Source organism: Rattus norvegicus, chromosome 19, assembly GCF_021556685.1.
Source record: "Rattus norvegicus strain SHRSP/BbbUtx chromosome 19, alternate assembly SHRSP_T2T, whole genome shotgun sequence".
NCBI lineage: Eukaryota > Metazoa > Chordata > Mammalia > Rodentia > Muridae > Rattus > Rattus norvegicus.
In genome coordinates, this window is record NC_141552.1 from 67,022,269 (window position 1) to 67,151,191 (window position 128,923).

The window sequence follows — 128,923 nt, forward strand, 5'->3', positions numbered from 1 at the left end:
AAGGAGACCCTGGTGACTGAGTGGAGGAGGCCAGGGTTCTGTTTTGTTTTTAAATTAGTAAAGTACAGGTTCTCAAATAGTTCGGGACGGCTGGTAACCTTATATAACCAAGGAACACTGCCTTTGTCTACAGGGGCTGAGGTTACAGGCATCATGCCCCAGCAAGAATGAGCTACAGAAAGAAAAAAAAAGCAAAACTAAGAACAAGAAACTGAGCGGTCATTTCAGGCGTGCATTCCTTCTAAGGCACAGACTAGGAGCCGGAGCAAGGGGCCGCAGCAGTCCGCATCAGGTTTCTCTGGGTTACCTTCTCCACGAAGCATGGGGCGGGGGCGGGGGGGTACTTCAGTATCTTGCCAACTGGAACTGGCCTGCACGGGGAAACTTGGCTGCGGTTCCTCATTTCTGCTGTTTTCTTGGAAGGTCTGACCACCGCTCATGTTCTGTTTGGTGACGTGGTACGAGGGACGCTGTTTTTATTTCAGTCAAAGCCCGTGCGTGGGCCTGGGAGAACCATCCCGGTAAATCGATGTTCCCAGGTTGCTTTCTACCTAAAAGCCTGCAGTGACTCCCAGCAACCTACAGGGAGAACTCTCTTTTCTAAGCCCCCCGAACTCCATATGCTCCTCTCCCTTCCCCCCACGATGCCGCCATCGCCCTCGCCTCCACCGAAATCTGTTCTTGGTCTTTGAGGTCACAAGACCACAGACATCACCTTGGGTAGGGATACCTGTGTCTCAGTTCCACTGAACAACTTGTCAGACAGATCTTATGCTCAGTTCTGCTCAGGGAAGCTACTCGCTGGCTGAAAGACACCCACATTCCGTGTACCCAGCAGCATATACTGGCTGATAGAGATATTGTGGAAATATCGTTCCTTTTAAGATCAGCTTTTGCAAAAAACAAAAAAGTGATGTAATATGTTTTCAATTCAAATATCTGTTTTAAATGACCTGTCTTAGCCACGAGTGGCCGGCTTGTGTTTATGAAGCAAAGCTGGACTGACCGGAAGTGGCAGAAGGAGACTGTTTCCTTTTGCCAACAATTAATCTGGGTTCTGGGGACAGGTGATCCTGCCCTCTGCTGTGAACCACTGGGCTCCAAGATCTGGGAGTGGCCGGTGGACCTGAGGGCTGAGAACACCAGCGAGCTGGTTAGGCAGCTAGGACAGGTGAGGTGGACTCTGGCCTCTCTGGCTCGCTAAGGGTCAGAGATACAGTCACTGGGCAACTCTTGGAACATGGGAAGAAGAGAATGGAAGAAATTGCCCTCTCCCACCCTGCCAAGTATGCCTCTCTATCCGTGACAGGGAGTGGAGAGAACCTCAGGCTCAGTGTGCAAGTATGGGGACTCAGCAGTCACCCACCAGGGCCATTGTCTGTTGCTGTGTCCTAGACCCAGTGCCATGGGACACTTAAGCTCTCTATGGGCACCAAGGCTAGGCACAGTGCAGACACAAGGCTACACATGATTGCTGTCTGCCTAGATGGCACCACCCACCAGACACATGGGTATCTGTGGAAGAAAGAAATTCTTGGCTCAATCCAGAGTTCATTACAAAATTCTTACAAGAGGCAGATTGGTCTTAGGAGTCTGGCTTGAGCTGTCTTGGAGTTGGGTACTCAGGGTGAGCAGAGGCAGACCATGAGGATAGTGTCCCTGTCAGCTTCAGACTCCGGCTTTAGGGTCATCTAAAGTCACAGATGCTGTGAAGTCTGTCATCAGAGGGAGAGGTGTCACAAGCCCGGCTCCTCCTGAGGTCTCTCCCCATTCCCCTGTGCTTGCAAATGCTGCCTTTCCCATCTCCTGACAAGGTGGGTCCTGTGCATGTTTATGCCCTGATCTTTTCTTATAAGAAACCCAGTTACATTGGGCCAGACACACGGACAGCATCACTCTGAGGTAATCACCTCTTCACAGACCCTGACAGGGTCACCATCTTATGAGGTGCCGACCAGGTTTATGTGTGCAGAACTCACTGAAGTGCTGAAATCCCCCCCTACTGCTACCCAGCAAGGTAGGGTGTGGGAGACCCAGGCAGGGCCTCAGGACTCTGGCAAGGTGTTGGGATTTTATTGGCTGGTGGAAGGTCTCAGACCAGAAACCTGTGTGAGAGACTTAGACTTGCAAGACCCTCTGTGAGATGAAAGAAAGGGTAAGGAGCCAGTGAGGGTGGGCTCTCTCTCCCCCTCTACATCCTCTCCCTCTTTCCCCACTGTCCCCTACTCCCCTATGTGTGTCCTTGAACACATGTATGCACCTGTCCATCACTGGGTGGCTGCTTTCTGATAGGCTCTCCATTTTAGCCCGAGACTACTCCTGGTATGTCTTGGTGCCATCCCAAAGCTTGGACACCAGAGCAGAGGGTGGTGGGACAGAGAGAGCCTAGGTAAAGCCACAAAGAGACAATAGCCACAACTCATGCCAGTGGGGAAGCAGGGAGTGGCTTCCTAAACTTGAACTTTACCCGTCTATAGGATGAAGAAAGCCAGGGGTTTGTCCCACATCCCTCTCCATATCCCCTCGTTTGTCCTTTCACCACAGTTGGCCCAGACCCTGAGGTTTACAGGACACATGGCAGGAAGTGATGCCAGCCAGGCTGAGAGAAGCATGCCCTGGGCAGGCCTGACAAGAAGACATCGCACAGGACAAAATTCAAGGAATTTAGACCCCGTGAGCGCTGTGAGAACTGTGCTGCTCAATGTCTTCGTGGCCAACTGTGAGGAACATCCAGGAAGGTGAAGAGACATTCTCAGAAGAGGGACAACTTCCCGTTCCCTCATCCCAGGCAGAGGGACAGAGCTCACATCCTAACTATGGGGAGCAACAGAGTGGCCTGGTGTGCATTGGCCCCAGGAGAGAAAATTGTATCCTCACAGCTCAATGGCAAAGGTATGAGGCTGCTCAGGGACTCCTGCTGCCTGCTCAGGCTACTGGAGTCCCTACATAGGGAGGTAAGGCATTCTACCCATGTGTGCGTGGGTGTTTGTGTGTACGTTGATGTGTATGTGTGTGGTGTGTGTCTGTGTGTGGTGTGTGTGTGTATATCTCTGTGTGTGTATATCTGTGTGTGTGTATATATCTGTGTGTGTGTGTATCTGTGTGGTGTGTGTCTGTGTGTGGTGTGTGTGTTTATATATCTGTGTGGTGTGTGTCTCTGTGTGGTGTGTGTATGTATGCATATTTATGTGTGTATGTATGTGTGCATTTATATGTATATGTGTGTGTGGTGTGTGTGTATATGTGCGAAGTGTGTGTGGTGTGTGTCTGTGTTTATACGTATGTGTGCGTGTGGTCTGTGTGTATGTATGTGTGTGTATGTGGTATATGTAAATATCTGTGTATATTTGTGTGGTATGTGGTGTGTGTGGTCTGTATGTATGTGGTGTGTGTGTATGTATGTGTGTGTGTGGTATATGTATGTATGGTGTGTGTGTGTGTGTGTGTGTGTGTGGTGTACACATATACATGTTCAGATGTGTGTGGGCACATGAAGTCATGCATGTGTGTGCACTGCATGGGGAAGCTGTAGACTGAGTTTGGGTGTCTTCCCCAATCCTTCTCTTGTCATTTACCAAATCAGGGAATCTTGCTGATCCTGGAACTCACTGAATTGGATGGTCTAGCTAGCCAGTTTGTCCGGGGCATCTAATTTGGAATGTACTCATGGTTACACCGCTGTGATTACACCAAGCATCCCCAAGTTTGCACTTCAGATTGGTAGACTCCATAATGGGGGAGCCATATCCCACAAGGTTGTTTGAAAACCATGGGAGAGGGTCAGCCTGGGCTGTTCTTTCTTTGGGTACTGGTTGGTTTTTGTAAACTTCACCCAAACCTATACACAACCAGAAAGAGAAATATCAACTGAGAAAATGCCCCCATTGCATGGCCTGTAGGCAAGTCTGTAGGGCAATTTTTAAAAATTAATGATTGGTGTGGGATGCTCAGGCCTCTGTGGGTGGTGCCGCCCCTGAGCAGGGGTCCTGGGATCGGTGTGAAAACTGCTGAGCTAAGCAAGCCGGTGGGCAAGCAGTGCTCCTACAGGGCTTGTGCTTCAGTTCCTGCTTCCAGGTTCCTGCCTTGGCATCTCCTAATGGACTGTGACCTGGGATATGGAAGTTGAATAATAAATCCTTTCCTCCTCAAGCTGATTTTGGTCAGTGTTTTATCACAGCAGTAGAAACCTTAGGCAGGTTCACATGTACAGGTGTGCAAATACACATAGGCACGTGCACACACAAGTCTTTCCTCTGAGAGGAATTTACTCTTTTTGTCACACACTCCGAAACTTGCTGTCAGTCTTGAAGGCGATAGCCTTGGGGACCCGCGGGAACATCAGACACCAAGGCACACTCTCCTGGGTATTTCTCATGTGAGCACTTCCTTCAGTGTTCTCTCTCTCCCCTCCACCCCCCGCCCTCTTTCTATTTTTATCTCAAGCACATAGTAGCTATTAATTCTCACTAAGTACTTCCGAGCATAAGGCTTGCTGGGCTTGTCTCGATAAGAAGAGACCCATTTAAAAGCAGGATCGTGTAAAGTAAATATTTTCTTTTCCTTCTTTAAAACCCGATCAAGATGAACCTTCCGGAAACCATCTGCTCGGATGCTCTTTGGTCAGGCATCGCAACTGCTATCATCCTTTGTCCTCAGGACAGGCTCGCTCACATTGCCCTCCCCCACCCCTTCCCCAGGGTAATAGCAAGTACTTCTGTGTTCTGGTCCGTGGGCTGAAACATTAGCATTTGTTGATTATGTCACAGCACAATTCTGCGCTCACATTCATTTCATGCCAAAAGACATTGTGGCTGGCCCTGGTTTAGAGCTATAAACTATCTAGCACTAGTCTTATTTCCTGGTTTCATTACACCTTTGCATGGTTTTCACTCGACTGTGAACACTGATGTCCCTTCCAGGGTGTGGCAGGGCCCTGGAACCTACCTGATGTGGACGCGCATGCGCACCAGTGCATACTGTGCTATGCTGCGCCTGAGGCGGGTGGAGGTGATTCCAGGTGGGATAGAAAAGCCCAGTGCCTTCTGCCTTCTCTGGAGCTCTGATTCGTGTGGTTGAGACAGGACTTCCTAGAACTCCCATGCTGTGAGGAGACCCCAGCCCACGGAGAAAGCCCATAGAGACACACTGGTTCAGCTCAGTTTTGGCATCTCCCCAGCCAGATAGCCTGGCACGCAGTTGTCAGAGGGTCTCGGGTCCTGGCGCCTAGCCAGTGGCATTCAAAGCTGGGGCTTCGAACGCTGATGCTGAGTCAGAGCCCAGCCATCCCCACTCCCGACCTTCGAAATTCCTGAGGCACGGAACTCATGAGGTCAACAAAGCAGCCATTGTATCGGACGCTAAGTATGGAAGGAGTTTGCTGGCCGTAACGGGGGCACCGGGTAAGGACTGCTTCAGTACAGTGCGGATCAAATGATGTGGGTGACCTTGTTAGCAGGCCAGTAACCGCCCCAGGGGACCATCAAGGTCCAAGTGAAAAACGCAGCCTTCAAAATAGTACTCAGGCCCATTCGTCCCAAGGAAAAGCCCTAGCTTCATCCCAGAGTTATTTGCGTGTGTGCCTTTTAATTTTCAAGACGTTCTTAAGTTATTTATTGAAGCTTCCATTTGTTTCTGATTAGATTTTAGGCTCTTGGAAGCCAAAGCACATCTTACTTACTGTGTTCTCCATACGCAGGCATAGTTCCAGGAGAATCTAGAGCCCTGGCTCCCCCCACCCAGGCCCCCTAGACTCTGGTCAGCAGGACTCTGGGCCTTGACTACCTAGTTTGGCCACTGGACTCATTCCTTCTGGCCTGGGAAACTGCCTATGGGTTCAAGAAATGGACAGAGCCCAGGTTGGTCAGGAGGCCTTAGGATGAAAGCAGGCTCCCTACTCCCAGTGGATTCTTACCTTACCTAAGACCAATGCCTCCCAGACTCATTTTAGCCCAAGAACACAATGCTAACCCATCCCAGCCAGGGCTGCTCTGAAGTTCCAAAGACAGAACAGCAGAGAAGGCTTTTGTACTGATTCACTTGGCAAATGAAGACACAGTGTGACTACCTGCTGTGAGCTCCTCTGAGGAATGGGGATAATAACAGTGATTATTTCCTGCCTGCGTTCCTGATCCACCTCCCTCGCCGGTCTTCCTACTTCTATTTCTGTGCTTTTAAAAGGCAGTCTTCACCCAGCAGCTGGGCAATCTTTTTAATATGCAAATAAGCCTACGTCCTTCTGTTTCTAATCCACCGTGACTTCACTCTGCGGTTAAAGACCGGATCTTCAGCTCAGGCCTGGGTAGCCGCCCTCTGCCCCTCACCCTCTCCACACACAGCTTCCGGTCTGTTCTCCAGCCTCACGGAGACCCTCACCTCCCCAAGGCGTTTGCTCATCTCCTGAGTAGATAGATCTGTATCGAGTGCTGACCAGAGTGTGTGTCAGCTCCCATAAAGGATTCCTTACCTGGCTTCTCTGCACAGCCTCCATTTACCACAGTGCCTGTCAGTACAACCCCACCACAAGACATTGTCTAGTCTAGTGAGAGTCCACCAGCAAGGCAGCTACCACCACACGGCAGGCCCTCAGCAAACGTTTGCTGAAGAATGAATAAATGAATGAGAAACACTCCAAAGAGAAGACATGTGGAGTGACTGGTATGATGCTGTCGGCAGGCACGGGTTTCTGCGCACCTGACACCACGCCCTCTTCTCGGTGCAGAATGTTTCCCACGGACTGAGAGACAGTGTGCCTGGGGCTTTCGGTCCTCTGGGGGCCTTGGCTATGATGTCCATGAGAACCTCAGCATCATGGCTGCCTGGCCCAGATCACTGCTCCACTTGAGAGGCCTTCCGTGACAACTTTACAATCAGGTCGGGCCCTGCCCTCGGAGATTTTAGTACAGCAAGTCATCCTGGGCCAGGAAGGGGTGCTTCCCCATAAGGAGAATCAGTGTTGCTGCAGACACCAGGACCGGAGCCCAGCTCTCTTCCACCAGCCCCAGTGACAAAGTGGAGCAGGGAAACCAGCCTAGTCTTTCTAAGTCTGTGACTGAGAGGTCAGCTGCACCCCTTTTGCAGGTCTGTTCTTTGCAGGCTGAGGGGGCTGAGAAAGATGATCTACACTCCAGGAGGGCTGTGAGAAGCAGTGAACAGCTTGTGAGGTTGAAGGACAGGTTCTGGCTGCTCTTTCCTCCCCGATGGAGCCTAGCCACAGTAGGACCTCGAGTGTTTGAGGCAGCCAGCCACAGTAGGACCTCGAGTGTTTGAGGCAGCCAGCCACAGTAGGACCTCGAGTGTTTGAGGCAGCCAGCCACAGTAGGACCTCGAGTGTTTGAGGCAGCCAGCCACAGTAGGACCTCGAGTGTTTGAGGCAGCCAGCCACAGTAGGACCTCGAGTGTTTGAGGCAGCCAGCCACAGTAGGACCTCGAGTGTTTGAGGCAACCCTGTTCCGAAGATCTTGCTGCGGCTCTCTGTTTTCCTGTATAACTCTTTTTGTTCTGAGACACGGATCAAAGTCTCAGGGGCTTCCCCCAGGAACCCAAGTATCCCTCACCATGTTCATCTAAAGTGGGATGTCAAAATGGATAGCTACCTGGACACAAACACTAAGAAAAAAGTCATAGGGAGGGAGAAGGAAGCTCTCCGTTTCCTCAGACTCCAGGAGCAGGGACAAGAAGTACCATTGTGTATACACAGCCTCCTCCCCAAGGGTCAGCCTGCTCCACTCAGTCCAAAACCAGGCAGGTGGGTGGGTGAAGGCATGACCTGGAGTCTCCAGGCTTTCTCACCACAGGTAAGCTCTTGGTTTTGTCTCTGCTCCTGCCCATCGAGAAATAAGATTTTAGGGGTTGGGGATTTAGCTCAGCGGTAGAGCACTTGCCTAGCAAGCGCAAGGCCCTGGGTTCGGTCTCCAGCTCCGAAAAAAAGAAAAAAGAAAAATAAATAAATAAATATATTAAAAAAATATTTTAAAAATGAAATTGAAGCGGTGGTGAGTGATTTACGGGCATCTCTGAAAGTAAGCCCTTCCCTTTACAGATTCTGAGTAAAGCCTTCCGCTCTGCATGCTGTCACCCTGCCTGGCTGGCTACCATTCTGTGTTCTAGAGAAGCAGTTCTCAACCTTCCTAATGCTGATACACTTGTAGTGAGCCCCAACCATAAAATTATCTTTGTTGCTACTTAGTAGCTGTAACTTCGCTACTGTTAGGAATCATGTCAACATCTGACATGTAGGATAGCTCATATGGAAAAGAGGTCACAGCCCACAGGTTGAGAACCACTGATTTAGATTCTTAGCAAGGTTCCTGGAAGGTGACCTGGTACAAGAAGGACCAGAGAGGCTCCCAGGGTTCGTTTGACCTTCTCCAAGGCCGGCCTGGGATCTGACCGAGAGATGTGCTCTCAGCTAATCCAGTTCCACAGCGCCTCACAGCAAACTCTTCTCTCTCTGAAAGTCACAGACCCTATTCTCCCTTTCTGCCCTGTACAGTGGCCATGACATCTGCGGCCAACCAAGAAAAATATCAGATCTTGGCTGAGACCGGTCAGGCAGGTCTAGGAGAGAGGCCTAGGCTCTGAGGTGACACAATATGCCCCTCTCTGAGGTGACACGATTATGCCCCAACCTGTTTCATTGACAAAAGCTTTCGCAGCTGTTTCCTTTAGTTTTAGAGATAATCATTGGCCTTGAACATTTCTCTGCTCAGCCTCAGTGGAAGGACCTAAGGCCAGAGAAGCCTGAGGAGCTGGCCTGGGCCTGGGTGGGTGTTAACCCTCCCTGCCCCCTTCTTTCTGCTGGCCTACCTCTGAGGGCCAGGACCCAGGTGCCCTGGGCCTTGCACCTACTGAAATGCTTGCTTGCCCCGCCTCTTCCTGGCCTTAAGAGGAAGGAGAGATCACCTCAGTACCCTCTGTTCTCTGCTTGTTGGGCTGTCTCTACCTCAGCAGGGGAGCTCAGACCCCTAAGTCAACACCTCCTGGCCAGGCTCTGACCCTCAACTCAGGTCAGGCTCTGCCAACAGGAATCAGAAGGGAGACGGCTCGGAGAGCAGGAGAGCTTGGGGGGAAGAGGAATAATCGGAATTTAAGTACCGTCCCCACACTTCTCATGACTTAACGCTGTAAGTTCTGTGTGTGCAGAGCCGTAAGCTGCTACGCTGTGAGGTTTTAAACGTTCCGCAAGTGGCGTCACACTGCAGTCAGCAGTTTCTGGTCAGCTTCCCTACCTAAAATCACATCATTTATTTATTTATTTATTTAGTCTGCGTAGCCTGCTTGCATCTATTATACTGTCACAGATTTAATTTAAAGCATTCTAGTACCCGGTAAGCAAGATGATTCAGCAGGGAATGGTGCCTGAATTCTATCCCTGAGGCTCACATGGTAGAAGGAAGGTGTGTGGGCTGTGCTCTGATCTATACAGTCAATGCACACGAGGGTGGGAGGTGGGGCATGGGGCACACACACTAAGATAGATAGATAGATAGATAGATAGATAGATAGATAGATAGATAGATAGATAGATAAATGTAATAAAGAGTGCAAACCTGTTTTCTATCCTAGGGGTAGAGCCTGCCGGTTTGATTCCTTTCTTTTAATCTTCATATATGCGGTGAAGCGACTTGCCGCCATAGGCAGGCCAGGCAGCATGTTCTGTGGTCACCTTTCTTTATCTGCCTGTGGTAAGATGGCCTACAACCACTCCCTCCGATCTCCTTGTATGCAGTGCCCTCCCTGGGACTCTGCTGAGTCAACTCATCCTACCTGGCTGTAACTTTGTATCCTTTGAAGGACATCTCCTCCAGCCCCGTGCCATAAAAGTAAGTGAATCAGATGGTTTGTGTTTTTAGTTTTATTGTAAGTCTTCCTGGCTTGGTATGAATATTGTTTCTACAGCATTTCCCAGGCTATACCAGCCCATGTTCAAATTCTCCAGAGCCTCGGGATCTTAGGATCTCACAGTAGACTCAGCCCTGCAGAGTTTCTCTTTGGAGAAATCCACCAGAATTTGTACCAAGGCAAACAAACAAACAAATCAAAATGGGGACATTGAAGAGGTTGCTTGTCTCACCACGGATCTCTCAGTGCACCAGGGGGTCCCCAGGCCAGCGTGACAGGCATCGAATGGAGATACTCAGATGACACACACATAGATGCCAGAAAACACACAACACCACGCAAAGGTTGGACTGAGGGACTGACTGAGCAATCATGTTCCACTGTGTAAAAGTTCCACAATAACCCAAGGTTTCCTTAAAGATCTATTTTCACACATGTACATGTGCGAGAGTGCATGCTTGCACGTGTGCGAGAGACCTCAGCTCCAAACTATGCAGATCAGATCCCCCTGTCACTGGAATTAGAGCTGGGTGTCAGTCACCTGAAGTGGGTGCTGGAAACCAAGTCCTCTGGAAGAGGAATAAGTGTTCTCAAAAGCCAGCTCTTCAGCCTCCAAAGGGTATAGTTTTCTTACCTCTGAGAAGGGCCAGTGGATTAATCCCTCGTGTCCTCCAGAAACTCAACAGAAGTTATGATGCCTACAAGGGAAGGTTTTATTAGAGACGCAGTGGTACGAGGAACGAGGAGTCACCAAACAGCCGCCCATTTTGAGTTTCTAGACGGTTGCCACTCAGCAACCCAGTGCTGCTCTGCCTTCCCCAGACTCCTGGGCCCAGAGGATAAGCTCACCCCCTGGCTCTCAGTTCTCCAGAAGAAGTTTCTATCATTCATGGTCAATCCAGAGAGACGCCAGGAGCAGACCAGCAGGTGCACACACAGCTCCGGTCATGAAAGAAAACTCCTCCAGAGAAGCCAAAGTATCACAGAGACAGGGTCTGCAGATGGCTCTCCTACAAGACACGGAGACAGGTGCTGCCAATGACAGCATCACTTCAGCTCAAGAAAGCTCAGTTGTGCCTTTGGTGCTGTTGGACCTGGGTGGCTTTTATTTTTTCCTTCAGTGTTCTGCTCTGTGAGGTGGAGAGAGGACAGTGATGGTGTGTAGCAAGGAGACGGTGAGTGGCCTTGATCAGAAGGAACCACCTACTGTTCCCATCATCCAAGGAGGGGAGACAGACAAGAGTGGAAGAAACAAGGCTGAGACAACAAGCAGGCAGCAGGCAGCCTCAGGTTTAACCCGGACTTCTCAGGCCTGACCTCACTTCCTACAGTGAGTGAGTCACACCAAGTGCTACTCATGAGCTTTCAAGTCTCTGTTTGACCAAATGATCACAGAGACAGCTATCGGTCCAGTCGTAAAGATCCACAGCCTCTGCCTCGCCCACCTCCTTCCTAGGACAAGAGACTCGGGGCTCAGAAGTTCAACCCTAGAGGCACCAGCCTTATGCTGCTTTGTGATGTTGGCCTAATTTGTTATCTCTTAGAAGAATCCACGGCTAGGTGTGATGGTGCGGGCCTTGAGTCCTTGCTCTTGAGAGACGGGGGCAGGTTAGTCTCTGAGTTTGAGGCTAGTAGCTGGGACTCCATATAGAGACCCTGCCTCAAACAAGAAAGAAAAGAAAAAGAAAGAAGGAAGGAAGACAGACAGACAGAAAGAAAGAAGAAAGAAAGAAGGGAAGGAGAGAGAAAGAGAGAGGGGGAGAGAGAGAGAGAGTCCATTTACCTCCTGCAAGCAAGTTTACTGTCATCGTAGGGACATTTATGAGTCAAGGGCATGGCTTGTTGTCACTGAAAGCGTGGTGCTTAACTTCAGAACCCAGGAGCTGGGCTGGCCTGAGGACTAGTTGCTTTCAACTGTAAACTTTTCCAAGGAGAGCTGATGGAGCCCTAACGAGGATGAGAGGGGTTCTTCCGAAGGCCAAGGGAGAATGGCTTTCCCCCAAGAGCAACGGTGTCGAGTACAGTCACACAGCCCCCCAAAAGAGCCAAAGCCAGAGCTCCACCCTTAGACTCTGGTCCCTCTATCAACACCAGGTCGGGTAGAAGGCCTTTGCAAAAGCACACACAGAGACTGTTGGGGCTTGTAGAGGGCTATGTGAGGGACCTTATGATGTCCTTTCACCCCTCCTGATGGTCTGTATTTATAGATGAGAGCCCAGGCTTATGGCTGCTAGTAGTCTAATGCTAATTTTGTTCCCTGCCCCCAGTTGCTTCTGATTGGCAAATAAAGATTCTAACAACCAATAGTTGAGCAGGGCAGACAGAGGCGGGACTTTAGGATTTGGGGGGAGGATTTGTGATGCAGGGAGAGTGGGTCGGAGAGATGCCATGCCTGAGACCAGTGCATGAAGAAGAGCTTTGGCCACCATGAGGAGCCAGGAGAGCGAGGCCCAGTTGGGTGGCCATCTGGGCCCAGAGCAGCCAAGACAAGGCATAGAATTAATAAGTAATAACTCAAGATTAACCACTTGGAGCTTAGGCAGTGGTCCAGCTATTAAGCTACATAGGGCTATATTTTATTAAAATATAAAGGCTATGTGTGTGAGTGTGCGCGCGCGCGCGCGTGTGTGTGTGAGTGTTGTGTGTGTATGTATGAGTATGTGTGTGTGAGTGTGTGAGTGTGTGTGTAAATGTGTGTGTATGATTATAAGTGTGTATTGAGTGTGTGTGTGTGCGCATGAGTGTGTGTGTATGAGTGTGTGTGAGTGTGTGAGTGTGCGTGTGTATGATTGAGTGTGTGAGTGTGTGTAAGTGTGTGTGAGTGTTGTGAGTGTGTATGATTGAGTGTGTGTGTATACATGAGTACATGTGTGAGTGTGAGTGTGTGAGTGTGTGTGTGTGCGTGTGTGTGTGTTTCATTCAGGAACATAAAGCATTGAGGTGGGTTGCAAACCCACTGACAGGATTTATTAATTATTAACTGTTTCTACACAGGCTTATCCCTGAAGCCCCATAAATCCCTTACACATTCACTGAGAGTGTCCAGCATTCATCCCTCTGACCCAACACTCACCCTGAAAGGCTCTCACACTGCCTCCCTGGGGCCCTCAAATATGGATCAGGTGAGCACATGTTCCCGTGGGAAGATGCCATTAGTGGGGGCTGGGCTCAGCTCACAGGATTCAAGATAATGGACAAGCCAAGTGTGGGGGCACATGTGCCAGTAGTTGGGAGGCAGAAGTAGACAAAGTCTATAAATTCTAGGCCAGTCTTATCTCCATAGTGAGTTCCAGAACAGCCAGGGCTACATAGAGACATCCTATCTCAAAAGTAAGTAAACAAATATTCTAAAACACAGCATGGAGGACCATATTACAACCCAGCCCCAGTGTGGTGTCTACAAGTTGTCCACAGAATTGAGAGCGTCTTCAGACCCCGAAACTCCCGCAACCTACACGCTGCAGAACGGTGGGTTCTCGGGCTGAGCTGTGCAATCTGAGCCTGCAGGGCCTGGATTCCTGTAGCAGAAAGGAGGGACTGGTCAAACATGGACATTGAGTGTATGCAGGCAGCCTAGGGAGGCTGATTCCACAAATGGGTTAGGCTCTAGTCAGTGCTACTTTAGGTCACCTTACAGCCTGGGCCAGACCTGAGCTGGGGCTGTGGCATCTCTCAGGGACAGTTTTGCAGCTCTGTCCTCTCTTCAGTCTGCCTCGCATGCTCAGTTCACATCTACCCAGCTGTCACTGCTGCTGTGTCTGAACAAAAGAACAGAAGCCAGCAGCAAAGACCTAGAGATGCTAACTAGGACCAGCAGGCGTGGCTCGGTGTCCCCGAGGGAGCTGCCCAAGCCCTAGGCTGGCTGACCACATCTTTGGCAAGAGTCAAAATTGGGCTTTGCTTCCTCTCTGATCTGCCAGCCTGTGTTCCTGGCTGGGTCAGCCAAGGAGCCAAGACAAACACTGTGTGTGAGCTCACTGGCCTGAGGCCCGAAGTGCGGATGTGCAATCTGAAATGTGGGCTTTGGATCAGAGTCCTGACTGGGGGGGAAAAATAAGCATGAAATCTTGAAACAAAAACCAATGTTAACTCAAACCACTTCAGAGGTTACTTAAAGTTGTTTGGGCCCCAAATGTTGCTAACGGTGAAACCAAGATTTAAATGGGCCCTCTGGGAGAGATAGAGAAGGGAAGGATTCCCAGAAAAGGATGAGGAGGTTGGAACTTGAATAGTACATTAACATTTTAAGAAGACAAAAGGTAAAATTCAGCCCGGGGGAGGGTGCTGCTATGACCTGTGACATTAGTGATTAGAGCACACACACACCCCGCACCCCAGCAGCTCCAGGGTTCAAATCCCTTCAGTTACTGCCTCTGCTACCTCTCTCTTAGCTGCACAGGACAATTTGAAGGTGGAGGCTTATGCTACAGAGAAAGGCTGGGAGCTTGTGCAGGACTATGTGGTATCAACAAGGACAGGGAAGTCAGATGTCCTCAAAAAAGTGGCCCATAAAAGCCGGCTGGCTAGCCCAAGGACCAGAGTCCCTGGTTTCAAGGAGGCTGCCATGACTTGCTTCACCATGGGCCTTTTCAGACTAGGGAGGTGGTAGCCGTGGGTGCAGGCGTCAGAGCCAGAGACACAACTGTGAGATCCACAGGGCAAATGGAGATAGAGAATGTGGAGAGCTGCGTGACTCTGGCTCTCGATCTACTGGTAAATATCACATGGGTCTTTGCCTCTTCTCAGGGACTTATTACTTGAGAGATGGGCAACTTCAGAAGTGGCTGCAGGAAACATCGCTGAACTCCCCCACAGGAGGTGTGAGCCACTCTCATGCACAGAACCAGAACAGTACAGACTGTATTTGTGAAGCCAGAAAGAATGTCTCTGATTTGGGGAGGGGCTTGCTTCTGGAAACACTGAGTTCCAGAGCCCCTGTGGAGAATGATCAAAAAGTGCAGAAGGCAGTAAAGACTCAATCAGCTACAGCAATCCAGACTCTAGAAAGAAACTGGGTGTAATGAAATAGCCCTGTAATCCCAGCACTAAGAAAACAGAGATAGGAAGATCTCAAGTTCAAAGCCAGCCTGGGCTACATTATAAGTACTTATCCCCCAATAATAATAGCCACCAATTTGATAAATACACAGTCAAGGTGGAAATACCCCATCTGTGCTTCATCCCCTCCCCTCTAACACGACATAATTACGGATACCTTCAGAGACCCTGAGTTTAGTTAAACACAGACCTATGAAGCGCCATAAACACCTTTCTGTCCAGGAACCAAAGACTCCTGCAGGCTGCCAGGCATCTTTTAACTTTAGCCCTAAACTGAAAAGGCACAGTAACCAGTGCCAGCATCTGTGCAGCACAGCGCAGCTCCAGAGCCCACTCAAACCCTCTGAGATGCACATGGGGCCAGGGGAGGCTCTCCTCTCCTCTCTCCTCTTAGATAGGTCCAACCAAGTCCATTGCCCAGACAATTGAGCTGATACTCAGCCTCGGTCTCATTCAGAGGCTTGCCCTGGCCCAGAGACATCCACGGGAATAACATTCTGGAAGCAGACAGCCTTTCTGAGTGGGTCTTTCCAAATTGCATTTGAAGTAGATCTTGGCCCGAAAGGGGATCCCAAAGTGCTTCCCTGAAAAGCTTGCATGATGCTTTCCCAGGAGCATTTACGCAAAGATGACGGCCTTATAAACGCTAATGAGCTGTCTGGCTGTAGTCCAAGTGTATCTGCTGAAGACCATTTTCTCATCCCCATGATCTCAGACTAGCAAACTGCATGAGTAGCTACCAGGAAGCAGCTGCTAAGTGCTGTTACAGTCATCCTGCCTCACACTGACCACTTGGTATTTCCTTTTTAACCCTTAAGAAATGCATCTCTAGAGCCTGCAAGACGGCTCCGTGGGGGTAAGAGTGTTTGTTGCTAAGCCCAACTGCCTAAATCTGATCCCCAGGACCCATATGATGTGAAGTCCTGCAAATCGACCTCTGAATTTTCCACATGCACTATGGAGCACACACAAAAGAGATAAAATTTTTTAACATGAGGAATACGTTTTTACAACTCAGCATTCTTGCTCAAATCTCAAGCAGAAGGTTGTACTTGACATCAATTTGTTCATTCTACAGGTAACTACTTGAGCCCCAGTGAGCCCAGTCAGGGGCTAAGGGCTTAGCGGTAAATATGCACACGGCCTCCACCTTAGGGAAGAAGACCTTGGTCAGTGCCAAGTCCTGTCAGCCACCTGTCATAACAGGTCTTACGTGAGGTGGGGCCATTCCTGTAACTGCATTGCTACCCTTGCAAACCCCTGCAGCATGGCACATGACAACAGGTAGCATTTACCTGAACTTAGCAAGGTTTCAAGATGGTAACAGCCGGTAATAACCCAGCCTCTGCCCCCCTGGACCTTACTGCCCGTCCTCAGGCATCGGTCAGGCTCTCGAACCCTACATTCCCTGATCAGTTTCTTTGGACTCTACAACTCAGTGAATATAGAAGGGTGCCCACAGGATTCCCCAAATAAAGTGGAGCGGGTTCACATGTGCTCTTCTCTTGCCAGGTTCAACAGTGGGTAAAACCCCACCTGCAGGGTCTGTGAATGTCACAGAAGGGTCCCTAAAGATCTTTCGCAGAGTCTTCTTCCTCCTGGTTCTGCTTTTCAAACCTGCATGCTGACCCCACGACTTGTTTATACCAACAACTCATCTCTGTTTTGGAAGAGACCTTACTTATCTCTTCCCCACCTATTTGTCACACTGAGATGGAGGCCCAGAACCTACTCCCTACTAGAGCAGGAGACTGAGGTGAGAAAGAAACTCTGGCCAGGCCAAGGTTTGAAAACCGCCACCAACCGAGAGCCACTGTCAGGCTCACAGATGACATGAATAGAATCCTGAGGCAAACTAGAGTCCATAGGGTCCTCAGCCAGCAGATGTCACTGGACTGTCTGAACTGAGGACAGGCCTGGGAGCCACTAAGTCCCATTACCATTCAAAGAGCTGAAAAGGTGTGGCATGCCTTCCTGTCAAACCCAGTCTGACATCTGCAGCTGTGGGAGCTTGGCCCAGCAATTTACCACAGTTGCCAGTGGATACCTCTGGACCTATCAGCTGGTCACCAAGGGAGTGATGGATACATTGTATCTGCTTCCCACTCAGGCCAGATCCAGCAAAGTGGGTCCCATTTTCAGCATCTTTCTCGCTTAACATAGTTGCCAGTGGATACCTCTGGACCCATCAGCCGGTTACCAATGGAGTGATGGGTACATTGTATCTCCTTCTCACTCAGGCCAGATCCAGCAGAGCGCGTCCAGTCAGCCCGCTCTGCCTTTTCCAGTCTTTCTCCTGTAAACACTGAGGAGACTTAGAAAGAACCAGCCAAAGCAAACAAAACCTCCCTTCGTGATCCTGTTGGCCTTTGTAAGGATGGATGCACATAAGGAGCAAAGACGTCTCCTGCCTGTAGCGAATCACATCCCTGTGACCTACTTTAGGGACAGGCTACCCACTTCTGCTGGGCTCTGGATCACAGCAGATACCCTGGTGGTTCTTAACAGGCTGGCCATGGTGTCCACATTCAGAGTCTAGTACCCACAGGTGTCTTGCTGCTTTCTTCCCTCTTCCCTAGGGTCCCTTTTGCCTGTCTAGTACTAGGACCCTGGGACTTGTGCGTCCCCATCAGAACAGGATCGTTGATGAAAACATGTAGTAAGACAAGTTTAGGCTGGAGTTCAAACCAGATACAGAGAACCAACCGTGCTCTACCGAGGGCATCCACCCTCAGCTTCTAGGAGAGGACCTAAAACAAGGAGCAGAGAATGAACCCAGGGAAGCGTGAGCAAGAGCATAGCCTATGGTTTCTATGGAAATATCAGTGGGAAAAAAGAAAAGGGCTTAGAAGGCTATCCTTGGACCCAAAGGCAGTATGACAAGGGCTAGAACCAGAGTACAAGTGGGAGGGGAGAGTGGGGCTCCGCTCTGGAGTGGCTGTTTGCCTAAGGAAGGTGTTCTAAAGCCCTTCGGCTACTGTTGGTCCTCAGGTTCACTGAGGCCTAGATATAAACAACAGAAGACATGTTTCCTGAGCTGTACATGATGCTCCTTCCTCTTAGAGCTCTGTCCCTTCCTCCTTGCACTGGGGGCTTGGAGCCTGGAAAGAAGGAGAAGCCTTGATGTCCTCAGAGCTCGGGATCCAGGTAGAAAACCACAGCTCCTCCTCAGGCCCAGACCCTATCTACCCCAGCCCTCTTGCTTTTAGTAGCGTATCCCGAGGTTGTTGGTGTTTCTCAGTTGTCCTTGGTATTCCCATTCTCCTCAGGGCTCCTCTTGACCCCTGGTACTCTTCAGTGGTCCTCTTCTGACTGGTCAAACCCTCTCAGACACAGGTGACCCAGCACTACATACCTCTTTACCTCCATATACCCTATACCCTACTCTTTACCCCACATCCCTCTCTCTACCCCACACCCTGCGCCCAACACCCACCTATACCCCACTCACCTGCCATTCGTTCCACATCCTCTGCACCCAACACCCACTCCACACCCCATCCCCCTCACACACCTTGCACCTCACTCCTAGCACTTCAGGCCACTCGGAGAAGAAACCAGCTTTCTGAGAACTGCACAGATACTAAACAGACGGGAGCCAGCTGAACCTAGAAAGAAGAGTGGCCTCTGACCCAGTGAAAACAAGGTAAGATGTCCTGACTAAAAGCCACTGGCTATGACTCCCTCCTGTAGGAGCAAGGGAGAAGGAAGACATCAGCTAGCCATCCATCCTCCATACCAGAGCTGCCCTGGTTCTTGGGTGCTGGGCTGCCAAGAGGTTCACTGTCTTTGTTCACTGAGGTTCTCACAACTTAAGAGGAGCAATGGGAATGGCTGGGTGACCCAAGGACAGGATCACCTGTGTGTGCTCCAGGACTGTCATAAAGACCCTCAGCTCCTGGTGGAAGCCATTTAAAATTTATTATGAGTTGCCCAAATGCCAGATACTAAGACCAATGTGTGACCTCCAGGTACCTGGGTAGTAAGGAATGACTTGGGGGTTAGCTTGGCTACATTTCACAGAGACTAAAGGGCTAGGATTTGAGCCAGATTCACAAATCTCTCCCTCTCCCTCTCCCTCTCCCTCTCCTTCTCCCTCTCCCTCTCCCTCTCCCTCTCCCTCTCCCTCTCCCTCTCCCTCTCTCTCTCCCTCTTCCCCCTCCCCCTCTCCCTTCCCCTCTCCCTCCTTCTCCCCCTCCCCCTCCCTGCACCCCACCATGTGTGTGCACATGGTTATGCATTGTGTTGAGTTAGGATACACAGACGTCAGCTACCAGATTCCTGTTTCTTCCAGAACATGAGTCTTTTCCTCAGAGGCCTTCAGTCAGCTGGATGAGGCCACTCATAGCACAGGACTCAGGGGTTGTCTGCACCACCCAAAACTCTACTAATTGAAATGTCAGTCTTACAGAAACACCTTCTCACCTGCGGCTATGTAAGGCTTGGCCAAACATCCGGAGTTGGAGTCCAGCAAGGGACACATGCTGCACCTTACCTGGAACCCCCACGACCTTCTTAGTGTGTGCCTTGCTGAGGATACAAGGATTTGGGAGCCAGAGCAGGACCGCAGAATGCATTGCCGAGTGACGAGTGATGGTTACCCAGCAGCGCCAGCAGCCTGTTAAATCACAGATCGGATAGTATTAAATTCACTGTACTTTTCTTGTCTCTAGGTAGCCAAAAAAGAAAACATGAAGAAAAACAAAACAGGCCCGAGGGTAAAGCACAGCGTTAGGTGTGGCATCTGTGTCTCGGGGCATCAAAGGCTATAACTGGGAGGGTAAGGATGAAGCTCTGCAGCCCAGATAGGGCGAGCTTTCTAAAATGGATTATCAGGATCAGATGGTGGCGTCCGCAGAACCAGAAGTCCTGCAGGGGAAAACCGCTCACCACCAGGCTCCTGTGAACAAGAAAGGCGTGGGGTGCTGGAGAAAACCCAGCTGAAGGCTGCGGGAGGAAGAAGTTAGCTACAAAACGAAAGTAGGCGAGAAAGATCAGGGTCTAAGATTTTCCTGGCCAAGCGCAAACAAAGGCCTACACTGGTTCCCCCGCTGATTTGTTTCTTGCCAGCATTTCCCAAGCACAACGCAGAGCTCTTCATCCAGGTGGTCTCTCAAGGCTGTGCCTCCCTTGACCTGGGCCTTCTGGCCTCTGGCCCAAGGGAAATATAGGTTTGATGCTGGGCCATTGTTTCTTTTCTCTGTGTTAAGAGAGAAGAAAGACATGGTGTGAGTCCCCGCCAAGGATAGTGAAGGACAATGATGCCTTTGAAAAGCTTGTTTCTCTGGAAGGACAGTGGGGTAGGGAGAACACAGGAGGCAGCTGGAGAGGAGCATTTGGTCACTGTGCCTCCTTTGACAGGTAGGAGCATGCACAGGTATGGGGAGAGTGTGGAGTGTGGAGTGGGCAGTCCCGATGAGCAGGGTAGCTGAGGGAAGACAGCACAGGGACCGTACGGAAGGTGCCGGAGCCCAGGTCACCTTTGAAGGACTGACTCGGCTCTGCGGTTTTGGTGTCACTCAGATTCGCAGTGTGTGAAGAGATCTTGTTTCTTCCCAAATGTTGATTCTAATTTTGAAATCTTTCTAACAAGACAGTAAACTACATAAAAGGAGAACAGACAGATTGCTCCCCAAGTGGCAGCTTTCAAAACAGCACCCCACATGGCCTGTGCTATGCTGTTCTAAAAGCGGGTGCGGGTGGATGGGCGTCGCCTCAGCTGTGGGAGGCTATACCCCACTTCCACTATCCCCAGTCTTTATGGTTTTTTGTCTCTACTCCCAAAATCTGTGAGCTATGTTATCCTAGACCGGGAAGGAAGCCAGACAACGGTGTCTTCAGACAAGAGATCATGTGGCTCTCTCCTTTGCTGTCATACCACAGAGATCCCTGAGCCTACAACGGAGCAGCAGGGCAAGGAATCTTCACCAAGTGACTTGTCACCATGAGTAACGGTGGCTTTTCTGCCGGGCGGAAGCCAGTGAGTAGCCAGTGTGGTAAAGCAGTGGCTATCAGCGCCTGCTGGTTAGCCGCCTTTGGATTTGGCAAGGATTTCTTGGATCTGACACCCAGTACACGAACAACAAAAGCAAAAACAGACAAATTTAAAATCCGCGAACCTGTCAATAACCAAAAGACAGCCTGTGGAAAGAGAGAAATACTGCTAACTACACTCATGATAAAGGGCTAATATATCCGAGTGTATTCAAAACTCCCACTGTGAGGGGCTGACGGGGGATCAGCTCCACAGTGCCACCTGCAGCAGCAGCCTAGGGAACGTGGCTCAGGGACCACAGGTGAGCTGGGACTCCTGACTCCATGGCAGGGAAGACTCTCAGAGCCAGTCGGTATGGAGCACAGTTAGAGTTTATGAAGAAAAGTTAACTTAGATTTAGGCTGGGGCAGGTGTGGAGTGGGGATGGGGTGTAACAAGGACACTCAGGGGAAAGATCCCACTCAAGCCTGAAGATGGGGCATCCCAAGAGAGAGCTGTCCTTACAAGGGCCACAGAAAGGATTTCAGTGGTTGCTGAAGTGCTGCCGAGGAACTTGAACGAGGCCGTGGGTGGTTCCAGAGGTGCACTGGGCAGGATTGCAGGCGATATGATAAAATCCTAGGCCACAAGGGTCGCACGAGGGTGTTTTGTTCTCATGGGGTCAGAGGTTCAGAGGACTCAAGTTCGGGTCCCAGAACCCATGTTGAGGAGTTTACAACTGCCTCTAACTCCAAGGGCACCTGATAACTCGGGAGCCTGTCCTCATGTGCGCGCACACACACACACACACACACACACACACACACACACATACACACTATTATGTATTTATATATTAAATATATAAAATATATATAATTTTTAAAAGACAGCCCCTGTATGACCCACGCACAAGAGGCATCCAAAGGGAAGTCACAGACCCAGGCTACAGGACATAAGAAGCTCTTTCTCGGTGGTGTGGAGTTTCAGGCTGCAGGAGAAGGAGTACCAGAGCCTGTGGCAAGGCAGTGTCCTGTGGCTGACAACACATGGCCCACATAGAAATAAACTTTATGTTGTATTTTAAGACCTGGTTTTGCAAGTTATTTATTGGGGGCTGGAGAAATGGCTGCTCTTCCAGAGGTCCTGAGTTCAAATCCCAGCAACCACGTGGTGGCTCACAAGCATCTGTAATGGGATCTGATGCCCTCTTCTGGTGTGTCTGACAGCTACAGTGTACTCATATTCATTAAATAAATAAATATTTTTTAAAAAAAGTTATTTATTTTATTATGATGAATGCTGTGTTTGCGTGTTTGCCTTTGCACCATGTTTCATGTCTGGTATCCCCAGAAGCCAGAGGAAAGCTTCTTATACCCTGGACCTGGAGTTATGAGTGGTTGTGAGCCATATGGGTCATGTGAGTGGGGGGAATTGAACCTGGGTCCTCTGCAAACGGCTGATCCGCCTCTCCAGCTTTTGCTATCATGTTTTTAAAAAGCAACTTGCAGAAACACACGTACAGTAGAAGATCATTTAAAGAAAGCTTAGAACACAAATCAGGATCACGCTGCAGATATTCCCAGATGCATGTCTCCATGGCGCAAATACTGAAGCCAACACGAGAAAGGAAACAGAGCCATGGTAAGGACCTGGAGTGGCTGGGGCAAACGTTAAGATTCATTTTAAAAACCGTTCCTTTTTCATTCATGTGAAGAACTTGGCAATTTGTTATTTCATTTATGTGTGTTTATATGCGTTGTCTTAGTTAGGGTTTTACTGCTATAAAGAGACACCACGACCAAGGCAAATCTTATAAGGACAACGTTTGGGGCTGGCTCTCAGGTTCAGAGGTTCAGTCCATCATCATCAAGGTGGGAACATGGCAGCATCCAGGCGGGCAGAGTGCAGAAGGAGCTGAGAGTTCTACATCTTGTTCCAAAGGCAAACAGGAGAAAACTGGCTTCCAGGCAGCTAGGAGGAAAGTCTCAAAGCCCACACCACAGTGACACATTTCCTCCAACAAGGCCACACCTCCTAATAGTGACACTCCCTGGGCCAAGGATGTACAAACCACCACATGCATGTATGATCTTATGCATGCAGGTGCTGTGTGTGTGTGTGTGTGTGTGTGTGTATGTGTGTATGTATGTATGTATGTATTACAAGCTTTCATACATACAGCCCCCCTGCCCGTGTGCACATGCATGTGTGTGCACATGCATACATGTGCACACGCACACACACACACACATGCCCACGTGTGCACATTCACATAGCATCCAGAGTTCAATCTAAGCCATCATTTTTGGTGTGCTGTTCATCGTTTTGGTTGGTTTGGTTTTTAGGAGATAGGGGTCTCACTGTGTAGACCTTGGCCTGCTGGGAGTTCACTATAGAGTCGGGGCTGGCCATGAGATCACCTTCCCCTGCCTCCTGAGTCTTGAGATGAGGGCTGTGACTTCAACATTTTTTTTCTTGCCGCAGGTCTGGAGATTGGATTTGCATCCTCATCTTGCTTGGCGAGCACGTTGGCCTCATGAGCCATTTCCCAGGTTCCTTGGTGATTTTAAGGGAAAGTCTCTGCCGCTTCTGCTATCTTCGTGCTCTGGAGGCTGGCTTGTCTTTGTGATTGTTGGAGTGGGTTCCTGGGTTTATTTATGCCATGGGCAAAAATAATTCTCCTAGGAGACACAGCCTAGCTCTGGAATATCTTGAGAGGAACGAGCCGAAACCCAGGATGGGGCCCAGCAGCACACGTGGGTCCTATACCTGCAGCCCACTGTCCCAGATCTGAGGGAAAGACACACAAGCGGTCTGTAGGGGAGGGTCAGGCTGCTTTTCCTGGAGTCAAGTCTGAGCTGAGAGTCTGGGTAAGATCAGATCAGATTCTTGAAGAATCTCTTTCTAATAGAGGAACCCTAGGACAATTTAAGAGGGAGGTGGGTCAAGGGATCACCGATTCCTAGCCCTTGCTTCCTCGTTGGTACCCTGCAGCAGACCTGAATCCAGAAATAAGGGCCTATCTGTGTGTCTGCCAGCCCTGCTAGGACACTGAGTGCCCATGACCAGCTCCCTCCATAGATGAATCGGACCCCTGGGAGCTGACTCCAGCTTCAGCTTCTACACTAGACCTTGGTTTAGGAGACCAAAGGTTTGGGGCCATGGAAAGATTAGTCCCCTGTAAAGCCAAAGGGAGCACTGTTCCATCTCCCCCCCCACACACCTTCTGCACCCATGAGAGGACATTCTAATTCTCTTGGGATCTCCACTAGGACTGTGTTCCTCAGAAACCTGCCAGCTGGAATGGGGTCTGGGCATTCCCCAGCCCAGGTTTTGTCCTGTGTCTCTCCTGGGAGGACAACACAGGGGACCCATTACCATTCTAGGACCTCTGCTACATGCTGAGTACAGGTACAGAAGCTGCCATTGGCCCAAACTCAAAAGAATCAGAAGAGCTATAGGAGAGTAGGGAATGTTGATTCTTATAAAAGCAAAGCAATTTGGAGGTACCTGCTTAGCAAAAAAATGCACAGGAAAAGGGTAGGAGATGACACCCAGGCAAGTTGACATCCAGGCTGGTTGACATCACTAGAGAAGAGTCCTAGGATAGTTAAGGGGCTAGCTAGCATGGTCAGGTGTGACCAGTTACTCAGGCCTAGGGCTAGCAGTGATGCCCACAGCTCTAGCGAGAAGCTGGAGCTGTGAGGCAGTCCAGGCTCACCCTCCCACCGGCACCTCCCTCACGGAGACTCAGAGAGAGCCTGGAGTGGAGTCACCACCTCAGATACCATTGAAAAGCTTTACTGGTCACTGTGGACTTTCTTCGGAGCTGTGGGGGCTGTGACAGGTAGGGTGTCGTGGACGAAGGCCCCTGACAGCCTCTGCTGGAACTCCCGGGAGGAAATCCACTCATCCAAGCCTGATGAGGGCTCACAGCCTCCCACCAGAGTCTCTGCAGCCTCACCTGCCATAGCTGAGGGCTCCTCCCCCTCGCGGCTGTCATCTGACTCAGAGCCTCGCTTCTCCTTGCAGCCTTATTGCTAACAGATGCGCCTGGAGCAGCTGTTTTCAGATTGGATCACTCAGGAAGGACCTTCGACATACAAAAGGCTGCTAAATATCTACGACCTACACATTTCCCAGTCTTTATCTTTTATTCATTAAGTCAGTCTTAAAAGTCCTAATGGCAGTGGAAGCTGGAGCCGGGGAGGAGGAGCTCGGCACACGGTGGTCGGTGGTCGGGTGAGGAGCTGGGATGACTTCACCACAGACTTATTACCACACTGCTCTGCTGCCATTACCGTGTGGTGGTTGCTGTCGGGAAACGGGCGCTGAGGAGCGCTGACAGCCAGCTCTTCTGGAACAGGGTCCAGCTAAGCTTGATGCTGCATTGCATTTGGGGTAAGCTCTAGAGTATGGCCTCTTCCCAACTGAGTGACCCTGGCTCCTGCAGGTGGGGATCACTATGTTGCTGAGGCCCTAAAGGACAGCCTCAACTCCTCTCGGTGGGATGGTGTTAGTGTCTGCTCTCTGGTCCCTGTGGAGAGTCTCCCCCTCCCTGGAAGCAAATCAAAGAGTCTCCCATTTGACCGGGCAAACGGGGATGCTGGTATGAGTGAGAAACTTGTCTGAAGTGACTTTTCTATTGCTGTGATAAGATACATGGCCAAGGCAACAGGTAGAAGAAAGAGTTTACCTGGAACTTATAGCTTCAGAGGGTTAGAGTCCGTGAGCATCGTGGCAGGGAGCATGACAGTAGGCAGGCAGGTATGCATGGCACTGGAGCAGTCGCAGAGAGCTTACATTTTTTTTTTTTTTTTACCCTAAGACAGGGTCTCACTATGTCACTCTGGCTGTCCTGGAACTCACTACGTGGAGCGAATTGGCCTCAGACGCACAGAGATCTGCCTGCCTCTGCCTCCCACTTGCTGGGGTTGGAGGTGTGCACCACCACACTCAGCAAGAGAGCCTACACCTTGAGGTAAACCACGAGGCAAGGATAACTAATTAGAAATTGTGAAAGAATTTTTTCAAATCCTAAAGCCCACCCCCAATAACAAACCTCCTCCATCAAAGCCACACCTCCTCCATCAAGGCCACACCTCCTCCAACAAGACCACACCTCCTCCAACAAGACCACACCTCCTCCATCAAGGCCACACCTCCTAATCCTTCCCTAATCCTTCCATCAGCTAGAGACCAAGTATTCAAATATATGAGCCTAATGAGGGGCCATTCTCATTCAAAACAACACACACAGACACACACACACACACACACACACACACACACACACACCCCAATTCCAGTAAATTGGATATTCATTTGTCTGTCAGAGCAATAGATGACTTTTCTCAAAAAAAAAAAAGGGGGGAGTGGATAAAAAAAAAAAAAAAAACCAAAACCTTTAAGAAGTGGGATGCCTATGGAAAGCCCCTGTGCTCTTTGCAGAACCTTTCTGGACATTCCAGTTCATGGTGGTTTTTATTTTGAGCTCTAGCCGCTCAGGTAACCATGGTATCGTGTCCCCACTTGTGGCCTGGGCTAAGGACTCCTTGGATGTTCACAACAGCTGTTTTACAGGAGACCCCAGGTTGTCAGTATTCCCCCTGCAAAGGCCCTGTCCCCAAATAGTCCTAGAAACCAGGGACTTGGTGTGCGAATTCTGGGGGATATAATCCAGCTCAAGCCAGAGGTTGCAGCAGCTGTCCCCAGTGATTTGAACATGCCGTGATGGTGTCAGGAGCTGGCCAACAGCCGTGTGGCTGCTCTGTGACCCTGCTAACACTGCTGCCCACACCCCCGATTGCGAGCGCTGATGTCCGACAAGCAGGATCTGACTCTGACTCTGCCTCTTGCTGGGGGTAGACGCTTTGTAAGCCTTGCCCTTCCAGAGCCTCCATTTCTTTGTGTGGGAAGTCATCACGACATCCTCTGCCCTTGTCCCAAGGAGATCTGCACCGGGATGGGTATTCCAGATCCTATGTTCTCTCTCCCAGTGGAGCTCCAAGTTGTGATGCATGGGGACCCCCACCGTGTCCCACAAGACAGTTCACCCTACCGTTCCACAAGACAGTTCACCCTACCGTCCCACAAGACAGTTCACACTGTCCTCAACAGAGGTTGCCTAAGGGTTTGAAGCTCTGGGGCAGAGCTTGCATCTGTCCTGAACCCCTAATGTTCCGATAATCAGGCTCACACCAGAACGGCTCTTGGCTCGGGGAGGGGCATGTCAACTCTGGTTCCTCTTCTTTGACCTTCGTCACCAGACTCTGTCTCAGCAGCCACAGCCACCCCAGGGAGACTGCCTTCCCTCCGCCAGAAACTCTCACCTGAGATCTTCAAACAGGGCATCTAAAGGCTTTGATGGAGCCTTACCTATGCCCAAGAGAGTAGCCTCCAAGCACTCAGTGGTTCCCTTGTGACCTCGGGGGCCCTTGGACTTCCCCGGGCCCAGAGCTCCAGCCTTACTCCATCTGCCACTGTCTCGTCATCTCGGCCTCACTGCTCATTGGTGCTGGCAGTGTCCCTCAGGAAAGGACAGATAGCTCGGGGTCTCGCTGCAGAGTGGGGCATCCTGGGTCCATTCTGTGTCCTTGAGCTAAACATGGGAATGAGGTCTGAGGACACGTGAGGACCACGTGTCACCTGTGCAGATGGGGTCCTGGGTCCTGTTCTGTGAGGAGCAGCGCCTCCCATTTCCCAACACATAGGGAAGTCCTTAGGCTCACGACTTTGAAAAGTAACACAACCAGGCAGGCAGAAATGAATTCACGCCACACGTCTTCATTAGGGTTTCTTTTTTTTTTTTTTTTTTTTAAGATTTATTTATTTGTTTCATGTATATTGGTACACTGTGGCTGTCCTCAGACACACCAGAAGAGGGCGTTGGATCCCATTACAGACGATTGTGAGCCACCATGTGGCTGCTGGGAATTGAACTCAGGACCTCTGGAAGGGCAGTCAGTGCTCTTAGCCACTAAGCCATCTCTCCAGCCCCTTCATTAGGGTTTCTATGGCTTGTGATAAAACACCGTTGACCCAAGTCAACGCAGGGATGGAGACCTCAGGCAACTGGTAAGCACAGCGAGGAATGAGAAACGGACTTCTTGTTTGGCAGGCTTCATTGAGCAGCTCATATACTTGGGGGAAGCAATGGGTGTTTAAGCTTTTGGGATGGGCTGGAGAGATGGCTCAGTGGTTAAGAGCACTGACTGCTCTTCCAGAGGTCCTGAGTTCAAATCCCAGCAACCACATGGTGGCTCTCAACCATCTGTAATAAGATCTGATGCCCTCTTCTGGTGTGTCTGAAGACAGCTACAGTGTGCTCATATATAATAAATAAATCTTTAAGCTTTTGGGGGTATATAGGGGGGCTTATGGGATAAGCCTACATCGTTGGTCTGGGCCAGGGTGCTGGGGATGCCTCATTTGCATAAGGAATCCCAGGTGCTGCTGGCCATGACCTTATAAGGAGAAAGGAAGTTTAACCTGGCTACCAGGCTACCTAACCTCCTCTGGTGAAGGAAAGTTGGGGGCGTGAATCTACAGGGACATGCAGGCCCAGGGCAGAGGAGTGAGGGTAGGAGACATGGTCCTACTCCTGCTAGTCTCCAAACAAGATTTCCAGAGTTTGTCTGTGCCCTGACTCCAGTCTCTCGATCCAGGCCTGCTCCCTACAGCTCCGCAGCTCCCCTGGCCTCCCAGAACACAGTTGATCATTGAAGGAAATCAGTGCAGAAACTCAAGGCAGGTATCTGGAGGCAGGAACTGAGGCAGAGGCCATGGAGGAAAGCTGCCTCCTCGGTTGCTCTTTATCACTTGTTCAGCCTCAGTCCTTACAGCACCTAGGACCAGCATCCCAGGGATGGCACTGCCCTACTGGTGCCCATAATGAGGTGAGGCCTCCTCATCAATCAAGAGAATGCATACAAGCTGCCTTTTCTGTGGGGGCATTTTTCTCCGTTGAGGTTCCCGCTCCCCAGATGTCTCTAGCTTCTGTCAGACCTGAAGATAGACAGTTACAGGTGACATCACCTCGGCCTGAGCAGGCAGGAAGCTGCAGGGTGAGCCTGTTACCCATTTCCCTCCCAGGCCACTCTCAGAGGCTGGGCCCGTATGTCCTTTTGCTCCTACACTCCGCTCCGTCTCTTCCCTCTGTCCATCCCACGCTGGTGCAGATCAGCCCAGGTTACATAGTTTCTGATATTGATTGGTTCAGCCCAGGTTATGGTTTCAGATACCGATTGACTCAGCCACCTCACACTGCCTCCAGGACAGGCTAAGAGCCAGCCGCTGAATCCAGTAAACAGAAACATAAGACCTGGGGGTGGGGGAAGACTGGGCAGCCGGTGGCAGCCGGTGCCAGGACACAGCCAGCAGGCAGGCTTCCTGGGGCAAGGCCAAAGCAAGGCAAAAGGACTCAGTTCTTAGCAAATATGCAGGAGGTGATAAGGCTCTGGAGGGACTACGGCTCATCTGACTTGGCATGGAAACTCTGCTGTTCCTTTTCCCAAGTCGGGGAAACCCCAAACCGGATTTGCCCATTCTGTTTGCACAAGACAGGGCTACCTTCTCCAAAAGGGCTGCAGGCTGTGTTCATGGAGAGCAAGCCTCAGCCCAGAGGCAAAAAACTGTACAGTCTGCACCTGGTCTTAGCTGCCGTTGCCTTCTGATTAAGAAAAGGGCTTTACAGGGAGAAATGGCCCAAAAAACTAGAAGGTCATGGAGGGACTAAGGAAGGAAAGGAGCTCCAAACTGGGGCCCGGTGACAGCCAGTGAGGGCATACCAAGAAGAGCATGACTGCTCTGACATGAAAACCCCAGTCTGAGCTGTGCACGCGTGCACACACACACACACACACACACACACACACCCAGGCATACACACATCCTTCATACGCACTCTCACACTCACACACACTCTCACACTCACTCACATATACAGGCATACACACACATCCTGCACACACACACTCACACACATCCTACACACACACATATCCACAGGTATGCACACATACATCCTGCATACACACTCACACGCACACAGGCATACACATACATCCTGCACACACACACAGGCATACACACACATCCTGCGCACACATACACACACACACCCCACGAATGTACTGTACATATTCACATATACTATACACCCCGAATTCTACTGAAGGCTGTGTGGTCTCCAGGTAGCCATCAAAGACCCTGTCCCTGGGTCTCCACTGTAGTGTATGATCCCACTCTGCTGCAGCACTCGTCAGCATGACAAGAGGGATGAAGCTTCCCTTTGTCAGGGATTGCACAGCTCTGTCTTGTTCTCTGGAGAAGAGTCGGTTGCCTGAGGACCACCCACAGTCCTGTAAATAGGGATCCCAGGAAAACTGGGCTCCTCCCAAATGCCAGCTATAGTCCACTGCAGCTCAGGAGACCTGGAGCCAGGCTCTCCAGGCCATCCCGCCATTACTACCCACGGATGTCTGACCCACAGGGACTGTGAGTGACGCCAGTGTCAGCCACATAGTGATGGTCAGGCGATTCAAATGTGGATCAGGGGTTGGGGATTTAGCTCAGTGGTACAGCGCTTGCCTAGGAAGCGCAAGGCCCTGGGTTCGGTCCCCAGCTCCGAAAAAAAAAAAAAAAAAAAAAGAATCAAATGTGGATCAGACACTCAAGGCCAGGATGGAGGCTGCAGGGTTAAACAGAATGCATATAACTCCAACCGGTTCCCAAACATTCTTGTAATGCAAAACTTCTTTCAAAGAGCCAAGGGGCCATCAGAAGGCAGAGAATACACCCCCTTTCCAAGGGACACATCATCCAGTGCTGCCTATAGCTAGGTCATCTTCAGAAAGGCACCAGCCTCCGGTCACGTCATCTGCTTACCTTGATTGACAACAGGTCCTGGTCCCGGGGCGGGGGGGGGGGGGCCCCTGGCAGAGGTCTCTCCCTCTACTCTATTCATAGAGCCTCAGTCCTACCTGAGGCCAGCTCCCCAAGGTGCATCCAGGAATGAGCAGTGGGGTCTACCTGCCAGGAGAGCTTCGCCAAGACATTTTGAGTGTATCTTCAGAGTCATCACATGTTAGCAAAATGGATTTTAGAGCCTCGTGTGCATGTGCAGGTGTGTGTGCATGTGCAGGTGTGTGTGTACATATTGGGTGTGTGTGTACATGTGCAGGTGTGTGTGTATATGTCAGGTGCATGTGTATGTGCATATGCAGGTGTGTGTATACATGTGCAGGTGTGTGTTTACATGTACAGGTGTGTGTGTACATGTGCAGGTGTGTGTGTATGTGCATATGCAGGTGTGTGTATACATGTGCAGGTGTGTGTGTACATGTGCAGGTGTGTGTGTACATGTGCAGGTGTGTGTGTGAATGTCAGATGTGTGTGTGAGGTGAGGGGGAGATGTGGGTGTGGCCAGAGGACAATGCTATTTGTTGTTCTTCAGGCATCGACCGGCTTGTTTCTGTGAGAAAGGTTCTTCACTGGCCCAGAACTCACCAAGTAGTCTAGAATGGCTCACAGGGAGCCCCCAAAATTCTCCTGTCTCAATCTCCCCAGCACAGGGATTACAAACCCATCCCCCCACCATTGGTTTTTTGTTTTGTTTGCTTGTTTGTTTAATTTGGATTCTGAGGATTGAATTACTCACTGGGCATTTCCCTCTGGCCCCTCCCCATGTAATTACATGTTAGTCACAACCTACATTTCATTAGTGGGTGACGATTTTGGGTTGTTACCTGGGCTGAGTCTTCCCAAATACCCACTTGCTCCTCACAAGAATACTGAGCAGATTCTGGAAATGCCCACACAAGAGGCTGAGGGTAGAGAGAGCCAAGGGCGCATGACTGAGGTTAGAGCTGCTCCCTAGGTCCTCAGTCCATGGGGACCATCCCTGAGGATGTAGGCAGTGCTCACAGGGAGAGCAAACCCCACATAGTCCACCTGCTCCAGACACTGGTCCTGGTCAGCAGGGTGGCCTCAGTGTGCCAGGCTGTTGGAAATGTTCTGAGGACATGGCTCTGAATGATTGGCCTGGGCCTGGAGAGAAGCAGGAAAAGCCAGTGAGGCACAAGAAAGCCTTGAGAACAACGCTGCCTTTAGGTCTCCATGGGTGGAGCCCGGGAGCAGAGTTTTGGAAGCCAGGAGCTGTTGGAAGTATACACACTTTCACAGCAGAGAGACATTCTATGACGTGAAAATTAGAGACTTGTCAATCAGGCACTGAGAGATCTGCGGAAACACAGAGTGATCACACACAGGTGAGGAGTTCATAATCCCTCACATTCCCAACCCCAGCCACCACAGGAGTGTGTGGGCATCTGTGCCGAGTGTTTGTCCGCATGTGTGTGTGTGTTTGTGTGTGTGTGAATATGTACCTATACCTGCGTGTGGTGTGTTCCCGTACACACACATTTGATGAATCTGTGTTTGTATGCATGACGTCGATATACTGAGTGTGCTCTGTGTGGAATGTTTGATAAAATGTGTGGGCATTTGTGTGCATCTCGTGTGTTCATGCTTGTGTGCTGGTGGACATTTGAGCATGTCTCCTTGTGTATACACCCATATGTATATAACTGTGTTGCTGCCCGTATATATATGTGCGTTCATGTGTTTCTGTGTGATGGTGTATGTGCTGGCTAGTTTTTGTCAAGTTGACACAAGCTAGAGTTAGCTGAGAGGAGGGAGCCTCGGCTGACAAAATGCTTTCCTAAGATCCAGCTGTAAGGCATTCTCTTTATTGGTGATTGATGGGGGTGGGGCCCAGCCCCAGAGTGGGCGGTGCCATCCCCAGGCTTGTGGTCCTGGGTTCAATAAGAGGCAGGCTGAACAAGCCAGAGGAGCAAGCTGATAGGTAGCACCCTCCATGGCCTCTGCATCAGCTCCTGCGTCTAGGTTCCTCCCTGTTTGACTTCCTGCCCTGACTTCCTTCACAGATGGATGGATGGACAGACGATGTGAAAGTGTAAGCCAAGTACACCCCTTCCTCCCCAGCTTGTTTTTGGTCATGCTGTTTTGTCACAGCAATAGAAACCCTAATTAAAACAGTGCGAGTTCACACGTGTGACCTCCCCCGAGTGATGGGATCAGGGCAGGGCAGGGCAGCAGCCTCCTCGGGCCCAGCTGCACCCACTATCAATCAGACCATGGGCTCCTTTGAACTTTCAAAGGCTGGAATAACGCCTGGCTCTTTCTTCGTTCTGACGCAGCCTGGGAAATGTCAGTGTGTGTGGGAGGCCAAGAAGGGTCACCGCAAGATGAAGTATGCTGTGGCCGTGCACTCCCGTCCTTTTGCCTCTCAGAACCAATGTCCTGGTTCTAGCGAGGTTCTTCTCCTACCATGCCAACTCTGTTCCGTGGGGTCCTGCCTGTGACCACTGGACTCTGTTGCTCAGAAGCCTGATGTTGCAGAGGTCCTGCACCAGATGTTAATTCTGCCTTCTGGTCTCCATCTGCACCCAGAGCTAAGGCTGTCTGTCCCACAGCCCTCCATACCCAGATGCTAATTCCATCTAGGAGCTAGAGAGCCACACTGACCAGTGCAGTCAGCAGGTATGGCCTTGGCTTGATGCTCCCCCATGCCCTGTGTCTGTCAGAACCTGCTGGGCTGTAGGCCCTGCACCATGATGGATTGAGTGAAGGTGAGGTCACCTGCCTGAGCTTCAGGCATGGTCAATGCTTACACTGTTATGGGGGACAGACTGAATGTCTCTCCCCTCTATCCCAGGCATAATATCTGTCTGTGACTGCCTCAGACAGGGTCCAGGTACCAGTCCAGGAGCCGTGTGCTGCCTGTTTAGGGTAGCCCACTCAGGCTGCCCTGGTGGCAATTGGTTGGCTGGGTGACCAAACCAGGCCTTGGGTGTTCTGAGGACTAAGTCAACATGAAGCCTTGGTTCTGAGAGGGGAGGAGCTCAGTAGTTCTTCCTCTTCCAGCACTCCCGTCACAACATACACCACAGGGCTCTCTCAGGCACACAGACTGAGAAAGCTCCTCATGTGGATCCTGTCAGGTGGTGGCTAGCCTCCCTCACACACAGGATAACCAGCTTCCCAGAACAGGGGACTTTCAACTAAAACCAGGACAAGTGATCATCTGGCCACAAGGTCTTGTCCCTCCACTAAGAGATGAAACCCAGAGATGGAGTATAGCAGATCCATGATCCAGCCACAGGATAGGGCCAGCCAAGACTAAGGGAGAAAGCTATATCAGCTCAGAACTCAGTCCCTGGGCACAGAGTCTAAGTCTCCTCAGAAGAGCTCCCTTGCGAGCGCACGCGCACGCACACACACACACACACACACACACACACACACACACACACACATCGTGTACTAAGACCCCTTCAATAGCTTGTCCCAGCTTGGCACAGAGCCTAACTCTTTGAAACAGCCAGATCCGTGCCTCACCACACAAATACCAGGGCTCCTTTCTGAAGTGGCCTGCCCTTCATCTGTCCAGGTAGGTGCCTAGAGATGCTTCTATAAGCCTGGCTTTGAGTGCGTGCATGCACACACGTGTATACACACACATACACACTCACTCACATACATACACACCACACATACTCATATTCACACACACACACTCACAGGCATGCACATTCACCACTCAAATACACACACATACACACTCACATACATCCACACCGTACACATTCACACACACTCGCAGACACATAGACACGCTCACCATTCACATACATATGCACACTCACATTTACACAACATACACACTCACCACTCACATTCACACACTCACATACACTCACCACTCACATATGCACACACTTTCACATACACACACCACACACACTCACATTCAGACACACACTTATAGACACACACAAACACACATTCACATGCATAAACACACACACACTTACAGACACATATTTACACACACACACACACACACACACACACACACACACACACCGGCATCTGCATTATACTGTTCTCTGATGTGGCAGATGCTGAGCAGACAGAAGTGGTTTGCCACAACCATGTGAACAACCTTCACACTTTTCTTCTTGTTGATGTGGTTCAGTCTGACAAGCAGATAGGGTGGGCTGGAGTGATGAGGATGCTGGCACTTTGGTTTTGAGTGACCAGAGACCAAGTGATGTCACTGACACATCTAAAACCTGGAGTGCTCCCGCTTAGCTTAGTAGTGGCTTAGCTTCCCTTCCACCCTGGCCCACGCCAGGAGGCGTCTCACCTGCATGGGCGAGCCTCCAGCACAGGGCGTGAACACAGGCAGGGGGGGGAGGTGGTGCAAGGTTGGGGTGCTAGTGTGCTCCCCCACCCCTCCCAGTATCTTAGGCTCCACTTCCCGACTCCACACATCTGGGATTGTTGCGTTTGTTGCTGTGACTTCAGCAGCTCCAGGAGGCAGAGTGGACTCCTTAAGGAAGAATGACTCCAGGAGTTTCGACAGCTTAAAGGAAGTGGCCCAACCGCACCTCCCCTGAGCTGCTTTCTGCTGCTCAGGCTTCTGTTTGCACAGTGCAAAGCCAGCCAGGCGGGGAGAGGACAGGACTTGTACAGGCGGCAGCAGCAGCAGCTAGCTTGCGCCCTCTGCTGGTTGCTTGCAGGATGCTGTCTCCACAAAAGCCCCAGCTGCATTCTGCCGCCATGCTGGAGCACAGTATAATGCAAATGCGCGCATATGTGTGTGTGTGTGTGTGTGTGTGTGTGTGTGTGTGTGTGTACACGCACACATGTGTGGTGAGTGTGAGTGTGTGAGGTTATGTTTGTGTGTGTGAATGTATGGGAGTGTGTAAGTGTGTGGTGTGTATATGTGAGTATGTGTGAGTGTGTGTGGTTATGTGTATGTGAATACGTTTGTGTGTGCGGTGTGTGTGACTGTGTGTGTGACTGTGTGTGTGGTGTGCATGTGAGTGTATGTTTGTGTGTATGTGTGAATCTCTGTGTGATATGTGTATGTAAGTGTGGGGGTGTATATTCGAGTATGTGTGGGTGTGTGTGGTGAGTATGTGTATGTGAGTATGTTTGTGTGTGTGAGTGTATGTGAGTGTGTATGTAAAGGTGTGGTGTGTATATGCAAGTATGTGTGAGTGTGTGTGGTGAGTATGTGTATGTGTATATGTTTGTGTGTGTGGTGTGTGTGACTATGAGTGAGTGATTGTGTGCTCAAAGCCAGGCTTACAAAAGCAGTGCTGAATTCCAGCTGTAAGAAGTCTTAACAGCAGATGAGGTTCCTGAGCTCAAAGTTCACTGAAGAGGCGATCAATGAGACCAGACCTTGACCAAAAAGAGAACAGTAAACCTGTGTGTGCACAGAGACCGATAGGGAGCTGTGGAAACCACCCATTAGCAAAGAGCGGGTGAGCTCCAGGCTCCACGAGAGGCTTCCCAAAAAAAGACACAGAGCACTAGAGCATGACGCCAGAGGATAGAGAACTGAGAATAAAGAATTGATCCAGTCTGGCTTCCATGTGCATGCTTACACATGTGAGCATGAGTCAACACACACATACACAAACATGTATATACACACATACATGCATACACAAACATGTAAATAACATGCATGCACATACATGCAAACATGTTCATACATACACAATCATACATATACACACAAACATGTACATGCACATAACACACTCACATGTACATACAATACACAAACATGTTCATACATATACACACAAACATGTACATACAAATAACACACACATATATACACATACATACTCATAAACACACAAACATGTACATATAACGCACACACAAAGAAAAGTATTATTGTCAGCAATAATATTTAAAAGCCCATTGTAGCTCACACACCTTGGCACTTGGCAGGTAGAGGCAGGTTGATCAGGAATTCAGGGTCAGCCTTGGATATGTAGAATTTTCAAGGCTAGCCTGGGCTATTTGAGGCCCTATCTCCAAAAAACAAAACAAAAGAATACCACTGGGGTCTCATATTGCTCAGCATGGCACCTTTGTTGGCTCTCCTGCTCCTTGGAGAAGCCCTGAAGTTTGTCAGCTGTCACGAATGGTCCCAGGCATGCAAAGGGACTCTCTTGTACGTGGGAGCAGAGCAGGGGAGCAACAGGGCTGGGGTTGGGGGCAGAAGGCATAGGAGAGGTTACATAACTCGACAAGTGGCAGGCATCGTCTCAAGAATGTCGAGGATGTCCAGTGTCCAGCTTTAGCCCTGCTACTGTGGAAACCACAACAAACTACCACACAAATTAATTGGTTAAGACCAGTCTGGCATCTGGCTATGCAGCACAGGAAACCAGCGGCTGCCCTCCTTGGTCAAGCATCTCCCCAGCACCAGGACCACCATTACCCTGAGCCAAGCAGTCATGAGACCTGGGCTGTGGGAGCCCAGCAGTGGTAGTTTTCACAGTAAGTCGTTTTTCAGGTTTCAAAAGGAATGTGGCCTTCTCAAGGACATGGAGAAAGGTTGGCAGAGATGAAGACACACCTGAGCCTTACTCCAGGTCTTGAGACCAAGTGCTCGTGTTTCCCCGTTCTCTTCTCCCCTGCAAGGTGTTCTGTCCTGCCTGTCTGTCCAGGGAGGCAGTGAGCCCAGGGTAAAATCCACCTTGACTGACTTCAGGAGACTGGCTCTTCACCAAACACAATGACTGCTTCGGGGGCCCTAAGGAGACAGAAGCCACTGATTGACTCCTGGTGATAGAGCAGTGTCTGTTGCCCTGTCAAATGACCTCAAGGTCACCCTGGGACCTTGTCTCCATTCCACCCAGAGGGAGAAGTGGTGAAAGGTTGCGGTGGAAAGTATCTGAGGAAAATGAGCTCAGACCTTGAAACCAGAGACCTGGCAGGTCAGGCCAGCATACCTACCTTCCAAGGAAGACCCTGGCTCTAAAAGTGCCAAAGTCAAGGGCCAAGCTAAGTTGGCACAAGCTAGAGCCCAGTGTGCCAGGGACATTCCGTTAACAAAGCACAAAGGGTAGAGGAGGAGCAAGCCGTCCCATCTCTGCACAGGCTAAGCCTGGCTGTGTTTGCCCAGCATGACAGAACGTTCTCTGTTGAGAGTCCTTGGTGGCTTTGTACAAAGGAAGTGTCCCACAGCATTGCTGGAAGAAGCCTAAAGCTCAGTTCATGAGTTAGATGTAGCCGCATCTCTTGGGCTCCAGAACCAGCAGGAAGGGGTCCCACCGAGGCTGGTCAAAGAAGGCCTTTTAAGGACAGAACACCAAGTACATCTTTTTTTTTTTTTTTCTTTTTCTTTTTTTCGGAGCTGGGGACCGAACCCAGGGCCTTCCGCTTGCTAGGCAAGCGCTCTACCACTGAGCTAAATCCCCAACCCCTTTTTTTTTTTTTTTTTTTTTTTTTTTTAGATTTATCTATTATGTATACAGTGTTCCACCTGCATGTACACGTGCAGGCCAGAAGAGGGCACCAGATCTCATTACAGATGGTTGTGAGCCACCATGTGGTTGCTGGGAATTGAACTCATGAGCTCTGGATGAGCAGACAGTGCTCTTAACCTCTGAGCCATCTCTCCAGCCCCAAGCACCTACATCTTACTGCTTCATGCTATCTGGTCACGGAGACCACCCAGCTGGGCGCTCTGCAGCCCCGAGCTGCTACTTTTGCATTCAGAGACTCAGTCTCCTCGACTTCCCCAACACTGCCTCTTTCTGTCTCTCATCTCTGCTCAGTGAGATGACTGACAGAGTAGTGACTTGAATCAGCCTAGAGAGCATCCCAACCAGGCTGAGGCAAGAGGCTCATTTAGAGGTCAAGACAACCTAGGCTACAGGGTGAGTAAGACTGTGTCAAAATCAAAAGGAAAGGGAGAAGGGGAAAAGGAAGTGAGGGAGAAGGGAGTGAGGGAGAAGGGAGGGAGAGAGAAGGAAGTGAGGGGAAGGGAGTGAGGGGGAGGGAAGAGAGGGGGAGGGGAATGAGGGGAAGGGAGAGGGAAAGCTTGGAAGAAGCTCACCGGTAAAGTACTTGCCTAATGTGCATGAGGCCCTGGGTCCACAGGAAGAAGGACCACCCTTGGTGCAAGGAAGACAGGGAGGGGGGAGGGAGGGAGGGAGGGAGGGAGGGAGGGAGGGAGGGAGGGAGGGAGGGAAGGAGATCAGGAGGAAAAGAAGGGAGAGAAAAGAAGGAAAAGGAAGAGGAGGAAAGAAGGTAGAGAAGGAATGAGGGAGGGAGAGAAACATTGAAAGTAGAAAACTATAAGGCTTAGAAATAAAATAGCTGGCAAAGAAGCTCCGAAACCTCATCCTGTCACTAAAGCCTTGAAGCCAGCGCCCGCTCCGGACAGAGTAATCCAGAACCACTCCAGACCCACCACCATCCTCTCTAATGAGGTCTGTTCCCACCGAACCCTGCTGGTCTCGTGTCCCAGGCCTCTGTGTCCTCTACCCCATCCTTACCCATCAGATCAACCCTCGAACACTGATGCCAAGGGGAGGAAACAGAAGGCCACACTCCCCAAAGCTGGTTACCGTGAGAAGCATGGGCCCTCAGGTGGCTGTAGTCAGGGGAAGAAGAAACAAGATAGAGAAATGGGGGGAACGGACAGGAAATAGGACAGAGAAATGGGGGGAATGGACAGGAAATAGGACAGAGAAATGGGGGGAGCAGGAAAAGGACAGAGTGGGGTTGGGGATTTAGCTCAGTGGTAGAGCGCTTGCCTAGCAAGCACAAGGCCCTGGGTTCGGTCCCCAGCTCCGAAAAAAAAGAAAAAAGAAAAAAAGAAAAAAAAAGAAAAGGACAGAGAAATGGGGGGAACGGACAGGAAATAGGACAGAGAAATGGGGGGAGCAGACAGAAAATAGGAGCACAAGCAGCAAGGAACTGAAGACGACTTTAGGAAGCAAGTGACCTGGAAGACGACTTCGGGAGACTCTCTTTTAAGCAGAGCTTCTCAATGCGCAGGCTCCATCAGCCTCAAACAGTGTCTGGAGCTTTGGGATTGCCCTGGAAGTCAGCTCTGAGTTACCTCAGGCTTTTCACACAGACACCTCAGGGGCCTGAGCCTGCTCTGCCTTTCCATTTCTTCTCTGAGGATGTAACCAGTTATCTTGACACGGGAGACCAGACACGCACTCTACAGGTGAACGCAAAGTTAGAAGGCGGTAGCTGGCTAGTGGAGGTGCTGCTGCTTCTGGGGATGGTAGTGGCTGGGAGGATGATGGGGGGGTGGTAGTGGTTGGAGGTGGTCATGGTGGGGAAGGTGAAGATGAAGCAGAAATGATGGGGGTGGCAACATTGACAGAGGTAAGGGAGGAGATACTGGAAGAAAAGTGCAAATTGCAAATGGCTTGACAGCCCACAGCTGTAATCCCCAAAACAAATAAAATAACAGAGAGAAAGAGCGATCCAAGAGAGTAGAAAATATATAGGCTTCTCTAAGATCTAAAACCGCCATTCAAAGGCTCACTCTGAGGCTGGACCAGCACAAGACCAGCGCACCTGGCATGTCCCAGGCGATTTCCTAACAACCCCAAAACACAGAGGAATCTTAAAGGCGGCCTGAGGTAAAACAGCTTGTGCAGGGTTCACAGTTGGCACAGTTGCAGTTGCCGCTCCAACAGAAGCCACGGACACCAGCAGGCATCACGGGAAGAGGAAAAACCTGCTGACCTAGAATCTCACGCCAACAAATCACATCTGTCAAAGCCGAGAGAGAAACAAGGTTTTCAAACGAGCAAGAGCTAAGACTTGTGCCGTGGGCATCCGTGTTCCTCGGAATGTCTTCAGGAGGGAGGGCAGGTGTGGGAACGTGGGGATGGGTTGTTAAAGGCCTGTGCTTCAGAGGTGACTCTTTAAAAGCAGGGGTGAGTCGCCTGTTTCCCAATTTTGGACACAGAAAGCTGTGTTTGTCACCTCAGTGTTCCCGTGACAGAAGTAATTGCCACATGGACTCTGTGACCCTCAAGGTCTGGAATTGTACAGGACTCGTGGCACTGCTGGTCTAAATCAAACTGTGGGGCTTACGCTGTACACAGCCTACGTCTTCCTGGCCTCAAAGCCTGCCTCTCCCTCCCAAGGACTGGATGTGTATGCGCCTTCACACCTAGTCTATGTGGGACGGGACCAATGGCTCTGTCCACACTAGGCAGGCATTCTACCAATGGATGGGCAGCCAGGGCCCAGGAAGAGAAACTTTATTCCAGGTCATGTTTCTGCAGTGAAGTTTGGGATACATTCACTTAAAATAAGAGCTGCCTGGGTCAGCAAAGTTCTGGGAGCTTTGTTTATCTGTTTAAAATAGAACAAGGAGCCCAGTGAGGTGGTCCAGTCTAGTCAGTGTGTGTGTCCCTCTCTCCATGTCTCTGTCTCTAGCTCTCTCTGTCACTTGCTGGGTTACAAAGAGGCTTTAGTGGCACCATGTCTCTCATAGCTTGAGAGGCTAGAAATCCACCATGATGAGAAGGCCCAGCTGGAACCTTCTGTAGCTGAGGACCTCCTGACTTAGGCCCTCCTGGGCCCATGGTAATTCTCATACTTTTTTTTGTTTCTAGATGCTCCAGGCTCTGACTTACTGTCATGGTGTCCCCCCTCTTTATGTCTCTCCTCTTCTTCAGACACAAGGAGCATTGGATTAAGGGGTCACTCTGGGGGCCATTCTTCCTTTCTCTTTACAGTTTATGCATGGGAGCATGTTCACGTGTGCACACCTGGGCTGCATATGGAAGGTAGAGGTCACTTGGCAGGAGACAGTCACGTCCTTCCAGGTCTGTGTCCAGGGATTGAACTCACATCGTCACGCTTGTCCCTAAGCACACTACCAGTAAGAAGGCACTACCTCAGCAGCCCATGTCTTTCCTTCCTGTTCTTTGTGTATGAGTGCTTTGCGTGTGTGTGTGTGTGTGTGTGTGTGTGTGCGTGTGTATGTGTGTGTCTGTGCATGTGTGTATGTGTGTGTATGTGTGTGTGCGTGTGTGTGTCCATGTGTGTGTGCATGTGTGTGTGTGTAGGTGTGTGTGGTGTGCATGTATGTGCGTGTGTGTTTGTGTGTGTGTGTTCATGTGCACCATATGCATGCCTGGTGGCCAGCATCAGCCAGAAGCTGGAGTTCCAGATGGTTGCGAGCTGCCATGTAGGTGTTGGGAACCAAACCCAGGTCCTCACCCAGACCAGCAAACATTCTTAAATACTGAGCTTTGCCCTAGCCCAGGTCTTCTTTTCATAACATCATCTGCAAAGAACCTTTTTTCCAGATATGTCACATCCTTGAGGTACACGATTCAACCCACCGCACTTTTCTAAACTGTACCCTGCATCAGCAGATAGAGCACTAGACGGGCCACTTCTTCCTACCCACACGGTTCTGTCTGGGTTGGCCAGGAGCTAGACTCTGGGTGCACAGGCCACCAGGGGACGCCACAGGACCAAAAATGATCTCCAACACTAGGTTTATTCTGCTTCCTTTGCATGGAATTGTTCAACTGTTTCTAAAGCAAAGGTCTTCACATAAGATAAAAAGCCGAGAGAAGGAGGATTCCTGGCTTCTCAGTCACAGGTTCTAAGCAGCTTTAAAACTCCCTGGTCTCTTGGGCGGTAATAACGCACGATTTTAACTCCAGCACTTGGGGGCAGAGGTAGGCGGATCTCTGAGCTCGAGGGCATCTTGGTCTACAGATTGAATTCCAGGACAACCAGGGCTACGGGAAGAAACCCTGTCTCAGAAACAGCAGTGTGTCACTGCCATGGAGATAGCTAGGTCCCAGATCTCTCCGGAATTTGGGAGTGGATAATGAGGGAGCTGAGCTTCCCAGCAGCTCTGAGACTCAAGAGAATGATGTGTCCGACTGGCAGTGTGTTAGAGCAGATGACCGGTCTGAAGCTGGGGATCCAGCCTCATCCCTGAGGGCAGAGGGGGCATTTTAAGGTAGGCAAGGCTTCAGGAAGGACACTGGAGGTTGCTTCTTCTCCGCTGGTCCTAACACTGGTTTCCTTCCTGGTCCCTGCCAGCTTTCATCTGACATCACCTTAGCAGGCTTTGTAGAACCTCCAAGTCCTAGAGCCTTCTGCAAACCAACTTCCATTTACCTTACACTCAGTGGTAAATAGCAGTCCCTCCTTTCCTGGGGGAAACACAACATTCTCTCAGTTCTCTCCATCAACAGGAGTGGGGGAAAACACACACAGGAGGGGTGGGGCACACAGAGGGAAAGAGGCGTATACTCACAGGGGGGTGAGTGTACACACACACACACACACACATGAAGAAAAAGAGAGGCATGCACAGAAAGAGAGGCACATGTACACACACACACACACACACACACACACACACACACACACAGAGGAGATAAAGGCTCAGACAGGCCTCTTGACCACCTCAGTGGGAATCTCTGTCTTGAGATTTAACACTTGGCTAGCCTTAAACAAGCCCTGGGCAGTGCCTTCATTGAGCTTCACCACTCCCTTTCTGCCCTTTCTGCCCGCCTAGGGCTGTGACAGACAGCACTCTCTGATTCTAGTTTATTTATTCCGAAAATATTTGCCTGGGACCTAGACTGTGCCCGGGTCTGGGGAAGGAGCTAGAGGAGAGAAAAGCAAGAACAAAGACCAGCCTCCAGCCTCAGAGCTTGCATATGGGTCAGCGGCTACCAACTCTGACAGAATAGCACAGAATTGTCCTGGAGGAGAGAGGGGAAGTTCAGCAGTAAGGAGACCACAGATCGCAATGGTGGAGGGAACACGACGGAGAGCTCCCAGCCAACACTCTCCCTGGGGACCGCAGGGAGCACAGAAGGGAGGATTCTAGTCAGTGCATTGCCCTCCTCCCCACCTTCTGGAGAGCCTTCTAGGCCTGTGTCCTGCAGCTTCTCTGGGCAAGAGAGGAATCATGAGAAGGCAACCCCTCCATGGGAAGGAAGTTGGCAACACATAGTAGATGCTGGAACGTTATTTACTACCTGTACATTTCTAACCAAGCTTTCTTCTGAATGACTCGCCCCGGAACTTCTCTGACGATATCCTCACTGCCCAGACACACAGCCGTCTGCACTATCTGCCCTCGTCAGCCCCAGCCTCTCCTCTGTTCTCCGTAAGGCACTGTAAATCGGTGCCCCAGGAGCAGAATCACCCCCTGGGCCACCCAGGCCTGGCCTGGGATGCTACACCTGGACCCGAATGAGGCCAGGGCTCCACAGAGATGACCGGCTGCTCAGAAGCACCTGTCAGTGGCCCTGTGAGGTGGCCATGGTTGCTATGGCCTAGTGGTCTAGCTTAGGAGTGGTCTAGCTCAGGAGTGGTCTAACTCAGGAGCCTACAGAAGCTATGAGATATTTGGCTTTGTGGAAGTGTAGGCAACATGCTTCCACTATTTGCCTAGAAAGACATGCAAGGCCTTTTTTCAAAATGGCCTCCCTGGGGGATGCTGAAGAGAGGTGGATGGGGAAGGGAACACCAAAAAATTTTTAAAAGGTGAAAAAAAATGGCCTCCCTGTCAGGGATGGTGGGTCACACCGGAAACCACAGAACTTGGATGACTTTAAACAAACCTGGGCTACATAGCAAGACCCTATCTAAAAGAAACAAACTTGCAAAGGCGGGAGATGTATCACAGGGGTAAAGCACTCGCCTAACATGCTTAAGGTCTATGCCAGGTCCTCCTGCCACCAAAGCAAAACAAAGCAAAAGTGGTTTGAACCACGTCTAAATAAAGAAAAGAATGCTTACGGAAAAGCAGTATAGATGGTTATAGGGTGGTCGGTGCAGGAACTCAGGCTATAGATAGGTAATGGCTCAAACATTCAGACTCAGGGCTGGAGAGCCGGTTTGGTCGGTGGTTAACAGCACTTGCTGTTCTTACGAAGGATCTGGGTTCGATTCCCAGGACCCACACGGAGGCTCGCCACCTCTTCAGGCACCAGGTACACACGTGGTGCACAGACATACAGGCGGGCAAGAGACTCACACACAAAAAACAATAAGTCTAAAAAGTTATTTCAGGTGCAATAACAAAAACACCCAGGTGTTGCACAACTGGGTTAGAGGCACGGCTTCTTCATCTGCACCGGAGCGAAACCCACTGGAGTGACACTGACAAGGGCGTACTGTGCCTCGGTTGATTTCCCATCAGTTACAGGCTGTGTGGGGGTCCTAGCCTCATCTCCCTGGCTACCCAAGGAGTTGTATCTTGGATTTCTCCATTTCTTTTGAACTCACTTGCCTCTAGACACTCAGCCTACTTTATGGTTTTTACATTAAGTTGTAAAACTAACAATCGTTACCTTTGGCAGAACATGGTGAGCAGTGTTATCCAGAAACGAAGACACCCAGGAATGGTCCTAGCCCACATAAAAGGAGAAGAGAACTGGAGGCATCTGCTTTTAACCTCAGTCTGAGGAGACCCTGGGGTCCGTTCAGAAGAAGCATGGCTGTCGTCCTGTGATCGATTTGCAGAGCATGGCAGTGGTGGAGTACTGTGCCCCTCAATTTGTGTATCAGAGTACTGACCCTCAGTGCCTCAGAGCAGGGCTGCCTTTGAAAATGGGGGCTTTTCAGACGAGATAACCAAGGCGAAACCATAACGCTGGACCATCATCCACACGACTGACATCTTCACAAATGGGGCGTGTGAGGGGCTGGGGAGATGCCCAGTCATCTGACAAGCTTGAGGGCCTGAGTTCAATCCCCAGAACCCATAGGAGACAGAGAGGCTTGGCAGCCCAGACTCGTGATTCAGCATTGGGAAGACAGAGATGAACAGATCTGGGGCTCACCGGCAGCCAGTATGGCCTTCTTGGCAAGACCAGAAAGAGACCCTGTCTCCACACACAACAAACCCAAGGTAGATAGCGTTCTGAGGAGCAGCACCCAGGCCAGCAAGACGGACAGCTCTGCAGGTTGCCATTAGGTCTGCCAACACGAGTTTGTTCCTCAAGACCTGCCTGAGAGGAGGAAACTGACTCCTTACAAACTGTCCTCTGACCTCCACCAGCGCATCATAGCGTGTGGCACCCACACGGATACATGTTCACTCACGCAAGTACGTAATACAACTTGAAACAACTAGGCGTGCTGGCGCACACCTTTAATCCTAGCACTCAGGACACAGAGGCAGGAGGATCTCTGTGGGATAAAGGCCAGCCTGGTCTGCATAGTTCCAGGACAGCCAGCAACCCTTGAGAAATGACAACCACAGTTGTCCTCTGGACACCGCACAAGTGCAACTGCGCACACAGGAACACACACACACACACACACACACACACACACACACACACACACACACACATAGGCACACCAAGTTGCATGCACACGGGAAGAATGTCACATGAGAATGGGGACAATTATAGTCATGTGGGAGCGTCACACACAGTAGCAACACCTCAGAAACCAGGGGAGGGCAGAGCTCTGACTATACAGGAAGAAACTGGCCACTTGACCTCAGTGTCCGAGCCTCCAGGTGGTATCGACACGGCATGTGTCTGAAGTGGCTCTGTGAGGGCAGTTAGAGGGACCGACACGGAACAGCAGCATCGTGCTTCACGGTGCCATGTCGGCTGGCAGCCGGTCCACACATGGTCAGCAGAGGAGAGATCTCAGTGACTCTGGCTAGCTCTCTCTGCTGCCATGAAGCCTAAGTTAAGCTTCAGCGCTGGGCAAAGGATGTGCCATTCACCAGGCTGGTGGGGGGTGTGGTGTTGGCTACTGGCTGCGCCCAAATAAAGAACACAAACGGGAGAACAGAACAGGAGGCCAAAGCCAGGGGACCCCGACAGCAGCCCAGGTGTTTACAACAAGACCGTGTGTGTGTGTGTGTGTGTGTGTGTGTGTGTGTGTGTGTATCTGTGTGTCTATGTATGTGTATGTGTCTGTGTGTGTGTGTGTGTGTGTGTGTGTGTGTGTGTGTGTGTGTGTGTACAGAGAGAGAAAGAAAGGGAGGAGGGGAAAAGAGAGAGGCCCAGCACCATGTTATACACCCCAACACTGACGGGTGGGTGAAGGATCAGAATTTCTTTTTCTTTCTTCTTTCTTTCTTTCTTTCCTTCTCTCCTTTCTTTCTTTCTTTCTTTCTTTCTTTCTTTCTTTCTTTCTTTCTTTCTTTCTTTCTTTCTTTCTTTCCCCCCCGGAGCTGGGGACCAAACCCAGGGCCTTGTGCTTGCTAGGCAAGCACTCTACCACTGAGCTAAATCCCCAACCCCAGGATCAGAATTTCAAGGCCAGCCTGGGCTACATAGTAAGAGCTTGTCTCCAGTCACAAACAACAACAACAACAACAAACACACAAAAACCTTAATTAGAAAAATAAAAAGCTGTGACTTTAGTTCAGTATTAGAGTACATGACTGCTATTCAATCCCCATTACAAAGGAAGAAGCTCCTAGTCCCACTATCTATAAGCAAATAACTCATAATTCAAGTATACTGTGTTGAACAGAATGCTCTCAGGATATGGCAAGGGCATTAAGTTCCTTCTGAGTGATTTATCTGCGTTTCGGAAGAAGCCTCAAGCACATCACATCATCTATAAGTAAACATCCCCATGTCTGACAGTCGGTGACAAATCACCCCGGATGTGAAGTGGGCAAACACTGCCCATGAGGAAGAGAAAAGTCAGCCACCAGAAACAACCTCACAAATCACTCCCATGACAGTGCTTAGTGGGAAGCAAGACTGGGTTGGGGCACTGGCTCAGGTAGCAAAGGGTTTGCCTTGTAAGTACGAGCTTCCTGGCACATGCTTGTAGCGCTAGTGTAGGGAAGAAGACGGATCAGTTTGTTGTGTATGTCTCTGTGGGGCTCATCACTGACTAACTGTCTAACTTAGAGGGCAAGCAGCAGGCCAGGAAGAAATACCTAAGAAATAAAATTTAGGAGGGCTGGGGATTTAGCTCAGTGGTAGAGCGCTTACCTAGGAAGCGCAAGGCCCTGGGTTCGGTCCCCAGCTCCGAAAAAAAAGAACCAAAAAAAATAAATAAATAATAAAATAAAATAAAATTTAAATCTGAAATTTCTCTCAGCTTCCCCAAACACATGAATAGAATTTCATGAGTGTGTTCACATACACACACACATACACATATACACACTCCACACACACACATACCCGCTACACGCACACACTCCACACACACTCCACACACACATATACACACTCCATACACACACATATACAAACTCCACACACACACACTACACACACATACACACTAAACACATACACACACCACACACACACTATACACACACGCATACACTCACACATATTCCACACAAACTACACGTACACTACACACACTACACACACACTATACACACACACATACACACACACACCACACATGCATACACTCACACACACTCCACACACACACATACCCACTACACACACACACTACACACACATATATATAAACTCCACACACACACACACTCCACACACACACACACTAAACACATACACACACCACACACACACTATACACACACGCATACACACACATACCACACACATGCATGCACTCACACATACATACACACACACACACACACGCATACACACACAAATGCGCACACACAGAGACACAAAGTAAAATAAAGGCTGTGCAATCAGGAGGCTGGAGCAGCGATGGGAATTAAGGTGCAGTCGCAGAGCTCTCAGTCTCACATTCCAGGTAAACAAGAACGGAGAGTGCGGTGCCTGGGCTGGGGCAGGCATGTACCCATGGAGCCCACAGCAGAGACCTCTGAAAGATCCCTGAAGTTAGAGACAGAAACAAGGACCTGTATAAGACACAAGGGCAGAGGATTCAGGAGGAAGGCGAATGCAGGCATCCTGACAAACCTCAAAGGACAGGGAGGGGAAAACAGCCGAAAAGACAATGGTTGAAAACATTCCAAGTCCGATTAAAAGCTCCAAACTCAGAACAAAGAAGCCCTAACAAACTCAAGGGCAAGCACCACAGAGAGACACTCGATAGCACATTAAGACCAAGTTCCTCAAACCCAGAGGGATGGAATCATAGAAAGACGAGAGAGGCCACTCATTTCACATGAAGAAATGAGGAATAATCAGCAGCATCCGACGGCCCTTCGGAAACAAATCTGCTGAGCAGTGGACAACGGGATACAGTCAGCCTTTGCGGGAGTTGGCACTTTGGGGGCAGACGGCAAAATACACCTCCAAAGCCCCTTTTATTTATTTGTAGCTAACCGTGTGTGCAAGCTGAGTGTGTCCAAAGGCATTCCTGCCCATTGTGTTAAACTTGCAAACACACGCTCCCTGCCCCGAAATGTGCCTGATCTCTGTCTTACTGCAAAGATCACTTTAAATTGAGTATATTCAGGAACACACCACTCACGGCCACAGGCAGGGCTGAAGGGGCTCACTCTTAGTGAATGAGATGTCCTCTGTGCAGGAGGAAATGGTACCAGGAAACAATCCCCCGTGTTAGTCGATTTCTTCCCACTTACTTACCATATGCACGTGGACACACACCTCCACGCAGAAGACATCTCGGGGAGTCCGTTCTCTCCTTCCACCACGCAGGGCTTGGGGATCAAAGAACAGAGTCCTTTTATTTTACTCACTGAGCCACCTGGTTGGCCCTTAATATTTTTTTTTCTTATTGCAAAAACTATTTAAAAGAATCGTCTAGGGGGCTGGAGAAATGGCTTAGCGGTTAAGAGCACTGGCTGTTCTTCCAGAGGTCCTGAGTTCAATTCCCAGCAACCACATGGCGGCTCACAACCATCTGTAATGGGTTCCGATGCCCTCTTCTGGTGTGTCTGAGGACAACGACAGTGTACTCACATACATAAAATAAGTAAATAAATCTTAAAAAAAAAAAAAAAGAATTGTCTAAACTAGTGTGGTGGAGAATGCCTCTAATCCCAGGAGTCAGGAGATGGAATTCTAAAGATCAAGAGTTCAAGGTCACCCTCAGCTCCATAGCAAATTTGAGGCCAGGCCAGACTGTCTGAGAATATGCATGGGGCATATTGAATACTGTTTGGCCAATGAAAGAAATTACACTGGGATGCGGCTTAGTTGGTAGAGACCTAACATGCAGAGCCCTGGATTTTGTCCCCAGCACCAGCCCAGGTGTGGTGGCCCGAGCTTGTGACTCCAGCACTTGCTAGAAGCAGGCAAATCAGAAGTTCAAGGTCACTGAATTTGAGTCCAGCCTGGGCTACCTGGGACATTTTGTACTTCGAAAAAGAAAAGAAAGAACTTAAACTCTTTCGCTGTTACCGTTGTTTTGATTCTTTGCAATAATAGCACATTGCCCTGTAGCTCAGGCAGTTCTGGAACTGCAGTAACCTAGGGCCTCCCCAGTGCTGGGGTTAGAGGTGTACACCACCAGACACGGCTAAGACATGGCTTCTTAGAAGCCGGAGAGGAAAACAGCAAAGTTCAGGGGATGTGGGCAGGGAAGCAACACCTCCTCTTTTAATCTAATTACATTTCCTGTAGGCCCAGAGTGAAGAAACTTCATCACAGCTAACAGGATTGCCCACAGTGTGTGAATCCTGCTTGCTCAGGGCCAGAAGTGACCTTTGAGTCCAACCTATCAGAGCTCCCTTTTATCCCTACTCGAAAACAATGTGGTTCCTAAGCCACCTTTCTGTTCAGTTAGCAAAACAAATTCTTTCAGCAAACAGCTAAACCAGCTGATTGTTTTTACCTAATCTTTTTTTTTTTTTTTTTTTTTTTTGGTTCTTTTTTTTCGGAGCTGGGGACCGAACCCAGGGCCTTGCGCTTCCTAGGTAAGCGCTCTACCACTGAGCTAAATCCCCAGCTTTACCTAATCTTTAAACCTTGCTTATCTTTCGACCTAAAGTTATACGTTGTATCTTTTGAACCATGCAACTCTAAAAGCTACAAGTGCACATGTATAGATACTGTTAAGACTCTGAAGTTTTTCTTAACAACATTCGCATTTGAAAGTAAAGCACAGGGGGTTGGGGATTTAGCTCAGTGGTAGAGCTCTTGCCTAGCAAGCGCAAGGCCCTGGGTTCTGTCCCCAGCTCTGAAAAAAAGAAAAAAAAAAAAAAGAAAGAAAGTAAAGCACATACCTTGTGTTTCTCTAATGACCTCTATCTCCTTTCCTTCTTTTGAGGCAGGATCTCACGTAGCCAAGGCTGGCCTCCACCCTACAATGTAGCTGAAGAAGACTTTGAACTCCTCATCTTCCTGCTTGACCTCCTGAGTGCTAGAATCAGGGCTAACAATCTTCTTTACCGTGTCCAATCGAGAGCCAGCTTCATCGGAGTGCAGATCTCATCTGGAAGGACAGAGCTACTCTGGCTACTGTGGGCCTCCAAGCTGGGAGACCAGACACTAAATGGTACATACTGTCCGATGTTACTCTTGTGACAAACTTAGAGTGGTCAGGTTTGAATCACAGAAAATAGAGTGTGGGTTGTGGATGCTTGGGAAGAGGACAGGATAAAGGTTCGTGAGACAGAACTTTATTTTCGTGAGGTTCGATGGTTGAGATACAACTTCCGTAAGGATATTTTTACACACACACCACAAACACAGTGTGTGCAGGTTGAGAATTAGCTGCTTATCACAGACACTGGTAAAGTAAAAGCTACACTACTATATACTACGCAGGCAGAATCATGGCGTGCACATGGTGGGTGATGATTGTCATAAAGCTCTTACACTTCACAGGAAGTGTGTGCCACAGGCTGGAGGTGGGGATGATGATACAGAGACCCATGCTAGCATCCCAAAGCCACCAGTCCATGAACCACACAAGACATTATTATAGAGAAGCACCAAAAGCCACCCAGATCACAGGACACAGATGTGGCCCCCGAAGCAGCAAGCAGCCCAGGTTCCTACAGACGCAAACTGATCAAAGCGTTAATTCAAGGTGTCCCTCATAGGTCAGGGAAGCTGTTCCAAGTAAACACAGAATGAATCACCTGGAGGAGAGAGTCCAGTGAGGTTGAAAGAGCTTCTTATTCACCCTGTCTTTCCCCTGGGGGCATAGCTCACTTCTTGTCTCTCCTCTCAAGAGTTAGCTATAGACACAGGATTTCTCTGGCCCATTAGTTCCTGGGGACATCTTCCCTGAGTGATATGTGATGCTTCATTTCCTGCCCCCAGTGATTTTGGAGTGTGTTCTGATGCACCTGCTCAGCTTGAGGCTACAAGGGTCACAGTGAACCACACATCACCCAGCCCAGAAGTGCCAAGACTGAGCAGGCCCTGGGACTCCACAGTGTTAGGCTTTGGGATGGTTCTGCCCCTGCAGCTCATCCACCCCATTCAGGCCAAATAGTTCCTGAGAGCAAATGTGCCACAGAAGTTTTGGGGCTGTCCTTCAAGATATCTTCCTACTTGATGACATTCATTCATTCATTCATTCATTCATTCATTCAGGGATCAGTCCCGCTGGCCTGGGTTTAAACTAAATTCACATTTTAAGCTTCTACACATAGTTGCAAAGCCCGCCTTCTCCTTGAGGTAACACCAGATGCTCTTAAGCACATACAGTTGCCTCATATTCCCCAACTCCGCCTATGCAGGGCTACAGGCTACAGACGGCCTTCACCAAGCCTGGCCCCGAGCCCTAAGTCTCAAGCTGTTGTCTTTAAATATGAAGTAGTCCTGTCACATCGTCTAGCAGAGTCTAGACACACAAAGTACCAGCTGTTGGGGAGCCCACCGACCTGGGCAGGAGTGGGATTCTAGTTTCTCTGGGAGAATCCTTTCCCCTCCCTGTCTCTTAGATAGGTCCCCTTGCACCTGGACCTACTTTTAGTCTGCCGAAAACCTCCTGGGAAGAGAAAGAAGACAATTAACAAGACATGTAAATGAACGTGTTGGTAAAATTTCCATGCAACAATTAGTGATGTAGCGGAGTCCCAGCAGCCTCTAGGAACACTTCCTCCTGGACCCAAACTGCCAAGACACAGAGACCTCTCACACCGCAAAGAGTTCTGGCTCTGTCAAAACTCATCTGTGTTTCCTTTTCTAGTTTCCCCACAAATTTTACTGGTAAGGACAGAAGAGTCTCTCTGGGTTTTGTCTTTCTTTCCCCACTAAACAGAATCCTTTCCCAAAGTCTTTCTGCCTTCACATTCCTCACCAAACACAAAAATACAATGTTAGAGGAAAGCATCCTTCATTTTTTTTAAGACTGGTCAGGTGCAGCAGTGAGGCGGAGGGAAGTATAGAAACAGAAGTCCAACCTGTGACTGACTGTAAATGACTGAGATAATTCACAACCTTCTGGCCAGCCAAAAGCATCCCCCTCTTTTCTTCCTGCCACCCTGAGTAGGTTTCTGATACATCTGTGTCCAGTTTCTCTCAATACACAGATTAGTGCCATGCCCAGTGACTTCCTCCTGGCCTTTTCCTGGTGTGGGAACCGCACTTCTTCTGAGAGCTTTAATCAGAAGCAGCTGGAGCCAGCAGAAGACCAAGCAAGTAGCGGCCAATGCCTCAACCCAGCACAAGACCAAGACGCAAGGCTGATACCTGCTTCGGGTCTGGATTGTATAGTAAGTTTGGGGCCAGTCTCAACTACAAAGTAAGACCTTGTAACAAAACTAAAACCAATAACAACAAAAAGAAAGCGAGGAAGGAAGCAGGCTGAAGGAGACTGAACTAGATACAAAATTATTTCAGCCAAGAGGTCCCATATTCAATTGCTTCTAGGATCAGCAACAGTTGGAAGCAGAGACAGCTCAATGCAGCAGCAACGTGGGGTCTTTTGAGAGACCTCTCATCCGGGGATACAGGCTTTGTTTTTTTTAAGATTTATTTATTTTATGTATATTAATACACTGCAACTGTCTTCAGACACAGCAGAAGAGGGCAACAGTTCTGATTACAAATGGTTGTGAGCCACCATGTGGTTGCTAGGGCTGAGCCATCTCTCCAGCCCTATTTGTTTGTTTGTTTGTTTGTTTGTTTGTTTTTTTAACACAGGGTCTATCTACCTAGTCCTGGTTGCCCTGGCTACCCTGGCACTATGTAGACCATGGTAATCTTGAACTTACAGACATCCATCTGCCTCTGCCTTTCCAATGCTGGGATAAACTAGGATTCTTGGCTGCACAGCAGAAAATAATTTCAGGACAAGTTAGTATGAAGCAAAGTTAGAGTTTTTTGGTTTTTTTTTTTTTCTTTTTTCTTTTTTTCCGGAGCTGGGGACCGAACCCAGGGCCTTGCGCTTGCCAAGTTAGAGTTTATTGAGAAAGTGGAGGACTGGAGAGATGACTCGGTGGTTAAGAGCACTTGATGCTCTTGCAGGGGACGAGGGTTTGGTTCCCGGCACCCACATCAGGTGGCTCAAAACCTTCTAAACTCCAGTTCCAGGGGATCTGATGCCCTCTTCTGACCTTCAAGGTCACTTGCATGCATGTGCCGCACAGCTATGTTATTCAGGCCCACACACATACACATAGAATTTTAAAAGAATGAATCCTGGGGTTGGGGATTTAGCTCAGTGGTAGAGCGCTTACCTAGGAAGCACAAGGCCCTGGGTTCGGTCCCCAGCTCCGAAAAAAAGAACTAAAAAAAAAAAAAAAAAAAAAGATGAATCCTTTGTAAAGGCTTGTTTAATTGTTTCCCCTTACATGTATAGGTATTTGTATACATGCCTGCGAACCACGTGCATATCATGCCCATGGAGGCCAGAAGAGGAAATTGGATTCCCCTGGAACTGGAGTTACAGAAGGTTGTTAACTGTTGCGTGGATGCCGGGAACTGAATTGCATCCCATGGAAGAGTAGCCAGTGTCCTTGATAGCTAAAACATCACTCCAGGTCTACTAAAGTTTTAATAAAGATCTAATCACAGGGAAAAGACAGAGAGAGAGAGACAGAGACAGAGAGAGACAGAGACAGAGAGACAGAGACAGAGAGAGACAGAGAGACAGAGAGACAGAGAGAGAGACAGAGACAGAGAGAGACAGAGACAGAGACAGAGAGAGAGAGACAGAGAGACAGAGACAGAGACAGAGAGAGACAGAGAGACAGAGAGACAGAGAGAGAGACAGAGAGAGAGACAGAGACAGAGACAGAGAGAGAGAGACAGAGACAGAGAGAGACAGAGAGACAGAGAGACAGAGACAGAGAGAGACAGAGACAGAGAGAGACAGAGAGACAGAGAGAGAGAGACAGAGACAGAGAGAGACAGTGAGAGACAGAGAAAAGAATATATGTCTTAGTTAGGGTTTCTATTGCTGTGAAGGGACACCATGACCGTTTATAAAGAAAACATTTAATTGGGGCTGGCTTACAGTTTCAGAGGTTTAGTCCATTATCATTATGACAAGAAGCTTGATGGCACGTGGGCAGGCAGATGTGGTTCTGGAGAGTTCTATTCTACTCTTGATCCACAAGGAGAGACATCGTGCTACACTGGGCAGAGCTTGAGCATAGGAGACCTCAAAGCCCACCCACAGTGACCACTTCCTCCAACAAGGCCACACCCACTCCAACAAGGCCACACCCACTCCAACAAAGCCACACCCACTCCAACAAGGCCACACCCACTCCAACAAGGCCACACCCACTCCAACAAGGCCACACCACTTAATAGTGCCATTCCCCCATGGACCAAGCATTCAAACACATGACTCTATGAGGGCCATACTTATTCAAACCACCACAATTTTGTGAGGGGGGCGTTCTCAAAAGAGAAGAGTCCTGGCTGAAGATGAGGCTCAGCTGGTAAAGTGAGCATATATGAAACCCAAACTCAGTCCACAGAGCTGCATACAACCTGGCATGGTGGTGCAAAGCTCTGATCTCAGCATTCATGCGGAAGCAGGAAAGTCAGAAGTTCAAGATCAGCCTTAGCTTCGTAGCAAGTTGGAGACCAGCCTGAGTTGCATGAGACCCTGTCCCCTTAAAAAATAAAAAAAGAGAGGCAGCTTCCAGTGTCTTAAGAATAGCACATGTATGGTTTTGGTTTTTACTTTTTTTAACTTTTGAGCATGAGCACGGGTCACAAGTGCTTACTATTTATTCTGTGTGTGTATGAGTGAGTGTTGGGGTCAGAGGATGAACCTTCTGTCACATGGGTTGCAAGTCACACCAGTACCTTTACTCACTGCCAGTCCTGGTTTTGTGTGTGTGTGTGTGTCTGTCCACATACATGCATGGATGTGTAGGTACATGTACATCTGTGCACACGTATATAGAGGCCTGATGTTGATACAGCAGTGCTAGGCTTTTGGGGGCACACTACAGCAGTGCCGGGCTTTTGGGGGCACACTACAGCAGTGCTAGGCTTTTGGGGGCACACTACAGCAGTGCTAGGCTTTTGGGGGCACACTACAGCAGTGCCGGGCTTTTGGGGGCACACTACAGCACACAGCTTTTTACACTGGTGCTAGGATCTGCTTGGGTCCTCTTGCTTTGCGTGACAAGCCTTTTACCAAATGAGTCATCTCCCCAGTCTTTTTTTTTTTTTTTAAAGCAGTCACTGTCTTAGTTGGGGTTACTAGCACTGTAATACCAGGACCAAAAGCAGCTTGAGGAGAAAGCCTTATTTTAGATTACACTTCCACATCAAGGCCCATCATTAAAGAAAGTTAAGGCAGGAACCTGGGGTGGGAGCTGATGTAGAGGCCATGAAGGGGTGCTGCTTACTGGCTTGCTCCTCGTGACTTGCTCAGCCTGCTTTCTTATAGAACTCAGGACCACCTGCCTGTGGTGGTCTCCCACACAGTTCAATGGGTCACCAAATTGTCACTAATTAAGGAAATTAGTCCTGGCAGCTTGCCTACTGGACAACTTTATGAATGAATTCTCAATTGTGGTGACTTTTTCTCAGATCCTAGCTTGTGTCAAGTTGACAAAAATACCAGCCAGCACAGGATCTCATGCGGGTCAAGCTGGCCTCAAACTTATTATATAGCTAAGTCTGGCTGGCTTCTACTCTCAACCCTCCTTCCTCCAATTCTTGAGGGACAGGATTATAAACACACCTCCAGGCTTGGCAGTTTTTAATACTTCCCTTCTATCTTTTTAAAAATGAAATCATAGAGTTGTTCCTGAGGTAGGGTTAGTCTCCCAATGCAGCCTTGGCTTGCCTAGAACTCACTGTGGAGCCCAGACTGGCCTTTAACTCAGCAGTGCTTGGCTCTGCCTTCTGAGATCCGGAGCTAAAGGCCTGTGCCGCCATGCCCAAGCAAGACAGGTGTTTTGGATGTAATCTTGTTTGTGAGCGACTCTGAATATTGCAGATTTTCAGCTGGAAAAGAAATGAAACAGAGCTCAAGGGTCGCACATTCTCAGGCCTTCAGCTCAGTTCCTTGCTATTTTAACATTTTTTTTTTTTTTTTTTTTTTTGAGACAAGATCTCTCTCTGTGTAGCCCTGGTTGTCCGAGAACTCACCCTGGAACCAGGCTGGACTCGAACTCACAGAGATCCGCCTGCCTCTGCCTCCTCAGTGCTCGGATCAAAGGCATGCGCCAACACTGCTGGGCTATTTTAACATTCTTATATGAAATATCTCTATATTAAATGAATTGTGCAGGCACTCATTCTTGTTATTTTAAATTGTATTTACTTTTTTTTTTTTTTTTTTTTGGAGTCGTGTCTCTATCATCTGTTTTCCCTCCTTGCTGTGTAGCCCAGGTAAACCTTCAACTTGAAACAATCCTGCCTACGCCTCCCAAATGCTGGGATTATAGGCAAGGGACACCATGCCAGGCAATCTCAACAGTCAATTTCGCATGCTGTGCCAGCAAGGGACTTCAACAAGATTCCAGGATGAAGGGGGATCCTTTCCCTCCCCACGTCTTATTTTTCCACAGATCCGGTCTCTGCAGCTGTGAAGAAGGCAGGCTCTTAGGCCCTGCTTTGCTCAGGTGGGTCAAATTCCTGTCCCCAGTTTCCCGTTCAATAAGTGTCCCGACCCTTTTCCTCGGAAGAAGGAATAGGTTCTGACCTGTATTGTTCCATAAACCGAACACACCTTTGAAATTAGCCTGCAGTCAGGGCCACGCAACACTGCACTGTCCACTAAAGCGGGGAGCAGGAGAGTTCACGTGACCAAGCACACCTGCCTGAGCTGGAGTTGGCTTTCTGCTGGTGAACCCTCTTTCTGTCAAAACAAGCCCTCGGGCGGGCGGCCTGCTGTGCACCCTAGCCTGGTAGGTAACACTTAAGGAAGACTGAGTCTGTACTGCTAAGCCATCTGGGAGGACCTATGGGGCGCAGGCGCCCCCTCCCGAGCCCCGCCCTCCTCCTTCCTGGTTCCCTCCTTCATCCTCCCTCACCTTCGCCTCCTCCTCCGAGTAGGAGCCTCTAACCAGTTCTCTTGCCCTCCCTCCTCCCCTTCCCCAACCTCGCTCCTCCTTCCTCCTGCGACCCCGCCCCTCCCCCCTCCGCCCGGCTGCTTCGCCGGGCGGCGGTGCGCAGGCGCGGAGCCGAGTCCCGCTGGGCCGCAGCCGGTGGCCGGCTCGCCGTGGGCCCGTACCCGGCTCTCCACACTCGGTTCCTCTCGCTCTGCGGAGACTGGAGGACGAACCCCGTGGAGCTGTGGCGGCAGGATGGCGCAGACCGCCATGTCCGAGACTTACGGTAGGACGCGCGGGCTTGCGTGCGAGGATAGAGGGGCAGGCCTTGGGGTCCCGGAATGTTGGGGGCTGGGGTCAGTCAGGGTGTCCAGAGCCGGTGTCTAGACTATCGAGATGTCGTGCAAACCTCGCGGTGTCAGGGGCCAGGTGGAGATATTGAGAATCTTGGGTTGTTTAGGGTTGGGTTGGGATTCTAGTCATGTCAGCAGTTGGGATCCTGAGAATCTGGGTGTTAGGGGCCGGGTGGAGATACTGAGGATCCTGAAGTGTCAGCGGCTGGGAGCCTGAGATTCTTGGGGTGTCAAGGTCGAGCTGGAACTTGAGAATGTCTGGGTGTTTCAGGATAGGTTGGAATCTTGAGGAGCTAGGGGTGCCAGGCGCTGGGCTGGACTCGGTGGCCAGCAGGTGCCCCCAGCTGTGCAGAGCTGCTGTGAATCTCTCTCCCAAGGTCCCCCCTGCTTTGACCCTGGTTTCACCCTACATTTTCCTCCTTGGGTTGTTTAAATGGCTCAGGGTTGGAAGAGCCAATTTATCGTTGAGTTTCCCCCCTCCTCACTGCAGCACCAACCGCGGGGATGAAGGTTCTGGGCCACGCCTGCATTCAGTGGCTCTGGGGGCACGGCTGTGGGCCTCTCAAGGTTTGGAATTCCTTTCTTTGCATTGAGATTATAATGAGTTTTAAGTGGATGAACGCACCTCTTTTCTGGAGACCCCTGGCCTCCTGTATCTTTCCCTTCCTCCCTTCCTCCAGCATATGTTTGCATTATAGAGATTTATAAATATATTTCCTCTTTATGGCCAGAGGCCTTGGATATGGAGCTGTGGTTTTGTTTTTTTGGTTTTTTTTTTTTGTTGTTGTTGTTGTTTTCGTTTTTTTTTCATCTTTTTGTTGTTGTTGTTGTTTGTTTGCTCCTGCAGCACCCAGGCGTTCTCAATGCACGTGCTGGGTGCTCCCCCTCCCCCAACCGAGGTAAGACTAAACAACTACTACTATGCATGGTTGGCCCACGCTTGCCTGTACTGAGACCTGAAACTTTGACTCAGTCTGTGCTGGTCCCAGAGAGGGACTCCCACGGAAAATCGTGGTGATCTGTCAGGTGATCCCCATCCAGTATGTGCCCCCTGCTTTCTTCCTGCCACAGGGTGGGGTCAGGGTACCTCCAGGAAGGTTCTACTCATTGTCTGAGTGCGATGGAAACCTCCCCAAGAGTTTGCAGTCCAGCGAGGAGTAGATTTTTATTTCAGATGTGGCCTTAGTGGGTGAACAATTATAAGCCAGGCAGCAGCTCTGAGGGATTCAGCACGGCTGTGTGAGAAAGAGCTGACCTAGATGGGTCAGAGACAGGCAAGTGGACAGGCAGACCTGGGGTTCAGGTCTGGGAGTGTGGCTTGGGCACCTTACCTTGAGAAAGGTGAGGACACAATTGAAGAACTTCGGCGGTTTGGACTTTGAGAGGGTGGGACCCTGGAAAGGGTGTCATGAGGCACACAACAGCCTGGTCCACTATCACCCAGAACCAGCATCCACTCTTCCTGTGGCACTGGGGCATAATGCTTGTCCCTGTACGCTAAAGGCACTATCCAGTGGGTGACTGGCTTTGTCAAGGCCACAGGTGGCCTATGTATGCCTCTGTGGTGTGGTGTGGTGTGGTGTGGTGTGGTGTGGTGTGGTTTGATTTTTCTGCCAGGAGCCACTATAAGAAATGCCTCCAGCAAAATACACTCTCTAGCTCATTGTCATCCTTTTCTTTGAGTCGCCTGAGGAGTTCCTGGGAGGAGTAGAGCCCTCAAAGAAAGCCTCCCGGTGTCATGGCCAAGTGAGGCAGGAGGAGGACAGCATGGGAGGCAGCCTTGTCCCTTGGTTCTCTCAGGAAATGATAGGTAATAAGGCGGACATCACCACACACCCTCTGCTTCACGGCACGCAAAGTTAATTAGGGTTTGCTCACCACAGCGTACTGATTAAACTCTGATCGTGAAGCTGTCACTGTTAGTATTACCTCAGGGACTGGAGATAAAACTCAGTGGCAGAGAGCTTACCTAGCATGTGCAAGATACCAGGAGGCACACACATTTTGTGTGTGCCTGTTTATTAATTTACTTATTTCTAATTTACGTGCATTGGTGTTTTGCCCAGGTGTATGCTTGTGCGAGGGAGATCTTGGAGTCACAGACAGTTGTGAGCTGCCATGTGGGTGCCTGGAATTGAACCCAGGACCTTAGGAAGAACAGTCAGTGCTCTTAACCACTGAGCCATCTCTGCAGCCCTGTGAATATTTACCTTTTCCCTTATTTCAAGGTATTTTTCCCAAATATGACTTTAGTTTTATTTTTTTGTTTGTTTTGAGACAGGGTCTTTCTCTATAGTTCTGGATGGCTTAGAATTCACCGTGTAGCCCAGGTTGGCCTCACACGTATGGCAATACCCCTGCCTCTGCCTCCCAAGTGCTAGGATTATAGACATGTGTTCCTGTTTCCAGGGTTTTAATTTTCTTTTCTTTTCTTTTTTCTTTCTTTCTTTTTTTTTTTTTTTTTGGAGCCAGGACCGAACCCAGGGCCTTGGGCTTGCTAGGCAAGCGCTCTACCACTGAGCTAAATCCCCAACCCCCAGGGTTTTAATTTTTAACTAAGTCTGAATCTAATATTTCTTTCAATGGAGGAAACGTGTGTGTGTGTATGTGTATATATGTATATATAATATATTACAGTATTTATTATATATTAATAAGTAGAAGTTTATCTTTAGAAAGAGGCACAAGTGTTCCCTAAGGCCTCTGCCCTGAAAGAAAAGTCACCCAAAACCAAGGCAAAGGCTGTCACTTTCCCTTATCAGTGGCTGTGTTTACAAAGCATTGTTCCCCAAATTAAAACAACCAGGTCCTCTCCTTCCGGAGGACGTTTGCCTGTTGGCTGGCAGAGGAATGTTTGCCTAACCTTTAAGTTCCTCGTGTTGGGGCTGGTTCTCTTTCTTTTGTGAAAGGGAGGCTCTGTGGCTTGGTGGAGGTTGATGAAAGCTAAGAGGCAGTGAGTGCTTCTGCCTCCTGTTTGTAGAGCGGCTGCTACACCCCGCACTGGCTGAGTGAGGCCCAGCACCTCCTGAGCCCGAATCCCCTAACCCCGCGATCACTGCTTCAGATCACATGATACCATAATGCAAATTGGAAGGTTACACAGGTAGGCTTCTGGTGGAAAGGTGCAGTGGTTACCCAGTCTACCTGGTTAGACTGAGGCACCTAGTATATTATATTAGTAAAGCATACTCTAGGTATGTCTGTGGTGGGTTTCTGGGAGGGGGGTGCGTACTTATCAATTATCTATCCCTTAATAGATTCATGATCTGATATTACTATCGACAACCTGTCTCTTCTTGTACACCCTTCGCTCTGCATCCTAGCATCTATTTCCAACGTCCCAGGCCCCATGGGATGACCCTTGTGAAACTAAGCAAAACAAGTCCTCCTCCCTTCAGCAATCTTGGTCCCAGCAAACAACATGACACTGAATCCTCAGCCTGAGCCCCCCTGATCTGAAAGGAGGGAGGTTCTATTGTTAGAGAAACAGCCCCAGGATTGGGGATTTAGCTCAGTGGTAGAGCGCTTACCTAGCAAGCACAAGGCCCTGGGTTCGGTCCCCAGCCCAGGAAAAAAGAAAAAAAAGAAAAAGAAAAAGAAAAAAAAGAGAAACAGTCCCCTGGGTTCAGTGAGGACTAGCTGGACCACCCCAATGCTAACCCCAAGATCAGTAGCCTGAGACCCCAGGGCTTGAAAACTATCCTTCAGTTACATAAACCTTTAGGAGAGATGGCTGGAAAGGTGGCTCAGTGGTTAAGAGCACTGACCGCTCTTCCAGAGGTCCTGGGTTCAAATCTCAGCAACCACGTGGTGGCTCACAACCATCGGTAATGGGATCTGATGCCCTTTTCTGGTGTGTCTGAAGACAGCTACAGTGTAGTTAAATATAATAAATAAGTAAATCTTTTTTTAAAAAGCACAAGAAAAACACACCTTTAAGTTCCCCGTGTTGGGGCTGATCAGACAGAGTAGGGTATTTCTGGACGGACACTAAATGGCTGGTCACAGAAATCACTAAACAGTGCGTGCAGGACGAATTTGAGACAGGTGTCTACCCCCTTCGGTCTACTCCGTGTACTGCGTGAGTGACTCCTGAGACAGAGGAAGTCCATTCTTGCTGGTTGCTTCCATTGTAGTAAATTCAGCATGGAATACTTCACCTAGTAAAGAACATAGCACTCTGGTGTCTGACGTGCAACACTGAGATCATCAGAGTGCTTTCTGCTAACTACTCATCGTGTGTGTGTGTGTGTGTGTGTGTGTGTGTGTGTGTGTGTGTGTGTGTTTGTGTGCCTGTGTGAGTGTGCGTGAGTATATGTGTGTGTGTATGTGTGTGTATGTGTGTGTATGTGTGAGTGTGTGTGTGCATCTGCATGTGTGTGTATGTGCGTGCATATATGAGTGACTATGCCCTGTGAATGGGTGCCTACAAGGCCAGAAGGGGCCATCTGATCTCCTGGATCTGGAGTTCTAGGCAGTCGTGAGCTGGGTGCTGGGATTGAACTCAGGTTCAATTCCCAGTTCAGGTAGTTACAACCCCCTAAGTCCAAATCCAGGGGGACCCAACAAATCAAATCTGACCTCTGTAGGCACTTGCATTCATGTGCATACACCATCCCCACCAACACACACACACACACACACACACACACACACACACACACACACACGCACACACCGGCATGATTTAAAAAAGAAAAAGACAGGGTTTCATGTAGCCCAGGCTAGACATCCGGTCCTTCTGCCTCTATCTCCTGAAACAGGTCGCAAGACTGAGCCACCACATCCGTCTCCATCTTCTCCCAGGTGCGGTACGCTTTGGCATTTAACCCTTAAGGAGTCAGTGATATTTAGATGGGGGGAAAAAAAGACACTATTCATAAAGTACTAATAAATTATGAATGGGAGGCCTATTTTAGAGAGATGTTTATCATTTTCTTTCCAAACATAAATTTTTAATCTTGCAGAAAAGCAAGTAGAGGTCTGAAAACAAAGCATTTTGTCATAGCTGGCGATATGTGTAGAGCGTGCATTTAGCAGCCCCACCGGCTTCCAGTGAGTCTACCATATCGATTGTCGGATGCTCAGAAGGGAAACACAATTCCAGGCACAGTTCATGGGTCCTTCTGCTCTTGCTTACGAACCTTCTTTCAGTATTAGAAAGTTAACTCTCGTCTTTGGGATCCCAGGGTCCAGATGACCTGTCTTGGTCCTCTGTGCAATCCAAGGACAGCCAGCCAGAACTGGCTTTGATGCGAAGCCATTGGAGCAACCATGATTTTCGGTCTCAGAGAAGAGGAAACAAAAAGCCAAAATAAACAGACACTTGGCGTGGAGGCCTGGTTTTATTATTCTGCTTGTGACAGAAATCAGACAGTCCCATTGTGGTGGTGGAAATGGAAGGCTAATAAAACCTGTTCTGTGGACTGAGTTTCCTGGACCGATGAGATCACACGGGCACCTCCTGTAGCCTGAAAATAGGCAAAACAAGTCTCCCTGCCGAGGACCCGGATCTGGAGCCAAGGCCCTGCCAAGCCTCCCTCGGAGCAGAGCATGGGAGAACCTACTTGCCAGCTCTGGAGGTGCCCTGGAGAGACTAAGGGTCAGATGGGGGTGGGGGTGGGCCAGCCAAAGAAGTCATGGGGTGACAAGCAGGGCCTGGGGTACCCACTCAGGTGCTGCAGGGCACATTTGTGCCCAAGACGCAGCTCAGAACCCTGTGGAGTTTGCTCAGTGCACAACCCCAGTGCTTTTCAGGTGTCTGGCTTCATTGTTTTTTTTTTTTTGTTTTTTTTGGTTTTTTTTTGTTTTTGTTTTTGTTTTTTTTTTCTTTTTCTTTTTTTTTTTTTCAGAGCTAGGGACCGAACCCAGGGCCTTGCGCTTGCTAGGCAAGCGCTCTACCACTGAGCTAAATCCCCAACCCTCTGGCTTCATTGTTACTGTTTGCACGAGGACTCCCCTTTGTCCCAGCTCAGGACTACCTGGTAGCCTCTCATTCACCTTGGTCTCCAACGCCTTGTGCGGGCAAAGATGACCTTGAATGTCTGATGCTCCTGCCTCTACCCTCTGAGTGGGAGATTATAGGTGTGCACCACCACGCCCAGCTCATGAACACTGGGTATCAAACCTGGTACTTTGTGTGTATGAGGCAGGCTTGCCGAGGTCATAAAAACATCACAAAGGTTCTGGCTCATTTCTCAGGAACACAATTCCTGCTCCTTAGTTACCCCTGCTCATGCATAGACGATTTCTAGATGTTGACAGGCCTCAATTTTCAGGGCCGATCAAAACTCTTCTGACACTAATGGTCGGTCCTCTGCCCACTGCTACACTGGGGACTTTCCCACCCCAAGAAGCAGGTATGTGCATTAGTCAGTGGTTAGTCTTATCTGCGGATGGGAGGGGAGCCATATACTTCGTGCCCAGAACTCAAACCCACTATGAGGTGGACCGAGATCCCACATGCAGCTGGAGATGTCCGAGAGGCCAACCTTCCTCACCCCTAGCCATGTGACCAGATTCTGTTGACTTACCGTGATCCATATGGAGTGGAACCTATCTGTGGATCCAGGGCTAATTCGGCTACAAAGTGGGAGTGCACGGTGGTCCCTCAGACCTAGGAGGCCTCTAGATCATGGGCACTGTCCATCTGTACAGTATCCTGTTCAGAGAGCCCATGCTTTCTGTGTGTGCCTGTGGTGGCCAGATCACAGAACTCATCGCAATAGGAGGTCAGACTTTCTAAGACGATGAGACCTCGGGTCCCTGCCCTCGGTGTGTCAAAGCTGACACCCCATGAGCCTGCTCCCCATAAAGGAAGAGCTGAGAGCCAGCTGACAGTTCTCTGTCTAGCACGCTTACCCGCCCATCTACTATGCCAAGGCACATCGGGAGGGCCCTTTGAATCAGCCATCAATCAAGGTAGCTGTTCACACTGGGTGCGGTCACCTGTGATACCAGTACTTGGGAGGCAATCTTTGCAATCTTCTGAAAATCATCTTGACAGACTATTTGCCCTTGTTTCTTTAGTGTTTGCCCGGCTTCATCCTTCCGTTAACCTAATCAAGTCCAACAGTCTACTCTTTAATACACTTAAAACTTGTTCCTGATTAAGGGCTTCTGCCCTAATCGGACATCTTTATCTTTAGCTCGCTGTGTCCTACACTGGTGCTGACCTCTCATTCTGGGCTGCCTTTCCCTCAGGAGGACACCAGACTCCGCATTTTCTGAAATGTACATGCCCTTCATGCTGAGCCCTGCCAGCTCTTTTTAGATTGTTGTCATCCACAGACATTTGGGCAAGCCGTCATCAGGGTCATCTGCTGGCCATCTTGCTTTGTCCTCAGTTCCTGACCGACCTGGTGCCTGATGCATCTCTACAGAGGACTGGTCAGTACCTCAGCCTCATGGCTCTGCAGGGTCAATTCTGGCCACCTTCTCTTCTTCTGCTTCAGGTATTCAATTCCCTGGCTTTACCCTGGGCGCCTTCTGCCCAGTTCCCATCACTGACTACATCGATCCTGAAGTGAAAGTCCCTGCCTCTTTGAAAGGCCCCTGGTGAAGTCTGTGCCCTTCCCAGATACCCTGCCCTTCCCCCCCCCCCAGCTCCAGTGTCTGCATTTACTGCCCTGCTTCTCTGTGTTGCGAGGACATGTGCTTTGCAACATCCTGGCCCAGTCTTCTACCAGATCTGCTGCTCCAGGGCGGTGAGCTTTGTAGCGGGGAGATGGTCAGGATTCTCTCCCTCCGCAAGGGCACAGACTTCACCAGGGGCCTTTCATGGTCAACCCGTTTGAGGGATGCTTCCCGTGGCTTCAACCTTGTCTGCTCACAGGATCGTCCAGCTGAATCTGCCATTCAGTATCTCAAAATAGATTCTTCCCGCATCCTTTGACACACCTCTATTGGTCTTCATCTCGCAAACTCTAAGCTTGAAAGCAAGGAGGCCCCAAATCTTCCACCTACCTGTCCAAAGCCAAGTGCCTCTTGGACTAGGAAGAGGGACCCTGGGGGGTGTGCAGTTCAAGGGCCCCCATCCCTCTATGGCCTGCAGCAACCTCAACTTCAAAGTGGCAATATGAAGGGGAAACTAAGAAGGCATTCTAGAACTCGTGTTCAAAGCTCTCCGCTGTGAGGGTGTTAGCATGTGAGGGTGTGTGTCCTGGAAGGGGGCCACCATGTTTGTGTCTCCTTACCACTTTCTCCTTTGGAGAAGTGGGCAGCATTCTTGGGAGGACCAGGTTGTTGTCTCCTGAGGTCTAGTGCTGGCAGACTGCAGGTGGTGTGAACACACACACACACACACACACACACACACATTGGCATTCTCTCATCTTGGGGGTTGGACATCCAGTTTCAGATAAGTTTTATCTTAACAGCCAGTTCCACAATGCACTCAGAAGAAAAAAAAGATAGCAGGGTCCCATGATGCAGCGTGGGGCCATGATCCGAGTCTGAGAACAGGACCAGAGTTAAAGCAAAATGGGGTCAGAGCTGGCAGAGCTGCAGACAGGCACTGTCGGCCAACCAAGCCTGAGGTCACAGGCACTGGATGTTGAGCACAGTGTGCAATGCTGTTTCGTCATTTCCACTGGTCCCTACTGCACACTGTTCTGTGCCTTGGCTCACCATCCTGCTGGGGTCTGCTGGGGTCTGCTGGGGTCTGGGGAGGAGGTAGGGCATTGAGTGTCATGTCCTCTGACTACTGTGACCTTTTCTGCTCCATAGTGCCTTCCAAGGAAGGGTGGCTGTGTCTACTCACTGCTGCTGATTGCTTGATAGCTTTCCCATCATCCCATCTGACATTTATCATATGGAAAGTTAGAAGTACACTGGCATGAGGTCCCATTTTAGCGTTCCTATTTTGGGATATAGACTCTTTCCTGCCTTGGAGCTAATTCCTCCCTGAAGAAACCATTACCTTGTGAGTGTCATAACCATGGGGTTTTCAAGAGGATCCTGGAAAGAAATACCCTGAGGATGGAAATTCATTCCACCATGATTTGGAAGGGAACAGAATGCTCGTGCTCGCTCGCGCGCTCTCTCTCTCTCTCTCTCTCTCTCTCTCTCTCTCTCTCTCTTTCTCTCTCACACACACACACACACACACAGCCATGTAATAAATATTCATAAACTATAAAATTTCTCAGCTCAGAGCCCTGTGCTGTTCCTTCCACAACCCCTTGCCACCTTAGCTCTCTCTCTCCGCCTCCTTTCTGTTGATTGGCTGTTGGATGGGTGAGTGGGGGATGTTATTGTTGTTGGGTTAGGGTCTCACGGATCCCTGGTTACCATCTAAATCCTTTTTTCTTACAATTTTTTTAAGATTTATTTATTTATTATATTTATATATTTATTATATATTTATTATATTATATATTTATTTATTTATTATAAATATAAGTAGCTGTCTTCAGACACACCAGAAGAGGGCGCCAGATTTCATTACAGATGGTTGTGAGCCACCATGTGGTTGCTGGGATTTGAACTCAGGACCTCTGGAAGAGCAGTCAGTGCTCGTAACCACTGAGCCGTCTCTCCAGCCCCTGGCCCTTGTTTTGAAGCAGGGTCTCACACTGTAGCTCAGACTAGCTTTGAACTCTTAGTGACCCTCTTGCCTGTGCCTCCCCAGACCTGGGAGCCCAGGTATGACTCACCACACCCAGCTGATTCCTTTAATGTTAGTGTCATAAAGCCCCCAATCACTGTGCCTTTTGGTGCTGACCCTCGTTAACAAATATTAGGTTTTCCTCTGTCTTCGTTCTCTTTCAGGGTCCCCCTGTGTGTTTGTTTTGGTGGTGGTGGTTTGGTTTGGTTTGGTTTTTTCTCTCTCTCTCTCTCTCTCTCTCTCTCTCTCTCTCTCTCTCTCTCTCTGTGTGTGTGTGTGTGTGTGTGTGTGTGTGTGTGTGTGAGAGAGAGAGAGAGAGAGAGAGAGAGAGAGAGAGAGAGGCGCTCTATTGCCTGCTGGTAATTTTCCCACAGTTTCCACTGCACACATCCTCTCTTCACTGTGTCTTTGTCTGTTCCTCGATCTGCGTTGAGTACTGGTTTTGTTGGTTTTTCATCACTGGGGACTGAACCCAGGCCTCTGGACACTGCAGGCATGCCCTACTGCCTGGTCCTTGATACATGCCCAGCCCTCTGCTTTCACTTTTTATTATGAGACAAAGTTGTCCAGGCTGGATTCGAACTTGTGTTTCTCTTGCCTCATTCTCTCAAATGGAAAGGTTGGAGTACCAGGCTCTGTGAGAACTTATGTTTAATGGTTATCATTTTTCTTCCTAGGCCATCTAGACTATTGCACCCGTTCTCCCAAGCCTCCTGTTCCTTCATTTTTTTTTTTTTTCTTTTTTTCGGAGCTGGGGACCGAACCCAGGGCCTTGTGCTTGCTAGGCAAGTGCTCTACCACTGAGCTAAATCCCCAACCCCCTGTTCCTTCATTTTTTTTTTTTTTTTTTGGTTCTTTTTTTCGGAGCTGGGGACAGAACCCAGGGCCTTGCGCTTCCTAGGTAAGCGCTCTACCACTGAGCTAAATCCCCAGCCCCCCCTTCATTTTTAACTGCATTTTCATGTTACTCGTTGTCCTGATGGCTCCTACCAGGCTGCTCATTGGCAGGTCCTGAAGGCAGGGTCTGCATGCGGTGAGGCACTGAGGTGCATCCCCACCCCCGTGCCCCTGTTCTCTGTGTGTGAGCTCCAGGACCCTCACCCAAACAGGATCACCATTTGGCTTATGCCACTAATCATAATGTCCTCAGGAGGGATTTTGTAGTTTCTGGTTGTAAACTTATCTTCAGAGGACTGTGTGTGTGTGTGTGTGTGTGTGTGTGTGTGTGTGTGTGTGTGTGTGTGTGTTTGTGGGGAGGAGGGGGGCTCTGTGTCCCTGTGTCTACATTGCTTTCTGGGGTTTTTATTGTCGACTTCCTGACTTGGGCTTTATTATCTGGAATAATTACAGTATCGGCTCATAATTCATTTTCCAAAGGGACTGTTCCCACCCTCCTGAGAGGAGTGATGGGTTTTTGACGTTGTCCAAGGTACTCCAGACCCCCTCCGCCCTTCCCCCCAGACTGCACCTGCACTGTTCCAGCCAGGCACCGTCACTCCTGGTTTCCTAAACGCTGGACCATTCTTGGATATTTTGCCAAAGTGATTTCAAACAAAATGTCTTCTGTTTATAATCTGTTAGCTTTCTGAGCTTCCGTGTTTTTGCATAGAGATCATGTATCTTTCCGGTCCTTTCTCCATCATGGAACACTTATATGTCACCCTCTGCCCAGGCGTGGCAATGGTGCAGTCAATAGTTTATGGAGGATGGTTCAACAAATCTGAGCCAAAGTCCATGCTCAGCTGCGTGAATCCAAGGTCCAGAGTGTTCAGTGTCCCAGCCTCTCTTCCTTCTCCCACAATACTCAAGAAATAAGAGACCCAACATTTCATCCTTTTTTTTTTTAAATCTTCTCTTTACATCTTATAGAACTTTATTTCCTAACAGAAGAGACTACTGAGCAAGGCGGAGACATTCCAGTTCCCTTGGCCTGGCAATCGTAACCACCTTACTTCAGGTTCTTGGTGTGAAAAGCTGTTTAGCGAGAATGATTAGGCTTGGTTTTCCATGTTTTTTTTCCTGTGGATGGGGATACACACACTCCCCCCGCCCCCACCTCTTCCTCCAGGAGAGCCTGAGTGTGATTCCTCCAAACCCATGTAAAAGCTGAGTGTACTAGTGTAACACACAGCTGGATCCTGGTGTCCTACGTGGAGATGGGAGGTGGAGACAGGAGACAGAATCACCAGCTCTCCAGCCAGTGCACGCTGTTAGATTAAAAACAAAAACAAAAACAAAGGGGGCTAGAGAGATGGCTCAGTGGTTAGAGCACTGGCTGCTCTTCCACAGGTCCTGAGTTCAAATCCCAGCAACCACATGGTGGCTCCCAACCATCTGTAATGGGATCTGATGCCCTCTTCTGGTGTGTCTGAAGACAGCTACAGTGTACTTATATATAATAAATGAATAAATAAATCTTTGAAAAAAAAACAAAAAAAAAAAACAAAAAAACCCTGTCTCAAACAAAACAAAATGCAACAGGCAGCACCCGAGACGGTCCTTTGACCTCCAGAAATGTCTCATGGCACAAGCTTACCACATTCATACACACCACATATGTCGTATGTATGATATAAAGACTGAAATTTTGCATGTACATTTCAGTGGTATTAAAGCACAGTCACATTTCTTAATTCAGTGGTGACCTACAGTCTCTAGAACTCTCATGTCTAAAGCCGATCGATGCTCATGCCATGAGATAAAGTTCTCTATTTTTACCCCATCCAGGCCCTGGCACCCATCACCCACTTTCAGTTTACTGTAAGGTCCTCACGTAAATGGAATCATCAGTATCTGTCATTGTATGACCGGTTTATGTCACTAATGTCCTTAAAGGTCATCTGGTATAGCAAGTATTTGAAACATTTCCCTTCTTAAGGCAAAGTTCCAGTCCATTGTGTGACACACTGTGTGGACACATTGTATGGACACACTGTGTGGACACATTGTATGGACACACTGTGTGGACACACTGTATAGACACATTGTATGGACACACTGTATGGACACACTGTATGGACACATTGTATGGACACACTGTATGGATACACTGTATGGACACATTGTATGGACACACTGTATGGACACACTGTATGGACACATTGTATGGACACACTGTATGGACACACTGTATGGACACACTGTATGGACACACTGTATAGACACATTGTATGGACACACTGTATGGATACACTGTATAGACACATTGTATGGACACACTGTATGGATACACTGTATGGACACATTGTATGGACACACTGTATGGACACACTGTATGGACACATTGTATGGACACACTGTATGGACACACTGTATGGACACACTGTATGGACACACTGTATAGACACATTGTATGGACACACTGTATGGATACACTGTATGGACACATTGTATGGACACACTGTATGGACACACTGTATGGACACATTGTATGGACACACTGTATGGACACACTGTATGGACACATTGTATGGACACACTGTATGGACACACTAAGCTTAATTATTTTTATGTGTGTGTTTTGCCTGTGTGTATGTAAGTGTACACTATGTGTGCAGCTGATGCGTCAGAGGCCAGATGAGGATGCTGGGTCCTCTAGAACTGGAGTTTCAAGTAGCTGTAAACTGCCACGTGCATGCTGGGAAACAAACCTAGGTGCTCTGCAAACGCAGCCAGTGCTCTTATCAATAAGTCATTCCTCCAGCCCTTATTATAACTTGTTTTTGAAACAGAATTGAAGTTTATTAAAATATATTTTAACATACATTTTATACATAATTATTAAAAGAAAGAGAAGCACTCAGGAAGAAAGAAGAGCAGGGTCTCCATGCCATGCTTTAAAAACATGCAGTGGGAAGCTGACGTTGTTGGTATTTAAATGCTGACAATTCTAATGCACTGTCCCATGATTTTCTGCAACCATTTGGACATCATTGGAGACCAAATAGGCTTAATCTCTGAGTGATGGTTATAGTTCCAGAAAGTGGTGGCAGGGCCATATCAAAAACTAGCACCTGTCAGCTTAATGGGGGAGAACAGGAGCGGCTAGGGTCATGAGCACATGGTCCCATCTGGAAGAGGATGTGGTCTGGAGAGAGGATTACAGAGCAGTGCCGTCAGGGCGGGGCTTGCAGCAGATAGGGTTACTTCTGGAGCAAGGAGCCAATGGTGTGCAGCTCCCAGCTCTGCAGGACTAGAGTTCTTAGTAGAGAAAGCAATTGGGCTGGGGATTTAGCTCAGTGGTAGAGCGCTTACCTAGGAAGCGCAAGGCCCTGGGTTCGGTCCCCAGCTCCGAGAGAAAAAAAAGAACCAAAAAAAAAAAAAAAAAAAACAACCAAAAAACCAGAAAGCAAGCTAGCTGGCTTGTCTTTAATCTCAGCACTTGGGAGGAGGCAGGTAGATCATTGGAGTTTGAGGCCAGCCTGGTTTACATTGTGAGGTCCTGTCTTAGAGAGAGAGATGAAGGGCGGGAGGAAGGGAGCAGTTGAAGTGCTGGGTATGTTGGCACACTTGTAATGGTGCCCTTAAGAGGCAGAGGCAGGAGGACCAAGAGTTCAAGGCCAGCTTCTGGTACACTGAAAGTTTTCAACCCTGACTTTCTGAAGCTATTTCATATTAATTAACAAATTCCATCTTGAAAGTCTTTTATTCCAGTCCTGTAAAAGGGATACCCCAGGGGCTGGAGAGTTGGCTCAGCGGTTAAGAGCACTGACTGCTCTTCCAGAGGTCCTGAGTTCAGTTCCCAGCAACCACGTGGAGGCTTACAACCATCTGTAATGAGATCTGATGCCCTCTTCTGGTGTGTCTGAGGACAGCTACAGTGTGTGTGTGTGTGTGTGTGTGTGTGTGTGTGTGTGTGTGTGTATAAAAATCTTAAAAAAAAAAAAAAAGGAATACCCCAGAAACTGGAGAGGTCTCAGAGCAGCGGTTCTCAACCTGCAGGTCTCTATCCCTTTGGGGGTCAACTGACACTTGCACGGGGTCACATCAGATATTTACATTATTATTCATAACTGTAGCAAAATCATAGCAATGACAGTAATTTTATGGTTGGGGTCCCCACAAAAGGAGGAACTGTATGCCCTCTTCTGACTTCTGCAGGTACTGCACACACATGGTGTCTAGACATTCAGGCAGAACACAAAACATAAAATAATAGGTTTTTGGTTTGTTTTTTGTTTTTTGTTTGTTTGTTTTAAAAAGGAACTATGCCAAACTAAATGACCCTGTCTGCCCTGAGTCAGTTCAGTCAGCCTGAACATGACCTCAGCTGCTTTTGGGGAACTCCAGCCAAGGGATGAGAAGTGACACACAGCCACACGTCTGGGAACTCAGACGTAACGTATAGAGAAGGAAGGAGAAGCAGGCTTCTGTCTCTTGGCTAATTTTGCTTGCAGCTGAGAGTGTGTGTGTGTCGTGGCTAGCCGGGACACGTTTTATTCATTGTTGCAGCTAATTTTCAACCGTCACATTTAGGAAGTTGTCGAAGGAGCAGCTTGAAGAAGCTCTGAGCTTATTAGAAATACACAGACGTGAAATGGGTAAATAAGCACAGGCGGCCGTGCGTTTCCACGGAAGACTCAGTTACCTCTTGTGTCGTAACCAGCAACTAACCCTTCACTAGATTTATGACCACGGCCTAAGAATGCATCACAGCTCCCTTTAAAGTTATTTCTCATTCTTTCTTTGACTTTCAGATTTCTTGTTTAAGTTCTTGGTCATTGGAAATGCGGGAACTGGCAAATCCTGCTTGCTCCATCAGTTCATTGAGAAGAAATGTAAGTAGCAGCCCTCAGCAGCTCGGGTCAACACCTGCACGCACCACGTGCTTCTGGGAAAGCTGGGCTTGCAGGGGGAAAACCATGGTTTCAAAGAACTTCACTTTTTTTTTTTTTTTTTTTTTTTTTTCGGAGCTGGGGACCGAACCCAGGGCCTTGCGCTTGCTAGGCAAGCGCTCTACCACTGAGCTAAATTCCCAACCCCACTTTTTTTAAATTCCTTTTTAAATGTATGTGCATTGGTGTATTGCCTGCATGTCTGCCTGTGTGATGGTGTCAGATCCCTTGGGACTACAGTTACAAAGAGTTGTGAGCTGCCATGTGGGTGCTGGGAATTGTGCCAGGATCCTCTGGAAGACCAGCCAATGCCCCAGAACCTCCCCACAGAACCCTCTTCCTCACACACCCACCCTCTAGAACCTCCTCCAGAACCCTCTTCCTCACACACCCACCCTCTAGAACCTCCTCCAGAACCCTCTTCCTCACACACCCCACCCTCTAGAACCTTCCCCCAGAACCCTCTTCCTCACATACCCCACCTTCTAGAACCTCCTCCAGAACCCTCTTCCTCACACACCCCACCCTTACTTTCCTGTCATATCACCAACTTTGATTTGGGTTGCTTGCCTATGTATGGGGGGGTAATTATAGGACCGTAGGCAACAGGCAGCTTACCAGTGGCTACACCCCTGAATTTAAACAACCCTCCCTCCCTTAGTAGTCATTAACTGCTAATGTCTCCTCAGCTGGTGGGGCCTTGCCCAATGAGTCCCTCACCCTTCTATGCTGAAATGTTGACGGGCTCGATTTTGTGCAGGTCTTACACAGGCAACTCGGCACAGGTGCTGTGAGCTCCGTGAGTGCGGTGGCTACATCGTGTCCAGACATAGCGCTCCTCCCGCCCACAGGTCTTACAGCTTTCACCCACCCGCCCCCATCCCCCCACCCGACACTGTGAGCGGCACTCAGCCTTACCCTCAGCACTCTGAGCAGCTGTGAGTCTCTGCACTAACGTCTGCCCACCCAAAAGGAAGCTTCTCTGACCGAGGCTGAGAAGGGCCCTAACCTAAGGGTATAAATGCAAACATTTAGGAGGTGGTTTGACAACATGACACGCCCATTTAGCAGCTGTAGCAGGTGCCCCACTAAGCCCCATAACCTCTTGAGGTGGGCTCTTGGCCAGGATTGCAGAACCATTATGAACTTCCTCCCGTGGGGCAGGCCTCACATCCAGTCTGGATGGTTGGTTACTCCTGTAACAGTTGTACCAATGGGCACATCCTGCCTGGTGGGTCAGCATCGTAACAGCAGGGACTACTGCTGGGTGAGAGTACTTTTAAATACAAGGTCATCTTATGTAGCCTTGGCTGCCCTGAAACTCACTACATAAACCACAGTGGCCCTGAATTCAGAGATTCACCCAAGGCCTCTGACTTCTGAGCACTAGGATTAAAGGTTTTTGCCACCGTGTCCAAATAGGTTACATTCTTAAATCTTTGCATGATGGAGTTTTTATTTAGTGTTTCAGGCTCGGTGTATACCATTTTCTTATCCTAAGAGTTGACAAGATGGTGAGCCCAGCAAAGGGTTCTTCAGTAGGACCCTGTTTCCTGGCAGAGTAGCCAGATACACATCAGAGTGCAGTTGGGTGGGTTATAGCCTTCAGCTGCCCTGGGTGGCTCATCTTTGGAAATGGATCATCTCTCATCTCTTAGCTCTCCAACTGGCCAGGGACTTAGTATACAAGCCAAAGTGGATCAAACTCACACCAGTCTCCTATTTGTTTAGTTTTCCAGCCCTTGATCTATCTTTTTTTAAAGATTTATTTATTTATTTTGTCTATGAGTCCACTGTAGGTGTCTTCAGACACACCAGAAGAGGGCATCAGATCCCATTACAGATGGTTGTGAGCCACCATGTGGTTATGGGATTTGAACTCAGGACCTCTGGAAGAGCAGTCAGTGCTCTTAACCACTGAGCCATCTCTCCAGCCCCCCCCCCCCGATCCATCTTAACTTTCCTGTTTAAACCTTGATCTGTTGCCTCTGTGCCCTAAAATGTAATTATTTGTTGTTTGTTTTTCTTTTTAGTCAAAGATGACTCAAATCATACCATAGGAGTGGAATTCGGCTCAAAGATAATAAATGTTGGTGGTAAATATGTGAAGTTACAGATATGGGACACGGCTGGACAGGAGCGGTTCAGGTAACTTTCCTTCTAATTTACTAAGAATGCTGGAACCTGGACTGCTTAGCTTGACTCCTTCACTGGGCATGGTCTCAAACCGGCATGCACACTGAATTCAAAAGCTCCAGCTCAATCTGGGCACTCTCAGTGCTGAGAGAGCCCTGACTGGACCCCAGATACCAAAACAAGCAAAAGATCACTAGACTCTCAGAGGTGGCAACTCGGTCAGGAGCATGCGGTGCTGGGTGTCCGTGCAGTTGGGTTTTGGCTTCAGTCTGTTTGGTGGTTTTTGGTGGTGTTGGTTTTTTGGTTTTTTTTTTTAATATTTTTATTTTTTATCATATATGAGTACACTGTAGCTGTCTTCAGACACACCAGAAGAGGGCATCAGATTCCACTACAGATGCTCATGAGCCACCATGTGGTTGCTGGGATTTGAACTCAGGACCTCAAGAAGAACAGTCAGTGCTCTTACCCGCTGAGCCATCTCTCCAGCCCCCATGTTGCTTGTTTTTAAGACTTATTTATTAGATCTACAGCATTCTGCCTGCATGTATGCCTGCAGGCCAGAAGAGGGCACCAGATCCCATTACAGATGACTGTGAGCCACCATGTGGTTGCTGGGATTTGAACTCAGGACCTCTGGAAGAGCAGTCAGTGCTCTTAACCGCTGAGCCATCTCTCCAGCCCCCCTGCTTGGTGTTTGAGCCAGCCTCTAACTACAGTCTAGGTAGACCTCAAGCCCACGACTTTCATGTATCAAGCTCATGAACACCAGGATGACGGGTGCGTAGCACCATCCCATAATATGCATGCTTTTAGATTAAAATCAAGGGAAAGCAACAAGACAAATGGTTTTTTCCGTATTACACTTCTATGGAGGGTTTTTATTCCTTTACGCTAACTGGAGTATACCATGCCAGTTGCTATGAGTCCTGCTGGGCACGTTGGCACAACTGGTACTCAGAAAGGCTAACTCCAGGTCCCTGCTAGTCAGGTTGTGCAGTTAGCATCCTGTAACCGTGGATGCACAGCGGTGTGTGAACATTTTAGTCATGCTTTCATTCAGTGTGGAAGGAGTGACACCCCCCACCACAGGCTTTTCACCTTTTGATTACACTTGGCGGATAGAGTGTGGTGGTACCCATAGTCCTAGCTACTTTGGAGGTTGAGGCAGGAGGATCACTTGAATCCAGGGGGTCGAGACCACAGGAGGTGCCAGAACAAGTATAAAAACCTGGGGCTGGGGATTTAGCTCAGTGGTAGAGCGCTTACCTAGGAAGCGCAAGGCCCTGTGTTCGGTCCCCAGCTCCGAAAAAAAGAACCAAAAAAAAAAAAAAACAAAACAAAAAAACCTAACGAGACGGCTCAGAGGCTAAACGCTCTGGCTAAGCAAGCCCGACAGGCTGAACTCCATCTCCACAAAGTTGTCTGCCTCCCGCTTACATGCTGTGGCACCAACATGCACCACCCCAACATCATACACAGGAAGTAAAAAAAAAAAAAAACCTAGCAAAGAGAGAGAGCGAAGCCGGTATTACAGGGGAGAAAATATATTACTGAGAAACAGATGGTTGAAAATGTGAGGTGGACAAAGACCCAGTCCTTGGTAGAGCAAGGGGTGAAGAAGGATGTTGTGTGGGTCAGAGTAAACGAGGCCCCTGGCAGGAATCCAGGCTGTTCCCGTCCGGGCTTTTCCTGGGAAGAAGAAAGGGAACCCAACAGGGCACCTGGAGGGGGAAGACAGAGATATGAGGGTCTCCTGGTGCCTGCTGGCCACATTGCAGACCCATGAACCTCTGGGCTCTTCCTGCTTCGGAGAGAGCACCTGCTCGTCCTGGCCCACCCTATGTTGTGGTTCAAAAGGAAGCATTGTTTTTTGTGGGGAGAAGTAAAGGGCCTTGATTGTTAGAAGCCCCTCTCATCCCTTCAGGTCTGTGACGAGAAGCTACTACAGAGGTGCGGCTGGGGCACTCCTCGTCTATGACATCACCAGGTAATGTCACCTCCCCATCACACAGGCTACTTGATGTTCTGCATCCCCGTGTTAGAGAGATGTGTGATTTAGTTTGGTCTGGACAGGCAGCACAGCTGTACCCAGGAGGCTTCTGGGCCCTTTCCTGGGGAATCATAAAGGTCTTTAGTGTGTGAGCTGTTGGGACTGAAACAAGCCTTTTGCCTCATTCTTCACACCGTGTGGGACACGCTCCTCAAGGTCTGCAGGGCTCTGTGCCTCCTCAGAAGTAACCAAGAGGCTAAAGACCCAGACTGAGGCTCAGATCAACCAATGGCTTTGCCATCTCCCTAGGCCTGGGCCTCCCTGTTTTGGTCTTGGTTTCCTCATTGATAAGGGTAAGACTCTTGGGTCCTTAGAAAGCTGTGGAGGTGGTTAAATGAGCTAATGAAACACTGTTGCAGTTGCTGGCGACATGTAACTGAAACACTGTTGCAGTTGCTGGTGGCATGTAACTGAAACATTGTTGCAGTTACTGACGACATGTAACAACTTAGTTTACTCCTACCCTGTTCTGGCCACATTTCAATGTGCCATGCCAGGCATGCCTGGTGACCACAGGATGGCCACTGCAGCTTGCAGCACATTCCCGTCTTCAACAAAATCTCACCAATCACTACCTCAGTTAGCAGCACTGCCCTGGAAACAGGTCATCCAAAAGGTTCCAGCAAGGGGCTTTTCCTGGGAGGAACCTGACACAGGAGAGAACAGCTATGCTGCCTTCCTCTTCTGAGAGGGGGCGATACTCCTGACTTCACCCCAGTGCCATGAGAGACTCAACCTGCCAGGGTGTGACATCACTTGTGCCAGTCCTCAAATATGGGAGCCAACCTGAAGATCTGAGCTGGTCCTGGGTAAACAAAGCCAGGAAGTCCCTGAGCCCCAGCTCTGAGAGGCAGGAGGTCATTGCAGAGTGGACTCCTGTGGGTCAAGGAGCCCACAAATCCACAGGTGACCCTGATTAGTGTTGTAAGCCAGGCACGTACCTTGCACATACTCGGGGTTCAGTTGCATTTGGGAAGTGAAAGCCCTTTTTTGAACCCAGAGTCTCTGACTTACGGGTTTCATTGTAACAAAAGCTAAACATAGCCCATGGGTCTGATGTATCAAGCATTCACGTTCCCATGTCCCCTCTGAGGCGCCCTTGCCCTCTCTGAAGTGTTGATAAGCAGTGTGCATGGTAAGGATGGCTGGAAACAGTTGCTAGTTTTATAAAATACATGTATTATTTCCACAATCTTATGTTACACAGCCGAGAAACCTACAATGCGCTTACTAATTGGTTAACAGATGCCAGAATGCTGGCGAGCCAGAACATCGTCATCATTCTCTGCGGGAACAAGAAGGACCTGGATGCCGACCGGGAAGTCACCTTCCTTGAAGCCTCCAGGTTCGCACAAGAGAATGGCAAGTGACTTTTTCCTCTTAAAGAGTCTCTCAGAGTGGTCTGGGCACAGCGACAGTGGGTGGATGGGGCTTAAACCATCGGTGGGGTTTGAGATTAAATTGTTTCATGAAACTGGGGTCTCCACTGTCAACTCCGGCTGGTTCAGCACACCTTAGTCTGTCCCACTTGCTGACACAGGTCAACAGGCCGAGGGAAGCAAGGTATTTACTCTCTGTGGGGCCTTTGTGTCTCTGGTTTGTTAGCTGTCTTAGGGCAGCACGTTTGTTAATGTAACTTTTGAAGTGTAACTGGTAAAGCGTCATCTACATAGAAAGGAAGCAGAAGAAACAACCAGCCGGCTTCACTTTCTTTCTTTCTTTTTTTTTCTTGGAGCGGAGGATCGAACCCAGCTGGTAGGCAAATGCTCTACCACTGAGCTACTTTCTTACATTAACTCATTCATTCAATGGTAACAAACTTCTATCTTGCTTGTTTTTGTTTTGTTTTGAGACAGTCTTTTTATGTAGTTTTGGCTGTCCTGGAGCTCCCTCTGTAGACCAAGCTGAGTAACAAATTTATTAATGTCAAAACTGCATTGCAAAAGTAGCAGTCGCTTGTAGAAATAACAGCATTATAAACCTTCAGGAAGAGCCTTAATTCTGAGGGCCAGCTGTGACTACTCCATCCTTCCGTCCACATCTGGTTGGAATCAAGGACGAACGAGAAACCTGCTCTCCCAGCTTGATGGGTGTTTACTAAGAGCTAAACATGAGCCAGGCTTGGTGTTTGGGGCCTGTTATTCTTGTACTTGGGAGGCAGAAGTAGGAGGTTTACTGAAAGCTTGAAGGTAGCCAGGGCTATACAGTGAAACTGTTTCAAAAAGGGGGTGGGGAGGAAAGAAAAAGGAAAGAGAACTAGTTATGTCTTACACAGGAGATTTGTGTTCCCAACCTTCCTAATGTTGGCCCTGTAATACATTACAGTTCATCATGCTGTGGTGACCTGGCCAGAAAAAATATTTTTGTTGATAAATCACAACTATAAATTTGCTACTGTTAGCAATCTTAGGCAACCCTTATGAAAATCATTCAACCCCTAGGGTCACGACCCACAGGTTGAGAGCCTTGTGTTAGCATTAGTTGTTTGTATGGTTTTGATTTTTTTTTTTTTTTTTTTTTTTTGGTTCTTTTTTTTTCGGAGCTGGGGACCGAACCCAGGGCCTTGCGCTTCCTAGGTAAGCGCTCTACCACTGAGCTAAATCCCCAGCCCCTGGTTTTGATTTTTTTTTTAACTGTGAAAGATGTTTTTATATACATTTACATACATTACATACATTTCACTGGTTTTTACAATCTGGGCAACATGAGAGAGCCTGTTTTACTGTGTCTTAGTATGTTCAGCAATTGTATTTTTGTCCAGTCACATACCGGAGGATGCTATTTCAGTTTGGTTTTGAATTTGGATCATTGAAAGTTTGAATCTATTTCCATGTGTTAATTCTCCATTTGAAACTTCACTTTGATGAACCATTCTTTGCTCAATTTTCTTTTATGTTTGATTATCTACAGAGTTTTTTTAATCTTTAATCTTCCTTTTTTTTTTGGATATTTTTTATTTACATTTTATATGAGTACACTGTAGCTGTCTTCAGACACATCAGAAGAGGGCATCAGATGGTTGTGAGCCACCATGTGGGTGCTGGGAATTGAACTCAGGACCTCTGGAAGAGCAGTCAGTGCTCTTAACCACTGAGCCATCTCTCCAGCCCTTTATTTACATTTTAAATGTTATTCCCTTTCCCGGTTTCCCCGGCCATAAACCTCCTAGGATCCCATCCCCCTCCCCTTCTTCTGTGAGGACGTTTCCCCCTCCCCATCCCACCCCCCTTGGTTTTGATTTGATTTGGTGTAGCCTTGGCTGTCCTGGAACTCGATCCTTAGACCAGTCTGGTCTCACATCCACCTGCCTCCGCCTCCCAAGTGCTGAGATTAAAGGTGTGTGCCACCACCCCACCTCCACCCTGCCACCTCTGCTCCCCCACCCCTGGCATTTTAGAGCTATTTAGAAAGCAAGAGCTGTTTAGCATGATCAGGAAAGTTGTCCATTAGTACTGACCCATTAGTACAGGCTAATGGCTGCGGTGCACCTGACAACAGGAGCGGGCTTTCCGCTGCTTTCCCCTCTCTGCATCCAAGAGCATGAATCCAAGTAGTACAGCAGCGCTAGATGGATAAGTGCACTCGTTCTTGCAAAGGACTCGAGTTCAATTCCCAGCTTACCACCTCCTTGGGCACCAGATACCCATGTGGTGCATAAGCATCCATTCAGGCAAAACACTCACCAAAAAAAAAAATAATAAAAATAAATCAAACTGCCCAACCTCCCCAATTAGTATTAATGATTAGTATCGATTAGAGGAGAGCTAAATTAGTAAAAATTGTGCCCAAATGCACACATTTTCGAAGGGAATGTAAATGGCTTTTCTTGGACAACGGGGCTGTGTCTGGCTGGGATGGACCTGCTCATATGTATGCCGTGCAGTGATTTATCAGCACGCAGATCACTCAGAGGAGAAAGTCAGGCTCTAAGTCTCGACTTCAGCCAGCCAGCCCCCACTCTGGTAGCGACTGACACAGTTCTGTGTGCTTCCTCCATCCTGTCTATTCAGGGGTCAGGGCACAGTGGCCATTCCTCAGCAAGCGTTGGGCTCCCATAACACATCAACATACCTGGATATGGTGGAACCTGATCCCAGCACTTGGAGGCAGGGGCAAGAGGGTCAAGAGTTCAAGACCAGCCTCAGCTATGTGAACCTTCTCTCATAAAAACAGACAACAAAAATACATATTTATTTGTATTGATTTTATAGTTATAGAAAGAGAAGATTTAGGTACTGGATTTTGCATGTAACTACCTAAGAATCCTGAATAGGCTGTCATCAGTTGAAAGTCTCTGTCATTGGGCCAGAGGACCCGCGTTCCATCCCTGTGGTCTACACAGTGGAAGGAAGAAAAGTCTGACCTGTGACCAACTGTCCTCTGACCAACGCACGCGCACCATAGCATGCACTCCCTCCAAAATGAACGAGAAACTGTAATGAGACTCTAGAAATCACTCTCTCCCAATCTCTTCTAAATGTGGCTCCCTCTCTCTTTAATAACATTTGCAGAGCTCATGTTCCTGGAAACCAGTGCACTGACTGGCGAGAACGTCGAAGAGGCTTTCATGCAGTGCGCAAGGAAGATACTTAACAAAATTGAATCAGGTACCAGCCTTTCCCTGGCCTCAGTCTGTGGATTTTGCCCTGTAGCTCAACAGTGCCCCCTGCTGGCTGGGACGAGCAAGGCTGTAGTAAAGCACTGCTATATATAGCAAGTCAGTCACACTTGCCTGGGGAAGCGTCCAGGAATCTCTCTGGTTAGGGGACGGGTGTGCACAGGGTGCTGTCAAAATTAGGTTATTACAAATTAGTGAGCATTGCTATCGCTTAGTTTTAAATTGATCCTTTCTATGCATAGTGCTGTCACATAGTCCCACTCAAAGAGCCAAAGCTCTGGCTGAGGTGGCTCAGAGGCGAAGAGCACACACTGCTCTTGCAGAGGCTCCAAATCCCATGGACAGCTCACAACTGTCTCTAATTCCAAGGGATCCAATGCCCTCTCATGGCCTTCTTGGGCACCCGCATGCATGCGTGCATATACACTCTTTAAACTTTTTGAAAAATCCAAAAGTCCCTTAAGTCAGCCATTGTTATGGGCTCTTGATCCTCCTAGGAATATTTGATATCATGTACTCAAATAAATATAGCTTTTCTAGGCACCAGGATGAAAGCATATAAATATGAGGGCCTGATTCGATCCCCAGCACCTGTGTAATAACCTGGGTGTGGTGGTTCGCGTCAGTAATCACGGCACTGGTAAGGCAGAGTCAGGAAGACCCCTGAGGCTCACTCACCAGACTGCATTGCCAAGTTAATGAACCCCCGAGTCTCAGAGAACCCATGTCTCAAAACAAGTAGAAAGCTTGCAAGTTGAGCTCTGGCAATCCATGTGTTGCACACCTGCACACGCGTTACACACATGCATTTTAAAATTAAAGCGTTTCTTTTCCAGCCCAGTGTGGCAGTACGCTCCTTTGATCCCAGGGTTAGGGAGGCAGAGACAGACACAGCTCTGCACTGGAGACCAGTCCGGTCTACATAGCAAGAAAAGAGCAGCCAAGGCTACATAGTGAGAGCCTGTTTCAAAAAACGACAATCTTTTTTAGTAGATACATTTTTGCTCTTCACAATGAAGATACAAATGGATGGGATGTTACACTCTGTCGTCTTCCACTTTGCGCATTTTTGGGGAACACAGAATCATAGGGATTGTCCTGGTCCTCAGGTGAGCTGGACCCCGAGAGGATGGGCTCTGGTATCCAGTATGGAGACGCCGCCTTGAGACAGCTACGGTCACCCCGACGTACACAGGCTCCAAGTGCACAGGAGTGTGGCTGCTAGGCACCCCAGCAACACAGGTGGGTGTTGGGGGCCCTCCATCCTGGGTAGAAAGGAGAGGCTCTAAAACTGTAGTGGGAGGGGAAGGGAGGAAGGGAGGGGAGGCTCTTAGGAATAGAGGTCTGGGGGCTGGAGAGATGGCTCAGAGGTTAAGAGCACTGACTGCTCTTCCAGAGGTCCTGAGTTCAATTCCCAGAAACCACATGGTGGCTCACACCATCTGTAATGGGATCTGATGCCCTCTTCTGGTGTGTCTGAAGACAGTGACAATGTACTCAAACATTAAATAAATTAAAAAAAAAAAAAAAAAGGAATAGAGGTCTGCCCTCAGCACCGTCACTGCAGGAGCTCCTCCCAGCCATCTAGAAGCAAAAGCAGGGCAGACAGGGAGAGCCCAGTGATCTGCTGTGGCTGTTTTTACCTCAAACCATGGAGTACACTTGACCTCACTGAAGCATCCCCAGAACCAGTAAGCTCTCCACCAAACTTTTGGTAGCTCCCTCTCCCACTTACCACAGCAGACATTTTTGTTGGGGAAGTTGAGGCAGGAGCTTACTCTGTGTTCCACGTGGGCCTCCACCTTGCAACAATCCTCCTGCCTCAGCCTCCCTCCCAAGTTCTGGGATTACAAGTCTACATGCTCAGCTCACGTGGCGCTGGCCAGCTGCGTGAGCCAGTGTTGATCTGAAGGTGAAAACCGTCCTGTCTGTCGGGCTCTGAGCTGCTTGGCCCTTTACAAGCATAAAAGTTTCTGAATCTCGCTTAATGTTTCTCAGGTTCAGTGGTGGTTTCTGGAGCACAGCCGCAGGAGCCCGAAGAGCTGAAGATTTTACTACCATCTACTACTCTGCACAGAAGTAGATCTCCACGGGAACGGTGCACGCCGGCAGCCAGGGCTCAGCAGCCGTTCTGCAAACTAACTCAGAGGACAGACAGTACCTTTACATGCCACACGTATGCAGATCCCCGCCCCACACGTACCCTTCATGTTCCGTTAAATCCAGCTTGTGCTGCACACAGCCCAGCACGTTCCCACACAGCACAGAGCCAGTGTGACATGATAGGATCCCACACCCAATGAGCTTTTTTTATTTAAACTCACGGGAAATGCAGTTGTGAATGAGAGAGAGAGCGAGCGCGTGTTTCTCATTGTGTCGGTTAACTCCCAGGAGATGCCAGTTTGTGAAAGTGGAGCGTGCTTTTCTCATTGTGTCAGTTACACGCGTGACTCAGTATGAAAGGACTCTGGTGTGAACAGCCAGTGCGTTTCTTATTTAATCCCTCTCACCCACTTTTACACTGTTTCTGTAATTCCACACCTGAAATGCTAAACCCACAGGACTCGTTAACAGCCTGGAAATAAAGTGGAACCGAGTTTCTCATGCACAGTAAACGCCCCTGCTCTGTGGACTCAGGTCAGTTTGCCCGTCCTGCTTGGCTTCCAGGTTACCTCCACACCAGAAGACCCACTGTTGACCGCAGTGCTTTTCTTAAAGTTCAGCGTAAGGGCATCGCTGTGTTCTTTGTGGTCGCTCTCAGGGAACTCGCTACCTCTAGCAAAGGAGGCAACTGCTTATTAAGAAATCTTGGGCTAGGTTAAAGTGCCTCAGTTTGCACGTGCAAGGCCCAGGGCTTATCCCCAGCAAACTCCTCCACACCACACACATCATATGCCAGGTGTGGTGGTGCACACCTACAATCCCAGCACTCAGTGAGCTGAGGCAACAGGAGGCTGTCATGAGTTCAAGACCAGCTTGACTGGAGTACAGTGCAGAGGTGAATCTCACAAAATATCTTTGGAGCTATCCCTGAATATGTCAATGCCTGACAACAAGCAGTTATCTAGTTGATCTGGTTTTGTTTGCAGGCAAGGTCTCACTATGAAGCCCTGGGACTTGCTATGTAGACCAGGATGATCTTGAACTCAAAAATCCACCTGCCTCTGCCTCATGAGTTCTGGGAATAAAGGCGTGCACCCCCACAGCTGGCAAAGCCTGTTTCCCAACAATGTCTCCTGAGCACTGCCTTGTGCAAATTTTTTTTTTTCGGAGCTGGGGACCGAACCCAGGGCCTTGCGCTTGCTAGGCAAGCGCTCTACCACTGAGCTAAATCCCCAACCCCCCTTGCGCAAATTTTAATATGCCGAAACTTCATCTCTCTTCTATTTAAAACGTCCGATTTTGAGACTTTCTCTTTGGCAGTTTATGTGTGTGCTTAGTGCCCACTTCACCTTTGGTCTTCTGTCACCGATGTCTACTTTACTTCTAACACAGTCAAAAACATATAATGCATGATCCTACTTGCTTTGACCAGCAAGGTCTGTCCCAGGTACTGAACATACGGGTGCTATGTCTGATGGACCTGTGCCTGGTACAAGCCTGGATGAAGAGGCTTTATAGAGACAAACGATGGGTGGACCAGTGTGCAGACCTTAAGAAACCACCGACTCACCTCCACTGTAGAAGTTGGTAGCAAAAACGTAAGTGATTGCTGCCAATCTAAAGCCTATGTTGAGGACTGGGAATAGATCTCAGTTGGCAGAGTAAACACCTAACTTCCATGAAGCCCGGGTTCTTGCATCCCCAGAACTGCAGTAACCAAGCGGCACACGCCTGTTATCCCAGCAGTTCCAGGTAGAGACAGGAAGAGCAGAAAGTTCAAGGTTATCTTTGCCCATTTAGCTCCAAAGCCAGTCTGGTCTACATGAAACCCTATCATAGGATGGGGAGGGGGGAGAGGAGGAGAAAGAGGAAGCAGCAGCAGCAGCCTTGAGGGTCGGGAGGTAAATGAATTTACATAGTGAGTTCCAGGACAGTCAGGGCTACATAGAAAGACTCTGCCTCCCAACCCAAATCCACTTCAAGTTCGCATGCACGTGTTTTGAAATGACCCCAGATCGCGTTAAAAGGGTTGCATTTATATTGGCCACAGAGTACATAGCAAAGACCTTACCTGAGCCCAGAACTGCAGAATTGGCCATGGCATAGCACCGGTTTAATCCGGAAAGTAGACCATGCAGCGATCCTGTTTTTCTTGAGCAGTGAACTTACCAGGAAAGGGAGCCTCGCCGCCACCTGTGCTGGGCCTCTCCTGCCCTCTCCGATAACGCTTCCCCGTGTCCTCCAGGTCAGGGAGTCTCATTCCTCTTGCAGAGATGTTCTTGAAAGATGTTTTTAGCGTGAAAGGCTTTGCAGAATTCTGTGTGCTGCCATGTGGAGACCCCAGTGCCTCCTCCATGTCAAGCAAACACCTATGACTCAGCTGCATTCCCGGCATGGGAGAAGTCTTCTGGATACGAAGCCTTCAACAACAACTCCCTTGCCTGCAATTTAGTGTGAGCACAGACCTTTGAATTAGCAGGCAACCCTCAGGGAGACACAACTGCAAAGATGTTGCCTGGTAGCTGACACAGGCATTGTGAGCGGGTAAGATTACCTGCAAAACTGTATAAACATGTTAGGAATTCTGTGGGGGCAGAGAGAAGGAGCAGACACATAACCAACCCAGGTGTTAAACACACCGTTTAAGAATACATTCCTATTATTTTCTTCTCATTCTTGTCATTGTAGCCAAGCTGGGCATCCTTATTTCAATAGTCTGTCTAATCCTAAAGAAAAAGCAGCACAGAAAACAAAAACGCTTATGGAAAACTGTTTTAATTAAGACCTTAAAATCAGATGTTTTAAAAAGACTCGTATATCATTTCTTTTAAATATGACTGGATCTCTCAAACATTTTCAGATGTTTCCAGCATAGAAGTTAACTCTAAATTATCTCACTGCTCCTAGAATAGGAAAAAGTTGTTAAGGTTCGTTAAAATTTTCATAGGCTCAAAAAGTAATCACCATCTTTTTAAAAAGGAGAAAATTTGACCCCTAAACATTAGGGACTCAGGTGTGGGGAGTCACCGCTAATTCATACTGACTTATTTGCGGTGTGCGAATGTTTAAATGTTCTCCAAAGTACTGATCATTTGTGCTCTGTGTAAAAAGGATGTGGCAAGTCTTAATCCCAGCACTTGGGAGGCAGTGGCAGGCAGATCTCCGAGTTTGAGGCCAGCCTGGTCTACAAAATTTGAGGACAAGCCAGGGCTACACAGACAAACCCTGTCTCAAGAAAAGAAGAAAAAGAATTTGGTAAAGACACCAGCAGACCTCTCAACATACCTCAGCCTGCACTTCTACACACATATGCAGAAGGATGCACGTCTGTTTTCTGAGCAAGTCTGAAGGCCAGGGTCGGGGTCCTGTGTCCCTCCCCGACCTGTCTTTCTGAGATTGTCAGGTGCGCTTTGATGATGTTGGGAATGTAGGCTTTTCAAGGTATGGCTTTACAAAGAGCAGTTCTCAACAACCTGGGCTACTGTGCCAATCACCCTGGTTATGTGACATTTGGGGACTAGGCAGTTAACACAGTTATCACTAGCAAGGTTGTATTTGGACAACATGTAGAACTTACTCTTTAATTAATATACACCTCAGAGGGGAGGGCTCTGTACATGGGGGACTATACAAAACTAGGCAAATAGTTTAAAAGTTAAAAAAAAAAAAAACCACTCGTGATTCTTTAGTATACATTTTCAAAGCCTGATAACAGTTTTCAGATGACATCGTGTGACAATCTCACGTGGAATGAAATCAGTCTGCGTCCTAGAAATTACCATATTCAAAAACCCAGGGTAAAAATATCATGGGAATAAATGCTCAGCCGCACGCCCAACACCGGGTTTTACCCAGCAAGCTCAGATGCTGAGTGGGTGCAGGCAGATCTCCCCGTCTCTCAGGAAGAACACAGTGCTCGTCCTTCTGGAATTCTCTTCTACAGGGTGTCGAAGGCACCCCCCTCTCATGGGAACACACGTTCTTTAAAACCCTTTTCTTTCTTAAACCCTGACAGCGGTTCCCTATTAAAGGAAGGACGTTACAGTCAGGCCAGCGCCCGCCCTATTCTCCCACAGTACGGCAGCAAAGATCACCGGGCCAGAGATGAAGCCATCAGGTTTTCAACCTAGACTAGCAGCACCGCGCACAAAGCCGTCATTAAGCACACCACAGGCAAGGACACACTGGCGGTGTCTGCTGGTCCCATCCCCACAGGCCAAACAAACCCAGTTCATTTAAATGTCACTGCAGAGTTCTCAATGTCTTCATCCGCTATCTCAGAAGAGGGAATGGCAGGTCAGACGTAAGGGACAGACTGCAGTTAGAGGAATGTCACCATTGCTTGAAACATGCTCTGCACGTTGCTCACTGGAATGTACCAGAAACATTAAACTGTGTATTAAATAAACGTCTAAGGGAGAAGAGGTCACCCCCGCTCTGGCCAGAAAACTCTTAAATATCACAGTCTATGTGAAGGTGAGGTGAAACGAAATCTATCAAGTGTAATCGTTCTGCAGTTGCCGAAACTCGTCAGGAACAGCCAGGATCACCACGCCTGCTCTCCTGGGTGTCGGCTCCGGGCGTGGCGAACCTCGAGCTGAATGCCGAATGCTGAATGCTGAATGCTCAACAGTGGACGGGATGCCCTGCCAGTTGTGGAATGTGGTGCTGATCAGAAAGGGCAGCTCTGACTAGACTACGGGAGGGCTGGGTGGGAAGCGCCTAGAGCCGGTTAAAGGCACTCGGTGTGGGTATCTCCAAAGATTAAAATCTTTAAAAGAAAACTCTTACAAGGATATCAAGACTTGGGGATTTGTCTTCGTAAACAAGCCAGCATCTATGGCTTCCACAGTCTGTCCTACCACTAAGGCAGGTGACCAACCATCAGGAAAGCACAACCATCTCTTGGAATTTCCTAAGGGGAGCCGCCTTGCAGGACCAGTCAGTCTCTCCCACCCGTATGTGGTGTCATTAGCTAGTTTCTGTTTTCCTTCGCTGGCACGAACACTTGAAAGAGGATGCCCCAGGATCTACGCCCTCGCCGAGTAGCACCGCATGTACTCTGTCAGCCACGGGTTCTCCGCAGACGACGGCTTTACCCTCTGGTTCTTTTCCACATCCACCGAGTGAGCCCGCTGCCTCTGGGCAGCCAGCTTCCTTTTCTCCACCTGTCTTCTATTCTTGGCTCGAAGTGCTGACTCATGAATCTACAGAAAGGTCAGAAAGAAAGGTAGTAGCTAAGTGGGTTAGAGCCGACTTTTTTTTTCTTTTTTGGTTCTTTTTTTCGGAGCTGGGGACCGAACCCAGGGCCTTGCGCTTCCTAGGTAAGCGCTCTACCACTGAGCTAAATCCCCAGCCCCTAGAGCCGACTTTTAAAGAATACCTAAATAACTAAAAGTCTGGGGAAATGGCTTGGTGCAGCCTAGCACATATCAAGCCCTGGGCTCTATTCCCTGGGCCTGGTGGTGCACACCTATAAGCCCAGCACTTGGGAGGTAGAACCAAGAGGATCATAAGTTCAAAGCCAGCCTTGGCTACATAGAAAGCTCAGCTTAGTGTCAGCCTGAGGTCCACGAGGCCCTGCCTTAGGTTACCAGTCTGAGTTCCTCAAGAAAAGAGCCAAGCACCACCAGTCTATTGCATCAATGCTTGCTTCGGAGTAAACTGTCCTTGTTACACCCCATTACCAAGGACAGTAAAGATAAGCAACAGAAAATCAGATTTAGGGTGGAGACATGCCTCTGAGGCAAGAACAAGTAAGTTCTTGCTCTTGGAAAGGGCCTGAGTTCAAATCCCAGAACCCAAGCTGGGCGGCTCACAACGGTCTGTAACTCTAGCTCCAAGGAGATCTGATGCCTCCAGCCTCCCAGGGCACCAGCACTCACGCACACAGACGCACGCATACACATGACTAAAAAGGAAAGGTACTTTTAAAAGATAAAAGTTTAGGGCTGGAGAGATGGCTCAGCGGTTGGGAGCACCGACTGCTCTTCCAGAGGTCCTGAGTTCAAATCCCAGCAACCACATGGTGGCTCACAGCCATCTGTAATGAGATCTGATGCCCTCTTCTGGTGTGTCTGAAGGCAGCTACAGTGTACTCATATACAATAAAATAAAATCTTTAAAAAAAAAAAAGTTTAGATAGGGGGCTGGAGAGATGGCTCAGTGATTAAGAGCACTGGCTGTTGGGCTGGAGAGATGGCTCAGTGGTTAAGAGCACCCGACTGCTCTTCCAGAGGTCATGAGTTCAATTCCCAGCAACCACATGGTGGCTCACAACCATCTGTAAAGAGATCTGATGCCCTCTTCTGGTGTATCTGAAGACAGCTACAGTGTACTTATATATAATAAATGAGTAAATAAAAAAAAAAAAAAAAAAGAGCACTGGCTGCTCTTGCAGAGGTCCTGAGTTCAAATCCCAGCAACCACATGGTGGCTCACAACCATCTGTAATGGGATCTGATGCCCTCTTCTGGTGTGTCTGAAGACAGCGACAATGTACTTAGAATATAATAAATACATAAGTCTTTTTAAAAAATTAAAAGATAAAAGTGTAGATAGAAATGGTAATCATCTACCTTGCATCTAATCTAGGTCCAGCTTGGGAAAACTGCTGTTTTAGGGTTGGTTTGTTTTTTATTGAGGGAGGATCTTGTATGTAGCTCTGTCTGGCCCGGAACTCACTACATAGACCAGACTGGCTATAAATGTCGGGGATCCTTCTGCTCTCCCTCCAAAGCACCAAGATGATATGGGGTACCACCACACCAAGCTACAGAAAACCGTGGGCCCCCCTCTACATTAAGCAGGTCAAAGAGTTATGTAGCATGCTTTAAAACACGGCACTAAAAATGTGGAGGGCATGGGGGCTGGAGAGATGGCTCAGCGGTTAAGAGCACTGTCTGCTCTTCCAGAAGTCCTGAGTTCAATTCCCAGCAACCACATGGTGGCTCACAATCATCTATAATGGGATCTGATGCCCTCATCTGGTGTGTCCGAAGACAGCTACAGTGTACTTATATATAATAAATAAATAAATTAAAAAAAAATGTGGAGGGCAGCCAGGTGCAGCACACAAGCCTGTAAATCCCTGAATCTGGCAAGAGGATCAGGGGTTCAAGGTCCTCCTCAGCTACATACTAGGTTTGGCCAATTTGGCTACATGAGACCCCCCCACTCTCGTGTTTGTGTACGTGTAATGTCAGAGGAGTTTATATATAATGTCAGGGGAATTTATTAGTTAAATCAGTCCCAGGGACTTGTGAGAATCCTCTGTTAGCAGCTCCCGTCTCAGATTTCACCTCAGATAAACAGCATCTGCCACCTACACGCTGCTGCTCCGGGAACTTGCATCAGGGAAACATCACAGGGAAACTGAGTTTGCGTTTCCTCTTCCTGCCTGTTCTTAAGGCGTTCAGCTGGTGCTAACACAGTAATTGTCTCATGGCTACAACAAGGGCCCTCGTGTGTGAAATATCTCAGGCCTCGACAGAATGACAAACCAAGGCTGAGCTAGATGACTGGAGCTCACGGGAAGAAAACACTGCGGCAGACAAACAGGAAGTCAGCAAGCTTGAATCTCGTCAGAAGGGACAACAGAGGTCCCTAGTAGATGTCAAGTAGTCAGAGCCAAGGAGAAAGTCTCGGTTGAGGACACCAGGTTACCAAAGCTGAGGGAAACTGATGCCTCTCCAGGGGACAACTCCAGCTCCTGCTATCCCTGTGGCCCAGGTCACAGAACGTCACACACCACAATGACAGCTGCCTCCTCCCGTCAGCAGCCATTAGCCCTGGCTATAGCCCCAGCCAACCAAAGCCCACTCCGTCTTTCTAGGACCAGAGCTCCCTTCTTTTGGCTTCCATGGACCCCCACATGACCCAAGGACCTCCCGTGGCCCCGAGCACCACAGCCATTGGAGAAACGCTCCAAGCCAGCTCATGGCTAGAACGGCCCCGTTCAAGGCACACCTCATGCACAGAGGCCGATGCGCAGACATTGTGTGTCTTCTGGCTCCCCATGTCCATCTGTCTCTCTCCCCAGCCATAAAGGGCAAACGGGTGCTTGTTCTCTTTTATTTTGCTGGTGGATCTTTGGGGGCTTCTGGCGGCTTTCTTACTTCCTCTGGCACATAAGGCACTGGGCTGTTGTCGAGGTCCGGGGCCACTGGGTGCCCCGTCAGTCTCTTTTGTCCTGTGTTCTTCAGGTCTCTCTTCTACGTCCTTTTTTGGTGGGGCTTTTGAAAAAAAGAGACGAGAAGAGATGGGAAAACTTTACATCAAGTTCATATATAATGACTTTTAAGTTAAAAAAATAATAATAAAAATTTCGTCAAGTCAGTCACACGGTTAGCTCTGCAGGCTTTACTTAAAGCCAGCTATGGAAACAAATTACCAACATTAAACCAAAACAATTCCAGAGCAACCGCGACGGCCATCCACAGAAGTCACCATCACTCTACAAACGAGCATGTGCGCCGCAGGAGCTCCCTCCACAGGCACCCAAAGGCACCCCTCTTTGGGGACAGACTAGGCTGTCCTCCCTGGGCAGCTGCTATCGGTTTCTAAGTCACTCCCTAGAGTGTGACCATTCTGCTTCCTTTTGTGATGTACACTGATTGAGGAAAACCTTATCTGTGCCTACAAGGAGGTGGTTGTCCAATTGAGTCCAAGGGCTCTTGTCACAACAGGATGTGGTCACCACAGCCACTGGCATTGTACCCTTTACAGCATCCTCGGTGCAAACAGCAAGAGACATTGAAACAGGAGTGACCTCATGAGCCAGGGCCACAGAGCTGTGCTTGGGATGTGCTGTCCTCGAGGGCTCCTGAGTTTGAACACTCGACCATGCTGGGGGTGCTGCTTTAGGAGGTCGAGGAATCTCGGGGAGATGGAGTCTTGATGGAGGGAGGGAGTCGCCACAGGATGAATATTATGGGTTGTAGCCCAATCCCAGTTTTGACCTGATTTCTGTTTCCCGAACCAAGATATAAGCAAGGAGCCCCACCTTAGCTGCCACGAACTCCGCCGTACCTGCCCCATGAGATGGAGCACACCCTTTCCAAGGACAGAGAGGAAACTGTGTGGTGGGGGCGTGGGGGGAGACGAAAGATGTCAGCAGACCTGGGGAGTGGAGGGTCTTGGGGGAGGGGATATATGTGGCTACCCCAACCTGAGTCGAACACCAGGCATTTAAGAACATTCCAGAATGTCTCAATTTCCCTTACCTACCTTTTGACATTTTAATACCGCCATCCTTTATGTGATTTTTGCGTAAGTCCTTCCCGAGCCTGTTTCCTTCCCTCCTACACACACGCACACTCAAGTATGAGCTCCGTGTGAGTCACCCACTGCTCTGGCATTACTTACAGCTCCTCCATCAGTCGCTGCAGAGCTCGGGTCTTCCTGACAACCACACAGAGTGCTAGAACAAAGCGGGGTCCCCTCAGAGCACAGACCCTCAGCCCTGATGCCCTTGGCTGGGAACCTGTTTCATATTCCTTTACAGGACAGTGTTCCCTGCACGGGCAATCCAGACCACACGCCTGATTGTCGGAAACCTTTACTTCTGCCTCAGCTTCAGCCTGAGCTCTAAGAACGCATTCATTTCCTGGGCCACACCTGGGTCTGACACCTACCCCAAGGCCAGGCTGCGATCCCAGCAGGGAAGCATACAGGCTGAAGGAACAGCAGGTTCCACTTACATTCACTCACTGCCCTAGTACTGGGCGCTGTACCCTTCCCCTTCCCCTTCCCCGCCTTAGAACAGGATGAGGAAAAGAGGGAACCTCAAAGTCAAAGCCCAGAGAAAAAGAAGCCTGAGGCGGGACCCTCGAAGTCAAATATGGGGAATGAGGAAGGGCACATCCACCTGCATTTCCAATCTCTTCACCTCCTCTCCTCCAGATCTCCCCGGAAAGCATGCCGGGGAGGACAATAATGCCCTCTGTGAGGAAAAAGCTTATGCAGACCAGAGAGAGACCCGGAGAGGGAACGTCCACTGAAAAGGAAGCAAGAACAATGAGACGCTCTAAGGACACGTGCACACACCAAGTGACAGCCAGCCACAGGCCAGGAGCAGGAGGCACCAGGGAAACAAAGTCCTTCTGTGCCAGCTTGGATTGGAGGTGGGGGGTGATTGTACCTTAGAAATCACGGAGGACTATGGGGAGGGGGGTGGTTAAGCTTAGAAATAAAGTGGTCCTGTCTTTATTTTAAGATGAGCTGGATAAAAATAATAGCGTCAAATGCCTGCCAGGAAAGCTGAGAACAGACCAGGGTAAACAGACACACTGGCACCAAGCTGGCACTGGGTAGGAGTGGGGGTGGAGGCAGAAGAACCTGACGGGTCTCCACGGATGTTCTAAGCAGATGGTCCTCCAATCTATGGACCCAGGGTACCCAAGGGAGGATGGAACAGCCAGGCAGGTTGCTGGGGGATACCACAGGCACCTTGAGAGAGAAGACTGAGCCGGGGCTAGGGGCAGAATGCAGGACTGCCCAGGAAGAACATAGGACAGGAAGCCAAAAGGGCACAGTTGGATCCCGGGGACACTTATCTAAGGATTGAGAGAGAGAGAGAGAGAGAGAGAGAGAGAGAGAGAGAGAACGAACCCAAGAGCAGGACAAAGGAAGGCTGTCTAGAAAAGTAAAAAGAGACCAGAAGAAAACCTAAGGAAGCACCACATTTCTGCTGGGACCAGAAACCCTGCAGCTTACCAGTGAGGCTCTGGTGGGGAGGGGACACAAGGTCAGGGGTCAAGTCGGGTGGGCGAAGAGCAGTGAATCAACCCTTCTTACCCATAGGGCCCAAAACAGCTCAGAAGTATAAAAGCCACTGCCTGCAGGAACTAGGGACCTACGCAGGACCCCAGAGTCCAAACAACCCCCACAAGTAAATTTTCACACAGCATTACCATGGCACGTACCACAGAGTGTCACAGAGGCAGCCCAGCACCCAGGAAGAGAAAACAATACAAACACAATGGTCAGGAGCAAGAGACTGAAGAACTTAAATTATCACCTACAGACTGTGAAGTAAGGGTGCTTACACTCTGTGCTTAAGGGGAAAAAAATATTATTCCCAGCAGGAGACAAAGGACGGACAGAAACAGAAGAAACGAGATAGAACACATCGCCGTAATTTTAATATTTATAAAACTCTCAAAACCGTGCCTGGCACATGGTAATTAGATTTAAGTATATGCTTTCAAGATCCTATTCAAAAGAACAGTGTTCAAAAACAAGGTATTTTCAGGCAAACAAAAACAGTAGTTCCCACAAGACACAGGGGAAGATTACAATGCTTGTCTCACCAACTGAGAGAACTGTCGAATTGAAATAAATCCAGGCTTTAGAGAGAACCATTGAATTGAAATAAATCCAGGCTTTAGAGCGGAGCTGCCCCATACAATAACCTGTGTCCAATGTGGCTATTAAAAATAAACTCAAGTGAATTAAAATAAGTAAAACGAGATGATTGTGCTTCTCTGTTAGACATGTCACAGGTCAGCCATTCAGTATTGCCACGGGAACACCATGGTAGATGCTATGGAAAATGCACCTGCTAACACAGAGCTGTAGGGCAAGCAGAATGCAGTCAGGTAGAGTGCTGGATGCTGGGCTGGCACATTCCCACCAAGCGGATGCAGAACATATACGAGCTTTTCATAGCCAAAGCCTTAAAGGAGAGTCTTCCCACATTTACAGATCTGGACTTAACATAAACTGAAATTACACCGAACATATTCTCACAACCATTAGGGAGATGACGTCACAAACAGAAATAACTTCCAAATCTCTTTCATTTTTGAGCCCAGTGTGGAGGCTAACACTCATAACCCCAGCACTAGGCAGGCTGAGACAGGAGGATTGCTATAAATATGGCTGAGTTTCAGGCCAGCTTGGTACATGATAATTGTATATGCTTTTAAAATCCTATTTGAACAAATATTCACAGAGCATAAAGTCTCAAAACAGCAGCAACGAGAATTTAAAACCACACATAGGGACAGGGGAAATGGCTCAGGGGGTAAGAGGACTTGCTGTGGAAGCCTGAGGCCCTGTGTTCCGATCCAGCACACACAGGGGGAGTCAGGTGCAACGCTATCCACCCGTAACCCCAGCACTGGAGCTGGGGATGGTGAAGCAGAGGTCACTGCAGCCCACTGGGGACCAGCCTAGCTCCAAGGTCAGTGGGATGCGGTTAGAAAAAACACATCAATGAAATTCACACCAGAAACTGCGCATTTCAAGAAGGTTAAGATGGTGAACTTTGTGTTCTATATTTTACCACAAGTTATTATAATCACACTTGGGCGACGGAAGCAATCGCATTCAAGGTCACTTCAGCAGGATACTAACTGAGGCCAGCCTGAGCTAGAGGTATCAGATCCTGTGATCCTAGGGAGGTTGTTGAAGGACCTTTAAGTTCAAAGTCAGCTTGGGCTATGTGATAAGAGCCTCTCTTAAAAACAAAATCAGTGGGGCTGGAGAGATGGCTCAGCAGTTAAGAGCACTGACTGCTTTTCCAGAGGTCCTGAGTTCAATTCCCAGCAACCACATGGTGGCTCACAACCATCTGTGATGGGATCTGATGCCCTCTTCTGGTGTGTCTGAAGACAGTGACAGTGTGCTCACATACATGAAATAAACAAATCTTTAAAAAAAACAAAGCAAGGGGCTGGGGATTTAGCTCAGTGGTAGAGCGCTTACCTAGGAAGCGCAAGGCCCTGGGTTAGGTCCCCAGCTCCGAAAAAAAGAACAAAAACAAAAACAAAAAACAAAAAGAAAAAACAAAATCAGTGTACGGTGGCTTTAATCCCAGCACTTGGAGGCAGAGGCAGGGGGATCTCTGAGAGTTCAAGGCCAGCCTGCTCTACAGAGTGAGCTTCAGGACATCCAGGTATATGCAGAGACCCTGTCTCAAAAAGCCCAAGAGAAAAAAAAGCAAACAACAAAAATAGCTAGGCATGGTGGTGGTAAGCACTCAAGAGACAGAGGTAGAAGGATTTCTGTGAGTTTGAGGCCAGCCTGACTGCACAGTGAGTTCCAACCTATCCAGAGGTACATACTGAGACTTCCAAGAAACCACATAGATAAATGTGTTCTTTCAGCACAAAAAACCAAAGCTAATAGACAGAAGTTAGTTTAGTAAAAAACAAAACAAAACACTAAACAGATTTACAAACTTCTTGCAAGCTTAATCAAGAAAGAAATGGTCGGGTTGGGGATTTAGCTCAGTGGTAGAGCGCTTGCCTAGGAAGCGCAAGGCCCTGGGTTCGGTTCCCAGCTCCGAAAAAAAGAACCAAAAAAAAAAGAAAGAAAGAAATGGTCCAGACATCGTGAAGTCCATCTTTAATTCTAGCACACCAGAGGCAGGTGGATTTCTGTGCGCTCAAGGCTAGCCTGGTCTACACAGAGCTAGGGATACATAGCAAAACCCCATTTCTAGATGAATGAATGAGTGAATGAATGAATGAATGAAGCAGGGGCTGGAGAAATGGCTCAGCAGTTAAGAGCACTTTCTGCTCTCGGAGAGGACCTGTCTTCACCACCAAAATAGGTAGCTTACAACTGTGATTCCATCTCCATGAAATCCCATGTCTGCTTCTGTCCTGCACAGGCAGCTGCATGCACGTGTGCATTAGCATACACGTACGGATGTGCATGTGCATACATATACAGCTAGGTAAATAATAAAAATAAAGTAGGGGGTTCTGTTTAAACGAGCACTTCAATCTCTTCCTCCCCGAAATCCCAATCAGTAAAGGCCAGAAGGCACAATGACGAAGGCCAGGGGAAGCATTGGTACCACACAAAATGTTCAATAGTGAGAGAAGCAGATAAGCCAGGAACATAGACTTGGGCTAATCAGAGGAGGGCCACTGCATGCAGAGCGGCCCAAGACAAAAGCTAAGTCTGGAAAGGATTCTCAAGGCTAGGGCAGTGGACTTCTTTCCAAAGGCCCAGAGCAGCCAGCCCCCACCACACACCCTTCTGAAAAGCAACAGACACATCTCTACTGAGGACCAGGTCAGGGAACCCCAACTCCAGACTTGAGCAGACGTCTGCAACTTCTAAGGAAAGCAAGTTGAGAGGGAAAGACACTGTCTGACCCACAGAGAAACTGGAAAGGTGGGGATCTCCATCAAGCTCCGTTTAATTGCACGCTGTACCAAAGACCATCTGCACACCCTGAGGAGGGCACAGCATAGGAGGAAGCTTTGCACGTGTTGATCTAGCAACAGCTCAGCTGGTCTCTCAGCAGAGGCCAAGGATAATGCCCATCAGACAAGGTGTGCCAGCCTTGGAAAAGGGCCTGTGTCTAGCCCACAGAGCCTACCAAGCCTCAGGAGTGGTGCCAACTTTGGCTGGGTTTCATATTTGCAGCAGTAGATAATCCTCTCATAGTCTCCCCACCCCCACCCCACCCCCACTCTCAAACTCTGGTTGTCCAGGAACTCACGATGTAGACCAGGCTTGCTTCAAACTCATGGAGATCTGCCTGCCTCTCAAGTGCTGGGATCAAAGGCATGAAACACCACTGTTCAGCCTCTTTCTTTCATTCTATTCAAAGTGCCTAACCCTCTCCTCCCTGACTGCCAGAGTACCGTCTAAAGATGGAGAAGCACAGGGTCCTGGACCTGGGATGCCAGCATGACAGAAGCCAGGGTGATACCTTCCTAAAAGGACAGGAGGCCTCAGCACACAGAGGGCCCTTCTCTGTAGCTTTCATCCTGGGCTCCAAGCATGTGGCAGACTGGCTGGTTCCCCTGGGGCAAGAGGAGAGGCACCATCTGGGAAGGACACCCAGGAGACTCCCAGAGGGTAAGTTTTAAATGCCCCAGAGAAACACCCGTGTCTCTCTCTTAGACAGTCAACAGACAGGCCAATAAACCACCTCAGGACACCAACCATATCTGGGTCCCTCAGAGCACTTTCAGGCCTCAGCATTAAATATGAGCAAATAGGTCAGGCTTAGACATCTGGTTATCCCCCTCCCCCATGTGTGTGTGTATGTGGTGTATGCATGTATACATGTGGATGTTAGAACAAAACTTGGAGAAGTTGGTTCATTCATTCCACCATGTGGGACCCAGGAATCGAACTCAGGTTACCAGGCTTGGCAGCAATCACTTTTCCGCACTGAGCCTCTCACTAACCCATGGGTACATATTTTAACAGAAAAGACATGGAGATGGATGCAGTATTTCACACCTGCAACGCCAGCTAGCCAGCTTAAAGCAGAACATAGTTCCAATCAGTAGCGTAGGCTCAGCCATCAAGAGCACCAGCTGTTCTTCCAAAGGACCCAGGTTCCATTCCCAGCAGCCATACAGTGACTCAGGACTGTCTGTAACTCCAGTTCTAGGAGATCTGATGCCCTCTTCCGGCTTCCCTGGGGACCATATCTATGCAGGCAAAGCACTCATATACATCATATATATTTAAATCCAGACAGGGTCTCACTACATAGCCCTGGCTGTAGTGGAACTCATTATGTAGACCAGGCTGACCTGGAAGCCACTGAGATCTACCTACTTTTGCCTCCTGGGTGCTGGAATGAAAGGCTTGCACCAACACACCAGGTAATAAAATAGAATTCTTAACTTTAAAACGTTAGAAGTTTGATCCAACAAAGGAAGAAAATAATCTGGTCATGGTGGGGCAGATCTGTAATCCTGGTACTCGGATCCGAGCCAGAAGACTTCCTACAGTGTGAAATCAAGTCTTTGTTACCATGTAGAAACCCTGTCTCAACAGGGAGAAGAGGCGGGGAGAGAAGTAAAGAGGACAGTGAACTGTGAAGCAGAGGAAACAACTTTACATTGTGTTAGGAAATCTTGTCCTGCACGAAGCTTCCATGTTCAAAAAGCCCAGGACGATGAAGGAAGGCAGGCAGGCAGGCAGGCAGAAAGGCATCACAGGATCTGAGTCCGCCTCGGAGAAAAAGAACCTTCTGAAAGCTTCTGCCTCCCACCAAAAAGATGCTGAGACAAGATGTAGGAAGAACGAGGAGTAGGCGCGAGTAAGAAGCGGGGCAGGATTACTTTGCTAATTTTTGAACAGGTTGTTTAAAATGACGCGCATGTAAACTTTACCAAAAGCAAATGTACTCTGGAAAGTGCGACTGTGGAATAAGGGACTGGAGACAGTCTCACAGGCTGGTGGGCCAGCATCTTATCTGCTGTAGACCAGCAGTGACACAGTTGCCTAGCAGCGAGAAGCTGGGTTAGATTCCCCAGTATCCCAAAAATAAATCTGGAGGTGGTCTGCCAGTTTCCCAAGAGAAGTGTAGTTAGAGTTTTAGTTTCATTAAAAAAATAAAATTATGTTATGTGAATATGTTTTTGCTCTGATCCCAAGTGAGGGATAAGAAGCTGCTTCACAGCAGGTGATTATGATTTGCCTCATGCACTACCAGGGGTGTGATTTTTTTTTGCCAGCTGTAGACAGTTTAATTCTGGGGACTCTGGAGAGGGTATAAATGAGAGAGTCCTTAAAGGGCCTGGGGCAGCTGCTACTCCCCCTTGCTGCTCGTCAAGTGGTCATGAGCAAAGAGATGAGAAGAGACACTGGAAATATTCTGACGAAGACCGGACTTACTGCCTCTAATCAGCAGGAAGTAGTCTAAAGAGGTCTACTTTCCCCTCTAACTCTTTCTCTCCTACCTAGTGTTTGGGCAGTAGAAGGGATTGGAATGAAATGAGGGTCGGAAGGGTGGTAGATAATAGAACCCACTAAAGTAGCCCCCCCACCAAATACGCCAACACAGGTCAGCTAGAAAAGTACAGAATTCCTACTAACAACACACTCCCACCACCAACATGGCAGTTGGAACTTACCAGAGAACTATTCACAGCCATTTCTCAAATAAGAAAAAAAAAAAAAAAAAGCCAACAGATCTCATTCATTTGAAAAACAGTCTCCAGAGAGCAATACAGAATTATAAACAAAAAGAAACAAAAACAAAGAAGGGGAGGAGATACAGTCCCCTAAACACACAAAGAGAAACAAAATCCTCTAATATCTCTGACAAGAAAAGATACAGTGTACCCACCGCAAGAACCCATTACTTTTTGTAAGTAGCCGGTAGTTCCCTCCTGTGATTCCAGCTGTGGAGGATTCACAGTTGAAGCCTGCTGAGGCTACTTAAGAAAACTGTTTCCAAAATGGGGGGAAAGTTCATGCCAAACTAGATACTTTTCCCCCTTTTGAAACAAGGTTGCATGTGCCAGTTGCACAGTGCTTTCCTAGTGTATACAAAGTCTTGAGTTCCATTTCCAGCACCATAAAATGAACTACACACACACACACACACACACACACACACACACACACACACATACAGGAAAGGAGAAATCAATGAAATAAAATAATTCAAGACTCCCCAGAATTAAAGATAGCTTGGGGGCTGCAGAGATGGCCTATCACTTATAAACACAGGCTGCTCTTCCAGAGGACCCAGGTTCTATTCCAAGCGCCCACCTAGAGGTTTACGACCTCCAGTTCCAGGGGATACGACACCCTCTTCTGGCCTCTGAGAGTATTGCATGCACGTGGTACATAGACATAGATACAAGCAAAAACCCCATACACATAAAACAGTAAACACATAAAACAAATGACATATCAATTCCTAAGAGTCAGGACAGACAAAAGATTCTAACAGTCCCCCTGCGGTCTGAGTCAAGGATCAGGACTCACAGCAATGGAGCAACACCTCCAGATGTCTTAGAAACAGAGCTGTCATCACAAACTCAAAAAATTAGGAGGATTGTTTTTCCTCAGAATTCAACTTTTCATCCTTTCTTAAACTAACAGATGACCTCTACCAATGAGGGGGTAAGTCAAAACATGGCGGTTGCTCCCACCTGTGAGACGGAAAGCCGGAAGTGCCTGATGTTATGCCAAGGGCCCTCTTTAGACAACAACGTCAAGCCTGCCACAAGGGCAGCAGGCAGGCCAGACAGAAGTAGGTCAGTGGCCCCTGGGGATGAGTTAAGGTGCGTGTGATGATGAACCACTGTACTTGGCTACATTGTGAGAGAGAGAAAAAGGACCCAGAGAAGCAAAGTGGGTCAGCTTTGAGCACCAATCCAGTTTCCATGGGCCTAATATCACACAGAATACAGTAGCTATGAAGACTGTGTAGAAACGGGCATGTCTGTCTGTATAGAAGAGCAGAAATAAAGTTAAGACCCAAGGTAAAGGGGCTGGGGTGGGGAGCAGCGATAAAAGTATACAGAAGTAAATACCAGCCAAGTGTACCAATGCTCACTTGTGGGCTGAGCTACTCAGGAAACTGGAGCAGGAAGATGGCTTAAGCCCAAAAGTTTGAGGCCACCCTGGGCAAAACAGTAAGACCTGGTCCCAAATAAGAATACAAACAAAAAGTGTTTGGACCCAGTAGCACAGGTCTATAATTCCAGCTACCCATTCAGGAGGCTGAAACAGAAGGGTCATACATTTGAGGCCAGCCTGGGCTACAGAGGAAGTTCAAGACAAGTGTGGCTTAGTGAGACCCTGTCTCAAAACAAAAGACACAAAATGGGCTGAGAATGGGGTTCAGTGGGAGAGCATTTGCAGTACCCCAAGAAGAAAAACGGAAAAAGCAGGAGAGGGAGCTGACAAGTAGACAGCAGCTGGGGGGCACCATGTAAGAAGCTTCATGGAGCCACAAGATTCTTCACGTAAAAGTCCTGGCACCTGGGCAGTGTTGGCACAGATACCTTTAATCAAAGCACTCAAGAGGCAAAGGCAGCTGGATCTCTGAGTTCAGGGCCAGCCTAGTGTACACAGTGAGTTCCAGAACGGCCACCTCTACACAGAGAAACTCTTGTCTTGGAAAAAAAAATCCTTGCAGTAAAAGTAAGGAAAATGTATTTTAGAGCAATGTGAATCAGTGGTTCACCAGTCCTGCACCATAAAGCATCATTCATAAGGAATATTTCTCATGTCGACGCTGGTCCACAGGAGCCAGCAAAAAACCGTGCTGATGGAGGATCCTGAAAGCGGGGACATATCTATTTCCCCCAATGCCTACACACACCAAAAATTTTAGCAGGGATTTTGTGAATCTTTGGGGAGGGCTCTGTATCTCCATGGAAACCCAAATAATCATGAACTCGGTGCACTCCTAACTAGGCAAACACGGGCACGAAGCACACTAAAGTGCTGTCAACAGTCTTCATATGGCACGCACAGATTTTGCTCTGTAATACCTGGGCGACACGCTCCCCGCCCCCACCACCTTCTGCCACTCTAATTTCTAACCGCATCACTGAAGGATCAGGATGGTCGTCACAAGCGACCGGCTGACAAGAAGGCAGCCGAGCCATGCAGGAACTGAGACTAGGCAAACATGGGAACCAAGAGCAAAGCAATCCGACCCTTTCAGACTCTGACCATGGATCCCAAGCTCCCTTGGCTTTGTTTACAAAACTGAGATTAAATACAAAGGCCCCATCCTATGAGTTTGAAGGTCGGGTGAGAAAATACATCTTTCTAGACCAGTCACTGAGTAACTTTTTCATCACTAGACCCTCAGAAGATCTCGAAGGTGGCTGGCAACCATAGTGATGTCCAGTTGTTCTGAAGCACGGCCTTGAGTCCAGGCAAACTCCAGGGCTCTCTGCTGACAGCCCCACTCCGCTATGGCGGGAAAGTGGCTCACAGCCTAACCAGGGTGTGAGGCTGGACCAGCGTACACAAAGAGGGCTCGTTCACAAACACACGCACTCCATTCTGCAGAGACAGCGAGGCCAGGCCAAGGCGTTCACACAGACAACCATGACCCTAATGACAGCTCGGTTGTTCTTAACTTCAGTCGGTCATCTTTAGAATGAAAAGCTCCTCTCGCCAAGAGGGATGTGCAGAAGCAAACAGATCCGCCATCTGGTGGATCGAGGGCTCACTGAGCCGGCCACTGCCTGCGACCAAAGACCCTAGCCAGGGGGCACTTGGAGGTCATAAAGGGCTCCGCCAAGAGTCACCAAATTAGGGAAATCCCGGGTGGGAAGGCGGAGATGCGGCCTGCACCTTCCCCGCTTAGCTCAGCAAGCTGATTCTGTCAACCCCAACCAAACCAAACCAAAACAGGAAGCGCTTGCCCAGAGAGCGGAGCAGCGCGCAGCTCGGTCCTCGGAGCGACCCGCTGCGCCCGTACCTGGTAGCACTGTGTCCTGCTCCTCCGTGTCCCGCAGCTCCGCGCCGCGCTCCCCCACCGGCGGCTCCTCCTCCCGCGCGGAGGGCGCCGCGGGCTCCCCTATCGCGCCCTTGGGCGCAGGACTGGGTGAAGCCGAGCTGTCCGAGGGGCTGTCCGGGCCCCAGGCGTCCCAGAGCCAGGGCGCGTGCGCCTGCTCCAGCAGCCGGCGGCCCAGGCGGTAGCGCAGCAGCTCGCGGTAGCACGGCGCGTATTCGTCCCAACGCGGTTCCCGGTAGCGCTTCATATACTCGCTCTTCACCCCGCTGCCTGGGGACATGGTGCCGCGCGCTGCCGACTGCTTGCTCCGCGCTGCCGCCTACGGGCCCGACCGGACTCAGAGGCGCGGCCCGCCGCGCGGTTCAAACCCGGAGCCCCGCCCGGACCGGAGGGCGGAGGCTAGGGCAAGGAGGGGCGGGGAGGGGGCGTGTCTGTGACGGGTGTTTGGGAAGGGGCGGGGCCTAGCGGGGGCAGAGTCCTGATGGGGGCGGAGTCCCGGGCTGGGCAGGCCCGTAGTTCAGGTAATAGCGGGGGCGGGGTATCAGGAGGGATTCCAAGCGACGCGACCGTGCTAGGTGGACTGGTACTCGTGGGTGGTCACCTGGGGTCTGCTCCACCCGGTAGAGGTGAAGACTGCCGGACTCAAGGTGGCGGGACAGGGGATCTTAGGTTCCAGGCACCCTCCTGGGCGAGGAGTCAGGGACTCTGGGAGCCGCGGCCTTACCTCCCGAGTGTCCTATTCTCCGCTCTCCGGAAGTCGGCAGAGATCGTGGCGCAGCAGCTACCGAGTGAACAGCGTTTCCCCTAGCACGTCCTCCACCAAGATGTCGCCGATGGAGCGGCGGCTCCGCGGTCCTACGGCAGCCGGAGGCGAAGGCGCCGCCCCAGCCTGAAGCCTGCACCTCCCCGCGCGCCCGCCGGGCCCCCGCCCGCTCCTGAGCCCACGCCTGGGGCGCTGCTGTGAACCCCCAGCTCGCTCGCCCACTCGCTACTGGGGGCCTCGGGAGGAGGCTTCCCATATAGGTGTAACCTGTGCCTTGTGAGCAGGCAGCACCTTTCAGGGCAAAACCGTGTATCCCGATTTCTTCCTCCCTGTTCACAATGCCAGGGTACTCAGGCCTTAGTGATTTTTTTTTTTATTGTTGTTTTTATTTTAATACATTCCCCTCCTCTGTCCACTTTTTGAGACAAATCTCCTGTTACCAAGGCAGGCCTAGAACTCATTCCGGAGCCCAAGCTGGTCTTGAACTCCTGATCCTCCTTCAACAACTTTCTTCTTCTTCCTTCTTCTTCTTCTTTCTTCTTCTTCTTCTTTTTCTTTTTTTCGGAGCTGGGGACCGAACCCAGGGCCTTGCGCTTGCTAGGCAAGCGCTCTACCACTGAGCTAAATCCCCAACCCCTCCTTCAACTTCTAAAGTGCTGAAATTAACAGGTATGAGCTGCCTCACCGGCCCTTACCCTTTATTACCTACAGGCCAACTTTTGTAAAAATAAAGAAACAAACAAATAATAAAACCCCGGGGGACCTGGTGCAAATGTCTGACTTGGCTCTAATGTAGTAACAACAGGGTTGTTACTGTTGCAATCCTGTTCTACAGACGGCTTTTTATAAAAAGAAACCTTGACGCAATAGCTGCAGGAAGATGGGAAAGGAAAGGCATTTAAGAAGGATAACATTTTTAAAAAGGAAGGAAGGAAGGAAGGAAGGAAGGAAGGAAGGAAGGAAGGAAGGAAGGAAGAAAACAAAGAAAAAGCAGGTCCAAGCCAGGATGTTTCCAGTAAGCAGATTACTCCCAGATTTCTGCAGTTCAGTTGAACTATGCCCCTGTGTCTATACCTGCTTGGACCCTTGGGTGAAAGACCTGAACGTAAGACGCTAAGACTCCTGGGTAGTTCACAGCCTAGGTGGCTGTCCTGAGAACCTGAACTGATTAGTCTGACAAAGCCATTTTCTGGAGGACACAGATATGCAGAGGTTACCAGAGGCCAGGCTTCTCCCCCTACCCCTCAAAAAAACTCAGGAACCTCCTCACTGCATTTCCGTTTGTTGAAGCTAGTCAGGTTGATCTATGGTTTTTGCAATCAAAAGAAGTTTATAACTAGTTACTAGACATGGAGGCACACCTGTAATCCTAGCACTTTCGCAGTCTCTGAGGCTGCATAAGGCCTTGTCTCAAAACCTACAAAAAAGATTCTGAATAGAATAGAAGTTGTGATGTACTGTGACCCAAGAAACCAGGGTTAGAGGTAGATCGTTTCAGCTTTTGTTGCCTGGTTGCAAATTTTTGCTATTTGTGGTGTCTGTCTACAGCTCTCTAGAACTGAGCAGGAGGCAGAGGCAGGAGAATAGTGAGCCAGCCTGGGGGCCATACCGAAGCCCTGACAAAAGAGAGAGAGAGAGAGAGAGAGAGAGAGAGAGAGAGAGAGAGAGAGAGAGAGAGAGAGAGAGAGGGAGAGAGGAAGAAGGAGGAGGAGGAGGAGGAAGAAAGGAAAGAAAAAAGACAGACAGACTAGGAATGCAGTCTCATGGTAGAGCACTTGCTTAGCACGTGCAAGGCCCTGAGCTCCATCACTGAAAAAGAACAAAGAAAGTGAACTAATGTCTTCAGGGTAGTGTAAAACAACTGACATGACTTTGGATGGCAGCAGAAAGGGGAGGTGGGTGGTCCCCACTGTTTAGCATTCTATGGAGGGTACTAGGCTGGTCCAGAGAAATTTGACTGCACTCGTCATATCTTGTGGGCTAGACTGGCTTCTAAAAAGCAGACCCATAGGGGTTGGGGATTTAGCTCAGTGGTAGAGCACTTGCCTAGCAAGCGCAAGGCCCTGGGTTCGGTCCCCAGCTCCGGAAGAAAAAAACAAAACAAAAAAAAAAAAAAAAAAAACAACAACAAAAAAAGCAGACCCATGTTCACCACATTCTAATGTCCAAATAAGCCCGAGTGCGAAGAAGATTCAAGGGAGGAAACAAGTCCCATCCACCTCTGATTCAGACTACCACCCTGAACAGGACAGCAGCCTGCCGCCGCCGCAGAAGCAGTGACCGTGGGTTGAGACAAGTATGAGACAAGTGTGCAGGCGCTCTCAAGAGGGCTTTAAGGCTTAGTATCAAATGAATAAAGTCAGAATGATCATTTCTAACCTTGCTAGTGTTTTCCATCCATGAGTTGTGGTTTTCTCAGCACTTGGGAGGCAGAGGCAGGTGGAGTTCTGTGATTTTGAGGCCAACTTAGTCTACATCATAAAGTTTAAGGACTTCCAGGACTATGTAGAGAGACCCCGTCTTGGAAAATATATTTAAGACATAAAAAGAGTTTAAATGCATGGGCATTGCCTATATGAGTGTCTGGGTTCCGTATGGATGTCTGGTGCCTGCGAGGCCAGAAGTGGGCATTGGAGCTCCTGAAACTGGAGCAAGGAAGACTGTAAGCCACCAAGTGGGTGCTAGGGATAGAACCGGGGCCTCTAGAAAAACAGGTAGTACTCTTTTTTTTTTTTAAAGATGTTTTGTTTATTTTATGTATATGAGTGGTCTATTCTCACCTGCCTGTCAGAAGAGGGCATCAGATCCCATTACTGATGGTTGTGAGCCACCATGTGGTTGCTGGGAATTGAACTCGGGATGAGCAGTCAGTGCTCTTAACTGCTGAGCCATCTCTCCAGCCTCTCCCCAGGTCGTTCTCTTATTTATTTATTTATTTATTTATTTATTATGTGTATGTGAGTACACTGTAGCTGTCTTCAGACACACCAGAAGAGGGCATTGGATCTCATTACAGATGGTTGTGAGCCACCATGTGGTTGCTGGGAATTGAACTCAGGACCTCTGGAAGAGCAGCTAGTCTTAACCACTGAGCCATCTCTCCAGCCCCCAGGTCGGACTCTTAACGACTGAGCCATCCATCTGTTACCATGAAGACAAACAAAAGAAAACGACTGAGAAAATAACCTAGAAGGAAGGATCCCTTTGGTTCACAAGTTTGAGTCACAAGTTTGGATGCTTGGCTCCATTGTTTCCGGGTGTGTGACGGGGCAGGCGGATCATGGTGGGGAGTGCATGGTAGAGCACAGCTTTTTCACCTCTAGGAGAGGAAGCAAGAGAGAACTTCAAGGTCCCACCTCCAGCGATCAGCCTCCACCACCACCTTCCATCTTCCCAAGTGTCCGTCACCTCCCAGTAACCGTCCAAGCTGTGTATGAATCCCCTAGTGGATAAACCCGAATGCATAGGATCCACTCACCTCCCAGAACTCTGCCTCTGAATACTGCAACATGGCAGCCCAAGTCTGCAGCACGCGATCCTTTAGGGGAACCTCCTAACCAAACCAATGCTCTCCGGTTCAAAGAGAGCTCAGCCCAGGATTTAAGTCTGTTCTTGGGACTCTGCTTCCCTTTCAAGGGCTTTCTTCTCTGCTCTGTGCAAATGGACTTCATTCATACACTCGCAGAGCAATCCTATGGCCCACCATGCATTCCCCCCCACCCCCGGCTTTTGTCCCTCATCACCTTGGTTGCAACTGATGAGCCAAGTCGGGACACATAGCCCACGAGTGTGAAGCTTTCTTGATTGTGCAGACCCAAAGGAAGGGCTTTTAACCCAGCTGGGCCCAACTGTTGTCTCCTAGTTCCCAGTACCTGAGGTCCGGAAAGGAGTTGACAGAGCTCTCAAACTGACCCATGCAGCTGAATGAGAGTGAAGATCCCGGAGACTGGAGAGTTAGCTCAGCAGTTAAGGACACTTGCTGCTCTTGCAGAGGCCCTATGATTGGATTCCCAGCCCCGGGCAGGCAGCTCACCGATGTCTGTAATGCCAATCCCAAGGGATCCAACATCCTCTCCTGACCTCGTGGAACCCCAGGCGAGCACGTAGCGCCTGTATATATACTTGCAGACAAAGCACTCGTACACATAAAGTAATAAAATAAATGAAGCTAAAACAATAAGAATTTTTAAAGTCCTCAGTGACAACTCAGAAATGATTTACTTGCCCCCTTCTTGACCACCTACAGCAGACAGTGGAGACGCAGTGCAGAACATGAGGTTCAGGACAATGACTGTTACTCTGGGTTGTCCTGATGGCCATACCCTTATTTCTCCAGAAAAAAAAAAAATCAAGCTTTGAAATAGAAGTGTGTAGGAAGTTAGACTAGGAATCTCATCCCTCCCACATGACCTGGACCCCCTGTACCCCCTGTACATGCAAAAGCCACAGGTCCGACAGTATTGCCCCCCACCCCCACACACACAATAGGAGCTTTGGAGGCTCTAAGGGAAAACTGCCAGCAACCTTCACTCCGCCAGCCTGAGAAGCACAGATGTTCTGTGTGGAGCCCGCCAAACACAGGCGCTCATTAGACTCCGCTTCTGCTCACCTGAGAAGCCTCAGGTGGGACTGATGCCCCCAGAGACGCTAAGCCTCTGCCCTCCACTTCTCCTCTCCTCCTCTTCCTCCTCCTCCTCCGCCCTTCCTCTTTCCTTCCTCTCCCGATGCCTGCCCTCCCTTCCCTCAGTGCCCCCTCTCCTTTTTCCCTCCCCACCCCATTTCTACCCCTGCCTCTGCCACCCTCCAACCATTCCCCCCACGCCCACCCTTAGAACCATGTGACAGAGAAACAGAAATCTCCCCAATTACTTTGACTGCTAGATAATAAGCTGTCAAATGGAGAAGAACAGTGTGATTACCACGGCAATTTATCAGAACACAAAATTCCATGTGCAGCCCCGTTTGGCTGCACTGGAAACACCTGCTTTGAGAACGTGCCAGGATAGAAGTTTCACGGCTGTCTTCTGTAATGGTAGCATTGCTGGTGCTGCTGATGGTGGTGGTGGTGATGGTGATGGCGATGATGATACTGATACAGATGCTGCTGCTGCTGGTGGTGGTGGTGGTGGTACTGATTTTTGATGATGCTGCTGCTGCCAGTACTGATGCTGATAAAGCCGGTACTGATGCTGGTAATCCCGGTGCTGGTGTTAATGATGCTGATGATGTTAGTACTGATGCTGCTGGTGGTACTGATGCTGGTAATCCTGGTGCTGATGCTGGTAATCCCGGTGCTGGTGTTAATGATGCTGATGATGTTAGTACTGATGCTGCTGGTGGTACTGATGCTGGTAATCCTGGTGCTGATGCTGGTAATCCCGGTGCTGGTGTTAATGATGCTGATGATGTTAGTACTGATGCTACTGGTGGTACTGATGCTGATAAAGCTGGTACTGATGCTGGTAATCTCGGTGCTGATGCTGATAATCCTGGTGTTGATGCTGGTAATCCCGGTGCTGGTGTTAATGATGCTGATGATGCTCATCCTGGTGCTGAAGCTTAGCTTGAGGCTCCTACTCTCTTGCATTTCTTTTTTTTTCTTTATTATTTTTAACTGAAAATTGTTTTTCATAACACAACATTTTGATCATGTTCCCTCTCCAAAAAAGAAAAGAAAAAGAAAAAAGCAGCAAAAACAGAAAAACCAGAAACAAAACCTCCTCAAAAACAGAAAGGAAAAAAAAGAATCAAAAGAAACAAACAAAGGGCCAATAAGATAAAATAGAAAATGTCAAAATGAAGCAAAAAGTCCATGAAAGGGGCTGGAGAGATGGCGCAGCGGTTAAGAGCACTGACTACTCTTCCAGAGGTCCTGAGTTCAAATCCCAGCATCCACGTGGTGGCTCACAAGCATCTGTAATGAGATCTGATGCCTCCTTCTGGTGTGTCTGAAGACAACTACAGTGTACTTATAAATAAAATAAATAAATGAATCTTTAAAAAAAATGGCACTGGGATTGGGGATTTAGCTCAGTGGTAGAGCGCTTGCCTAGCAAGCGCAAGGCCCTGGGTTCGGTCCCCAGCTCCGAAAAAAAAGAAAAAAAAATGGCACTGAGTTTGCCTTTTGTTGGCCATTACTCCTGGGCATGGGGCTGGCTCTCCCTGGAGTGTGTTGACACTCCCTGGGACACTTCCTGAAGAAAGCTGCTTCCGGTACTTGCTTGGGTCGGTTACTCCGTTCACCTGTTGCTGTAAGTATATGAGTTCTCACGTTTCCCTGAGGAGACAAGCACCCCACTGTCCCACTGCCCAGTTACTGCCCACAGCTCAGTGTGTCCACACCCCAACTCCTCTGTTGCCCGAAAAGCTGACCTCCAGAGCTACTGGGAGCAGGAGAACCTTTTTCTTTTTTCTTAAGCAACACAAGACATTATTTATTATAAATAGGTATGAGAGGGAGCCTTTTACAGTGAAATGAAACAACTGGACACATACTGCTAATTTCAAATAGCTAAACATTAGTAACAATAAAAGGTCACACACAGACAAAAAGACAGCACTCTGTTGTCAATGTCTTCTTCTAATTAAAAGGCAAACATAGAAAACAATAACAGGGAGACTATGCTGATGGCAATACAATAAAAGAGGACATGAACTTTACGGCTGCTGCGTTTGAAAGGGGCACAATATAAAGCCATAAGTGAGCAAAATCTATCCAAATTGTTTAAGTTAAGTCAACATTAATTCAAACTCGATTGTTTTAAGATGTCCGTTCCACAAGGGGAATCACTAAGACAGCTATCCAATATTATTCCATAAAAAGAAAGCAAAATAATTGTGACTATGGGATATGTATTCTCTAGTAGAAAAAGACAGAATAAGGAATAGTAAGGGAAATTAAGAACATTTGAAACACGGAAAACACTTAATAAAATACTAAATGTCAATGCTAACGGTATTTACAAAATGTAAGTTGATTAAACGATTCTAACCGAAAGATGGAGGCAGAAGAATCTTCAAAATGGTCGAGTCAGGCAGGTGCGGTGGCCCATGCCTTTGATCCCCACACTCGGGAGGCAGAGGCTGAAGGCGCTCTATGAGTTCAGGGCCTGCCTGGTTTACAAGAGAAGTTCCAGGCCAGCCAGGTTTGCATAGTGAGACCCAGTCTCCAAAAAGTTAAAACTAACAAACTTCATGGTTCCTAAAGAAGACATCAGCTCTCTTTCCGCCATCTTGGTGCCCTCAGAGGCCTGCTAGGAACAGGACTTCTAAAAAAAGAAAATCAAGAATGTCTGCAAGGCTGTGGTGCAAGGCTGTGGTGCGAGGCCATTTTTCTGGCTACAAGCGAGGCCTCTGGAACCAAAGAGAACACACGGCTCTCCTTGAAATCGAAGGTGTTTATACCCGAGATGAAACTGAGTTCTACTTAGGCAAGAGGTGTGCTTGTGTGTACAAAACAAAAAACAATACAGTGACTCCTGGAGGCAAACCAAACAAAACCAGAGTGATCTGGGGAAAGGTAAATCGGGCCCATGGGAACAGTGGTGTGGTTCGTGCCAAATTCCGAAGCAAACTTCCTGCAAAGGCCATCGGACACAGAATCCGTGCAATGCTGTACCCATCCCGGATTTAATCTAATGGAGAGTAAATAAATAAAATAAAATAAAAGAAGACATCAGTCAACTCAATGACAGAAATAAGTCCAAAGCAAAAAGATTGGTCAGGATATCGTGAAGGCAGTACCTAAATGAGACCTCATTAGGCTCCTAACTGTCAGGTTCCTGTCAGGCTAATGCCATTGTTCTTATTTGCCCACTGGAAGAGGATGACAAGGCCCTGATGCAGAAGACACCACAAACTGGTCACAGGACAGCCGTGCTGGAATGAGCTGGAGGCTCCCTCCCCGCTCACCAGCTTTCATAGCCTAATTGCAACAGGGAGAGAAAGATCACAAGCAGTCCTATCCAGATGTGAACCCATAAGCTAGAAACTGTAATACCAATTGCTAATGAGCACTCACCACTCTGCTACTCTGGGCTTCCTTGAACCTTAAACAGAGCTGACACTGAGAGAGAACGTCACAGCCGAGTTGTCCTGGGTGTAGAACCTGGGGTCCCAAATATGGTCCACAAGCAAGCGTCATTCTTGGCCCTCGGTCCCATTTGTGAAGACCTTGGAAGACGTTTCTCTTCCTCTTTGATTAGTGAACTGACTTCCTTTCTACCTCTCAGGGAAAGTTCCTGTCTGTCTGTCTTTCTGCTTTGACGAATAGGGCACTCCATTTATATCCTTCCACCTTTCTGCCCCAAGAAACAATCAGAGCTATTGTGTGTGTGTGTGTGTGTGTGTGTGTGTGTGTGTGTTGGGGGTGTGTGTGCATGTGTGTGTGTTGGGGGTGTGTGCATGTGTGTGTGTGTTGGTGTGTGTGCATGTGTGTGTGTTGGGGGGTGTGTGCATGTGTGTGTGTCTGTGTGTTGGTGTGTGTGCATGTGTGTGTGTTGGGGTGTGTGTGCATGTGTGTGTGTGTGTGTGTGAGAGAGAGAGAGAGAGAGAGAGAGAGAGAGAGAGAGAGAGAGAGAGAGCAAGCTTATTTTTTTTATTTTTTGAGACAAGGACTCAGACTCACTGTGTAACTGAAGATGACATTACATTTCCAATCCTCCTGCCTCCACCTCCTCAGTGCTAGGATCAGAGGTGTGCACTACCATTTCCAGTCTATATGCTGTGGGGGATCGGATGCAGGCAGGGGTTGGTGCATGCTAGGCAAGCACTCTTTAAGTCAGCTTTGTCCTCAACCCTTTTCTATTTCTTATTTTGAGGCAGAGAATCATGTTCTGGCTGACCTTAGACTCCCACTGTAGCCTGGGCCAGCCTTGGGGCTTGTGATCTGTCCTGAGTCACCTTCTGAGGGGCTGGGAGGACAGGCATGGGTCACCACATGGTACAGATGTTCTCTATTGGTATTTTTTGTCTCAATCTTCTCCAGTCCCAAGCACAGCTAGAACCTGCAGGCTGTTCAACAGAAACAGCATTTTCCCTTCCCCAGCAGTCAGTGTCAGAGGTGGGAAACCATGGAAGGGCGCTGCTCTCTGATGCTAAACCATGGTACTCAGTGAGTGAGGCATTCTTCATCATGATTCTTCTTCTTCTTCTTCTTCTTCTTCTTCTTCTTCTTCTTCTTCTTCTTCTTCTTCTTCTTCTTCTTCTTCTTCTTCTCCTCCTCCTCCTCCTCCTCCTCCTCCTCCTCCTCCTCCTCTTCCTTCCTCCCCCTCTCCCTCCTTCTCCCCCTCCTCCTCCTCCTCCCCTCCCCCTCTCCCTCCCCTCTCCCCTCTCCCTCTTTCTTCTTCTTTTTCAAAAAAATTATGTATCCAAGTACTCTGCCTGCAGTACGCCTGAAGACCAGAAGGTGGCATTGGATAGTGAGCTGCCGTGTGGTTGCTGGGAATTGAACTCAGGACCTCTGGAACAGCAGCCAACTGCTCTTAACCTTTGAGCCATCTCTCCAGCCCTCATCATGGTTTTTCAACTGAAGATTTAGTCAGTACCAAATCTCCCCAGGAATCTCAGAGCACATCTCTCTCCACATGCTGGCCCATGCACTTGTGAGTTAAATAGACCTTTGACCTATTGATTTACTCTGATAAACTGAGAGTCTAACAGGAAACTGGGATTTTTATTAGGTCATTTATTAGGTCAAACAAAAGTATTTACCAGAGAAAGTGACGGTGGATGTAGCTCAGTGATAGAGCACTTGCCTAGCATGAGTTGGCTCAGCAGTTAAGATCACTGGCTTACATGCTCATCCGGAGGACCCGGGTTTGATTCCCAGCACCCACATGTTAGCTAGCAACTCTCCAGTTCCAGGTGAGTGGATGCCTCTTCTGGCCTCCAGGGGCACCAGGCGTGATGGGCACACAGACATACAAACACTCAAGACACAGAGACACACAAAATAAAGTTAAACAAATTAATTAAAAAGATAGATATAGTCTGCTTAGATTTGTGGAAGGAAAACAATCTGAGGAGAAAAATGTGTTCGCATTAGAATATCAGAGGCAAAATTAGAGGATTCTTGCTCTCCGTATATCTCAAAGCTCACTCTGAAATCAACAGCCCGAAAGAGACAAAAGTGTGGGTAAGAGGGAGGGCTCTGGCCAGTGGTCAGAGTGGGGAAGGCCAGTGCCGCTCCCAAGGTTCATGTGCACATTCACACACACACACACACACACACACACACACACACTCACAAACACACACTCATACACATTCACAAATAAACACTATACATACTCATACTCACACAGACACACATGTTCACAAACGCAAACTCACACACACACATTCTCACACTCTCACTCTCACACTCACACTCACACACATACTTGCACACTCATACTCACATTCTCTCACACACACACACTCACACTGCTAAACCCTGGTGTGTCACATTGTGCCCTGCTGCCAGTGACAAACCAGAGATAGGCTCTGTAGGGTGAGTTAGGCCTTTGAACAGCCAGCATTTAGAAGGCAGAGGTTTCTGTGAGTTCGAGGCCTGGTTTACAGAGCTAATTCTAGGACAGCCAGGGCTATATAGAGAAAACTTGTTTCAAAAAAATAAAAGAAAAGAAAAAACAAAAACACACAAACAAAAACAACAAAAAAAGAAAAACCGAAAGAAGAAAAGTCTGCTTTGTGGCTGGGAATGTGGCTCAGTTGACAGAGTGCTTGCCTAACTTTCACAAGCCTGTAGTTTGATCCTAGTACCACATAAACCTAGGTAATGCTAGCCCTTGGGAAGTAGAGGCAGAGAGAGTGGGAGCTTTAAGGGCGTTCTCACATATGCAGTTTGAAGCGCCTCTCTCTCTCTCTCTCTCTCTCTCTCTCTCTCTCTCTCCATATGTGTGTATGTACATGTGTGATTCTGTATATTTATATGTATATAAGTTTTTTAGATTTATTTACTTTATGTATGTCCACTGTAGCTGTCTTCAGACACACCAGAAGAGGGCATCGGATCCCATTACACATGGGTGTGAGACACCATGTGGTTGCTGGGAATTGAACTCAGGACCTCTGGAAGAGCAGTGTTCTTAATCGCTGAGCCATCCCTCCAACCCTCGAATAAAGTTTTCTTTGTCAGACTTATCTAAAAGAAAATGTGCTAGATGTTAGAAAGGGATTTTAGTCTTCCCACAGGGAGATCTGTCTTTACTGCACAACCACTCCTTAGGAACAACTGCTGAGTCTCTGAAATGTTCCTTGTCTGACAGGAATACGCCTGAGGGTAACTGTAGACCTTCAATCAGTAGACCACACACACACACACACACACACACACACACACACACACACACACACACACAGATCCCCAGTCTTCTGCAAAAGCAGTATTTGGTCTTAATATCTAAGGCATCTCTCCAGGACCACTACCTCCTCCTCCCCTCCTCCCCCTCCTCCCCCTCTTCCTCTTCCTCCCCCTCCTCCTCCCCTCCTCCCTTTCCTCCTCTTCTCTCCTCTTCCTCCCTTTCCTCCTCCTCCTCCTCCTCCTCCTCCTCCTCCTCCTCCTCCTCCTCCTCCTCCTCAGACAAGATCTCCCTGTGTAGGCTAGTCTAGTCTAAATTATATGACAACCCTCCTGCCTTTCCCACTGCCTCCAAGTTCTGCATTACAGCATGAATCACTTTAGGAAGCTAATCAACATTCTTTCACCATCACTGCTCCATGCTGCTGCCCTGATCTGCTTTGGAGAACTTGTAGGAGACAGCCTGTTAGACCTTTCCTCTAACAGTACAGCTCTTGTTCTCTCTAAATGGAAGCACACATCAATAATAGAGGATCAGAGGTTGGAGGAGGAAGGGCGGCGGCATCTGCCTCAGAATAGAGCGCTTTCTGGTAGACTGAGATGGCTGCAGCTGTGAAGGGCTGTGAGGATCTCTCTAAGGAGTCAGGCTGATTGAAACAGACAAGTGACTCCATAGCAGAGTGCTCGTTGCCTGACCCATAGAAATGGAGTGCTGTTACTTGGTACTTGACCTGTGGAGGTGGAGTGCTGTTACTTGGTACCTGACCTGTGGAGGTGGAGTGCTCTTACTTGGTACCTGATCTGTGGAGGTGGAGTGCTGTTACTTGGTACCTGACCCATGGAGACAGTACTATTACTTGGTACTTGACCTGTGGAGGTAGAGTGCTGTTACTTGGTCCACCAGCCTGGTTCACCTGGTAAGGCCACTGTCTTTCCAACTCTGGAGCAGCATGAAACACACTGCATCCTTCAGGCCCTTGAAGACTATGTGTCACCTCCTGTTTGGAGACATAGGCATCCATTAGCAAGCCATTTTCTTTGAATGTTGGAATTTACAGACCGTTAAATGAAGTCCCTCTCCCTGGTGAAGAGGAACCATTTAAGAGCCATGCCAGCCCTAAGCTCATCTTTACCCTCTCCATAGCATACACTGTCCCACGTGGGCATAAGGACATGTCCTTATATATGGTGTATCTATTGTTAGTTTTCGTTTTGTTCTCTCTGTTGTTGTTTGGATGGGGTCTTACTACGTAGCCTTCGCTGACTTGGAACTAGATGAGGATTTCCTGGAACTCGCAGAGATCTGTCTCTGCCTCTAGAGTTTTGGGACTAAAAGGATGTGACACGGCGCCCGAGTGCATTTGTTATTTTTTTTAAATAAAAGGATTAAAGTTGTATATATGCATTAAACATTGAAGTTTAGCATGCTTAACATGAGATGTTCCGAGACCCCTCCCTGTTCTGGCCCTGGGTGTCCGTGGGCTGGGCACAGTTCCTGGATCTTCAAAGGCAGGTGGCTCAGCAGGAGGGGGAAGAAAAGTAACTTTCTTCTCCAACGACTGGTAGGGATCTACTTGGTGCCTCAGGAAAACAGGCAGGGCCGGGGGCAAATTTTACCTACTGTGAGTGTGGGTCTGACTCTCTAGTGCTCTTTCATGAAGGCCCTCCATCTTGCTAAATCTCTGTGCAGAGCTGAGGATGTGGCTTGGTGGGTAGGGTGCTTGCCTAACATGCACAGTCTAGTTTGATCCCACAAACACCACATAAACCTGGCATGACGGCACAGCCTGCTATACTAGCACTCATCAAGCAGAGGCAGGAGGATCAGAAGTTCAAGATCATCCTTGGCTATATAGAATATTCAAGGATAGCCTGGGCTACATGAGACCCTGTTTAAATGAATAAAGAACTTTAGTACAAATCTGGAAGTTATATTGGCTGACATTTTATTTTACCTGTATGTATGTATATATGTATGTATATGTATGTGTGTATGTGTATATGTATGTTTATGTATGTGTGTATATGTATGTATGTGCATATATGTATGTATATGTATGTGTATGTAAGTGTGTGTATATGTATATGCGGGTATGATATGTATGTATGTATGTATGTATGTATGTATGTATGTATGTATGTGTGTGTGTATGTATATACAAATGCCACAACAAGAATGTGCAAGTCAGAATGGTTCTCTCTCTCTACCGTGTGGGTCCTGGGCACAGACTATAGGTTGCCAGGATTGGTAGCATCACTGTTACCATCAGAGTGTCCCACTGGCCCCTGATCATCATTTCGCTCATTGGCCTGAGCCCACAGTTGCAGGCTGCTGAATTCAGGAGATGGGTTTGGTCACTGTCTAGAAGTTTCCCAACAAGTCTTGTGCTACCCACAAATTTGGCAGGTTTTCTGCTTCCAAACATTGAGGGCCAAGAACACAATGTTAGCAATATCGTTTTTAGATATGTAATTGTTCAACCACCTGATCTTTGACTGACAAATTTTGCTAGCACATGGCCCACAATATATACACACATATGTACACAATATATACAATATAGACACACGTATATACAATATAGACACAGGACTTATGGATTTCTCTTTCTTAATTTATTACTTATGATCATTTGGAAGGCATGCATGTATAAAAATCAGGAACAGCTTTGTGAATTCAGTCCTCCCCACTTTCCTATGGGTTTTGCGGTTCAAATTTATATCATGAGGTTCAGAAGCAAGCACCTTTTACTACTGAGCCATATTTGTTTTTTTATGTTTTTTAATGTTTTTTATTTATTTGTTTGTTTGTTTATATTTTGGGACAGGATTTCTCTGTGTGGCCCTTGCTGTCCTGGAACTCTCACTGTAGACCAGGCTGGCCTCGAACTCAGAGATCTATCTGCCTTTGCCTCAGGAGTGCAGGGATTAAAGGTGTATTCCACCTTATTTTTTTTTAAAGATTTATTTATTTATTATATATAAGTACACTGTAGCTGTCTTCAGATACACCAGAAGAGGGCATCGGATCTCTTTACAGATGGTTGCGAGCCACCATGTGGTTGCTGGGAATTGAACTCATGACCTCTGGAAGAGCAGTCGGGTGCTCTTAACCGCTGAGACATCTCTCCAGCCCATATTCCACCTTATTTATGGACTTCTTTGATGCTCTGAGGTAGCAGCTGAGCACCGTCTTACAGAGAATGGCATGTATTGAAGGTGAGGTATTCTTTTTTTTTAAGATTTTTTTTAACATTTTTATTTATTTATTATGTATATATGCATCATACAGCTTTCTGCCTGCGTGTATGCACCTGCAGGCCAGAAGAGGGCACCAGACCTGATTATAGATGGTTATAAGCCACCATGTGGTTGCTGGGAATTGAACTCAGGACCTCTGAAAGAGCAGTCAGTGCTCTTAACTGCTGAGCCATCTCTCCAGCCCTGAAGGTGAGGTATTCTTTAGGAATGAGCACAATATGGTAGTTTGAATGAGAATGTCCCTCATAGGTTTATGTTTGAATGTTTGGTCACTGGTTAATGGAACTGATTGGGAAGGATTAAGAGGCGTGGCCTTATTGAAGGTTTCAATAGCCCCCACCAGGCCCAGATTCTCTCTCTGCCTGCAGATCAGGGTAAATGATTGCCCCGTATCAGGCCTGAATGCTTCACGACATGATGATTATGGACTAAACCTCTAACACTGTAAGCAAAGGCCCCAATTAAATGCTTTCTTTTATAATAGTTGCCTTGGTGATGGTGTCTCTTCACAGCGATAGAACACTAAGACACACAGAGTCCTGGTAGCCTTTACTATTGTTACTGATGGTCACTGACCATATATATTCTCCAATCCCCGCCCCCCAGAAGCAGCTCTTTAGGGCCAACCATACCCCTCTTTTCACTGGATTTTAGCCAAAGGCCAAGAAATGAAACATCTTTCTTTAAAAATTGGAGCGATGGCTCAGCGGTTAAGAGCACTGACTGCTCTTCCAGAGGTCCTGAGTTCAATTCCCAGCAACCACATGGTGGCTCACAACCATCTGTAAAGAGATCCGATGCCCTCTTCTGGTGTGGCTGAAGACAGTGACAGTGTACTCACATATACATAATAAATAAATTTTTTAAAAAAATTCAAGGCTTTTCTGCATGTAACCTGTTATCCTGGTCTCTCTCTCTCTCTCTCTCTCTCTCTATATATATATATATATATATATATATATATATATATATATATATATATATACCCCTATCTCTCTATCTCTCCTTTCATTCTGAATCAGGATCTCGCTCACTGTATAGCTCTTAAGAGGCTAAAACTTGATTTATAGTGTGGACTAACCTCAAACTTGCAGCAATTCTTCTTTTTTCTGCCTTAGTCATTCGGAGAACACAGGCTTGAGTCAGCAAACATGGCTTCTCTCTGGTATCTGTACAAATTCTTCATAGTGCCTTAACAGTCACCCCTGCCCCAGGCTGCCCCCCCCCAGCCTGAGTCCGGTGTGGTGGCACACAGTTTTAATCCAAGAGCTGGGCATGTGGAGGCAGGATCTCTAAGCGTTTGAGACCAGGCAGAGCTGGACCATCTCAAATAAATATAGAAATCTGTCTCAAAATACATGGACAAATAAACTCTCCCCCTTGAAAGTTCCCGATTATTTCCGGTGGCATGGAGCATGCCCAGAAGGCCTACCCAAGGTGCCCTGGTCAGAAGCCACAGCCAGTCACAATGTCTCCTCCTGCCTGAGTGAGTGTGGTGTTCCTTGTGTAGTGAAGTTCCCTTGGTGACACAAATGGACCCAGAAATTCAAACTGCTTCCTTTTGCATGTTCAGCACATGTGACAGGCCCAGACTTTTCCAAACCCACCAGCTGGGGCCCTCGGGGACTATGCCTTCTGTCAGGCATCTCCTGGGTAGCAGCCACTATGGATTAGGCAGTAAATGATGCCACAGCCAGGTCCACATGCCCAGACATCCAGCCTTGTGCAGGCGTTCATCAAAGCCTGCACCGTATGTCAGAGCTATAAATATCTCTCCGGCCTCTGCGCTAGGTTCAAGGTGTTCCTGAGAGTAAAGGGCACTGTTGAGGTGAGGGAAAAGGATTATTTCATGATTTCAAGAGCATCAATCCAAGTCTATATAGATTCCAGGATTTTCAGGCTAATTTCCTCTAGGATTAGTTTTAGATTGGGTTTAAGACCAGACAGCAGAAGGCCAGAAACCTTAGAGGCTGGGGCACTGGCTGGGCAGAGGGGGAAGGAATTTCCAAATAGCTAAATGATCTAATTTATGGAGAAGCAGATAAATGCCTCCACAGTGGGTCCTCAGCCATCCAGCCTTTATAAGGAAGGGCACACAGGCAAGCTTACCTCCTGTCTGTCCACTGGAGGACTGAGAGAGTGAGGTAAACCTTGTCTCTGCTTCAGGAGTTATGTGAAGGTGGGCAGTGCGGAGCAGTACCTCAGGCCTGAGAGAAGGGTAGTAAGGATGCTACACAGCCCAGATTTTGGTCCTCAGAGGACAGCCTAGTGCGAAGAGAACACTCGCTCACTCTTAAAGAGGAGGAGCAGTATTCGGGGATCCTTTGTTTGTTTGGCTGGTTGGCTTTTGTTTGCTTTTGTTTTGTTTTGCTTTTTGAAGCAAGGTTTCTTAAGGTCCAGGTTGGCCTCAAATTCTTGATCCTCTTGCCTCTGCGTCCTTCATGCTGGAATTCCAGGGTTATACTACCACACCCGGCTGGGACAGTGAAATGCCTCCAACTGTTCTCTGGCCAGTGGCTAAGACATCCAATGACAGACAGAATTCCGGAGTTTTCTGCTGGAGACGGTGTGGGCACACAGGCCAGCATCCTGTGTGGTGAGCTGGCTGTGCTCTGCTGGCCAGCGTGGGCTCACACCCTCCACCCTCTGTCCCCATAGCATCTCACACCACGGCGACCACTCACACCGGGGCCTTCATAGTGGCCCCTTCTCAGTGTTTGCTGCTCCATATCTCATTCCCAAACCACAGCTCAGGCAGGTCTGGTGTCTAGTCAGAGTTCAGGAAGCCACCTTAGTTACATACTGGTCACCTCTCCAATTCCCCTCACATTGTCACATACCCCAGGAAAGAGAATTGCACACCCACTTATCCATGACAGCCCCTGACACATGCTTCAGAGCCTTGTGAGGACACCCTATGTGAACGTGGGACAGAGACCAAGGCTGGCTCCCAGCTCTGAGCTACACACAAGCCCTACCTGGCTCTGAGTCAGTATCAGACCTTGCTCAGCAGTCTCTTGAGGCTGCACTCAGCCCTTAGCTGGCTTTCTTCCTTCCCTCCCTCCCCTCTTTCCCCCTCCTTTCCCTCCCCCCTCTCCCCGTCTCTATCCCCCTTTCCCCCTTCCTTCCCCCCTTTCTCTCTTCTTCCCCTTTCTACCCCCTCCCTCCTCCTCTCCTTTCCCCTCTCCTTCCCCCCTCCTCACCCTCTCTCCTCTCTCTCCCCCCTTTCCCCCTCCTCTCCTTTTCCCCTCCTCCTCCCTCCTCCTTCTCTCACTCCCCCTCTCTTCCCCCTCTCTTTCCCCCTCTCCCCCTCCCTTCCTCCTTCCTTCCTTCCTTCCTTCCTTCCTTCCTTTCTTTCAAGATGAGGTCTTGCTATGTAGCCCTATCTGGCCTGGTACTTAGTAACTCAAAACATAACCCTAGTCCTTAAATTTGTCATTCTGCCTCAGCTTCTCAAGAGATGGTATTAACAAACCTACACCATCATAGCTGGCTCTGTGTCTGTATTTTAAATAGGATCTAGGTACGTAGCCCAGGCTGGGCTGGAACATACTATTCTCCTGCCTTAGCCTCCCATTGCTGAGATTACAGGCATACAGCATGGTGCTGGGCCTACTTCCACATTTCCTGGTAGAAAAACATGGACTCCTCCCATAATTACCATCCGGAGTGCTGAGTTACCCGTCGGTCATGAGCCCTGTCGCTTTAGAGATGGCCAGGCTCACAGGAAATGCTCAAGAGTTTGCTTCTGGAAGCAAACTAGCCAGAGTGAACACTATTTTTGTTGTTATATAAAGACGCAAACCGTTCTGCCTCTCGGAGATGATCTTCCTGCACGAAGACAGAGGGCAGAGCTGAGATGAATCATCTGGGGCACTGTCATCCATTTTTCTCCCCTTGGCTGCCTCACTTCAAGTCCTTTGAGCCATCAGACTCTGTATCACTCCTGAAAGCACAGGGTCTTTCGTTCAGATGAGAAGGAGAAGGTCAGAGGGATGCTCAGGCGTGATGACAGGATCGCACATTGAAGGTAAGAGGCCATGGCGTTAAGGTTACCACTGCATGAATGGGCACTCGTGAGTGTAGGCGTACACTTGGGCCACAGCTGTCTCTTGTACACGGAGGTCGGAGGACAGGTTGCGGAAGTCAATTCTCTCCTTTCATCATTCAGATTCCAGCGGGAGCGCTGTCAAACGCCTTTACCTGTCACTCCATCTCACCAGCCCTCAACTCTGGTCCCCGATCCTTCTTCCCTGAATTCCTTTTTTTTTTTAAAGATTTATTTATTTACTTATTATATGTAAGTACACTGTAGCTGTCTTCAGACACACCAGAAGGAGGCATCAGATCTCATGACAGATGGTTATGAGCCACCATGTGGTTGCTGGGATTTGAACTCAGGATCTTTGGTAGAGCAGTCAGTGCTCTTAACCACTGAGCCATCTCTCCAGCCCCCCTGAATTCCTTTTAAGACACATAAGTCAGGCTGGAGAGATGGCTCAGCAGTTAAGAGCACGGACTGCTCTTCCAGAGGTCCTGAGTTCAATTCCCAGCAACCACATGGTGGCTCACAACCATCTGTCATGGGATCCAATGCCCTCTTCTGGCACACAAGGGTACATGCAGATCAGAGCACTCTGATAGACATAAAATAAATCTTAAAAAAAAAAAAAAAAAAAAGACACACAGGCCATGACATCTGCTGATCAGGAGGGCAGTTATTTGAAGATGCCACTATTCTCAACACTACTCTCACTGCCATGGAGGCCTTGGTCCAGCACAATGAAGCCTTGCTGTCAGCCGGGGTCTTAAGGACCCACACCAGAGCTAATTTCTAAAGCCAACACTTTCATGGGCAAGCACCTGCCTTTCTGAAAATGTTGCGTGTGATATCCTCTGAGCCAAGCCACCATCTTGGTGGTGTTCAGCTGTGTTCTTGCAAAAGGATTATCCCAGCTGGGTTTCGACTGTTCACACCCTCTCTGGAGGGCTGGGGAGACTCAAAGGACCCTCTCCTGTGCCCCTTGCCTCTCAGTACCATGCCCCTGTTCCATTCAACTTCACCTTGATTGCAGTGTGGCCCAGTGGGAAGAGTATGGACCAGACAAGAGTAGGAGGAGGGGCTCCATCTATGTAGCTATGGGGAAGCCCTCCTCTCTGTTAGGTAAAGGCTTCCAGGACTAGCTTCTTAGGGAAGGATCACCCCATTGTATTGTATGCAACCTGACGCTCTATAAACCTAATGAGCTCATTGCTTCCCCAGAGTGATCTTTGTGAAATCGTGCCTTGGTTTGTCATGGGGACTTTAGAGGAGAACTTAGGGAAGGACTTATAGAAACAGAGACTAATGGAGCTGTTGCATTCCATTAAGACTCAGGGCAGGGGTTGGGGATTTAGCTCAGTGGTAGAGCGCTTGCCTAGCAACCGCAAGGCCCTGGGTTCGGTCCCCAGCTCCAAAAAAAAAAAAAAAAAAAAGACTCAGGGCAATGGGACTGCATAGACCCGTCAACAGGCGCATGCACACTGGTGCGCATGTACACATATGCTCTTGTATACATGTACTTACAAACACGGATGGACACCTCCATCTCCCTTCCATGCTGAAATGAAGAAGCCTTTTCAGGACGGAGCTGGGCCTCCTCTGTCCAGACCCGCCCTCATTCCTGACCCTCTTCCCCTCAGCTCTGCCTTTGCCAATGTCCGCTGAACAGAGCAATTGCTCACATCCACTCACCCCTTCCAACACAGACTGTGAGCTTTGGATTCCTGGTCCACAAGGAAAGTTCCAGACAGAATCTGAGTGTGCCTATGTGTAAGGCCAACGGGAATGCCTGCTCGTCCTATTTTTCATTGTTGTGACAAAATATCTAACAGGAAGACGCTTTATAAAGAAAGAGAGGTTCATTTGGGCGTGTGGGTCGAGGGCAGCAGGGCCTGTGGTAGGAGTTGTTGGTTTGTGACTGAAAGAAGATGCTTGCTTATATCTGATCAAGAAGCAGTGACGGGACCAGAAGTGAGGCTGGAAACCTCAAAGCTTGCCAGCGATCGCTTCCTCCGTGAAGGCTGCATCTTCTAAAGGTTCCACAGCACCCAAGCCAGGGTGTTCCACAAAGCAGCCTGCTGGAGGGGGATCAGAGGAGGGAGTTATGAGCTGCCCTGTGTTCCTCCAAACCAGTCCTAGGCCCAGATCTCAGAAAGGTGACCTTATTTGGAAAGAGGGTCTTAAATGTAATAAAATAAAAGTTGTTAGGGAGAGGCCTAATTTATTAGTCCTGTGTTCTTACAAAGAATGCAATCGGGAATAGATAGACCATTAAGGAGAACACCATTAGAAAGGAGGAAGGTATTTGCAAGGCAAGGAGAGGAGAGGGTTCAGAAGAAACCCCTCCACCATGCTTAACACTTGTACCTATTTGTCCCGGAAACAGAAACATCTGGCTTTCAACACAGTAAGTATTAATCATGGCAGTGCAGGCCTGTGATCCCAGTACTCAGGAGAGTTAGTCAAGCCTGGGCTACATAGTGAGATGATACATTAAAAGTTATTAAAGACACATCAAAATCAGATTTTGAAATACTTTTCCTTTTTTTAACTCAAAATTCTCCTTTATCATCAATAACAAAATCCTATATTTACTGTCACACAAAACAGGTGGTGGTAGTGAGGGACTATACTCTTTAATAGGGGACCTGTGGCTCTCTTGTAATTCCAGCACTCAGAAGGCTGAGGCAGGAGAATTGCCATGACTTTGAACCCAGTCTGGGCTACACAGTAGGTAGCAGGCCAACCAGGGCTACCTAGCAAGACGCTGGATGGAAAAAACGAGATGATCAGTGGTACACACCTTAAATCTCAGCACTCAGGAGGGAGAGGCAGGTGGATCTCCTTGAGCTCAAGGCCAGCCTGGTGTACAGAGTTCCAGGGCAGCTGGAGCTACATAATAGAGAGACCCTGTCTCAAATACCAAGATGATGATGGTGGTGATGGTGATGGTGGTGGTGGTGGTAGTGGTGGTGATGGTGATGGTGATGGTGGTGATGGTGATGGTGATGATTGTGGTGGTGATTGTGGTGGTGATGATGGTGGTGGTGGTGATGGTGATAGTGATGATTGTGGTGGTGATGGTGGTGGTGGTGGTGGTGGTGGTGATGGTAGGGATGGTGGTGGTGGTGGTGATGATGATGGTGGTGGTGATGGTGGTGATAGTGGTGGTGGTGGTGATGATGGTAATGGGGGAGGAAGAGGAGAAGGAGAAGGAAGAGGAGAAGGAGGAGAAAGAGGAGAAGGAAGAAGAGGAGGAGGGAGAGGAGAAGGAGCAAGAAGAGGAGGAAGAGGAGGAGGAGGGAGAGGAGGAGGAGGGAGAGGAGGAGGAAGAGGAAGAGGAGGAAGAAGAGGAGGAGGAGGAGGAGTCTAGATTTGTTTTTGTTTTTGAGGCAGGGCTTCCCTGTATAGCCTGACTATTCTGAAACTCACTCTGTGGACTAGGCTGGCCTTAGACTCAGAGATCCTCTCCTGCCTCTGCCTCCCGAGTGCTGGGATTAAAGGCACGAATCACCACCACCTGGTGCAATGAGTCCGGATCTAAATATTGAAAGATACCAGTGACAAAGTCGGGTTCTTGCCCCTTCTGCTCATCAGTCCTTATTTTAACTCTTCTGTCTTTCTGCAGCCAGCAGCTGGCAGCTATCTGGCTTCTGTCCCTATTTTTTCTGGTCCCAGAAGTCACTTGTGATTCCGCAGCTGAGAATTCATCGATGTTTGGGGAAATGCCAGGGACACATTAGACCTGTTCGGAGAATTACACGGGCAGGATTGATTCTACAGGAATTAGCACAAGCACCGTCATTTCTGGGTAGAGACCTGCTCCAGAAAAACCCAGTGGGTAGTCAGTACGCTCTAGTGAGAGCACAGCCTTCCCTCTGCTGTGACTCCTTCACAGCAGAATACACTGGGAAAGGAGGAGGAGGAGGAGGAAGAGGAAGAGCCGAGGGGAAGGAGAAGACAGGGGAAGGGGGAAGAGGGAGAGGAGACGGAGGAAGAGGGGGAGGGGGAGGATAGCATGGTTATACTTTTCCACTCAGGACTCCAGTGACCTGGGAGTTGGCACTGTCTTAAAGTCTATGACTCAAAGAAGCAGCCATTCAGACCCGCACAGACCGTGATCCTTGACTCCAGGGGCGGCCATGAGCTTCCTACCCTGCAACAGCATGGGAGAGCTCTGGGGCCTTTGCAGGAACACCTGCTGCCTGCACTCTCACACAGGAGATAACATCCTGAGCCTCTGTGGGCACGACCTGGGAGGATGAGCAGGCTGAGAGCATGAGGTGACAGTGTCCAGAGAAGTCTCTCCAAGATGACACACTCTCGCCTCTGTCCTCCGGTAAAAATATCCCCTCAAATCTACAACCCGCTGAGCAGGGAGCAACCCAGAGCCTCAGCCATGATGTGGAAGTTTTCTGTGGGCATCAGGGCTCCCCGGCTCAAATGTTCATGGTGGGACCAAGACAGCTCCCTCTCTTCCTGCCCATCTGGATGGAATTCAGGATCTCAGGAACTCCTTGACTCTAAGGGCCCTGCACGGATGTGATGCTCATATACACA

General features: G+C 48.8%; 3 protein-coding genes, 1 long non-coding RNA gene and 1 pseudogene across 7 annotated transcripts; 3 read left to right on the top strand and 2 right to left on the bottom strand.

Moving 5' to 3' along the window:
- Positions 1 to 5,053: 5,053 nt before the first annotated feature.
- Positions 5,054 to 20,259, top strand: LOC108348963 (uncharacterized). Its single transcript, XR_015643669.1, has 7 exons — positions 5,054 to 5,399; positions 9,565 to 9,821; positions 16,411 to 16,654; positions 17,962 to 18,045; positions 18,168 to 18,234; positions 18,431 to 18,544; positions 19,302 to 20,259. It is a non-coding gene; the product is annotated as an uncharacterized LOC108348963 (long non-coding RNA).
- Positions 20,260 to 58,221: 37,962 nt separating this feature from the next.
- Positions 58,222 to 85,304, top strand: Rab4a (RAB4A, member RAS oncogene family). 2 transcript variants are annotated; one of them, NM_013019.2, is made up of 8 exons: positions 58,222 to 58,374; positions 73,745 to 73,825; positions 75,916 to 76,030; positions 77,946 to 78,008; positions 79,279 to 79,433; positions 82,583 to 82,678; positions 83,799 to 83,931; positions 84,688 to 85,304. In NM_013019.2, the coding sequence occupies exons 1-7, from the start codon at positions 58,344 to 58,346 to the stop codon at positions 83,912 to 83,914; spliced, it is 657 nt and encodes a 218-aa protein (NP_037151.2). In that variant the 5' UTR covers positions 58,222 to 58,343; the 3' UTR covers positions 83,915 to 83,931; positions 84,688 to 85,304. The 2 variants fall into 2 exon arrangements, with proteins under 2 accessions (NP_037151.2, XP_087450014.1); XM_087593888.1 differs by having other exon boundaries at positions 58,223 to 58,374; positions 79,317 to 79,433.
- Positions 85,305 to 87,551: 2,247 nt separating this feature from the next.
- Positions 87,552 to 105,886, bottom strand: Ccsap (centriole, cilia and spindle-associated protein). 2 transcript variants are annotated; one of them, XM_087594713.1, is made up of 4 exons: positions 105,720 to 105,886; positions 104,960 to 105,314; positions 92,761 to 93,026; positions 87,552 to 89,999 (listed from the first exon to the last, which is right to left on the bottom strand). In XM_087594713.1, the coding sequence occupies exons 2-4, from the start codon at positions 105,273 to 105,275 to the stop codon at positions 89,823 to 89,825; spliced, it is 759 nt and encodes a 252-aa protein (XP_087450839.1). In that variant the 5' UTR covers positions 105,276 to 105,314; positions 105,720 to 105,886; the 3' UTR covers positions 87,552 to 89,822. The 2 variants fall into 2 exon arrangements, with proteins under 2 accessions (XP_087450839.1, NP_001100911.1); NM_001107441.1 differs by lacking the exon at positions 105,720 to 105,886 and having other exon boundaries at positions 89,592 to 89,999; positions 104,960 to 105,354.
- Positions 105,887 to 110,668: 4,782 nt separating this feature from the next.
- On the bottom strand, positions 110,669 to 121,659 carry LOC108348965 (uncharacterized). Its single transcript, XM_087596673.1, has 4 exons — positions 121,403 to 121,659; positions 117,930 to 118,058; positions 113,502 to 113,682; positions 110,669 to 113,392 (listed from the first exon to the last, which is right to left on the bottom strand). Exon 4 carries the CDS (start codon positions 111,388 to 111,390, stop codon positions 110,770 to 110,772), a length of 621 nt encoding a protein of 206 aa, XP_087452799.1. The 5' UTR covers positions 111,391 to 113,392; positions 113,502 to 113,682; positions 117,930 to 118,058; positions 121,403 to 121,659; the 3' UTR covers positions 110,669 to 110,769.
- Positions 112,368 to 113,453, top strand: LOC147999603 (large ribosomal subunit protein eL33 pseudogene; annotated as a pseudogene). Its single transcript, XR_015644240.1, has one exon. The product of XR_015644240.1 is annotated as a large ribosomal subunit protein eL33 pseudogene (transcript).
- Positions 121,660 to 128,923: the final 7,264 nt, after the last annotated feature.

Excerpts from the sequence above, each read along its gene's own strand:
- Rab4a (NM_013019.2), top strand. The coding sequence starts at position 58,344 with ATGGCGCAGACCGCCATGTCCGAGACTTACG. Across the intron at positions 58,375-73,744 it reads CGCCATGTCCGAGACTTACG|ATTTCTTGTTTAAGTTCTTG; the intron begins GTAGGACGCGCG and ends TTTGACTTTCAG. Across the intron at positions 76,031-77,945 it reads GCTGGACAGGAGCGGTTCAG|GTCTGTGACGAGAAGCTACT; the intron begins GTAACTTTCCTT and ends TCATCCCTTCAG.
- Ccsap (XM_087594713.1), bottom strand. The coding sequence starts at position 105,275 with ATGTCCCCAGGCAGCGGGGTGAAGAGCGAGTATATGAAGCGCTACCGG. Across the intron at positions 93,027-104,959 it reads GCAGGACACAGTGCTACCAG|CCCCACCAAAAAAGGACGTA; the intron begins GTACGGGCGCAG and ends TTTTTTCAAAAG. Across the intron at positions 90,000-92,760 it reads CATCGGCCTCTGTGCATGAG|ATTCATGAGTCAGCACTTCG; the intron begins GTGTGCCTTGAA and ends ACCTTTCTGTAG.
- LOC108348965 (XM_087596673.1), bottom strand. The coding sequence starts at position 111,390 with ATGAAAAACAATTTTCAGTTAAAAATAATAAAGAAAAAAAAAGAAATG.